Source organism: Schistocerca gregaria, chromosome 5, assembly GCF_023897955.1.
Source record: "Schistocerca gregaria isolate iqSchGreg1 chromosome 5, iqSchGreg1.2, whole genome shotgun sequence".
Lineage (NCBI taxonomy): Eukaryota > Metazoa > Arthropoda > Insecta > Orthoptera > Acrididae > Schistocerca > Schistocerca gregaria.
In genome coordinates this window covers 133220312-133364490 of record NC_064924.1, presented here as the reverse complement: position 1 = coordinate 133364490, position 144179 = coordinate 133220312, and the positions used below count along the sequence as shown (strand labels likewise).

At 44.2% G+C, this 144179-nt stretch overlaps 1 protein-coding gene, 1 non-coding gene and 1 pseudogene across 2 annotated transcripts; 2 read left to right on the top strand and 1 right to left on the bottom strand.

Annotated features, from left to right (window-relative positions):
- The first annotated feature begins 2203 nt into the window (after positions 1-2203).
- Positions 2204-2322, top strand: LOC126274319 (5S ribosomal RNA). The gene has a single exon (XR_007550144.1). It is a non-coding gene; the product is annotated as a 5S ribosomal RNA (ribosomal RNA).
- A 6986-nt stretch (positions 2323-9308) lies between these two features.
- On the top strand, positions 9309-9426 carry LOC126274389 (5S ribosomal RNA; annotated as a pseudogene).
- Positions 9427-45899: 36473 nt separating this feature from the next.
- LOC126272580 (uncharacterized) lies at positions 45900-143209 on the bottom strand. Its single transcript, XM_049975506.1, has 7 exons — positions 143052-143209; positions 122296-122542; positions 91353-91531; positions 87151-87278; positions 74204-74382; positions 70341-70546; positions 45900-48082 (listed from the first exon to the last, which is right to left on the bottom strand). The coding sequence occupies exons 1-7, from the start codon at positions 143200-143202 to the stop codon at positions 46590-46592; spliced, it is 2583 nt and encodes an 860-aa protein (XP_049831463.1). The 5' UTR covers positions 143203-143209; the 3' UTR covers positions 45900-46589.
- Between the last annotated feature and the right edge of the window lie 970 nt (positions 143210-144179).

The following is a 144179-nucleotide window of genomic DNA, read 5'->3' as shown; positions in this document are numbered from 1 at the left end:
GCAGTAGTTACCTAATTTTGTTGTTGAACCACGGTGGATTTGATGTTCTCTCTCGTGGTGCAACGATCAACTCAGAAATGAATCGTGTTACTCTCAGGAAACTGAAGAAACGAATTCAACGTGTTTGTCACTACAAAAACGCAAACGAACGTTTCCTTCCCCACGACAATCCAAGGCCTCTACAAGTCGGCGCACCTGAGAGGAGCTCACAAAACTTCACTTGACTGTTCCTACTCTCCCACCCTACGGCCTGGACCTCGCAACGTCCGACTTGCGTCTGTTTCTATACTGAGATGGTATCTGTTCCTTCGGACATTTCATTCTAACGAGCTGCATGGTCACCGATGGTATCTGTCCTTTCGGACATGTCCGAAAGAACAGATACCATCTTAGTATATATATAGTTAACGCTCACCATGAGTATAATTGGGGGGTGGGGGTTGTGGGGGGGGGGGGGGGTGTACTACGAGTGCGGGACAATACGCTGAGAATGTGGGTTCGCGGGAGGCATGATCCCCGTTGACGTATGTCAACGTCTGTAAGCAGATAAGGGTGTTCTGTCATTGTAATTCCATCTGTTTGATCTACTGAAGGATGAACTCTACGGGAAGATTACTGATGCAGCCACTCTTTGTCTCTGACGTCGACCAGTAGAGTGGTACCACGTGGGCATTCAGGCCCTTCCAGTAAGGCGGCGTAAGGACGTCGTATTAAACGGAGGTTACGTTGAATAATATGGGTTTGCAGCCAAAACGGTGTCCGATAATTTGGTGTGTTGGAATCACGAATACAAGTAGCGTGTTTTCAGAAAAAAGTCTTGTTCCATAACTTCTTGAACGACCCTCGTATGTCATTGTGGACACTGATCGACTTCTCTTACATAGACTATCGAGGTATTGCATTCTGCAATTACCGAATAACCCGTTGAAACTACAGTCTTCCTCGATACGTACTGACCAAGCTTATTTATATACAAATATATTCTCATTTTAGGAGGAGAATCAGAAAAGGCGTCATGATCAGAACCATCTAATCTAGTATTACTGCTCCAATAGACAAATTGCAGAACGATGTTGTTGTTGTTGCTGCGGTCTTTTCAGTACTGAGACTGGTTTGATGCAGCTCTCCGTGCTACTCTATCTCGTACATGCTTCGTCATCTCCTAGTACCTGCTGCAACCTACATCTTTCTGAATCTGCTTAGTGTATTCGTCTCTTGGTCTCTATGATTTTTACCCTCCACGTTGCCCTCCAATATTAACTGGTGGTCCCTTGAGGCTTCAGAGCATGGCAAGTTGTCGTCACTATGGATAACTGTCATGGCAAGATGATACGGCGTAGAGAAGCCTATTTTGTTTTCTTATTTGGACCATCATCTGGAAAGGATTCATTTCAGTTCATTCTCGAAGTTTGGAGGATACATTTCCTTTCAGCTCCCCGTACAAGAAGCCAACAGCACATATTCCCGGAAGGGTAGCTCGCCGATAAAGGCAATACTTGGAGATCGACAACCAGTTCAACATCGAGAAGCCAAGAGCACGAGAAGCTGGCCAAGAGAAGACGTTTTGCGGGGAGCGAAAAGGCTGGGCTACAAGGTGACTTGGTGGACCGATGTTTTTTTTTTTTTTTTTAAAGGGGCTGTTGGCTTTCCTTCTTTTTTTTCCTTTTTATGCCGTTACCTTGCCAGCAGTCGCTTCATACTGCCTTTCCGTTGTGACAAAGATGCATTTTAAACTACTGCAATGGTACAAATATGCAATAAGTAACTCAGTTTGAGGGAGAATGTGCTAACGAAGTTCGCCCGGGAGTCATAGAAAACGACAAAACAGTACGAATCGGCAGGTGAGTCCTGAAATGCGTCAGCGCCTATTGTTGTGTAGCAGTGTACAGTTGCAAATTATGATTTGTAATCATAAATTTATTCTTTAGTCGTCTCGTCCGGCAGACGTTTGTCGCCCTGGCGCTGTCATATGGACCGCGACCCGAGCGGCAGTCGAGCAATGTCGCCAGCACGAAACTGCCGCATCCCACACAGGCTCTCCGCTGGACACCAGAAACAAGATGCGTCTTCCGCGAGCGCCGTCCTCGAGGGACTGGCTGTTACGGAAGGAAGTGCTTTCGTCAGATGCGGCCGAAAACTAACATTTTTTGTGTTGGGAGAAAAGCCGAACGCGAATTCTGCCGTGTTCCTATGGTAAATGAACGCCAACGGCCATTCCATGTTGAATACACCGGTTCTCGTCCGATCACCGAAGTTAAGCAACATCGCGCCCAGTTAGTACTTGGATGGGTGACCGCCTGGGAAACCCGGGTGCTGTAGGCTCCCTTCCTTTTTTTTTTTTTGGTTGTCACTACCCCTGCCAGTCCAATTTTCAAACTACCTTTCTGTTGTGACAAAGATGCTTCCTTGAACATTTTTAACTACTGTAATGGTACGAAAATGCTGTAATTAACTCAGTTTGAGGGAGAATGTGCTAACCAAGTTTGCCAAGAAGACTTTGGTAACGACAAAACAGTACGAATCGGCAGGTGATTTCTGAAACACGTCACCGCCTATTGTTGTGTAGCAGTGTACATTTCCAAATTTGATTTGTAAGCATGAATTTATTCCTTAGTCGTCTCGTCTCGTCTCGCAGATGTTTGTCGTGCAAGCGCTGTCATATGGACCACGACCCGAGCGGCAGTCGAGCAAAGTCAGGACGGAAATGGCAATGGTGCGATTGCACTGGAAACTACGTAAATATCTCGTATGAGGCGAGGCGAGGCGAGGCGAAGCAGCTGACATCGCTTAGCAGTGGCGCCCCCCAGCACGACACTGCCGCATCCCGGACAGGCTCTCCGCTGGACACCAGGAACAAGATGCGTCTTCCACGAGCGCCTAAGGTTTCACGCGCCCTGTGAATGACAGGAGGTGCATCGAGCAGCTAAGAGTCTCTCACACATCGGCGGCTCGCCCGCTGATTCGGCCGTAGCTCTACTGGGACGCCGGGCGCGCCCTCCGCGCCGTCCTCGAGGAACTGGCTGTTGCGGAAGGAAGTGCTTTCGTCAAATGAGGCCGAAAACTAACATTTTGTGTGTTGGGAGAAAAGCCGAACGTGAATTCTGCTGTGCTCCTACGGTAAATGAACGCCAACGGCCATACCATGTTGAAGAGAAAAACTACAACTCAGCACTAGAGTGGTGGACTTTTCAACGCAAAGCCGCAAATTAGGACGATTGCTCAATGTTAGACGCAGGAGGTATCCTTCTGGACGCAGCGCACAACAGAATTTTACCAACAATGCCTCAAAAATGCGTTAAACGCCTATGTCGGACCAAATGACAATCTCCGCCTCCGCTTAAACCGTATTAAAGCAAAGATTCTCCGTATACATAACGAAAAGGTAAAAGGAATCTTGGTCCGTAGTCGCGCCTTGTGCGCTGTGGACGGCGAAGAACCGTCGTCCTATCATCTCGCGAGTGAAAAAACACGAGCAAGACGCAAACACGTAGAATCGATAACGACTGCGTCAGGCGAGCGTTTCACGCGTAAAACAGACATTCTACAACATGTTACAGCCCACTACACGGCCTTATTTCGAGACGTTGCGACAGACGACGTAGCGCTAAATTATTTGTTATGTGACCTGCAGACTGACATTTCGAACGCCGACTGAGAGCAGTTGATAGCAGAGATGACAGTATGGAACACAAAACCTATTGTACATTCATGCTCTAAAGGAAAGTCGCCGGGACCTGATGGCCTGCCAACCGAATTCTATCAGGTCTACTGGGATATCTTTGGGCAAAAACTCACCGACATAGTAAATGAAATAATTCATGGCACGGAAATTCCCGCAAAATTTCTGGAAGGTCGAGTTGTGGTCGTCCCCAAAACGCAACATACGTGTGTAAGTAGGTTGTTTATGTTTTTATATTGGTAACGCCACGTAGCGCCCTGTATGAAAATCACTGGCTGTACTGTGCGCAGTCTAGGGCTGGGTGGCATTGTTGTAATATTCGCTATTGTAGTGTTGGGCTGTTGGCTGTTAGTGGCGCGTAGCGTTCCGCAGTTGGAGGCGAGCCGCCAGCAGTGGTGGATGTGGGGAGAGAGATGGCGGAGTTTTGAAATTTGTAAGACTGGATGTCATGAACTGATATATATATTATGACTACTAAGGTAAATACATTGTTTGTTCTGTATTAAAATCTTTCATTTGCTAACTGTGCCTATCAGTAGTTGGTGCCTTCCGTAGTTTGAATCTTTTAGTTAGCTGGCAGTAGTGGCGCTCGCTGTATTGCAGTAGTTCGAGTAACCAAGATTTTTGTGAGGTAAGCGATTTGTGAAACATATAGGTTAATGTTAGTCAGGGCCATTCTCTTGTAGGGATTACTGAAAGTCAGATTGCGTTGCGCTAAAAAATATTGTGTGTCAGTTTAAGCACAGTCATGTATAATTTTTCTAAGGGGACGTTTCACGTGTCGTGTCCAGGATTTCCGGCCCATTACGTTACTCAATACTGATTACAAAATCGTTGCAAGGTGCCTTGCAGCGAAGATGAAGCCAGTCATGAACAAAGCTATCAGCTCCTACCAAACGTGCGGAGTCACACACCACAATATTTTCCACGCAACGTCCTTATACCGAGACATAGTAGCTTACACGGCAGTTCAGAAATTATCGACAGCTATTCTGTCCATTGACTTTGCGAACGCTTTCGATCGCATAAGCCACAGATATTTGCTACAGGTCACGACAAAAATGGGATTCGGCCGAGAATTTATCAAAATTATTGAAAATATTCTCACGGGAGCAAGATCAATAGTTACATTAAATGGATGGCAAACTAAACCGATCCCTATTTGCCGCTCTGTCAGGCAAGGATGTCCGCTGTCAATATTCTTATTCGTGATCGCCATAGACCCGCTTCTCAGAACAATAGCCAGGACGTCAAAAGGTGTACAAATACACAATGCTTCCATTAAATGTATGGCACACGCAGATGACTTAGGCGCTTTCATTGACAACGCTGGAGACGTAGACTCGATTCGCGCCTCCCTTCACCAGTATGAACGTGCTTCTGGAGCAGCGATCAATTCATCTAAAATAATTCTACTCCCACTGGGTCTGCTAGCCACCGATATTGTCCGCCCATGGTACAGAGTCGTGAGAGACTATCAAGTATTGGGTCTATACATTACTGCGTGCCCGCAGCATATGCAAGGACGAAATTGGAGAAGAATTCTCAACTCCATTAAGGGCCTCTGCAAAAGCCACGCAACACGGCACCTTAACTTGCATCAGAAAGTCAAATTAATCAATTCCTTTATTCTCTCTAAGGCGTGGTACATGGCGCAGTTGCTTAGCGTGCCAAAACAAATAGGACGCGCTATATCTCAAGCAGTGTACTGGTTACTCTGGCGTCACGAAATTTTTAAAGTGCGAGCAACATTTTGTGTCTTGGACCTGTCACATGGCGGACCCGGGCTAGTAGACTTCAGTCGCGAATGTGAGCGCTGCTCGTCAACCGCACCGCTGAAATGCAGGTCGGCTTCCCCGGTGGATCGACAGCATCCCTGGTGGAAATCTATCGGCCAGAATCTGAAAGCGCCCCAGTATCGGTAGCCAACATCCCTTACCGTATGTCCTTTGTACGGGAGTATATCCTAAGTAGAAGCTACGTCCTCCGCACAGCCACCGACCCACACAGGACTGCACGACAACTCTATGTTGAATTGATGGGACAACCTCCCCTTAATAAATTGGAAGTTCGGTTACCTACTGTAAACTGGAAGCAAGTGTGGTCAAATATCAACAACAGTATTTTGCCGTCCGATTTGTCTGCATTGTGGTACAAGCTTGTTAACAACACACTACCCACTAATCAGCGCTTAGCCGATATTCAGCTTCTCGCCTCCCCCAACTGTGGCAGGTTGGAAGTTCGGTTACCTACTGTAAACTGAGAGCAAGTGTGGTCAAATATCAACAACAGTATTTTGCCGTCCGATTTGTCTGCATTGTGGTGCAAGCTTGTTAACAACACACTACCCACTAATCAGCGCTTAGCCGATATTCAGCTTCTCGCCTCCCCCAACTGTGGCAGGTTGGAAGTTCGGTTACCTACTGTAAACTGAGAGCAAGTGTGGTCAAATATCAACAACAGTATTTTGCCGTCCGATTTGTCTGCATTGTGGTACAAGCTTGTTAACAACACACTACCCACTAATCAGCGCTTAGCCGATATTCAGCTTCTCGCCTCCCCCAACTGTGGCAGGTTGGAAGTTCGGTTACCTACTGTAAACTGAGAGCAAGTGTGGTCAAATATCAACAACAGTATTTTGCCGTCCGATTTGTCTGCATTGTGGTACAAGCTTGTTAACAACACACTACCCACTAATCAGCGCTTAGCCGATATTCAGCTTCTCGCCTCCCCCAACTGTGGCAGGTTGGAAGTTCGGTTACCTACTGTAAACTGAGAGCAAGTGTGGTCAAATATCAACAACAGTATTTTGCCGTCCGATTTGTCTGCATTGTGGTGCAAGCTTGTTAACAACACACTACCCACTAATCAGCGCTTAGCCGATATTCAGCTTCTCGCCTCCCCCAACTGTGGCAGGTTGGAAGTTCGGTTACCTACTGTAAACTGAGAGCAAGTGTGGTCAAATATCAACAACAGTATTTTGCCGTCCGATTTGTCTGCATTGTGGTACAAGCTTGTTAACAACACACTACCCACTAATCAGCGCTTAGCCGATATTCAGCTTCTCGCCTCCCCCAACTGTGGCAGGTTGGAAGTTCGGTTACCTACTGTAAACTGAGAGCAAGTGTGGTCAAATATCAACAACAGTATTTTGCCGTCCGATTTGTCTGCATTGTGGTGCAAGCTTGTTAACAACACACTACCCACTAATCAGCGCTTAGCCGATATTCAGCTTCTCGCCTCCCCCAACTGTGGCAGGTCGGAAGTTCGGTTACCTACTGTAAACTGAGAGCAAGTGTGGTCAAATATCAACAACAGTATTTTGCCGTCCGATTTGTCTGCATTGTGGTACAAGCTTGTTAACAACACACTACCCACTAATCAGCGCTTAGCCGATATTCAGCTTCTCGCCTCCCCCAACTGTGGCAGGTTGGAAGTTCGGTTACCTACTGTAAACTGAGAGCAAGTGTGGTCAAATATCAACAACAGTATTTTGCCGTCCGATTTGTCTGCATTGTGGTACAAGCTTGTTAACAACACACTACCCACTAATCAGCGCTTAGCCGATATTCAGCTTCTCGCCTCCCCCAACTGTGGCAGGTTGGAAGTTCGGTTACCTACTGTAAACTGAGAGCAAGTGTGGTCAAATATCAACAACAGTATTTTGCCGTCCGATTTGTCTGCATTGTGGTACAAGCTTGTTAACAACACACTACCCACTAATCAGCGCTTAGCCGATATTCAGCTTCTCGCCTCCCCCAACTGTGGCAGGTGTGGCGTGCCTGACACCAGAGAACACCGCTTGCAATGTCAGGCTATTTCCGATGTATGGAGGACTTGCCAGTTAATGGTGGCTCTCATCACGCGAACTGCGCCGGCACGCGTTTCTGTTGTTAGTGTCATTGTACCGGATTTTAAATATTTCCCATACTGTCCACGCCCTCATTGAACGACAAATTCACGATGGACTCGATTTTCTGACTCAAATTTGGGACCAATATACTAAAATCAAAAATAGTAACAAACACCATGAATATTTTGCCAACTTCTTATCATCAGCATTGCATCATGCATATGCGAAACAACTGTAAGATGTGTTCGAACTCCTTTTATTTGCATCAATTGCCTATTCAGTCTCGCAATTGAGCTTTGTAGATCTCATTCTTGCTTCTTACATAGAGCTCCATAAAAAAAGCTTAGATATATAGTTAGTATCAGATGGTGAAATATAACGAGTCTCCATTTATTTGTCTATCTTTGTTATATGTCGACCTGTAAACTAGTTCATATAAGATCACATTAGGGAAAAAAAAGAAATAAAATGAAGAAAGTTACAGAAAGAGTAATAGGATGCGGTTCCATTTTTTAAGGTTAAGACAAAAAATTAAAAAAATAAATGAAACTAAAAAAAGAATATAAAAGAATCAAGAAATGAAACTAAAAAAAGAATATAAAAGAATCAAGAAAAAGCAAAGAAAAAAATATACCGGTTCTCGTCCGATCACCGAAAAAAGACAAAAGAATAAAAAGTAAAATAAAAAAGAAAAAACAAAAAAGAAAAAACAAACAAAAAAAGAGGGAAAAAAGAAAAATTAAATAAAACAAAAAAGATAAAAGAAAAAATAAAAAACAAAAAAGAATAGAAAAAAGCAAAAAAATAAAAAAAACACCGGTTCTCATCCGATCACCGGAGTTAAGCAACATCGGGCCCGAATTAGTACTTGGATGGGTGACCGCCTGGGAAACCCGGATGCTGTTGGCTCCCTTTCTTTTTTTTGTTTTTTTTTTTGTTTGTATGTCGCTACCCCTGCCAGACCAATTTTCAAACTACCTTTCTGTTGTGACAAAGATGCTTCCTTAAGCATTTTTAACTACTGTAATGGTACGAAAATGCTGTAATTAACTCAATTTGAGGGAGAATGTGCTAACCAAGATTGCCAAGAAGACTTTGGAAACGACAAAACAGTACGAATCGGCAGGTGATTTCTGAAACACGTCACCGCCTATTGTTGTGTTGCAGTGTACAGTTCCAAATTTGATTTGTATAGACCTATTGTTGTGTAGCAGTGTACAGTTCCAAATTTGGTTTGTAATCATGAATTTATTCCTTAGTCGTCTCGTCTCGTCTCGCAGACGTTTGTCGTGCAAGCGCTGTCATATGGACCACGACCCGAGCGGCAGTCGAGCAAAGTCGGGACAAGTCGGGACGGGGATGGCAATAGTGCGATTGCACTACAAACTACGTAAATATCTCGTATGAGGCGAGGCGAGGCGAAGCAGCTGACATCGCTAGCAGTGGCGCCCCCCAGCAAGACACTGCCGCATCCCGCACAGGCTCTCCGCTGGACACCAGGAACAAGATGCGTCTTCCGCGAGCGCCTAAGGTTTCACGCGCCCTGTGAATGACAGGAGGTGCATCGAGCCACTACGCGTCTCACACACATCGGCGGCTCGCCCGCTGATTCGGCCGTAGCTCTACTGGGACGCCGGGCGCGCCCTCCGCGCCGTCCTCGAGGAACTGGCTGTTGCGGAAAGAAGTGCTTTCGTCAAATCCGGCCGAAAACAAACATTTTGTGTGTTGGGAGAAAAGCCGAACGCGAATTCTGCTGTGCTCATACGGTAAATGAACGCCAACAGTCATACCATGTTGAATACACCGGTTCTCGTCCGATAACCGAAGTTAAGCAACATCGGGCCCGGTTAGTACTTGGATGGGTGACCGCCTGGCAACACCTCGGTGCCGAGCGAGCAGTACTTCCTTGTGCGACTTGGCCGGCGGCGCTTCGCGTGTCGTCTGCTTCCTTTGCCACGTGGCTAAACTTCTACTGACTGTAAGTAATGGAGATGCTTTATGATGACAGTGAAGAGAGACAGAACAAAGTTCAGTGCGAGTTTGATCGTTCCGTACAGAAACCCTCGGCTTTTGAAATTCATCGCTGGTTAATTGAGGATTTGTTGTTGTCTACTACTGACGTACTCGGTATTCAGTTCGATACGTTCTTAAATTCTGTGTTTTTGAAACTCAAATCTTCCGATCTGTGTGATGCTGTTGTTTCTGTTCATGACGGTATTCGCAAATTTCGCCACCTTAACGGAAATATTAGTAATGTAACTGTGTCTCACGCTGGTTTTGGTGTTCGACAAATACGGATCTTTAACCTTCCGTTTGAAATTCGCAACGATACTATTTCTCTTCACTTGCGGCCATATGGCACTGTGTTATCTGTTGTGAAGGAGAAATGGTCGTCTGCATACATTTTCTAAGCCGAGAACGGTGTGCGGAGCGTGAAAATGGTTATCAGGCAACACATTCCGTCTTTTATTTTGGTCAACGGCCACCGTGCGTTTGTGACTTATAGTGGACAGCCTCAAACTTGTTCATTTTGCAATGGTGTCGGTCATTACCGGCAAGACTGCCCGAAACGTAAACGGCCCGCTCAGTTACCGACTGACGACAGTTTGCGCGGGGCCAGCTTTGCCTGTGTCGCCGCTACGGTCTTAGGTACAGCCCCCCCACCACCGCACCGGCGCGCCGCGTGACCTTGTTTCTGAGTCTGACGATTCTGCACAGGCTACGGCTACTGTGCAGGCTGCCGAAAATTTGTCTTTGCCCGATGTTTCACTTGCGACTGTGTCCGAACCCGCGCCCACGTCGGCGACTGATTTAGTGTCGGCACTTGTTTCGCAGACTGTGCCGGTACCCGAATTCTCTGGTACGGTGACTGACTTCGTTGACGTGGCCACCAGTGCTCCTGTTCCCACTGCTGCCGTGGACTCGCAGGAATTTTTTGCGACTCCGAAACCGCGGCGTGGTGAATTTCCGTCTCGAAGTTGTAGCAGGCAACGTGCACGCAGTGTCGGTCGGTCGCCTTCCTCAGACAGGGGGTTTACACGACCGGACCGCAGTCCGTCTCAGCTTGACCGTTCCCCCGCCGCTTCCCGGCAGTCGCGGGTTGGTCGGCAGGACTCACTACAGCGTGTCGCGCGTCGGGACCTAGACCCGGAGCGGCGGCCGTCTCAGGCCTCCGGCTCCGGCCGTCAGACACAGCAATCACAACAACAACAACGGCGTGCCGCTTCTCGCCAGCGTCTGCCTGACGAACCTAACGTTGCCGATCAGAAGCGTGTTGTCGCTGTTCGGCATTTACGAACCGTTTTAAGTCAGCAGCCCACTGGTGAGGATTCAGTTGCGACGGCCGACACGGCTTTGGCTGCGGCGACGCCGCAATTGCCGACTAGACGGAAGGCCGAAGACACCCACCAGCGTCGTGTCTGTCCTTCTGCCCCCGAGCGAGTGCCGACTTCTTCTTCCGACGTGGAGATGCCCGCCGTTGATCCTTTGTCGGTAGCTTCCGGTGGCGCAGATTCTGGGACCGCGTCCACCCGCACTCCAGTCCACCCCACTGAGTGGTCGGCGGACGTGGCAGGCGGCGAGGCGACTTAGTGATTTCTTTGTTGTCTCCTAATCCAGTTGACTGGAATTAAACCCGTCTGTTTAGCATACCTTTTATCCTCTCTGGTGGCTGAAATTCCGTCCATGTCAGCTGTCTGTTTTTAAATGAGAAGTTTTTTGTGCTTGTGTCTTTTAATTGTGTATGGAGCCTGAGCGTTGTTCGTGGAATATTTTAACTATCAATGTTAACAAGTTGAGTAATCCGCCCAAGTTGTCGGCCTTACTCACTTTTTTACATGATTCCCCTTGTCATGTGGCATTCTTACAGGAAGTTTCGCGTCAGGCTCTGTTGTTTTTACTTGACACTTCTGATTTTACCGTCGTTGATAATATAATGTCGGACGAACAGACTGGTCCTGCTATCTTAGCCCGCATCTCGTGGTCGTGCGGTGGCATTCTTGCTTCCCACGCCCGGGTTCCCGGGTTCGATTCCCGGCGGGGTCAGGGATTTTCTCTGCCTCGTGATGGCTGGGTGTTGTGTGATGTCCTTAGGTTAGTTAGGTTTAAGTAGTTCTAAGTTCTAGGGGACTGATGACCATAGCTGTTAAGTCCCATAGTGCTCAGAGCTTATCTTAATTCGTCCGGAATTTGATGTTGGCAATATTGAAATATTGCCAAATGGCCGCGCTATAGCATGTACCGTTAACGGTGTTGCTTTTGTTAACGTGTACGCTGATGCCGGTGACAAACCAGCGCGCATTAAGTTTTATGGTCAGGATCTTTGTCAACTTCTCCATCACAATCGTACTGACTTTGTGATTGGTGGTGATTTTAATGCAGTAATTGATGGTCCAGATCAGGCGCCGCGTCCTAACTGGTGCCAGGAATTGCGTACGATGGTTGACAGCTTTCGGCTCCGGGACACGTGGCGTGTCCTTAATCCGGACAAGACACATTTCACGCACTTTTACGCCACCGGTCACAGTAGACTAGACAGGATCTATGTGTCTTCGCCGCTCGCCGCCCACGTCCGGAAGGCGGACGTGTTGCCGGTTATTTTCTCAGACCATTGCGGCTACATGTGTCAACTCCTCCTACCGCGTGCGCGCCCTACTCGGCGCAACAATGTTTGGAAATTCAACTGTAGTCTTTTGGACGATGCCAGTCTCAGTTTACTACGTTGTGGCGCAAGCTCTTGCGTGATAAAGGCGATGACGGCAGTACTCTCGGTTGGTGGGGGGGGGGGGGGGGGGGGGGGGGTAGCCAAGCCGGCTATTAGGCGTTCCGCTGAATAGGTCAGGAGTTCACTACACTCAGCTGGCGGCTACACGGGTAGCGGAGGCTGTGTGGCGTGGACTGGGCGGTTTTTTAGGTTAGAAGGCCTCGGGAAAGTGCGGGATGGGCTGCAATGTAAAAGGGTGCTTGGCAATTACAGGACGTGCTTGGATCAAGGAACAGTCGGAATTATAGTTGTAAACTGTTGTAGTTGCGCTGGAAAAGTCCCTGAGCTTCAAGCGCTAATAGAAAGCACAGAAGCGGATATCGTTATAGGTACAGAAAGCTGGCTAAAGCCTGAAATAAGTTCTGCAGAAATTTTACGAAGTCTCAGACGGTGTTCAGGAAAGATAGATTAGGCAGAATTGGTGGTGGAGTGTTGGTGTCTGTCAGTAGTGGTTTATCTTGTAGTGAAGTCGAAGTAGATACTCTGTGCGAATTGGTGTGGGTGGAGGTTATACTTAACAGCCGAATTAAGTTAATAATTGGCTCCTTCTACCGACCCCCAGACTCCGATGATACAGTTGCGGAACAGTTCAGAGAAAGTTTGAGTCTCGTAACAAATAAATACCCCACTCATACGGTTATAGTTGGTGGGGACTTCAACCTACCCTCGGTATGTTGGCAAAAATACTTGTTCAAAACCGGTGGTAGGCACAAAACGTCTTCCGAGATTGTCCTAAATGCATTCTCCGAAAATTATTTAGAGCAGTTAGTCCACGAACCCACGCGAATTGTAAATGGTTGCGAAAACACACTTGACCTCTTGGCCACAAACAATCCAGAGCTGATAGAGAGCATCATGACTGATACAGGGATTAGTGATCACAAGGTCATTGTAGCTAGGCTCAATACCATTTCTTCCAAATCCATCAGAAACAAACGCAAAATAATTTTATTTAAAAAAGCTGATAAAGTACCACTAGAAGCCTTCCTAAAAGACAATTTCCATTCCTTCCGAACTGACTATGCGAATGTAGACGAGATGTGGCTCAAATTCAAAGATATAGTAGCAACAGCAATTGAGATATTCATACCTCATAAATTGGTAAGAGATGGAACGGATCCCCCGTGGTACACAAAAAAGGTCCGAACGCTGTTGCAGAGGCAACGGAAAAAGCATGCGAAGTTCAGAAGAACGCGAAATCCTGAAGATGGGCTAAAATTTACAGACGCGCGAAATTTGGCACGTACTTCGATGCGAGATGCCTTTAATAGGTTCCACAACGAAACATTGTCTCGAAATTTGGTAGAAAATCCGAAGAAATTCTGGTCGTATGTAAAGTACACAAGCGGCAAGACGCAGTCAATACCTTCGCTGCGCAGTGCCGATGGTACTGTTATCGACGACTGCGCCGCTAAAGCGGAGTTATTGAACGCAGTTTTCCGAAATTCCTTCACCAGGGAAGACGAATGGAATATTCCAGAATTTGAAACACGAACATCTGCTAGCATGAGTTTCTTAGAAGTAGATACCTTAGGGGTTGCGAAGCAACTCAGATCGCTTGATACGGGCAAGTCTTCAGGTCCAGATTGTATACCGATTAGGTTCCTTTCAGATTACGCTGATATTATAGCTCCCTACTTAGCACTCATATACAACCGGTCGCTCACCGATAGATCTGTACCTACAGATTGGAAAATTGCGCAGGTCGCACCAGTGTTCAAGAAGGGTAGTAGGAGTAATCCATTTAACTACAGACCTATATCATTGACGTCGGTTTGCAGTAGGGTTTTGGAGCATATACTGTATTCAAACATTATGAATCACCTCGAAGGGAACGATCTATTGACACGTAATCAGCATGGCTTCAGAAAACATCGCTCTTGTGCAACGCAGCTAGCTCTTTATTCGCACGAAGTAATGGCCGCTATCGACAGGGGATCTCAAGTTGATTCCGTATTTCTAGATTTCCGGAAAGCTTTTGACACCGTTCCTCACAAGCGACTTCTAATCAAGCTGCGGAGCTATGGGGTATCGTCTCAGTTGTGCAACTGGATTCGTGATTTCCTGTCAGGAAGGTCGCAGTTCGTAGTAATAGACGGCAAATCATCGAGTAAAACTGAAGTGATATCAGGTGTTCCCCAGGGAAGCGTCCTGGGACCTCTACTGTTCCTGTTCTATATAAATGACCTGGGTGACAATCTGAGCAGTTCTCTTAGGTTGTTCGCAGATGATGCTGTAATTTACCGTCTAGTAAGGTCATCCGAAGACCAGTATCAGCTGCAAAGCGATTTAGAAAAGATTGCTGTATGGTGTGTCAGGTGGCAGTTGACGCTAAATAACGAAAAGTGTGAGATGATCCACATGAGTTCAAAAAGAAATCCGTTGGAATTCGATTACTCGATAAATAGTACAATTCTCAAGGCTGTCAATTCAACTAAGTACCTGGGTGTTAAAATTACAAACAACTTCAGTTGGAAGGACCACATAGATAATATTGTCGGGAAGGCGAGCCAAAGGTTGCGTTTCATTGGCAGGACACTTAGAAGATGCAACAAGTCCACTAAAGAGACAGCTTACACTACACTCGTTCGTCCTCTGTTAGAATATTGCTGCGCGGTGTGGGATCCTTACCAGATGGGATTGACGGAGGACATCGAGAGGGTGCAAAGAAGGGCAGCTCGTTTTGTATTATCGCGTTATAGGGGAGAGAGTGTGGCAGATATGATACACGAGTTGGGATGGAAGTCATTACAGCATAGACGTTTTTCGTCGCGGCGAGACCTTTTTACGAAATTTCAGTCACCAACTTTCTCTTCCGAATGCGAAAATATTTTGTTGAGCCCAACCTACATAGGTAGGAATGATCATCAAAATAAAATAAGAGAAATCAGAGCTCGAACAGAAAGGTTTAGGTGTTCGTTTTTCCCGCTCGCTGTTCGGGAGTGGAATAGTAGAGAGATAGTATGATTGTGGTTCGATGAACCCTCTGCCAAGCACTTAAATGTGAATTGCAGAGTAGTCATGTAGATGAATCGATTTTAGTGGCGAGGCGGCGCATTGGCGTCGGTCGACGACACGTTTTTACCAGGACTGTTTAAAGGATCTCGCTCAGCGGGTCACGGCGTCTCCTGACTTGCTTCCTGTTTTTAATCAATTTAAGGCCAAGCTCCTCGATGATCTTCGTCGGAAGGGTGTTGGGACTATCGCGCGGAGCCAGCCACCAGAGGCTGTCAAAGGCACCTGAGATGTCTATCATAATTGCAAGTGGATTTGGCAGAACACGCCCCGGTTACCCACGGGCACGGCAAAGTGTCCTTGCTGACTCGCGCCGCGATCCCACGCCGACAAACGTGGTGGTCGGCATGCAGAGCACCTGCTGGTCTGTGCTCTGCGCAGAGAGAGGGACGGAAGAGGAAACTGCCCAGCGCAATTGCAACCGAAAAGCCCCACTCAAACCCTCTCACAGACAGATCTTCGGTCCCAGGACACAGCTTCCCCTGTGCCACGCACCCTTCGCTTTCGCCTTGGGTCGGGGGCGTTTAACGTCCTGCCTTGACAGGAGTTTAACGTCCTTCCTTGACATACGATAACCCTCGCCGTTCCACAGCCCGGAGATGTTATGAAGTTGTGATGATTATGATGTTATGGCCCGGGCCTTATGTTGTGGAGTTTGACATCATCGAGACGGTGCGGCACTCAAACCCGAGTTACGTTCCCCGGAGGGCCTCCACGCTTACTGGGGGATCGTGGCCGATCACGTCTCACCCACTGCTTTTGATAATTCACGGTGGGTGAGCGCGGTTCAGTGAGGACTGCACCCAGTTGAGAGCCAGCCTTTTAACGTCATGCATGGACGGCCCTTCCCGTGTTCACCCCATCTGAGTGGGTTACTGAGCGCCGGGGCCACGTCCAGGCCACGGAATGCGACATTACCATCCCCGCCCCACTCAGGTTCCTCTGAGCCTCAAGAGCTCTTCAGAACAATCTGAAGATTTCCGGGAATCAGAGGGTCTCCTGGCGGTTTCAACCCAGTTTCTGAAGGCAACACACTTCCCCCGGGTGGCGCCACGCAGACCGCTTTATAAAAAAAATTCTTTATTAACACAAACAATCAAAACAATATGAAGATACAAAACAACCCCCCCCCCCACCTTAATAATTAGTGAGTCTACATATTATACTACAATTTACAGCATTGTTACATTTCATTTTTATATAACTATCATAACTATGAGCAAGGTTAACCTATTCTGCAGCGATTACAAGTTTGCCAGTTGATGTACACACCTGCTATTAAAGGCCTGCTCACTGAGCTAAACCCATGTGAGTGTGCCCCTAGCCCTGGGCTGTGTGCGGTTCTAGGCGCTACAGTCTGGAGCCGAGCGACCGCTGCGGTCGCAGGTTGGAATCCTGTCTCGGGCATGGATGTGTGTGATGTCCTTAGGCTAGTTAGGTTTAAGAAGGTCTAAGTTCTAGGGGACTGATGACCTCAGAAGTTAAGTCGCATAGTGCTGACAGCCATTTTTGAACCACTAGTATGGCCAAGTCCGTATTGTCGCTGCAGTCCCTACTTGTTAGTGATTGTTAGTGTTCTAATCTACTAACCTACTCCTACTACTAACTATTAAGTTCTAAATAAGTAGAGTGCAGTTGTCATTGCCTGGAAGGAGATGCACCCACTGGAATGGTCCAGTAGCGCGGCGGATTCCATTCATGATGTGACTAGCCAGTTCCGCACTCGGCGGTATGGCGAGTACACCTCAGTCTATTCCGGGTTTGATGTTATCCATCTTGGTTTCTTAGAAAGTTTCTCAAGATCTTTTGTGATACCTCGTTTGCCAGAATGTTAAGGATGCTGAAGGTATCAGCACGTCGTATCAGGGCATAGGTGTCATTGTTGGGTAATTGTGCTCTTAGGTCATGCTCCACATCATCATATAACAAACAGCCATGGATGATGTGCTCAGGTGTACCGTCTTGAGCGCCACAGTCGCACGCTGGTGTAGCTCTTTTCCCAAACCGACATAGGTATGTCGGGTATGGCCCATGTCCCGTGAGAAAGTGCAGGAGCCCCTACCTGGCTCGAAATAGGTCATCTCAAGTCGCTCTTTGATGTTAGGTAGCAGTTGAAAGACCCTTCTACCAGTTTCTTCGTTTTCCCATAATGTTTGCCACAACTCCTCCCCCTTCTTTTGATAGCAAGTTTGTCTCCCACCTGAACCCTCAAGATGTCCCTGGTCTTCTCTAACATTCCTTTAGAGACCCAGTACCATGCTGCCTGTTCTCCTATTTTTATGTCCAATGGACATAATCGCATCAGCATCAGTAGAGCCCCCCCCCCCCCTCCCCAGGGGTCGTTTTGTAGGCCCCTACAGATCACATTATCATGTTTCTCTGCCCTCTTCTCTCGGCCATGGTTGGCGTCACCCTCGTGAGCCTGTGCACCCAGACCCCACACGCATAACCTACTACTGATGATAGGATGCTGCTATAGTTTGATCAGAGCGGGTGGCAGATGACATCTTTTATGACCTATGTTAATGAGATTGTTCAGAGTTTCTAGGGCACGTAATGTTACGGTTTCGATGTGAGATGTGTAGCTCCATTTTTCATCAATGATTACTCATAGATATCGTGCTTCGTGACGCCAGAGAACTGGTATCGCATCTATTCCAACTGTGGGGTTTCTGATCAGACTGCCTTTTAGAAGAAGTTGTGTTGACTTGTTCGGTGCGACCTTCATTTTTGCTTGTTGGCACCACTCAGTTAGTATTGTTATGGCCCTGTCTACCTTTGGCTGTAGGTCTTCTCGGCTACGGTCGAGAGGTATTTTGCACGACAAAGTTGCGCGACTGAAGTCTCTTAAGCGGCGGATGTGTCATCCCAGAACCGCACAGTGGCAGACCGCAGGAGGTTCGCGGTTTGCGGACACGGAAGCCCCGCGTACTGCCTGCGGTCTGGGTCTGCGTGTGGGGGCTCTGCTCTTTTCCGCCACATCCTGTCTGCGGCGCCTCGTGTCGCAGTCTCCAGCGAAATACCCCCGTGGCGAGTTTTATGAGCTGCCATACTCATCAGCATTTATGCAGACCCTTCTTCCTCGATATTTTTAAAACAGGCTTTCATTATTCATGTTAGTTCAGGAAGATTAGTCTGAAAATCAGCAGCATTTTTAGATTTGGAGAAAGTCTTTGACGACGCACTCTAATAACTTTGCAAATATCAGGATAAAATACACAAGGAGGAAATTTAACCACTACTAATACAAAATCCAGATTTTAGTTACAAGGGAGGAAGAGCGTGAAAGGGCAGCAGTGGTTGGAAAGGAAAAGAGTTGCAGCCCGTCCTCCACATATTTTATTGTACACATTACGGAAACAGTAAGGGAAACAATCGAGAGATTTACGAAAGGGCCTAACCCTGACAGTACCAATAGGGAGTTTTAAATACTGTCACGTAAATTAAATTTTAAAATTTTGGAGGAAAATATTTATCTTTTTTAATGATTTCTTGTAACATACTCGGTAATTGGTTTGAACTGTTCATTAAGCTATAATCCAAAAATTTATGTCTTAGTAGCAACTGTGACTTTTTGCTACGAATGTCATATTCATATTTTGAAGTTCTGGACACACGTTATACATCTGTATATCTGTAAGTTGTATATTGTGAATAAAACCAAATGACAATTAACGAAACAGTTTTTTTAAATTTTTCGGTGGTTCTTCCAAGGCATCCCTCCTCTCTGTGTACACATTACGGAAAATGCGTTGGTACTGTTAAGACTGTGTTCAATGATGTCTTCAGGTTCTGAGCCCTACTCACACATTAGTAATTATGTAAAAAGGATGTTGTTAATAAATGTTAACAACAATAAAGGAATCTGATTTTTCTTCCTCTTTGCGGTGGGCATAAAGTACCTCCCCACAACCTTGGTAATACTAGTTATGGAAAGTACGTTAGTACTGCTACGGTTAACGTTGAAGTATAAGGGGCAGTCAAATGATAACGAGACAGATAGAAAAAAGTATGCAGACCTTTCAATACTTTAAAAGTAATCGTCATAATTATTAATAGATTTATCTCACCATGAGACAAGACGCTCAGTGCTTCAAAAGACTCGGTATACAAGAAAAAGGATATCTTACGAAGAAAAATTTAACAGCCATAGGTATTATAAAAGTGGACGTATGTACGGAATGTATGTTCCATACCTCCTGTTACACCAATGGATCGATTTTAACCAAACCTCGTACTCTTATCACTTAGTGTGTGAAATGAACCACTGTGGGGAAAAGAATCACTAACTCTCAAAGGAGTGGGGAGGGGGTCAAAACATTAACGTATCTCATGACACTCAAATCGTCAGACTATATTCATACTGTATCTGTTAGCACTTAGTGACTGCCAATCAACTTTACTCGCAATTTCAATCATCTACGAGACTTTCTTTTTTCAGTTTGTAAGTAGGCTGTTTAGGATTTTTATGTTGGTAACGCCATGTAGTGCTCTACATGAAAATCACTGAATTGTGCTGTGTGCAGTCTGTGGCTGGTTTGCATTGTTGGAATTTGCTATTGTAGTGTTGGGCAGTTGACTGTTAACATCGCATAGCGTTGCGCAGTGATATATATAATGACTTTTGAACACTATTAAGGTAAATACATTGTTTGTTCTTTACCAAAATCATTCATTTGCTAACTATGCCTATCAGTAGTTAGTGCCTTCTGTAGTTAGAATATTTTATTTAGCTGGCAGTATTGGCGCTGGCTGTATTGCAGTAGTTAGAGTAACGAAGATTTTTGTGAGGTAAGTGATTCATGAGAGGTATAGGTTATTGTTAGTCAGGGCCATTCTTCTGTAGGGATTTTCAAAGTCAGACTGCGTTGCGCTAAAAATATTTTGTGTCAATTTAAGCACTGTCATTTATAATTTATGTAAGGGGACGTTTCAAGTTGTACAGGATATAATTGCATCACTCCCAAATGTTTGCCAGCCAAGGGATCTCCAATTTTCGAAGTACTGCGGCGCCCCGATATGAGGCTGGTAGGTTTCCCGCTAACTTCGGTTAATCTCCTTCCATTTCCACTTCTCTGTCGGCGTCCTTTGGCCAGCGATTGCTTTCTTGAGCTCAGAGTAATAGGCTACGAAGCCTAAAGGTATCCAATCCGTCGAAGAAGCGGGAGTGGTGCTTAAGCTTCGTTATCTTCCAAATCATAGTTAATGGCTGAATCTAACTGGAGAGAAAAGAAATGTGGCACAATGCGACTAAAAGAAGGGATCATTAGATAATAAATAATCTGAAGCATCAAGAAAGAATCAGTTTGGTCTTGGAGGGCAAGTGTGGAGGAGAGCAGAGAGAGCCCAGGAGTTAAATACAATAAGTAACTTGCAATGGCTGTAGGTTGCAATAGATATGATGTGATGAAGAGCCTTGTACAGGATAGATTAGCATGGAGAACTACATCAAACTAGAATCAGAAAAAGAACAAAATGTCGGTTCGGGGTAAGTTGCTATACTTAACACAATCTGTGTCAACGCAAACAGGAGTACTAAACGATATGGCTGCTTCACTTGTCCACAAAACGAGTACGAAAGAAACCAGCACTTGTATCCAATTACTATGAGCACCGCCAACCGTCTCAGTTGTATAATATGCCTCGACTAATTCGAAAGCTTCATGGAATAATGAGAAAAATTTTACATGAAAGAAAATACGTGCATAGCTGGAAATGTGGAAACTTATTATTTTGTAGCTTTCATCACACTGAGATTACAATGGAAAAAGCAGCGCGACTGGATTTTCTGCCTGTGATGAAACTTGCACTCTGCAGACAGCAGAGAAAGAATGAGTCTAATGTCAGCTTATCCCTTATGCCAACTACTCCCACTTTGTCCTAGTTAGACCTGTGTTAGATCTTATGGGAGATTGATAGAGTACCGACATACTAGCCAATTCCAACACCACCGCTTTCTCAGTAGACGAGCGCAGCATTCAGTGAAAGATAATGCTGCTGCATAGCGAACGACGCCAGAAGTTGGATGCAGATGCGACGACTTGTTGTAGATGACACTCTTATAGTCTCTCTAAAAAAAAGCTTTCTTTAAATTTCGATTATGTTTTTGGTTTACACTTAAGGTGAAGTAAGCGTTTCAATACTCTTTTAGCGATAATAACTACAATGTAGGTAGATAGTACATTCTCTAGTGTATAAATTTTTTAACATTTCAAGTATTAACGAAGCCGTATAAGTGTGGTTTCCATCACAATGTTTGACTAGTGTAATTTCGACAGACGAATATGGGGCAATATCGAAAGGATCTCGATACTTTACTATGCTCTTAACTCCAGAAAAATGTTATTTACGCTTCAGTAAGGATTTCTATCTAATTTCAGATGGTGAGGATGAGAACACAGAATGTCATGTGTTTTCCCATGGAAGTGACATATTCCAAAACCAAACGAAATATCTCTTAAGATTTCAGTACACACCCAGTGTCCCGTAGTGCGAGTACCTGGCAGTTGTTGATGGAGAGGGTGTCAATCGTAATACAAAAAGAAAGAAAAGCTTTTGAGAAGGGTCTGATCGTTTCTAAGATCCACGCATCAGAGGAACTCTCATGGACCTGACGTTGCCGTGTAACCAGTACCCTCGACGAGAAGCATTAGACTATATCGAGAAAACAAAACCATAAGGGTAATACTCGTTCACGAATATTTTACGGGAAGTACCGGAAAGCTTAGGATTATTTGAGTAAAGCACGCAGTGCAAATTTAACTTTGATCGTTAGGTGACAACAAGGAAATTAGAGTTAGTGCACAAAATCATGCTTTTATTAAGTGCAAAAATTTGCAGCAAGGTAATTACGAGGGACATCGTTTTAGCGAGGTTGGAATTTTTCCTCTGGATGAAAATCACGAAGTGTGTGTGGAACTAGCGAAGAGAGGGGTGAGGTGGGTGGCTCGGTAACCTGCAACTGGCTGTTATGGGAAAATTTTCTAGTCTGTTGCTGTGGTCAACCGACTGCCGCTCTGAAGTGCCATAACTGGAAGCTGAAGCATCGCCCGCCTGAAACATGTGGGGCGTGTCGGAAGCTTCGCAACCATCAACAGAGCAATGCATTGGCATAGGGGAAAACTTTCCGAGCTGCTTCTCCTCTGACTGGTGAGACTATACTGCACGTTCTTCACCGTTTCTTTCATCACGCTTATCAACCATGCAATTCGTTCATGCCAGCCTCCATATCATTTTCTTGGGCGTTATTCTCTTTCGTGCCTCCATACTTAATAACCGAACGATCTCGAAATCCTGGTCTATTAATCTTAGCGTTAGTATTTTATTTCTCCTCAACTGTCGTCATGGCGAAGGTAACTAATCCTCTATATTCAAACGCTTTGCAGGATATATGGTTTGTCACAACATAAACATGCAAAAATCTCTTCTCAGTTGTAGAACACATGATGTATCAGGAAGATTTACCAAAGCTGGAGCCACTTGCTACAGTGGTGGTAGGGATATAGACTACCTGGTCGATGCACTGTGGAATTGATCGGAGTTGTAGGATGTGGTACGAGCCTTAGGGCTCATAGATTGCCGCTGATTAGTAAGAACAGTTCAACGAGGAGTGTTAACATGTTAAACGGGCGCATACTGCTCTACCTCAAATGACGCATTATTAGTAATTCTAGAAATATGCTCATTGGATATTAGCAAAAGGGCTTTCATTGGTTGAGATAAGGCAATGAAATGGTAGATCGAAGGGCACTAGGAACTGAGGCCAATACGAGTAAGTCAACAAAAGATCGCTTACTACAACTGTGCATTATGAAGGGAACAGTTCAGGCACCGGCAGGAGAACAAACGAATTTCTCTAAAACATCAGTGAGAGAGTGTGAATGTAATTTATTTACCTTGTTGAGTGGACTGATACTTTATCTGACCGGTCATGGGCTTTATTTAACTTATCTACAGAAAATGAAAAGGCATATGAGTGATAGCTTCGCCTGCGACAGTGTGGGCACTCCAGAAGACACAGTGTGAGACTGTTTTCTCTACGAAGACGCGGCGGGTGATGGCCATTTAGCTATAAGGATGTTGGATAGCAAAGCAGCACTGAGGAGCAAGTCAAGCTGGCGCCTCTCGCGCGATACCGCAGCCGCAGCACACAGCAACGCCATGAAGTCCACGAGGCTTCCAGCTACACTCCAGCATGCTACCATGCCGGCTGGACAGTATACGCTGCAGATGGAGGGAAGACATTTGAGGTCTGAGACCACCGAATGAAACGTTTATCAAGAATTTACACTGCTCTGGTACAAGTGATCACTCTCAGACGTAAAACTGAATCTTGGGATTGCTTCTTGTAGTGGATATGCTACTGATGTGCTGCCCTACGCCAAGGAATCCAGCAAAACATGGTTTTTGACCGGACTAGGATGAGCGCGTATTCAGCAGCGAACAAAATGTACCAAAATAAATGAACAAAAACAGAACATATACTGAAGTTCTAACAGTAGTTGAGCAATTGGTTAAGGGTGTCATTAGGATTTTGTAGCAGTAGAAGTTGTTGCAGCATTATCATTTTTGCAGTAATAGCTTTTTTTATTAAGTACCAGGATTAATAATTAATAAACAAGGATATGTGATTTGTATGGCCTGCTTTAACTTCTCAGGCAACAGGCTACATTGTGAAGAATTAATACAAAAGGTCTTCAGTAAATAATGGTACAAGTTTTTTTTCTGAAAGCGGGTTGGTTTTATTCAGGATTTCAATACACCATATCATTCCCCACTCGTCTGGCTACAAAACCTTACTTTTCAAAATAATCTCTGTTCAGTGCGACGGCCTTACACAAAGTCTGTATGCCCGCGTGGTTCATCTCTACTGGCGGAAGTTGGAGGCAACGTACTGCTTCTCGCCTTCTTGCGGAGTGCAGTCTTCACTGGGCGAAACACGTGGAAGTCGGAAGATGCGCGACACGGCTGTAGGGTGGGTGAAGACGAACAGTCCAGTGATGTTTTGTAAGCTCCTTCCCGGTGCGCAAATTTGTGTGAGGCCTTGTGTAGTTATGGACAAGGAGAAGTTGTGCAGACAAACACACTGAAGTCGTTTCTTCAATTTCGCGAGGGCCACACGGCACGCGGGTGATCGGAATAGCTTTGACTCAGCCAATGACTCACCGTGTTTTTGCTCATTCCGAGGTCTCCGTAGATACTCTGCAGGCGCCTATTAGTAACTGCGATTGTCTGTCTTTCCGCCAAAAGGAACTCAATGACAGATCCCTGTTTGGAACACACCTCCGTTACAGACGTCATTTTCAAGGCTATGTATTGGGTCTCCACGTATCGAAACTTAAGAAATTTCAGGGCCTGAATCAGGGTCATCCACGATGTTCCAACACAGATTCCTTTTCTTTTCAACTGAAACTGACCGAGAATTACTTATTGAACGCCCCTCGTACGTAAATAATAAACAATACCTGCAGTTTCCGTTCTTGAGTAAAATTGGCTGCAGTTTTTCCGCAGACAAATGTTCAAATTTGTGTGAATTCCTAAGGGATGAAACCTCTGAGGTCATGGGTCCCGACACTTACTCACTACTTAAACTAACTCATGCTAAGAACAGCACATACACCCACGCTCTGGGGAGGACTCGAACATCCGGCCAGAGGAGACACGCAGTCCGTGACAAAGCGTCTCAAACCGCGTGGACACTCCGCGTTTCCTCAGACATTTCAAAACTTTATTGAAAGCAACCCCAGCAGAGATCAAGCCTTGATAAAGTGCGGACACAAACCTTTATTAATGTCTACTACCGTGTTTACGGTTACTTCCAATGAGTCAGTGTACATCACTCAGACTTATTGAGGCCCATGAGGCCGTGTGCATGCAGTGAAGAGGCGATGGAATATTACATATAAGAGTGTTGTTGTTGTGGTCTCGAGTCCAAAGACTGATGCAGCTCTCCATGCTACTCTATCTTGCACAAGTCCCTTCATCACCAAGTAACTACTTTAACCTACATCCCCTTGAACCTATTTAGTGTATTCATCTCTTGGTCTCCCTCTACGATTTTTACCCTCCACGCTTCTCTCCAGTACTAAATTCGTAATCCCTTGATGCCTCAGAACGTGACCTACCGACCAGTCCCTTCTTCTAGTCAAGCTGTGCCACAAATTCCTCTTCTCCCCAATTGTACAACAGAACCACCTTATTAGTTACGTGAGGCACACACCCATCTAATTTTCAGCATTCCTCTGTAGCACCACATTTCAAAAGCTTCTATTCTCTTCTTTCCTTCACTGTTCGTTGTCCATTTTTCACTCCCATACATGGCTACACTTTCAGAAACGACTTCCTGACACCCAAATCCCTACTCGATGTTAACAAATTTCTATTCTTCAGAAACGCTTTCCTTGACATCGCCAGTAAACTTTTTAAATCATCTCTATTTTGATCACCATCAGTTATTTTGCTGCCCAAATGGCATATCTCATCTACTACTTTGTCTCATTTCCTAACCTAATTCGCTCTGCATGACCCGGCTTAATTCGACTTCATTCCATTGTCCTCGTTTTGCTTTTGTTGATTATCTGATCAGAAGACTCCATGATGCACCTGATAGTGAATGTTAGTATGGTGTGAGCCCACCTTTCGCCATTACGCCAGCTTGAACACTCCTGTTTCAATAAGGTTTTAAATGTCTACGGCGGATTGACAGCCCATTATTGTGCAAAAACCGCAATCGGAGAAGGTACTGATATTGGTCACTGGGACCTGGAGTAAAGTCGACATTCTTTACTGAAGAGCCAAAGAAACTGGTGTAGGGATAGCATATTCAAATACAGAGATATGTAAACAGGCATAATATGGCGCTGCGGTCGGCAACTCATATACAGGGTGGGGAAAAACTATGTCACGGAATTTTAACCCTGGGTAGCTGATTCCAAAGGGAAACAAAATTATTAATGTTGTTTAGGTCGACAATGCACCATTCTTAAACTACGGTAACTTCGCGCCACGCGCTCTGCTTGGCGCTGACAAGTGTTTTGTTGCCGTTCGTCGGTTTACGGTCAGCGCTATTGTTGTCGGTTCACACATACAAACGTCCCTCGCCTTGGATACATCGCGATCTCCGGTAGGCAAAACATTCGCCGTCATGTGCTGTCCATAACATCAGGCAACATATCAATCACACGGCCAGTAGGAGCCCGTGGCCTCGAGTTTCCGTAGTTTAAAAACTGTGCGTTGTCGACCTACACAACATTAGTAATCTTGGTTCCTACTGGCATCAGCTGCCCAGGGTTAAAATTTCTTAACACAATTTTTCTCCACCCTTTATAAGACAAGTGTATGACGCAGTTGTTACATCGGTAACTGCTGCCACAATGGCAGGTTAACAAGATTTAAGAGAGTTTGAATGTGGTGGTATAGTCGGCGCACTAACAATGGGACACAGCATCTTCAAGGTAGCAATGAGTTGGAGATTTTCCCATACAACCATGTCACGATTGTAATGTGATTATCAGGAATCCAGGAAAACATTAAATCCTCGTCATCGATATAGCCGGAAAAGAACAGAACCAATGAAGAGTGAGGAGGATCGTTCAATGTGACAGAAGTGCAAACCTTTCACAAATTGCTGCAGATTTCAATTCTGGTTGATCAACCAACTGTCAGCGTGCGAACCTTTCAACAAAAACATCGATATGGCCTTTTGGAGCAGAAGGCCCACTCGTGTACTGTTGATGATTGCGCGACACAAAGCTTTACGCCTCACCTGGGTCCGTCAACACCGACATTGGACTGTTGATGACTGGAAACTCGTCCTGGTCGGATGAGTCTCGTTTCAAATTGTGTTGATCGGATGGACGTGTACTGTTATGGAGACAACCTCATGAATCCATGGAACCTTCGTGTCAGCAGGGGACTGTTCAAGCTGGTGGAGGTTCTGTAATGTTGTTTCGCGTGTGCAGCTAGAGTGACATGAGAACCTTGGTAGTCTAGATACGACTCTGACAGGCGATACGTACGTAAGAATCCTGTCTGATCACCTGCATTCATTCATGTCCCTTGTACATTCAGACGGGCAATTCCAGAAGGACAATGCGATGCCACACACGTCCAGAATCTCTAAAGACTGGCTCGAGGAACACTCTTCTGAGTTTCAACACTTCCGCTGGCCACATAACTCCTCAGACATGTGCATTATTGATCATATCTGGGATGCCTTGAAGCGTGCTGTTCAGAAGAGATCTCCTCGTACTCTTACGCATTTATAGACAACCCTGCAACATTGGTGGTATCAAGTCCCTCCAGCACTACTTCCATTAGTAGAGTCCATGCCACGTCGTACTGCAGCACTTCTGCGTATTCGCGGGCACCCATCACCATATTAGGCAGGAGTGCCAGTTTATTTGCTTGTTCTGTAAAACTCATTCCAAAGGTGTCCTTCTGGGTTCACGTCTGAACTCTCGGTCGAGCACACCATTTCAGGAATCTTGTTTTCCACAAGTAGTTGCCACATAAATGCTGGTTTACGAGAAGGGTGTATTGTCACAGTAATATGAACAATTATTTTCTCCAAACTACTACTAAACTATGCACTGCGTACAGTGCTGCAAAACCTGTTCATACAGTTTCGCATTTACCGTTTGCTTCTATGCAATATGGAGACCGCACCCACCATGGATCACGAAAACACACCTAAACCGTGACATCACCTACTTCTTCCTTCACTTTTGTTACTACGCATGATGGAGGTAAACTTCTTTCTGGCTTATACCAAACCCCTGCACCGAATTGCCACATTGTATACCGTGATTCATCGCTCCAGATCAACCGTTCCAGTTATCCGCTATCCAGTAACTTCGCTCTTTACGCCATATCAGTCGTCGCTTAGTGTTGGCTACAGAAGTTTGTGGCTTACTGGATCTACTAGACCATTGAATGCAATTGTTTTTGCCGTGGCGCGCACAGCCACACAAATGCAGCGGTCGACTACAGCGGCAGAGTTAAGCAGCGCTGGCAACTTAGTACCGGCGCTTGCCGCCAGCTGGCGCTAGAGGTGTTTCCGCCCAATATTCGATCAGCCGCGAAATACGCACGCGCACGAGCCTTTTTCCGGCGCGGATGGTCACACGATGACACCACCATCCGCCAATCAGGGATCGCCAACGGCCGCCAATCACCACTCCGGAATCAGCTAAGGAAGACTAGAGCCGCCGGGTTAAATATCCGGAAGAAAGGAAAGCGGGAGTCTTTGTGTTCATCCCCGAACAATTCGTTTTTCTTGCTGGACATAGCATCATACAGCATGCCATTCGCCTGGCGGAACACGTCTGCACAGAGAAGAGCCAGGGCAACAGCACCACGGCTATTTTCCTGGATATTGTAAAAGCTTCTTATCGTGTTTGGCATGACGGTTTGCTATACAAGATTTCCAAGCTAAACTGCCCTTTCCACCTGCTGAAAATCATTCAGTCCGTCCTGTCCGACAGGAAATTCTACTAGTGCATAGAGAAGGCAAATAGTGGCATGAAACATATAGAAGCAGGTGTCCCATAGGGATCTGTTCTTGGCCCCCTCCTATATCTTCTGTACACCAATGACTCCCAGAAAGAGCCTGGCGGAAATATAGCCTTATACTGCCCTCTACCACAGTGGTAGGAACATTAATTACCTAACTTACAGCCTCCAACGACACCTTAACAACGTAACCAACTGGTGCAACATCTGGAAAGTAAAAATAAACGCTGACAAACGTCAAACGATTATATTCTCTCACATAGTTAAAAAAACATCACTTACAACTAACAGCTACTGCCTTGGAAGAATGTAATCACATACCTAATACCAAGGTTAGACAAAAACCTTACATTCAACAACCACATCAGAGAGGCTAGGAACAAAGGCTCTGCCCGGCTCTACCAACTGTACCCGTTATTAAAGGGAAGGGGATTGCCCATATCGTGCAAAGCTCAGAATATGGAAATCAATCATACTGCCTGTCATCCTCTACGGCTCTGAGGCGTGGAGCATGGCAGCGGACACAAATCTAGCCCAAGTGGAGGTCGTGCAAAATTAAACCTTCAGAATTATTGTGGATGTACCAAGACTCACCAGCAATGAGGAGATCAGGACAATGCTTTCTATCATATAATCCGGCAAAAATCACAAAAATTCTTTGAATCATCTCATTCATCATCATATCGTCTCATCAATACTCTTGGAAGGAACGCACATCCTGAACTCAGAGCTCCAATCAACACACTTCATCGCCGCTTTAGGCGGTAAACTCCATCTCATCCTCATAAAGTAATATACCCATCTCCATCAGTATAAACATCACCATCATCATTAACATCATCCACCCAGGGTAATACTCCCCATGCCAATACCACACACAAGCCATATTTGCACACATAGGAATATTTCGTGAGACAGAGAGTTGTTAGAACCCTGGCTCTTCAAAACATACACATGGGTTTCAAACCCAGTCATTTCATCCTCAGCAGGCGTCTTTCGACCCGCCGTGGACTGCCGCCCGGAAGAGACTTCTTCGTCTTCACTACGCCGGCCAACGACCCCGGACTCTGCGCCTGTCTACTTCCTCAGAATCCGCCGGAGAGCGTGGAGAGAATACCAGACAAACGAACGTAAATTCAGTTCAGTTGCTACTACTTCAATTTAATCAGGTGACATAATTCTTGGGCGTAATTTAAAATTTGGAAGGAGAAGAACTTTCTGTTTCCGAAGGAAGTTTATCTTTCGTAAAATTAAGCGGTGGTAAATGTGTGTTAATATGTGGATATAACAGTTTTTAACTCTGTACGCGCCGCCATTATGGTGCTGGACTGCTGAAGGCATTTTCGAACTTGGGAGCGATTCCTTCCACTGACTCCACGCGATGTTTCACAACCATCCTCCGTACTACTCGACGTTCGCTGTCCGTCAGTACATGAGGTGTGCTGGTGTTGGCTTAGCTGTGGCTCCTCCTCCTCATACCAACTTCACAGTCACGTCACCAACAGTGACTTCGCCAGGTATATAACGGCTGATATGTCGTAATGTGTTTTTTACTCGGGCGACATCCAATGCCTAGACCACTTTGGAACTCGCTGACCTGTTCCGACATTCCTGTTGTGCTGTCTCTGCTTCTCTGGTAACAACGCAACTCTCCCCGCCTCCTTTCGTACTGGTTGTTGTGTGGTCGGCCCCTCGTGATATTGTCGCGTTAATGCCGCATCAAATGGTTGAAATGCCTCTGAGCACTATGGGACTTAACATCTTAGGTCATCAGTCCCCTAGAACTTAGAAGTACACTACTGGCCATAAAAAGTTGCTGCACCCCGAAGGTAACGTGCTACAGACGCGAAATTTAACTGCCAGGAAGCAGATGCTGTGATATGCAAATGGTTAACTTTTCAGAGCATCCACACAAGGTTGGGGCCGGTAGCGACACCTACAACGTGCCGATATGAGAAAAGTTTCCAACCGATTTCTCATACACAAACAGGAGTTGACCGACGTTGACTGGTGAAACGTTGTTGTAATGCCTCGTGTAAGGAGGAGAAATCTGTACCATCACGTTTCCGACTTTGATAAAGGTCGGATTGTAGTCTATCGCCATTGTGGTTTATCGTATCGCGACATTGCTGCTCGCGTCGATCGAAATCCAATGACTGCCAGTAGAATATGGAATCGGTGGGTTCAGGAGGGTAATACGGAACGCCGTGCAGGATCCCAACGGCCTCGAATCACTATCAGATGAGATGACAGGCATCTTATCCGCATAGCTGTAACGCATCGTGCAGCCACGTCTCGATCCCTGAGTCAACAGATGGGGACGTTTGCAAGACAACAACCATCTGCACGAACAGTTCGACGACGTTTGCAGCAGCATGGACTATCAGCTCGGAGACCATGGCTGCGGTTATCCTTTACGCTGCATCACAGACAGGAGCGCCTGGGATGGTGTACTCAACGGCGAACCTGGGTGCACAAATGGCAAAACATCATTTTTTCGGTGAATCCAGCTTCTGTTTACAGCATAAGATGGTCGCATCAGGGTTTGGCGACATCGCTGTGAACGCACTTTGCAAGCGTGTGTTCGTCATCGCCATACTGGCGCATCACACGGCGTGCTGGTATGGGGCGCCATTGGTTACACGTCTCGGTAGCCTCTTGTTCGCATTGACGGAACTTTGAACAGTGGACGTTACAATTCAGATGTGTTACGACCCGTGGCTCTACCCTTCATTCGATCCCGGCCAAACCCTACATTTCAGCAGGATAATGCACGACCGCATGTTGCAGGTCGTGTACTGGCCTTTGTGGATACAGAAAATGTTCGACTGCTGCCCTGGCCAGCACATTCTCCAGATCTCACACCAGTTGAAAACATCTGATCAATGATGGCCGAGCAACAGGCTTGTCACAAAATGCCAGTCACTGCTCTTGATGAACTGTGGTATCATGCTGAAGCTGCATGGGCAGCTGTACCTGTGCACGCCATCCAAGCCCTGTTTGAGTCAAACAGGGCTTGGATGGCGTGCACAGGCGTATAAATGCCGTTATTACGGCCAGAGGTGGTTGTTCTGGGTACTGATTTCTCAGGATCTATGCACCGAAATTTCGTGAAAATGTAATCACATGTCAGTTGTAGTATAATATATTTGTCCAATGAATATCAACTGCATTTCTTCTTGGTGTAGCAGTTTTAATGTCCAGTAGCCTACTTAAACCTAACACACGTAGAGAAATCACGCACATCTATGACCGAGGCAGGATTCGAACCTGCGACCGTAGCGGTCTCGCGGTTCCAGACTGAAGAGCCTAGAATCGCTCTGTCACAAAGGTCGGTTATGCCGCCGTCTCTGCCCACATTTATCACATTTTTGTTGCTGTGTTTTAACGCACCGAATAGGAAGACTTTGTTGCGAGAGGCTAGCAAGTAAGTAGGATCACAAGGACGGCCGAGCGAGCAAGATCCGTGTCGTATTGGAACGGTGTGACTGTTCACCTACATCGATGAGGTATTATACTTACTGTTTCAATATTAATACAGAATTCCGTGTTGATGACGTTACTTGCAGTGGAAGCTTGTTAATATAAATCCTCGTAATACCAAGAGGGGGGGGGGGGGGAGGGGGAGGGACGTACTTTCTACACAATTTTTGAAAATATTCAAATCTACTCAGGAACGTTATTTTAAAATTTTTTAAAAATATTCATTGACTTTAATGAAGTCTCCTTCCAGGTTCTATGAATGTTATACATTCTTTGTTGAAGCTTACTCGGAAAAATTTTACTTTACAGGAGGCAATCATAAAGTCTCCCCCCGCTTGGTAGTAGATGCGACTCTTCACAATGGTCGTCTAACTCCACAAATTATAGCATTACGTGAACTTAAAACACATGGACGTTATATTTATCTGCGTTGAGAGCAACTACGGTCTCAACAATGATTCATTTCCCTTTGGTTCCTTACTGTTTCCTGCTTAGTGGCCGCGCGGGATTAGACGAGCGGTCTGAGGCGCTGCAATCATGGACTGTTTGGCTCGTCCCGGCGGAGGTTCGAGTCCTTTGGATAATTTAGGTAAAGTAGTGTGTAAGCTTGTGGACTGATAGCCTTAGCAAGTCCCATAAGATTTCACACACATTTGAACATATTTTTGTTTTGTTTGTGGCACTTAGTCCAGTGTTAGATACAACTGTGATTGAAGGTGTGTCGACGGTCACTTACTGACAGAGAAATATCACAAATTTGGGAAGAATCTACGGATTCTAGAATTGAATTTGATGAAACTGACTATGTAGCGAGTGAACCTGAAGAGGAATGTGTTGTGCTCGAGGATGTGAACAGTGATATAGTACCAACGGACGCTGAAGATGAACTCTAGGTACCTCAAACTAATGAAGACGCAACTTCTGAGGTTAGTTAAAAGTTTGTTGCAGGCACTGGAAAAATTTAGTCTCCAAACCTCTTCACATTAGAAGACGAGTAGCACAAAACATAGCGACAGAAATAGAAGGCATTAACGACGAAGGAAAAGTAGGAACAATAAGAGAATTATTTGCAAAGCTTTTGTCTTCAGAAATTGTTAACATCTTAATAAAGCGTACCGATGAAGAAGCAGTGAGGCAGAAAATACCCAAGATAGACAGACTTGAATTAATGTCATGTATACGGCTACTAATTTTTATGCTGAAGGAAAACGACAGCAACTCATCTGTTACAGATTTATGATCCTACACTTCAGGAAGGTTTGTTTATACTGCTACGATGAGCCGAATCAGATTCCAGCAGCTTACTAAAACAGTAAGACTTGATGACAGAGAGTCGCGAAGCGATCTCATGAAACGTGATAAGTGACACAATACGAGAAGTTTTTGATAAAATGAAGAATAGCTGCCAAAATATTATTTGTTGTGATGTACACTTGAACTGATGAAATGTTATCATTGTTCCGTGGCAGGTGTCCCCTCATGGTCTTCATGAAGGACAAACGTGGTAAATACCATATATACACTCCTGGAAATGGAAAAAAGAACACATTGACACCGGTGTGCCAGACCCACCATACTTGCCCCGGAGACTGCGAGAGGGCTGTATAAGCAATGATCACACGCACGGCACAGCGGACACACCAGGAACCGCGGTGTTGGCCGTCGAATGGCGCTAGCTGCGCAGCATTTGTGCACCGCCGCCGTCAGTGTCAGCCAGTTTGCCGTGGCATACGGAGCTCCATCGCAGTCTTTAACACTGGTAGCATGCCGCGGCAGCGTGGACGTGAACCGTATGTGCAGTTGACGGACTTTGAGAGAGGGCATATAGTGGGCATGCGGGAGGCCGGGTGGACGTACCGCCGAACTGCTCAACACGTGGGGCGTGAGGTCTCCACAGTACATCGATGTTGTCGCCAGTGGTCGGCGGAAGGTGCACGTGCCCGTCGACCTGGGACCGGACCGCAGCGACGCACGGATGCACGCCAAGACCGTAGGATCCTACGCAGTGCCGTAGGGGACCGCACCGCCACTTCCCAGCAAATTAGGGACACTGTTGCTCCTGGGGTATCGGCGAGGACCATTCGCAACCGTCTCCATGAAGCTGGGCTACGGTCCCGCACACCGTTAGGCCGTCTTCCGCTCACGCCCCAACATCGTGCAGCCCGCCTCCAGTGGTGTCGCGACAGGCGTGAATGGAGGGACGAATGGAGACGTGTCGTCTTCAGCGATGAGAGTCGCTTCTGCCTTGGTGCCAATGATGGTCGTATGCGTGTTTGGCGCCATGCAGGTGAGCGCCACAATCAGGACTGCATACGACCGAGGCACACAGGGCCAACACCCGGCATCATGGTGTGGGAGCGATCTCCTACACTGGCCGTACACCTCTGGTGATCGTCGAGGGGACACTGAATAGTGCACGGTACATCCAAACCGTCATCGAACCCATCGTTCTACCATTCTTAGACCGGCAAGGGAACTTGCTGTTCCAACAGGACAATGCACGTCCGCATATATCCCGTGCCACCCAACGTGCTCTAGAAGGTGTAAGTCAACTACCCTGGCCAGCAAGATCTCCGGATCTGTCCCCCATTGAGCATGTTTGGGACTGGATGAGGCGTCGTCTCACGCGGTCTGCACGTCCAGCACGAACGCTGGTCCAACTGAGGCGCCAGGTGGAAATGGCATGGTAAGCCGTTCCACAGGACTACATCCAGCATCTCTACGATCGTCTCCATGGGAGAATAGCAGCCTGCATTGCTGCTAAAGGTGGATATACACTGTACTTTGCCGACATTGTGCATGCTCTGTTGCCTGTGTCTATGCGCCTGTGGTTCTGTCAGTGTGATCATGTGATGTATCTGACCCCAGGAATGTGTCAATAAAGTTTCCCTTTCCTGGGACAATGAATTCACGGTGTTCTTATTTCAATTTCCAGGAGTGTACTTATACACATGCTCACAGTCGCTGAAATTAGATATTTTATGAGCATGGAGCCCTAGGCTGGGAAACGAAACGACGGTACACAACAATCAAATTCCGCTGCAGCTGTGGTCAAACGCCTGGTGGTTCCTGTACATAATTCAGGGCGAAATGTCCCAACAAACGTATATTACTCATCAATTGATTTGGCCAAAGATCGGCGGAGGAATCAAAGCTAACTCTCGTGGGAATATTACGAGTTAATAGGAAACATATACCTCAAGAACTTAAAGATATCTCAAGCCCAGAATTATACTCCAGTAAATTTGCTTTCAGTGATACTAGTGCTGGAAATATTCGACTCACAATTCTCTTGTATCCCCGTGAAGAACGCAAAAGGAAACTGCTGTTTTAATCGTCTCAACATTATGACGCTGCAATTGGTTGATCTGCTGACCGCAAGAAGAAATAGTTATAAATTTATATTATAATGAAACTAAAGGTAGCGTTGACACGATAGATCAAATGGTGTCGAAATATTCAACTAAGAGGGCTATAAGAAGTGGCCACTGTCTGTTTTCTATACTTTTTTGCATATAGCAACGCTAAATAGTTATACACTAATTTTGTTGAGCTTCCCGGATTGGAATAAGAAAAAAACAAATAAGCCATGACTATTTCTTTAAGGACTGGGACTATAACTCACGGAACCATACCTTGAATAAAAGTCTGCAAATACTGTAGGACTGCCATAGACCCTAGTTTCAAGTATGGAGGGTATTTTCGGACAGAACATCAAGCAGAACTCCGGTGCAAAGGAAGCTCTTGGAGGTAAAGTTTGTGGGTTGGTGAAAGCCGTTCAAAATTAGAAAACTACAACAAAGTTAACTAAACAACAGTAATCTGCAACAACTGTAAGAGATATACATGTGCTGAACACAGCAAAAAACTGTTGCATGTTCCAAGGGTAAGGTAGATTCCGAAGAAAGTAGTGAAAAATTCTTCTCACAAAATTAAGTTATGTAGCTAAGCTATTTTTATAATACCTCAAGTTTTTGTAACATTCTTTAATTATAGTCAAGGGTACTTCAATAGTAACATAACGACTTTTACTATTAATTTTTCTCAAGATAATTACTCAGTAAACTTAAATGACGAAGTAATTGAAAGATATAAAATGCATTTTTGAAAACAGTTTCAAAAGAAATATTGGGGTTCTGGGTCCTGATTAGGCATTAATAAATCTTTTAATGTTATTAATGTACTTCAAGAACACTTAATGAATATTATTTATTTTTTATTTTTTATAGTGGACACGAAGTACACCCTCCCCCCCCCCCCCCCCCCCCCCCTTGGTAATACACGTTACTGAAAATGCCTTGGTATCGCGACGGCTAATTCCAAAATTACCCAGTTCATCAGAAATGCTAATTACAAATTTTAGTTACTGTCACTAATTATTGAGGGAATGATTGGACCAATTGCATGTTCGCCCTGGTAGGGCAGGCCCCAGATTGTTAAGATGGTTCACTATCAGTGTGCGAGCGCCATAGGAAGAGGCAATAGGGTGAATCCAGGTGTAAAATGAGATTGCGTTAAGACGGTACAGTTTGTTAGAGTTGCCTCAGGTGCCGTTCTTGTGCTAGCTTGTGTTAATATAATATCGTGTTCAGATTCCTACCATGTCTTTTGCGGTGCTCTAGAAATGATTACCGTCCGGTAACATTGTGACAAATAGCTATAGACCGTATGTCATACTCTTTTCCTTGTTTCTTTGCTTGTGTGAACAGAAATAAAATCCACACTCCATTACTCCGTTATTTCAATTTTAATGGCACTAAATTCTTTCCACTGGCCACTGCTTCCCAGAATCACTCACACAACCAGATCGCTTCACTCTGCATTCACGGCCCCCAGTCCATCTCTGTCGATGTTCTCCGTCGCCTCAACTACGGCACCTGGAGTACAAGTTCTCTACAGGCTACACAAGCAATTATAAGAAAGTTCTGCTCACTATTTCCTCATGCAAATAGTCATTAACCGCACGAGGCAAATGTAGCACTGGGGAACATCGAGCCCATGACCTAAAATACGAACGTTGATCTGACTGACAGTGTTGTTAAAGTCAGAGAATGACTCTCCACCTTTCAGGGTGTCCGGGTACTTTTGATCAGATACTGTACGTCACTTGTTAGACCCGCCAGGTTAGCCAAGAGCGCTAACGCGCTGCTTCCTGGACTCGGGTAGACGCGCTGGCCCCGCATCGAATCCGCCCGCCGGATTAACGACGATGGTCAGTGTACCGGCCAGCCTGGATGTGGTTTTTAGGCGGTTTTCCACATCCCTCTAGGTGAATACCGGTCTGGTCCCCACGTCCACCTCAGTTAGACGACTCACAGACATTTGAAACACATCCGCACTTTTCCAGGATTTAAACTAGACGCAGACAGTTGGGGTACTCTGATTCCGTCCTGGGGGTACAAGGTGGAGGTAGAAAGGGCATCCGGCCACCCCTTCACATTAACATGCCAAATCCTATTTAACCACGCCAACCCCGCGCAAATTGCGGGACAGAGGCGCAAGCGATAGATAGAACTGAACATCACTTGTTAAGCATAATAAGACCTCCATTCAAAATATGCTAGTAGTTGATAAGGCTGACTGATACAGTACGTGGTTCCCCCGCTTCATTCACCATTATAACTCAATATCCGAGGCTTTTCACGCTTCCTATATACCATGCCAGGCCTTGAAACATAACTGAACACGAACAGTAGTAACGCACTCTGTGTGTGCACGATGTTACACTGATGTCCGATCATACCTCATCGGTGTTCCTCTTGTGTCAGGCACTGTATATTGCTGTGAAATCTTAACATTTGAAAACTGACCAAACATAGGAATTTATCACTCACAACGACAATTCCTTTTAAACGTCAAGATGATTTTGTTAATTTCTGTAAGTGTAGCTTGCATTAGTTAAAAAAATTCAGTAACTTTGTGACAGTATCTGTATTATTGAAATGGCTTACTGCATTCAGTGTTCTGGCTTTATGTACGTCATCAGCAGCTTCAGCTGGCGCAACTCCGAGGACAGAGCTAAGTGAGTGCCGCATTTCTCCAAGCACTCGTAATGAAATTTCGTAAATTCAGGGCGAATTTCGTAACTTTTTACTGATGTGGTAACCACAAATGTTCTGCAACATCTTGATGGTAAACAAAAGCGCCACACTCGTAAAAGGTTTTTATTGATCGAAATCACTGCACACTACCACACATCAGATATATCTGAAATGTAGCAGCAGATGTTCATACTCTGTCTCTCACTACAAGCAGACTATTAGTCCTACAGAAAAAATGAATATGATCTTTGTGTAGGAAATTTAATGTAGTTAATGAGCCGTAGTAAAGCGAGCTTTGAAAAGGTTGCCTCAGCGCGTAGCGTGAAGCAGTCGCCCTCCGTTTTCTAGCGGTGGCGCCGTTGTCGCAATTGTAGGCCTTGGTGCCTCCCTCTAGCGGGAAAGGGGAAAAAGTGGGCTGTTCGCGTGGGTTTAAGAGGTGGCTGGATGAGCTCTAGTGGAGAGTTGGCAGTCGGGGCATCAAGAAGCGACTTCTCTGCCGGTGGTAGGGGGACAGCACGCAGACCGCGACATCAGCGTAAGTGACGCGAGCACCGTCTCCGTGGTATGGGGCGTTATCTGCTCGTCTCGAAAGGAATCTTCCCGAGCGTGGGTCCCCAAGAGGCCTAATCTGCAGTTCGGCCGTATGCTGTCGACCTGCGAGGAGGTTCTGTAAATCGGCGCGCCTTGCTGCGTCCGTTGAAACGGCTGGCAGCGGGCGGCTCGGCAGAGCATTTGGAGGTGCTGCGTTGGTTCAGTCCTGGGAGTCGTAACGCACCAGAAGTTGAGTACTGATTGTTAACAGATTTTATGAAGTTTAATTGAATTTAATTTACTTATTCTTGTTACTTATACCAGCCGTATATTTTGGGGGTTTCCCGCCATTCATTCTCGTCTACGTACACGCGGGAAGGTGGTAATATTAGAAAGGGTGATCCGTTTGTCCCTTTTTGAGGACGAAAGGGGAGGGGGGGAGTCAGAGTAAGTCTATGGTTCGGATAGCTTCTTTCCTCTCCCAGCTTACCTAAGTTTATTCGACTCTTAGCCTCTGCCATGTATGTGAAAGTCTAAAACTCCAATGACTGTACTGTTTAAAATGCAAGGCACTAAGACCTGATACGTACTCTCACCTGCCATAACAAGTATTTCTAGACTCATGTGTAAAAGGTACTCTAAGAAAGAAGAAAAATTCCTTTTCCTCATGGAAAGAACTAGTCAATTGCATAACGAATTCCTGCTCATCTGCAAGCTGTAACTTACGTAAATTTGTGTTTATGTATGTTGTTGTTGTGGTCTTCAGTCCTGAGACTGGTTTGATGCAGCTCTCCATGCTAATCTATCCTGTGCAAACCTCTTCATCTCCCAGTACCTACTGCAACATACATCCTTCTGAATCTGCTTAGTCTATACATCTCTTGGTCTCCCTCTACGATTTTTACACTCCACGCTGCCCTCCAATACTAAATTGGTGATATCTTGATGCCTCAGAACATGTCCTACCAACCGATCCCTTCTTCTGGTCAAGTTGTGCCACAAACTTCTCTTCTCCCCAATCCTATTCAATACTTCCTCATTAGTAATGCGATCTACCCATCTAATCTTCAGCATTCTTCTGTAGCACCACATTTCGAAAGCTTCTATTCTCTTCTTGTCCAAACTATTTATCGTCCATGTTTCACTTCCATACATGGCTACACTCCATACAAATACTTTCAGAAAAGACTACCTTACACTTCAATCTATACTCGATGTTAAGAAATTTCTCTTCTTCAGAAATGCTTTCCTTGCCATTGCCAGTCTACATTTTATATCCTCTCTACTTCGACCACCATCAGTTATTTTGCTCCCCAAATAGCAAAACTCCTTTACTACTTTAAGTGTCTCATTTCCTAATCTAATTCCCTCATCATTACCCGACTTAATTCGACTACATTCCATGATCCTCGTTTTGCTTTTGTTTATGTTCATCTTATATACTCCTCTCAAGACACTGTCCATTCCATTCAACTGCTCTTCCAGGTCCTTTGCTGTCTCTGGCAGAATTATAATGTCATCGGCGAACCTCAAAGTTTTTATTTCTTCTCCATGGATTTTAATACCTACTCAGAATTTTTCTTTTGTTTCCTTTACTGCTTTCGCAATATACAGATTGAATAACATCGGGGACAGGCTACAACCCTGTCTCACTCCCTTCCCGACCACAGTTTCCCTTCCATGTCCCTCGACTCTTATAACTGCCATCTGGTTTTTGTACAAATTGTAAATAGCCTTTCGCTCCCTGTATTTTACCCCTGCCACCTTCAGAATTTGAAAGAGAGTATTCTAATCTACATTGTCAAAAGCTTTCTCTAAGTCTACAAATGCTAGAAACGTAGGTTTGCCTTTCCTTAATCTTTCTTCTAAGATGAGTCGTAAGGTCAGTATTGCCTCACGTGTTCCAGTATTTCTACGTAATCCAAACTGATCTTCCCCGAGGTCGGCTTCTATTAGTTTTTCCATTCGACTGTATTTTGCAGCTATGGCTTATTAAACTGATAGTACGGTAATTTTCACATCTGTCAAAACCTGCTATCTTTGGGATTGGGATTATTATGTTCTTCTTGAAGTCAGAGGGTATTTCGCCTGTCTCATACATCTTGCTCACCAGATGATAGAGTTTTGTCAGGACTGGCTCTCCCAAGGCCGTCAGTAGTTCCAATGGAATGTCGTCTACTCCGGGGGCCTTGTTTCGACTCAGGTCTTACAGTGCTCTGTCAAACTCTTCACGCAGTATCGTATCTCCCATTTCATCTTCATCTACATCCACTTCCATTTCCATAATATTGTCCTCAAGTACATCACCCTGGTATAGACCCTCTACATACTCCTTCCATCTTTCTGCTTTCCCTTCTTTGCTTAGAACTGGGTTTCCATCTGAGCTCTTGATGTTCATACAAGTGGTTCTCTTATCTCCAAAGGTCTCTTTAATTTTCCTGTAGGCAGTATCTATCTTACCCCTACTGAGATAAGCCTCTACATCCTTACATTTGTCCTCTAGCCATCCCTGCTTAGCCATTTTGCACTTCCTGTCGATCTCATTTTTGAGACGTTAGTATTCCTTTTTGCCTGCTTTATTTTTTGCATTTTTATATTTTCCCCTTTCATCAATTAAATTCAATATTTCTTCTGTTACCCTAGGATTTCTACTAGCCCTCGTCTTTTTACCTACTTGATCCTCTGCTGCCTTCACTACTTCATCCCTCAAAGCTACCCATTCTTCTTCTACTATATTTATTTCCCCCATTCCTAACAATTGTTCCCTTATGCTCTCCCTGAAACCCTTTACAACCTCTGGCTCTCTCAGTTTATCCAGGTCCCATCTCCTTTAAGTCCCACGTTTTTGCAGTTTCTTCCGTTTTAATCTACAGGTCATAACCAATAGATTGTGGTCAGAGTCCACATCTGCCCCTGGAAATGTCTTACAATTTAAAACCTGGTTCCTAAATCTCTGTCTTACCATTACATAATCTATCTGATACCTTTTAGTATCTCCAGGGTTCTTCCATGTATACAACCTAGTTTTATGATTCTTGAACCTAGTGTTAGCTATGATTAAGTCATGCTCTGTGCAAAATTCAACCAGGCGGCTTCCTCTTGCATTCCTTAACCCCATTCCATATTCACCTACTACATTACCCTCTTTTCCTTTTCTACTATCGAATTCCAGTCACCCATGACTTAAATTTTCATGTCCCTTCACTATCTGAATAATTTCTTTTATTTCATCATACATTTCTTCAATTTCTTCTTCATCTGCAGAGCTAGTTGGCATATAAACTTGTACTACTGTAGTAGATGTGGGCTTCGTATCCTTCTTGGCCACAATACTGCGTTCACTATGCTGTTTGTAGTAGCTTATCCGCATTCATATTTTCCTATTCATTATTAAACCTACTCCTGCATTACCCCTATTTGATTTTGTGTTTATAACCCTGTAGTCACCTGACCAGAGGTCTTGTTCCTCCTGCCACCGAACTTCACTAATTCCCACTATATCTATCTTTAACCTGTCCATTTCCCTTTTTAAATTTTCTAACCTACCTGTCCGATTAAGGGATCTGACTTTCCACGCTCCGATCCGTAGAACGCCAGTTTTCTTTCTCCAGATAACGACATTCTCTTGAGTAGTCCCCGCCCGGAGATCCGAATGGGGGACCATTTTACCTCCGGAATATTTTACCCAAGAGGACGCCATCATCATTTAATCATACAGTAAAGCTGCATGCCCTCGGTAAAAATTACGGCCGTAGTTTCCCCTTGCTCTCAGCCGTTCGCAGTACCAGCACAGCAAGGCCGTTTTGGTTATTGTTACGACGCCAGATCAGTCAATCATCCAGACTGTTGCCCTTGCCACTACTGAAAAGGCTGCTGCCCCTCTTCAGGAACCACACGTTTGTCTGGTCTCTCAACAGATACCCCTCCGTTGTGGTTGTACCTACGGTACGGCTATCTGTATCGCTGAGGCATGCAAGCCTCCCCACCAATGGCAGGGTCCATGGTTCATGGGGGGGGGGGGGGGAGGGGGGGTATGTATATTAGGCTCTAATTGAGCAAGGTTAATGTACGCCGTAGTGCATTTTTTGTATTGTTTCTAGTCAGCAAATACTGTTGTGTGTTTTTCCAGTTCAATACCTTTTAAGGCTTTTACTCAACGTGCTTATGTGTTACACGTAGTTGGTTGTTAGTGTGTTTTGCTGCCATGCAAAAGTTTGCTATTTCATTACTTGTAGAAATTGTTGCCTTGAAAGGAGAATGTTGTAAAAGTTCGCAAGTCCTACCTGGCGAGCGAGTGTGTTTGCTGTAAGTTAACTGGCAGAAATTTGGAAAATTTGTTTTTCTTTTGTATATAAATTTTGGAAATGTTAATGTTTTAACTGTGAATGCCCCCCCCCCCCCCCCTGTGCATGACTGACGAGTTTTGGTTTTACTGTTTTGAGAACTTTTGTAAACAGGATTGTCTTTATATGTTGCACACAAGTTAGATTCTGCGCCATTTAATGAATAGAGTGAAATTCACCTGTTATTTAGCTGAGTTTGAAATGTTATACAGCGTGGCGTTGTATACGTTAAATTGCTTACTTGTACTTTCCTTTTATTGGCGTGAAACTTTTTATAATAATTTAATAATTTAAAATTCCTTTCCTATCGTAAATTGTGACTTGTTTGTTAAATGATTGTTCTTTTTTTCTAAAAGCATCGTAAAGTGTAGCACCAAATTTGAACAGTGTTACTGAAAATTGTGTGTAATTTCACCAGTTATTCCTTGACACCTACGTCAGCTTTACATTTTGTATACTGATTGAGATTAATAACCTTTGGTTAAACAGTAGTAATTTTACCTTTCAGTTAAACTTTGTGACGGAATACGTTTTCACTGGAGGCCGGGATTTTCGGGTTATTTAAGAAAAACGCGTTTGAAGGCTGTTTTTTTCCCAGTTGTGAGTGGTGTGGGTGCTATTCTGCCATTCTGCGCAACGGATTAATCTGAGATGTACCCTTTACCTTGTAGCTCCTGCAAGATGCAATTTCCAGCCCCACACTACTACAGAAGTCAGACAGACGCTCCAAACGTTCTAAAGAGAAATGCCTGAAAAACGTTCAGAAATAAATATCTTCTGGAATCGTCCGCTGTAAGGAAATGACACAAAAATTCACAGAATTTCTTACGTAACTAGTGGGATACTTGGGTAATGGAGTAGTGCTAGTTAGTGTAAGAAAACATGAAACTAGCTAAAATTATTATTTATTTTGCAAAAATCCTGAGAAAGCACTTTTAGTTATGAAATGAACAAGTTATTTCCGGGTTCTTTTCAGAATGTGAAGTTACCTCTTAAGGATAGGATTCGCAAATGAAATTTCTATACAAAGTTTAAGATTGTTATTGACTAGGCAGAATGGCTGAGAGGCGCGCCTACTCAACTTGCTTAATTATCCGTCGGAATGTTGCTAGGTATGGTCAAGGCTGCCCCGTGTGAAATGCAGTGAAGTGTACTGTTGTGGAGGAAATATGTGGCTCGCAATACCTGTAGCACACAATATTGTAAGCTGCGATGACTGCTGTCTTCGCCCCTCGCTGCTCACAGATAAGATAACTCTCGTTCTATCTGGACTGACCTTCGCCAATCAAACTCTCCCTACACCTTGATGAAGTCAAGGACTCCTATTCGCCCCTAGTCTAACTATTGGCGTGGTACACCGGTCAGATAACCAGTCCACAACGATGCCACTCAAACATTCGCTCGCAGGCTTTTAACCGTAACTCTGTCCGTTCACACCACGCAAGTAGTGTGGCGGCCAACACAGTGAACAACGCCTAGTCGCAAGGACTCAATATAGAGTCGCACTCTGATTCGCTATCTACAGAGGTGCTCTCCCAGTGAATGACTGAGGAGAGATTTGTTCCTCGCTCTTTGAGTACACGTACGAGCGCGCACGCTCTCGTTACGTGTTCTCGCTCCAAGAGCGACAACGGAACGGCCCCTCTCCATGCCAGACGTGAAGAGGTTTATCTTTCGGTCTCTTCCATTACTCCTTCAGCTCAAGACATCGTCTGCCAATCAGCGTTGCTCTTCTAAAACGGGAGAATGACGTTTCGTTTAAGGCGACCAACGCGGAAATCTGTAGCATAGGCGTTTGGCGTTTGCTGTCTCCCTGTGAAACTCTCTGAAACTGCATGCTATATTTGTAAAGAATGCGTAGGCTGGGCGCTCCCACACAATGTAGCGGAATTTGCTTTTAAGCTGAACACGGGGTCGTTCTTCCTTTCCACTTGGGCAAATGCTGTCCGCTCCACGGGCGCCCGAGGTTGACTCGTTCTCCGAAGGGAATGGCCTCCAAGGATGGGGTGTGCCTCTCTCGAACTACAAGCTCCTGTGACAGTCGAATTTATGTGTGTACGCCAGCCTCGAGTATTTCAATCTGGGTGCGCATTTGCGATTTATTAGTTATTTGCATATCGTTTACAGGAATTCATTCAACATTGACTTTATCTTATCGAGATTGGGTTCGAATGAATCGTCTTGATGTGTGGAATATGATTGTGAGGGAGGAATATGTAGGCAATGAAGGTCAGGAGACCACGACGTCTTACACAATATGTTATTTAAACATATTAAATTCCCTACTAAAACGTACTGTTCATTTCTGTAGGGTTAACTGTTGGCGCATAGCGAGCGAGAGATTATAAAAATCTTGCATGTGGTATTTAAAGGAGTCGTGGGTTGAATAAAACCCAGAGGTCTGGGCGGCTGAACCATCCTACATATCCTTCATCATCAGCAATATTTCTCTTTTATCAGAGAAATAAGGAAAACTATCAATATAACACTGGAACCCAAATCAGTCTTCCCAAGGATATCGATCCGTTAACAGTGATAAAGAAAGGAATGTGAATACATCAATTGAACAACCTGCTGGAGCATTTTAAATTTTATACAAATTATGAGATAAGGTATAAGACTTTCTGTTCAGTAATGCCTCCTATTCAAATGAACAGTATCTTTATACAAACACTGAAAATAGTTTCGGATTACTTTATTATTAAAATTGCATAGTTATAAAGTAGTCTTACGTGGTGATACATCATTTTATTGTATTTTGCTCCATTTAAATTAAATGTGCATGTTTGACTTCTGTCCTCATTGCAAAGATCGCCTGTGTTTGACTTCCACGTAATGTGGTAAACAATGAAAATCACAGCAGTACAGCACGCGTTATGGTGGACCAAGTGTGACCAGGCGTGGACACTGTAAACGAGCTCCCTTTAATGTTAAACTACATTGAACACACAAAAACACTCTTGCCTTGATAGTTCATAGGCGAAGTACTGGTGCTAAACTGTTCGCATTGACCCTGTGCCTATAGTCATGCTGTACAAATGGAGAAGATGACTTAATTATTGACGACGCCTTTGGCACCATAGTTTTATTAATCTCCATTGCATGATGTAATTTTAGTAAGTAACTAAAAGATTCCGTGCCTGTATTAGTTTAGTAATTTCTCTGTTACTTAAGCTTTACTGTTTCAGTGTTTCTTATTTCCGATGCTAACGTTTTGCTAATGAAAGTGTCTTTATGTTCAGGATTTTTTTTACTTCTGATGAAGGTACATTTATATATACCGAAACCTTGGTCAAGAATATTAATAAATTTTTATCCTGCAACTGTTTTGGCGGTCATCCTTTACCGTGAAAACTAAAACCGTTGTGAGTCACACTGCTGTTTCCAAAACGTTCTGTGCCGCCTTCTGTCTGCGCTTTCCCACATTTCTGCGGGCCGAAGAGCACAGATCCTCCCCTGGTATGATGATGTCAGGGCTCCACCATCGCTGAAGGCGGTGTCTGAGCTGGGGCAGCGCGGAACCGTTGCAGACGAAGAGCACGAAGATGGCGGGACCCTGCAGCATGGTGGCCAGGTGCACACAGTAGACGTATCGGGCCACCCCTTCTGCCTGGTGGAAACCCACGCGGGCCACAATTCCCAGTCCGCTCAGGAGGAAAGTCTTCACCGACAGCAGAAGCATCTGCTTCCTCGTGCCGAATTTGTTGGTGGTGACGCTCAACTTGGACATCGACTGCCGCGTACGAAAGCACGTGTAAGCTACGATGAGGAAGAGCATCAAGTTGCAAGCCACTGACAATGAGATGGCAGTCAGGAGGAGCGCCCGGCTGTGGAACAAGTACTGCTCGCTCACGCGTTCGAGAGAGACGAAGGTGGACGAGACCACAGTCCAGAGGGACAGAGCGTACGTCACGTAGACGCGGAAGAGGCGACTGGCTTCGCAAGCGTCGAGATCATCCGGCAGTCTGAGGTGGCGAACGCCGGAGAACACCAGGTAGCAGAACGTGTTGAGCCAGATGCAGCTGAGGAGTGTGAGCGAGCTGTCCAGCTGGACAGTGGTCGCCAGGTCTGGAACGCCAAACATGCGGTACGCGACTTCTGAACACAAGATCTGCGTTATTCCCGTGAATTGGAAACACAGTAGTAACTTGCCAGGCAGATTGCGCAACTTTGGCAGGTATAAGTACACCCCGGCAGTCACACACCTGAAGAAAATATTTACGGAGATCAGTGAAACTTCCAAAGACTGGAGATGGTCAATCTTAAAATTTCTGTACTTCATTGTAGGGTTGCTTAAGACTTCCATCGACGTAACGTTTCTCTCGGAATAGAAGTGCGATACAAATCCTGCGGAAACATCCAACGTCGGCTCCATCCTGTTCCATTCGTACGAGTACTGAAGACTGCAGGTGGAGTGAACAGTTTGACTAAAGAATTTCTTACACTTGAAGGACAAAACAGCTCTGGAGACAGAACACACGATGTCTAGGGATTTGTTTGGTGCACACGACTTTCCTTCATAATGCGGAAAGAAGCAGAGAGCTTCTCTCACAGATTTTATCATCCTGTAGGGAACGTCCTCACACATAGTCTTCGAACTGATGACCATCCAGGAGAGCAAACAGATGTTGATGTTTACCCTCTGCGTGTACGCCAAGTAACTGGTTACCGGGATGTAAGACAACCCATACATAAGATCTCTGCGTAGCTGTAGGTGGCACACCTCCCGTTTCCGAAGAGTTTGCTCTGAAGTGTCTTCCAGAGGACATCCAGGGCGCTCCAGCAAGTCCACCATGAACTGCACGCAGCTGCTATCTACCGACATGCGGCTGTCACTTAGGTCTTCCAGTTGCCACTCATGATCTGTAACAAACACAATGTGCGCGATGTGCAGAAAATGGAGTGAACAACAAACCAATTTAAAGGAACCAAAAAAGATCCAAGTTCTCGAATACTGAATACCTTCCCCATCACTTTTACTCCTGAACTGCAATGTGATCGTTTAACTGGCCGTTTAATTGCATGAAACACACCAAAAGATTTTTGCTTTGTTACTATAAAACAATGCCTACATGAAAAAAGTCGTTCAACATAAAGGATAATTTCGAGTTAAGAGATAATTTTACAGATTTAAAGAAGTGCGGTTTTGGTTTGTCAGTTTGTGTTCCAGATAAAATTAGCCTGAAAACATATTAAAAATTATGAACCATTCAAATATTAGCAGGAGTATTCCACTGAAAATTCCGGAGTTTATATTTCATGAAGGAATATATTAACAGCATTACGGACATATGTTACGAAAGTGGATGAAAAATGAATTGAAATGTAATAAAAGCTCTTCTGAAGAATAAAAACGCTACCTAATTATCGATGTAATTAAAGTTAAGTGATGTTCAGAATCATACAGCTCAATGAAGGGGTTAGTTTCACATCTAACTGTTTGAAACCGACAACTTTGGAGAAAAATAGTGCTTATTTCTTCATGTTCCATTAAATGGAATTTTGTCAGTCTGCAATATCAAACTACGTGCACCCTGTAAAGCAGGATAGGCGGTGATTTGTGGCAGATCTCACTATAAAGTACAAGGCAGCTGGTGGCCCACGCTTCTACAACCGACTGTCCGGCACACGTTGTTAAACATGGGACACCAACTCTCGAACCATGCACATACCGACTTTTACCCACCGACAAGACCACTTACCATCGATAGTTTACAGGGTCATCGAGATTGGACGACGAATAAATGGATTCCTGTCGCCTGATTGAATGAATCACGTTTTTTATCACAAGAGGACGACGTTCGTATCTAGGTGCGCAGTAATTCATTCAAATGGTGCCCGAAACATATACTGCGAGAAGAATTATACTGCTGGGGACATTCACCCGAGCTTCCGCGAATTCTGTGGAAGTAATCAAAGGCAACGACAGTTATGAACTATGTCAAAGTTATTTCGGATAGTCAGCATCCCTTCATACTCGATGTCTTCCTCAACGCAATGACATCTTATAGCAGGATAACTGACCCATTCACAACCCTGAAATCGTGCTACAGTGGTTTGAGAAGTAGTTAGTTAGAGGTTAGTAGAGATTCGCGCAGCTGTGAAATGATCTAGGTACGAATATCGGATGTGCGAAGCATACAACTACTTCCACCATCATATCTTATCAATATATCTCTCAGAGAAAATCGATGTGTAAAATCGCTAAATAAGTGTAAGGCTTCTATCAGTAGTAGTGAGATGACAGCATCAGGACACTTTTGATATCAAATTTAAATGCAAATTATTTAAATTGATCAATTAATCCCCCCTGACCCCGACGACGCCCACGACACCCCCAAATGACGTCACGTATTTTTCTCAGCCTGGATGTGGGTCCCAACACACTCCCCCATCTCCACCTGCCTCCGACCCCACCTGTCGTAATGATGTAAGTTTCGAATGTTGGTGAGAATTTCGAATTTTAGCGTGAATTTCGATTTTGAGGGGGAATTTCTTTGTCCCACGGTTCTGCTGACAACCCACCCCGCCACCCACCAGGGAATTTTCAGGAAATTAAAATTGGCAGTATCCTTTTAGGGACTCAAACTCTGGTCCTCTTGGAAGGAAAGCCCAAGTGCACTCCACAACAAATGGAAATTGCCCAGATGCAGGAGAGGAAGGCCAGGTTAGTGCTTTATTTTTCTTGTTCGGATAATGAATTAAAGATAGGTCCTAATTACGTAATTAATCATAAATATTGCGCCTAATTACAAAACCTATGTGTAACACTGCACAAGGACGGCATAAAATCGCAATGCATTCAAAAAACTGACGATACCATACAACTGGTGTTATCCTGCTCTGAAAAGATTTCAGAATACCACTCGAAACTAGTGACAGACACATTCAAACTCTACGCTTCACCAATAGGCAGGCAGGAAAAAGGCAGGGGTGAACTATCTTTCTGGCTTAGATATGTTCAACTGACAGTATCCTGGTGTTGGACAAAGTTTAAAAAGTGTATTACCTGTAAGCGTACAGTATCTATCGTTGTTAGACAGCAGAGTTCACTGCAGATGCCTGCTCAAAAACTACCATGTGGTCCAAGTAACAGAAGCCAATACATACTACCATAACTGACGGAAACAATGCATCACAGTTCTAATTACACTTCGAAATTTTCGTGAAAAATCAGCTCTCACAATGAATGGGTCATAATGCAACACGTGTGCTGGGGAAAATCGTCGTCCTAAAAGGTTACAGCGGTAGCTGAATGTGTGTTCTCCTCGATGTACAATCAAAAACTGCGGAAAATCGAGGCCCCCTATCCCTCATCTCCCTCCCTCCTTCCTTCCCTTCCACCCTTCCTTCCTTCCCCCTCCCTCCCACCACCAACAAACAGGAAACAGGATTTGGACTGGAAACCGTCGACATCAATCCACGAATACAGACAGCACTCAGAACAGCTGAGCCTTGGTTGGAGAGATGGCGTATTAAAGTAAACGTTGACAAGTGCAAAGCAGTTCTGTTCACTCGTAGACCGAAACTACTACGCAAACATCAACACAGTAGACCGATAACACTACATACACGCCCAATACCTTTCCGAGAGAAAGTCAGGTACCTAGGTTCTAACATTCTGCGTGGTGTCTGTTTGTTCTAAGTCGTGTCTCCCTATCACTTTCGCGCAACGACGCTCTGAGCGTGTTTTTTTGGGAATTGACTAGTTTGAGCCTGGGACCTGTTGCTGGTAAGGAGACGCCAGACCACACATGACATGTAGAATTCAGAAGAGTTCAGTGAGACTAGCGATGATATAACCAAATACTTAATAATCTCAGCGTCAGCTCCACTGCACTCCCTGTAAAAGAATCTTAATACTAACTAAATTTAGTGGAAGGGGTTCAAGACTTTCCTATTTTAATACGGGACTGCGTTCAACAAAAATGTGAACCAATATTGCCTGAGTTGGTTTCTAAGTCTACAATGGATCGAAGGCTGACCTATGCCATATCACATCTGTAATCTAGGTTTAAATTAAGTTTCACAAAAGAGAAAACTATCAAAATGGTCTACAGTGACCCTCAGTTATCTTTAATTACTTATCTAACTTGTCGTAAATTACAGTGGCTGATGTGGCTTCTCAGTAATTATACAACAGAAAAATCATAGTGTTTCAGATTTTAACTTACGTAGCAAATGTGAATACCATGAGCTTTAATTGACGATCGACACTAGTATTATGCAAAAAGGGGGTGTAACAGATGAGACTTCTGCAGCTGTGAGTGAAGCTTTATGCGCTGTTATGCGGCATCACGTAAATTCATTACCTTGTCGTTGGTTAGGCAGTGTCAGGGGGCGGCGGGTGACGTAGCTCCATACAGCTCGCCGTCTCCGAAGCAACTTTCTCCTAACTTCTCCTTACTACAATTTACCAAATTTTTTAAAAACCATCTGTCTGTGTTTTCATCTGACCAATCCGGGTCTCAATGTTAACCTTAAGCTCCCCCTACAAAAATTCTGTCTATCCAATGAGAAACGTTATAGTTTTCGTGGTGGGGCAATGTTTTTAACGTTTTCAACGTAACAGAGACGCGAAAAAGTCTCACGCTAAAACTTGCAGCTGGTGTGGCCCTTTAAGTGTTACTGTAAGATCTATACTGTCCTTCTGGAGGGCTCTATCTTTTAACATGGGGTGGGGGGTGGTCCTGGCGGTTACTTTTCGTGGTGGGGGAATGTTTTTAACGTTTGGGCCGGCCGCGGTGGTCTCGCGGTTCTAGGCGCGCAGTCCGGAACCGTGCGACTGCTACGGTTGCAGGTTCGAATCCCGCTTCGGGCATGGATGTGTGTGATGTCCTTAGGTTAGTTAGGTTAAGTAGTTCTAAGTTCTAGGGGACTAATGACTACAGCAGTTGAGTCCCATAGCGCTCAGAGCCATTTGAACCACTTTTTTTTAACGATTGCAGTGTAACAGAGACTCGAAAAAGTCTCAGGCTAAAACTTGCTGCTGGTGTGGCGCTTTTAGTGTTATCATAAGATCTATACTGTTGTTCTAGAGGGCTCTATCTTTTAACCTGGGCTGGGGGATGGTCCTGGTGGTTGGCCGGTCACGTGGGTGTCCGTCCCTTATCGTAGGGCCTTCTAGCTTAACACGGTTCTGCTCTCGACTTCTGTCCTCATTTCTCCTCTCGGAACTGCGTCTGTCTCATGGTGGGAAGGTATGACATGCATTTAGGCATTCTTGTGTTAGTCTGTGGTATTCCATTTGCTCACTCGTTACTCGTATTACTTTGGTTAATTTAATGTCACGATTTATTCAGCTATGTGACATACTGCTGGGTTTGCTTATCATGTCAGTGTTTTCATGGAAGGTGTTGGATTTCCCTGACACCTTACAAGGTGTCTGGCTGGACCGGAAACTTACTGTGGTCCACAGCGAGAACGATGCCAACAGACCGCACGCAAGCCTCAAACAGCTCTACCCAATGCTTAACAGGGAAAGCACATTGAATAGGAGGGTGTCGAGGTCCATATATATGACACTAATTAGACCTCTGATGACGTACGCAGCTCCGATCTGGGGATATGCAGCTCCCACACGACTGCGCCGCCTGCAGATCATACAGAACAAAGTGCTACGAATCATTAGCAACGCTCCACGCTACACACGCTCCGTGGATCTTCACTATGAATATCGCCTTGAAACCCTCAAGGAAATAAGGAAGTATTCAAAAAACATGCCACACGACTATACAGGAAATCGAGACACTCGAACAATCCAATCACTCTGGGAAACTACGATCACAACCATAGGTGGAAGCAAAAGCGGCCAAAGACACTACTAGCTAGGGCATAGCCACCTATGGTAAACTAACATACTCCAGCAAACGACAAACGTCGGCAAGCCCCTGCATATCGGCAACGCTGACTTGTAATTGCCAGCAGCTATTAGAGCCGACCAACAGGCCAAAGCAGGGTTACCGACGAGCTCGCCTACTGACGCACAAACAAACCGCCAACAGTACCTTACACTGTGCATCCGATATATGACCTGTCCGACACAAAAACGATAATAAAACTAACTGCTGCCAGTTGCTGACTGAGCGAGAGCTCTACACCGGCACCCAGCGGCAGCCTCCGAGCTACACCACCGCACAACGTCAAAGGTATCGACATGCATGATACCTACTACTAACAAAGCCTACCCTTGCACGACCTATCGCAGGCAGCAAGACATTCGCTACTACGCTTACCACCCGGCCTAACTATCGCAGAGGTTTTTAATCACTTGGCTCTTGCCTTTTCACTTTCTTTACTCATCCCTTCCAACCGCTACCCTTCGTTCGACTTCGACCAAATCTATATCCAGATGAGCGCGTATTAATGGTTAACCTTAACGAGACGTACGCAATCATCGCTGTTTGAAAACGGTTCAAATGGCTCTGAGCACTGTGGGACTTAAATTTTAAGGTCATCAGTCCTCTAGAACTTAGAACTACTTAAACCTAACTAACCTTAGGACATCACACACATCCATGCCCGAGGCGGGATTCGAACCTGCGAACGTAGCGGTCGCGCGGCTCCAGACTGTAGCGCCTAGAACCGCTCGGCCACCCCGGGCGGCAACATCGCAGTACCCACATGCTGCGACACCTCACATTGGTGAAAACTAACCCTTATGCATTGACGCGATGGCCTTACCCAACTGAAAACGGAGAGTTTGCAGCACAACCCTGCCTCTACAGAGGACACTCCAGATTGCTTTTTCGAAGTCGGATGGTGGGACACAGGAAGTCTTGCGGCTAGAGCGACCACAGCCTCACACAGCAGTGTCTTCGGTACAATGCGCTCCTCCGAGCACTGCTGGGCAGTTAGCGTTTCGACGCCGACAAAAGCTATAGAATAGAGTGTGGTGCCAGTATGCCTCAGAACAAAACTATGATAAATGAGGGCTATGCCGACTGTGGGTTGTTTGTCTAAAGGAACAACCATGACCTGTTAGGGAACTTGTTAACCACGTTGTTCCGAGCACTGGACTCTAACATTTGTATTTAATGTCTACATGACTCCTATAACAAAGCAACTATTAAGAAAGGAAAACACAATCGCGACAGTAATAAATGTCCTCTCTCCACGAAAATAGGTACACTCAGTTTTCTCTTGGTTTTATTAGCAGAATCGGTATAGTTTTAATGTTAAATTGCAAGATACAATTTGCATCTCATATTTTGCTATATCCAGCCTAGTACACTGACACCAATTACATATGATCACATGTGTATTACAAATATTTAAGACACGTGAAATAACATTGAAGAATAGACCTTTCACGCCATTAACTCAGATATCGGAAAGAAAACACAATCATTTTACATTCTACAACAAGAAGCTATGATTCACGAGGACGTACCTGTTTTGTACACTATGGCAGGATTCGTTTTACCATTACAATGCTATATCATACAGGCGTTTACGAAACAAATCGTGAGAGTCTGTCTTTAATCAATACCTTCTGTAAGATTCTACTACACATCTCTTCGGTTACATCGAAATCAAATACCATCTGCATGCTTACATTTGAAATTTCTTATGCATATCTCCACCGACATGTCTGTAAGTTTTCTGTAATACAACGGCAGATTCTTACGTTCTTTCATTTCTAGACTCCACAATGAACTACAATTCAAGTAGTGTCTACATTAGCCGGCCGCGGTGGTCTCGCGGTTCTAGGCGCGCAGTTCGGAACCGTGCGACTGCTACGGTCGCAGTTTCGAATCCTGCCTCGGGCATGGATGTGTGTGATGTCCTTAGGTTAGTTAGGTTTAAGTAGTTCTAAGTTCTAGGGGACTAATGACCACAGCAGTTGAGTCCCATAGTGCTCAGAGCCATTTGAACCATTTTTTTGTCTACATTATAATTGGAGGTTATGAAGTTTGAAATTACACCTTTTTTTTTAAAAAACACACTATTGTGACGACGATAATAAAAAAAACAGTCATGAGTCCACGAGAATAGAGACAACAGATTCCTATAATTTATACGAGTAAAATCAGCGTACTTTAGAGAGAACTGTCTGCAGCCTAATTTTAACCAGTTATAGCACTCCTTGTAATAGAATCTCCTACACTACTGGCCATTAACGCTACACAACGAAGACGTCGAGCTACAGACGTGAAATTTAACCGACAGGAAGAAGATGCTGTCATATGCAAATGATTAGCTTTTCAGAGCATTCACAGAAGGTTGGCGCCGGTGGAGACACCTACAACGTCCCGACATGAGGAAAGTTTCCAACCGATTTCTCATACACTAACAGCAGTTGACCGGCGTTCCCTGGTGAAACGTTGTTGTAATGCCTCGTGTAAGGAGGAGTAATGCGTACCATCACGTTTCCGACTTTGATAAAGGTCGGATTGTAGCCTATCGCGATTGCGCTTTATCGTATCGCGACATTGCTCCTCGCGTTGGTCAACATCCAATGACTGTTAGCAGAATATGGAATCGGTGGTTTCAGGAGGGTAATACGGAACGCCGTGCTGAGTACCAACGGCCTCGTATCACTAACAGTCGAGATGACTGGCATCTAATCCGCACGGCTGTAACGGATCTTGCAGCCACGTCTCCATACCTGAGTCAACAGATGGGAACGTTTGCAAGACAACAACCTACTGCACGAACAGTTCGACGACGTTTGCAGCAGCATGGACTATCAGCTCGGAGACCACGGCTGCAGTTACCCTTGACGCCGCATCACAGACAGGAACGCCTGCGATGCTGTACTCAACGACGAACCTGGGTGCACGAATGGCAAAACGTCATTTTTTGGGATGAATCCAGGTTCTGTTAACAGCATCATGATGGTCGCATCCGTGTTTGGCGACATCGCGGTGAACGCACATTGGAAGCGTGTATTCGTCATCGCCATACTGGCGTATCAGCCGGCGTGATGGTATGGTTACACGTCTCGTTCGCATTGACGGCACTTTGAACAGTGGACGTTACATTTCAGATGTGTTACGACCCGTGGCTCTACCCTTCATTCGTTTCCTGTGGAACCCTGCATTTCAGCAGCATAATGCACGCCGATTGTTATAGCTCCTGTACGGGCCTTTCTGGACACAGAAAATGTTCGACTGCTGCCCTGGCCAGCACATTCTCCAGATCTCTCACTATTTGAAAACGTCTGGTCAATGGTGGCCGAGCAACTGGCTCGTCACTAAACGCCAGTCACTACTCTTGATGAAGTGTGGTATCGTGTTGAAGCTGCATGGGCAGCTGTACCTGTACACGCCATCCAAGCTCTTTTCGACTGAATGCCCAGGCGTATCAAGGCCGTTATTACGGCCAGAGGTGGTTGTTCTGGGTAATGATTTCTCAGTGTCTATGCACCCAAATTGTTGAAAATGTAATCACATGTCAGTTCTCGTATAATGTATTTGTCCAATGAATACCCGTCCATCATCTGCATTTCTTCTTGGTGTAGCAGTTTTAATGGCCAGTAGCGTATAAGGCATTACCATGTCTCTCTCCCAATATATCGAAAAACAATAACCGTCTGCAAGTTGTCGTTGAGCATATCCCTCCACTGGAGCTGGATGCCACTGCTCGAAGACCTTTGCGCAGATCTACACAAAGTTGTTTTATCTGTACTGGAGGAAGACCATATCTAGCAAGCTAATAATCATACGAGAGGTCTCCTGTATTGCACTTTCATCAGTAGTGTGAAAATCTTTCATTCCCCTTATGGCTATCGCATTTTTCCATTTCAAATCCATACCTTCCCTTACGACAGGTCATAGTCATTTTCGTTGCATGTGTCGGAACACCCACATACTTTATAAACCTGCTGCTCAAGGTGAATCTCGCATTCCCTACCACTACTAACTACTACCAATAACTGAATACTGGCGATACGAAACAATACTGACCGTATATCAGCGATGGGTGGACATGTCTCATACGTTTTTACTCATGTCTGGTACCCCTGTGTCTTAGAAAGAGAGGTATAATCGTCTTAGAAGCAACCATGTAACTTTCATATGTGGTCTTGGTTCTACAGCTGTCTGCGATTTTGAATCATGTCTTTCCATTCAACCAGATACCTGGTTTGGATTACAGCCACTAGTAAATCATATTCGTGGCACTCTCATATCTCGAACCGAGTCACTTTCTTCGATCAGTAAAATTCCAACGTGGTTTTAGTTAGTCCCTATGCATCTTGTAACTGCTCCTCAGATGCTACTCCGCCATCCCTGCAGCTTTACGCATGTGATCTTGCCATTTTAAGTCACCTACATCTACATGGATACTCTGCAAATCACATTTAAGTGGCTGGCAGAGGGTTCGTCGAACCACCTTCACAATTTCCTATTATTTCAATCTCGTATAGCGCGCGGGTAGAACGAACACCAACATCTTTCCGTACGAGCTCTGATTTCTCTTATTTTATCTTTTTCATCGTTCCTCCCTATGTAAGTCAGTGTCAACAGTCAACAAAATATTTTCGCGTTCGGAGGAGAAAGTTGGTGATTGGAATTTAGTGAGAAGATTCCGTCGCAACGAAAAATGCCTTTCTTTTAATGATGTCCATCCCAAATCCAGTATCATTTCTGTGACACTCTCTCCCATATTTCGCGATAACACAAAACGTGGTGCCTCTCTTTGAACTTTTTCGGTGTACTCAGGCAGTCCTATCTGGTAAGGATCTCACACCGCGCAACAGTATTCTAAAAGAGGACGGACAAGCGTAGTGTATGCAGTCTGCTTAGTAGGTCTGTCACATTTTCTAAGTGTCCTGTCAATGAAACGCAGTCTTTGGTTAGCCTTCCCCACAACATGTATTCCTTCCAATTTAAATTGTTCGTAATTGTAATTCCTAGGTATTTAGTTGAATTTACGGCTTTTAAATTAGACAGATTTATCGTGTAACCGAAATTTAACACTTTCTTTTTAGCACTCATGTGAATGACCTCACACTTTTAGTTATTTAAGGTCAACTGCCGCTTTTCACACCATTTAGATATTTCTTCTAAATCGGTTTGCAGTTTGTTTTGATTTTCTGATGACTTTATTAGTCGATAAACGATAGCGTCATCTGCAAACAACCGCAGACGGCTAATAACATTGTCTCCCAAATCGTTTATATAGATACGGAACAGCAAAGGGCGTATAACACGACCTTGGGGAACGCCAGAAATCACTTCTGTTTTACTCGATGACTGTCCGTCAGTTACAACGAACTGTGACCTCCCTGAAAGGGAATCACAGATCCAGTCACATAACTGAGTCGATATTCCATAAGCACGTAATTTCACTACTAGCCGCTTGTGTGGCACAGTGTCAAAAGCCTTCCGAAAATCCAGAAATACAGAATCGATCTGAAATCCCTTGTCAATAGCACTCAGCACTTCATATGAATAAAGAGCTAGTTGTGTTTCACTAGAACAATGTTTTCTAAAACCCATGTTGACTGTGTGTCAATTGACCGTTTTCTTCGAGGTAATTCATTAAGTTCGAACACAATATATGTTCCAAAATCCTGCTGCATATCGACATTAACTATATGGGCATGTAATTTAGTGGATTACTCCTACTACCTTTCTTGAATATTAGTGTGACCTGTGCAACTTTCCGGTCTTTTGGTACGGATCTTTCGTCGAGCGAACGGTTGAATATGATAGTTAAGTATCGAGCTAATGCATCAGCATACTCCGAAAGCAACCTAATTGGTACACAGTCTGGACCAGAAGACTTGCTTTTATTGATTTAAGTTGCTTCACTACTCCGAGGATATTTGCTTCTACGTTAATGTTGGCAGCTGTTCTCGATTCGAATTCCGGAATATTTACTTCGTCTTCTTTTGTGAAGGCATTTCGGAAGGCTGCGTTTAGTAACTCTATTTTGGTAACACTGTCTTCTATAGAATCTCCATTGCTGTCGCGCAGAGAAGGCATTGATTGTTTCTTGCCGCTCACATACTTCATATACGACCAGAATCTCCTTGGATTTTCTGCCAGGTTTCGAGACCAAGTTCCGTTGCGGAAACTGTTATAGGCATCTCGCATTGAAGTCCGCACAAATTTCGAGTTTCTGTGAAAGATCGCCAATCTTGGGGATTCTGCGTCTGTTTAAATTTGGGATGTTTGTTTAGTTGTTTCTGCAACAGTATTCTAACCCGCTTTCTGTACCAAGGAGGATCAGCTCCGTCGTTTGTTAATTTATTTAGTAGAAATCTCTCAATTGCTGTCGATACTATTTCTTTGAATTTAAGCTACATCTGGTCCACACTTACATTATTAATTTGTAATGAGTGGAGATTGTCTCTCAGGATGGCGTCAAGAGAATTTTTATTTGATTTTTTGAATACGTATATTTTTCGCTTATTTTTCCAGTATTTGGGGATTACAATATTTAGTTTTGCTGTGACAGCCCTGTGTTCACCAATCCCTGAATCGGTTTTGATGCTCGTTATTAACTCAGGATTATTTGTTGTTTACTATTCGCTTGAGCTGATGAACTAATTGCTCGAGATAATTTTCAGAGAATGCGTTTAGCACTATTTCGTATGATGCGTACATCCGGAATTAAACATGTATTTTCGCCAACATATCGAGGGTAAATTAAAGTCAACATCAACTATTATCGTATGATTCGGGTACGTGTGTGAAATCCAACTAAAATTTTCTTTGAACCTTTCAGCAAATGTATCATCTGAATTGGGAGGTCGGTAAAACGATCCAATTATTACATTATTCTGGTTGCCAACAATGACCTCTGCCCATACTAACTGACAGGAAGTATCTACTTCAATTTTGCGAGAAGTTATACTTTTTCTGATAGCAACAAACACGCCTCCGCCAACCGTGTTTAGCCTATCCTTTCGGAACACCATTAGGTTCTTCGCAAAAATTTCGGCTGAGCTTATATCCGGCTTTAGCCAGCTTTCACTGTCTACAACGATTTGAGTATCAGTGCTTTCTATTAGCGCTGGTCGTGCGGTAGCGTTCTCGCTCCCCACGCCCGGGTTCCCGGGTTCGATTCCCGGCGGGGTCAGTGATTTTCTCTGCCTCGTCATGGCTGGGTGTTGTGTGATGTCCTTAGGATAGTTAGGTTTAAGTAGTTCTAAGTTCTAGGGGACTGATGACCATAGATGTTAAGTCCATAGTGCTCAGAGCCATTTGAACCATTTTTTCTATTAGCGCATGGAGCTCTGGTACTTTCCCAACACAGCTACGACAATTTACAACTGTTATACCAGTGGTTCCTGTATCTACGTTCCTTCAGTGTTTAGCCTGCACCCTTTATGACTGAAGCCCTTCTTGTGTTTTCCCGAGACCCTCTACCCTAAAAAACGAACAGTCCACGCCACATAGCCCCTGCTACCCGTGTAGCCGCGTCCTGCTCATAGTAGACACCTGACCTATTCAGCGGAACCCGAGACCCAACCACCCTTTGACACAAGTCGAGGAATCATGCCTGAGCAGAAGTCCTAGGGGGCTACACCATTTTATCAAAAGTATCCGGACACATCCAAAAACATACGATTTTAATATTAAGTGCATTGTGCTGCCACCTGCTGCCAGGTCCTCCATATCAGCGACCTCAGTAGTCGTTAGACATCGTGAGAGAGCAGAATGGGGCGCTCCACGGAACTCACACACTTCGAACGTGGTAGGTGATTGGGTGTCGCTTCGGTCATACGTCTGTACGCGAGATTTCCACATTCCTAAACATTCTTAGGTCCACTGTTTCCGTTGTGATAAGGAAGTGGGAACGTAAAAGGACACGTATAGCACAAAAGCGTACAGGCCGACCTCGTCTGTTGATGATAGAGACCGCTGACAGTTGCAGAGGGTCGTAATGTGTAATAGGCAGACCTCTATCATGACCACCACACAGGAATTCCAAACTGCGTCAGGATCCGCTACAAATACTATGACAGTTAGGCGGGAGGTGAGAAAACTTGGATTTCATGGTCGAGCGACTGCTGATAAGCCACACATCACGCCGGTAAATGCCAAACGACGCCTCGCTCCATGTAAGGCGCGTAAACATTGTAAGATTGAACAATGGAAAAACGTTGTGTGGAGTGACGAATCGCGATACTCAATGTGGCGATCCGATGGCAGGGTGTCGGAATGGCGAATGTCCGGTGAACGTATCTGCCACCGTGTCTAGGCGTGTCGGAGGCGGTGGTGCTATGGTGTGCTCGTGTTTCTTATGGAGGGGGCTTGCATCCCTTGTTTTGCGTGGCACTATTACACCACAGGCTTACACTGATGTTTTAAGCGCCTTCTTGCTTCCCAATGTTGAAGAGCAATTCGGGGACGGCGATTGCATTTTTCAGCACGATCGAGCACGTGTTCATAAAGCACGGCCGGTGGTGGAGTGGTTACACAACAATAACGTCTCTGTAATGGACTGGCCTGCACAGAGTCCTGACCTGAATCCTATAGAACACCTTTGGGATGTTTTGGAACGCCGACTTCGCGCCAGGCCTCACCGACGGACATCGACACCTCTCCTCAGTGCAGCATTCCGTGAAGGCTGGGCTGCCATTCCCCAAGAAACCTTCCAGCACCTGATTGAAAGTATCCCAGCGAGAGTGGAAGCTGTCATCAGCGCTAAGGGTGGGCCAACACGATACTGCATGTGTTCTGATTGGTACAGAACAATTCTTCTACATGGGAGCGAGTATTCGACAGCAGAGGAATACGAGAAAACGCTGAGATGGAAGCACCTGTAGTAAGGTAAACAGTCTTTTATTTTTCGTCGAGGCAACATTCTACTGTATGTCTACTGAGGTAATAGTGAGACACGCCAGTTGACTGCTGTCTTTGATGCTTTCCTTGATAAAAGAGAATCACCTGCATCTAAACATACTTGCATATACTTTAAAGGATGAGAGAGAGTGGATGGAGTGATCCGTTGAGATGGAGTTGTAACGACGATTTAGTATTTAATGGTTGACTGATGATGCACTCTAGAGGGAGAGGGACATGTTGCTGCAGGGCATTTTACCATTTTTTCCGTCTGGAGAATGTATGTCAGGTGCTGGAAATATAATTCTAACATTGGGATATAGTCAGTTTTTGAGTTGTATTCCGATTTTAAGCCGTCGTTGTGCAGCGCTACGCATGTAGTTGTGTTATTAGGTCCGATCTTTATTATTAGTTAGGTAATTGAGACTTACCTTTACTTCGTTATCCTGGCAAAAATAAATAAATTACACTAACCTAACCTTCTTCTCCTGCACCTGGACTGTTTCCATGTGTTGGGATCTGCACTAGGGGGTTTCCTTGCAGTAGAATCAGGGTTCACGTCCCAGAAAGGGCACAGCAATTTTTAATTCCCTATCAGTTCCAAGTAGCTCTGGTGGTATAACTGTGTTAGGCTTGTGCTCTTGGGCTTTTCATCCAGGAGGACCACGTTTCGAGTCCCGGAAACGGTACCACTAATTTTAATTTCGAGCCAAGACATCAGCATAGCCCTGGGAGAAAGGAACTACCACCAAAATTCGAAATTCCGCCAAAATTCGATATTCCCACCAACAGGGTGGGTGGGGGAGGAGGGAATGTGGAGGGCGTGAGGGGGTTGGGGCCCATGTGCGGGCTGAGAAAAGCACGAGACGTCATACAGGAGTGGGGATGGGCGTTGTCAGGGGCGGTGGTCGGCGTGGTCCGACGCAGGAGCGGATTAGTAGTTCAGTTTAATTAATTTGTAAACCAATTTGGTATCAAAAGTGTACTGATACCATCTCCTTACTACTTCCAGTCACTTGTTGACCAGTCTGGTGTGGGAGCAAAACGAAAGCTGAAGTTTTAAACTTGACGTTGAAGAAATCGTTCACACAGCGGAACCGTACACACATATTGTCCTTTGAACATCGATCAGACTCTCGATTGAAGCCCCCACGGCGGAGAGACACATCTGAAAGAGTGTTAATACAAATAGGTCACTAGGTCTGTATGGAATCCCAATTCGGTTTTTCAAAGAGTACTCCACGGAATTCGTGCCTTACTTAACTTACATTTACAAGCGCCTGAAAGAAATCTCAAGCGAATCTCGTGCGTTAGACGGGCAAAAGAATGGACCCCCAGAATTACGGACCAATAACACTAAAGCAGGTTTGCTGGATTATTCTTGAACATATTCTCCTTTCGAAGATAATAAATTTTCTTGAGACCGGAAAGGATATATCCACGAAACAGCATGGTTTTGCAAAGCATCGCTCGTGCGAAAATCAGCTTGCCCTTTACCCACATGATACACTTCGAACTATGGATGAAGAACAGCAGACATATACCATATCTGTAGATTTGCGGAAAGGGTTGGACAAGGCTGTTAACGAAGGTGTGAACATATGGAATAGGTTCACAGATATCTGAGTGGCTCGAAGACGTCTTAAGAAACGGAACCCAGTAATCCCAGTAAGTTGTCCTCAATGGCGAACGTTCAAATCCAGGGTATCGTCAAGAATGCCCCAGGAAAGGATGATAAGGCTGCTGATATTCTTTGTACATATAAATGCTTTGGCGGATAGGGATGTTGTTAAAAAGGTTGTTCCAATAATTACATGGAGTCCCTGGAATCCTGTTGGAAAAAAGAATGTTGACCCGTATACTGCGTCTGCAATAGTAGAAGGTGCTTCTCATTATTCATATGCTTTTCAATATTAATATGCGGCTTTTTGTTGATGATGCTGTGGTGGACGGAAGCTGAGTAAGTGTAGACGGATACAAGATGACTTCGACAAAATTTCTAGTTGGTGTGATGATTAGCAGCGAGCTATAAATGTTGAAAAATGTAAGCAAACGCGGATGAGTAGGTACAAGAAACCTATAATGATCAGGTACAGCATTAGTAGGGTCCTGCTTGTCACATTCATCTCGTTTAAATATCTGGGCGTAACTTTGCGAAACAATATGAAATGGATAGAGCATTTGAGGATTGTAGTAGGGACAGTGAATGATCGAATTCGGTTTCTTGCGAGAATTTTTGGACAGTGTGTTTCCTTTGTAAAAGAGACCGCATATAGGATGCGGGTGCGACCTGTTCTTGAGTTCTCCTCGAGTGTTTGGTATCCGTACCAGCTCGGAGTATTGGAAGACATAGAACCAAATCAAAAGCGGGATGCTATATTTGTTAGCGGTAGGTTCAAACAACTCGCATGTGTTATGGAGATGCTTCGGGAACTCCGATAGGAATCACTGGAGGGAAGGCCACGATCTTTTCGAGAAATGCTATTGAGAAAGTTTAGAGAACCGGTAATTGAAGCTGACTGCAAAAATGGGTTCAAATGGCTCTGAGCACTATGGGACTTAACATCTGAGTCCATCTGTCCCCCCCTACTTAGAACTACTTAAACCTAAGGACATCACATCTGAGGCCATCAGTCCCCTAGAACTTAGAACTACTTAAACCTAAGGACATCACACATATCCATGCCCAAGGCAGGATTCAAACCTGCGACAGTAGTGGTCGCGCGGTTCCAGACTGAAGCGCCTAGAACCGCTCGACCACATCGGCCGGCAAGCTGACTGCAGAACAATTCTGTCGCCTCCAACATAGATTGCGTATAGGGCCACGAAGATAAGAGAAATCAGGGGTCATACGGAGGCCTATTAGACAGTCGTTTTTTCCTTGTTCTATTTGTAAGTGGAACAGGACAGGGAATTACTAGTAGTGGTACGGGGTACCCTCAGCCACGCGTCATAATGTGGATTACGATGTCTCGATATAGATGTAGATGTATGTAATAACGGATTCAGCAAATTCGCCTGTTCTGAAGTCGATGGAACATAATTGGGACGCTATCGGTAGCCACCTCGATGTCCGCGAACTACCGGTCCCTAATTCACGGAAAATTGATGACATTTACATAGACACTAACAAGGGGAGGCCACGACGTTTGGAACGCGGATTTACGGCAAACTTCGAACATTCGTAGTACTCCATTAGGACAACAAAATGTGTAAGTGGTAGCGCGTACTTCTCAAGCGTTATTGAGAAAATCACAAGGTAATTTCGGTCGTCAAATATACATTCCTGGAAATTGAAATAAGAACACCGTGAATTCATTGTCCCAGGAAGGGGAAACTTTATTGACACATTCCTGGGGTCAGAGACATCACATGATCACACTGACAGAACCACAGGCACATAGACACAGGCAACAGAGCATGTACAATGTCGGCACTAGTACAGTGTATATCCACCTTTCGCAGCAATGCAGGCTGCTATTCTCCCATGGAGACGATCGTAGAGATGCTGGATGTAGTCCTGTGGAACGGCTTGCCATGCCATTTCCACCTGGCGCCTCAGTTGGACCAGCGTTCGTGCTGGACGTGCAGACCGCGTGAGACGATGCTTCATCCAGTCCCAAACATGCTCAATGGGGGGCAGATCCGGAGATCTTGCTGGCCAGGGTAGTTGACTTACACCTTCTAGAGCACGTTGGGTGGCACGGGATACATGCGGACGTGCATTGTCTTGTTGGAACAGCAAGTTCCCTTGCCGGTCTAGGAATGATAGAACGATGGGTTCGATGACGGTTTGGATGTACCGTGCACTATTCAGTGTCCCCTCGACGATCACCAGAGGTGTACGGCCAGTGTAGGAGATCGCTCCCCACACCATGATGCCGGGTGTTGGCCCTGTGTGCCTCGGTCGTATGCAGTCCTGATTGTGGCGCTCACCTGCACGGCGCCAAACACGCATACGACCATCATTGGCACCAAGGCAGAAGCGACTCTCATCGCTGAAGACGACACGTCTCCATTCGTCCCTCCACTCACGCCTGTCGAGACACCACTGGAGGCGGGCTGCACGATGTTGGGGCGTGATCGGAAGACGGCCTAACGGTGTGCGGGACCGTAGCCCAGCTTCATGGAGACGGTTACGAATGGTCCTCGCCGATACCCCAGGAGCAACAGTGTCCCTAATTTGCTGGGAAGTGGCGGTGCGGTCACCTACGGCACAGCGTAGGATCCTACGGTCTTGGCGTGCATCCGTGCGTCGCTGCGGTCCGGTCCCAGGTCGACGGGCACGTGCACCTTCCGCCGACCACTGGCGACAACATCGATGTACTGTGGAGACCTCACGCCCCACGTGTTGAGCAATTCGGCGGTACGTCCACCCGGCCTCCCGCATGCCCACTATACGCCCTCGCTCAAAGTCCGTCAACTGCACATACGGTTCACGTCCACGCTGTCGCGGCATGCTACCAGTGTTAAAGACTGCGATGGAGCTCCGTATGCCACGGCAAAGTGGCTGACACTGACGGCGGCGGTGCACAAATGCTGCGCAGCTAGCGCCATTCGACGGCCAACACCGCGGTTCCTGGTGTGTCCGCTGTGCCGTGCGTGTGATCATTGCTTGTACAGCCCTCTCGCAGCGTCCGGAGCAAGTATGGTGGGTCTGACACACCGGTGACAATGTGTTCTTTTTTCCATTTCCAGGAGTGTATATCTGTGCGTGTCCAATTACACCACGAAGCGTGGCAAAGGACTGGTGCCGGCACGGTAGCTCAGCGTGTTCGGTCAGAGGGTTAGCTGCTCTCTGTAATAAAAAATCTGAGTCAACGAAGAACACTGAATTTGAACGGGTGTCACGGGACAACCGCACCGAACAAATAAATGGAACCAAATTAGAACAATAAAATTTAAAAAAAAAACTGGTTAGCGTTCAAGCCCCGTAATCGTTGGGTCGCTGGATCGAGTCCTGTTCGTCGGTTTTTTTCATTTTCTTTACTATTTATATTACTGTAATGGGAAAAATACGTGTAATCGGATGACCTTTTATTAAATTTACACTGTTATTTGGCAGTCTACAAATTTTTATTATCACAAATAATATAATTTAATATCGACTAGTAAACGACCAAACGCATAAAGTGATACTGAAAATGTATGCTTGTCCGTGTCTTCAAAATTGTTCGCATTTAATCGAAAGATAACGAGAAATTGCTTCTCGAAGATGCTATTAAAATACAGTCGATACTGCATGACCAATTAGCAGCGCCGATGTTTAAAGAAATGCTGCGTTATGCATGGTTTGCTTCCAAATACTCGTCTGGAAGAGAGGCTTTTCAAAACGTTAACGAGGTTTGCTTCCCAACGGAAAACCTCAAAAGACCTTACGTATGCGGAAACATAGCATTAATTCAATACAGCTGGTGCCGCTTAACTTTGTTTTCCATGTTTTTACCAAAAATACAATCCTGCACCTTGTACTCGTAATGCCGAAAGCGACGATTAATTGTACATTTTCCGAAAGCCGTCTGTGCTGCTCATAAACTTGGAGGTAACAAGTCGTTACGGGCTCCTTCCAGGTATGAGTGATTTCTCAAATCACGGACAAGCATACATTTTCAGTATCACTTTATGCGTTTAGTCGTGTACTAGTCGACAGTTATGAATGTTATATTATTTGTAATAATAAAAGTTTGTAGACTGCCAAATAACAGTGTAAATTTAATAAAAGTTCATAAGATTGCACGTATTTTTTCCATTATATCAATTGTAATATAAAAAGTAAAGAAAATAACTGTGTTGAAAATAAAAAAAAAACTAACGAACGGGACTCGATCCAGCGACCCAACGATTACGTGGGCTGAACGCTAACCAGTTGTTTTATTGTTTTCATTTTGTTCGATTCATTTGTTAGGTGCGGATGTCCCATGACACCCGTTCAACTTCAGTGTTCTGTCGTTGACTCAGTTTTTTTATTACAGAGAACTGCTAACCCTCTGACCGAACACGCTGAGCTAGCGTGCGGCCACCAGTCGGCTGTCAACACATCGTGGTGTAAATGGCCACGCACAGGTATATATTTGACGACCGAAATTATCTTGTGATTTTCTCAATAAAGCTTGAGAAGTACGCGCTACTGTTTACACATTTTGTTGTCCTCATGGAGTACTACGAGTGTACGAAGATTACAGTAAATCCGCGTTACAAACGTCGTGGGCATCCCCTTGTTAGTGGTACACATCTCTGAAAATGGCTGCAAATGGTCTCCAAATAACCGAACATAACCGTTTCCTATAATGAATACCTGACGTTGTCGGCTGGAGAGCGATCGAGCTTCTGGTATGAAGATTTATTTATTTTTTTGCCTTGATACACGCGATAAAGAGAATAAAGGTGATGAAAAGCTTCAAACCAAAAGATTTTTTTTCTGCATAAACATTCCCGTTCAATGGTCGGCTCAGTTGGACGTGGGGACCCACTCCATTCCATGTACAGTAAACAATGCGCTCACCATTACGCAGCCACAACCGGCTTGCACACTTCCTTGTTTACAACTTGCATCCATGGCCTCATGAGGCCTGCAGCACACTCGAAACGCTACCATCTTGCGCTTATCAACTGAAATCGGGACTCATCTGAGCAGACCACGATTTCCCAATCGTCTTGGGTGCAACCGATATGGTCACAAGCCCAGGAGAGGCGCTGCAGGTCGTTTTGTGCTTTTAGCAAAAGCACTTTCTGCAGAATTAACTTTCAGGGAAGAATGTTTCGTACAAATGAATAAAATAAACATATAAAGAATCGCGGACCTCTTATTAACGTATAAAATGATTTGTACTACATACATCTCTTTCTGAATGCGGCACGGGGTAACCGCGCGGTCTTGGGCACAGTGGCACGGTTCGCGCGACTGGGGAGCCGTCGGAGGTTCGAGACCTCCCTCGGGCAAGGGTGTGTGTGTTGTTCTTAGCGTAAGCTAGTTTAAGTTAGATTAACTTGTGTTGTGCGACTGGATTCGTGACTTCCTGTCAGGAAGGTCGCAGTTCGTAGTAATAGACGGCAAGTCATCGAGTAAAACTGAAGTGATATCAGGTGTTCCCCAGGGAAGCGTCCTGGGACCTCTGCTGTTCCTGATCTATATAAATGACCTGGGTGACAATCTGAGCAGTTCTCTTAGGTTGTTCGCAGATGATGCTGTAATTTACTGTCTAGTAAGGTCATCCGAAACCTGTATCAGTTGCAAAGCGATTTAGAAAAGATTGCTGTATGGTGTGTCAGGTGACAGTTGACGCTAAATAACGAAAAGTGTGAGATGATCGACATGAGTTCCAAAAGAAATCCGTTGGAAATCGATTACTCGATAAATAGTACAATTCTCAAGGCTGTCAATTCAACTAAGTACCTGGGTGCTAAAATTACGAACTTCAGTGGGAAGGACCACATAGATAATATTGTCGGGAAGGCGAGCCAAAGGTTGCGTTTCATTGGCAGGACACTTAGAAGATGCAACAAGTCCCCTAAAGAGACAGCTTACACTACTACACTCGTTCGTCCGCTGTTAGAATATTGCTGCGCGGTGTGGGATCCTTACCAGGTGGGATTGACGGAGGACATCGAAAGGGTGCAAAAAAGGGTAGCTCGTTTTGTATTATCACGTAATAGGGGAGAGAGTGTGGCAGACATGATAAACGAGTTGGGATGGAAGTCATTACGGCAAAGACGTTTTTCGTCGCGGCGAGACCTTTTTACGAAATTTCAGTCACCAACTTTCTCTTCCGAATGCAAAAATATTTTGTTGAGCCCAACCTACATAGGTAGGAATGATCATCAAAATAAAAATAACAGAAATCAGAGCTCGAACAGAAAGGTTTAGGTGTTCGTTTTTGCCGCGCGCTGTTCGGGAGTGGAATAGTAGAGAGATAGTATGATTGTGGTTCGATGAACCCTCTGCCAAGCACTTATATGTGAATTGCAGAGTAGTCATGTAGATGTAGATGTAGAACTAGTGTGTAAGCCTAGGGCCCAGTTTGGTCCCCCAGAAACTTACCACAAATTCCCAAAATTTCTGGATAATACGCCTTTCAAAAAAAATGTTCAAATGTGTGTAAAATCTTATGGGACTTAACTGCTAAGGTCATCAGTCCCTAAGCTTACTCACTACTTTACCTAAATTGCCCTAAGGACAAAGACACACAAATATGCCCGAGGGAGGACTCGAAACACCGCCAGGACCAGCCATACAGTCCTTGACTGTAGGGCCTTAGACCGTTCGGAATGTCATGACTTGCATACTGCGTTGAGGAAGAGATTCGTAAGCCTTCACTAACTAATGCGGATGCATGAATTTATAAAGGAAGAACTGGAAGACTCTCCACCATTTTACTTACCTTCCCCAATGAAGTAATAGCAAGTTTGAAAGAACACGCGGGTCTTCCGAAACCATTTGTAGACGAGATACGTGTGCACTGCGTCAGCCAGATACAGCGCCTCCGGCGTTCCTGCAATGCGTTTCTCGCATTTCTCAGCAAAGTCTTCCCAAAATGTCATCCTCCTGTCATGATAGTCCAGTAATCGATCGTTCATCAGTGCATACCTGCAACAGCAAAACGAGCTCGAACTCAAATGACAGTCCAGTTGCAATTATATTTTATGTCACCTCCACCGGTCCCATCCACCCGGACCAAATTCCAGTGGCTTTCTGAACAATATAAAGAATATTAGGTACACAGGGATGAATTACACTAGTGGCCATTAAAATTGATACACCATGAAGATGACGTGCTACAGACGCGAAATTAAGGCGACAGGAAGATGATGCTGTGATATGCAAATGATTAGCTTTTCAGAGCATTCGCAGAAGGTTGGCGCCGGTGGCAATACCTACAACGTGCCGACATGAGGAAAGTTTCCAACCGATTTCTCATACACAAACAGCAGTTGACATGAGTTGCCTGGTGAAACGTTGTTGTGATGGCTCATTTAATGAGGAGAAATGCGTACCATCACGTTTTCCACTTTCATAATGGTCGTATTGAGATTGCGATTTATCGTGTCGCGACATTGCTGCTCGCGTTGGTCGAGATCCAATGACTGTCAGCAGAATATGGAATCGGTGGGTTCAGGAGGCTAGTACGGAACGCTGTGCTGGATCCCAACGGCCTCGTATCACTAGCAGTCGAGATGACTGGCATCTTATCCGCATGGCTGTAACGGATCGTGAAGCCACGTCTCGATCTCTGAGTCAACAGATGGGGACGAGAATAACCATCTGCATGAACAGTTCGGCGACGTTTGCAGCAGCACGGACTATCAGCTCGGAGACGATGGCTGCGGTTACCCTTGACGCTGCATCACAGACGGGAGCGCCTGCGATGGTGTACTCAACGACGAAGCTGGGTGCACGAATGGCAAAACGTCATTTTTTGGGATGAATCCAGGTTCTGTTTACAGCATCATGATGGTCCCATCCGTGTTTGGCGACATCGCGGTGAACGCACATTGGAAGCGTGTATTCGTTCGTCATACTGGCGTATCAGCTGGCGTTTTGGTATGGGGTGCCATTGGTTACACGTCTCGGTCACCTCTTGTTCGCATTGACGGCGACGTTACGTTTCAGATGTGTTACGACCCGTGGCTCTACCCTTCATTCGATTCCTGCGAAACCCTACATTTCTGCAGGATAATGTACGACCGCATGTTGCATGTCCTTTACAGCCCTTTCTAGAGACCTAAAATGTTCGACTGCTGCCCTGGCCAGCAAATTCGCTCTCAGCAGTTGAAAACGTCTGGTCAATGGTGGCCGAGCAACTGGCTCGTCATAATACGCTATCACTACTCTTGATGAAGTGTGGTATCGTGTTGAAGCTGCATGGGCAGCTGTACCTGTACACGCCTTCCAAGCTCTGAGTTAATGCCCAGGCGTGTCAATGCCGTTATTACGGCCAGAGGTGGTTTGTTCTGGGTACTGATTTCTCAGGATCTATGCACCCAAATTGCGTGAAAATGTAATCACATGTAAGTTCTAGTATAATATATTTGTCCAATGAATAGTGCTCAGGCCATTTGAACCATTTGAAGGACAGTAAAAACCTGAAATGGAAGCTGGCTCATTAAGCAGTACACGGAGTTTATCTCCAGAAAAACAGGAACAGTCCAACCAAAGTGAGTACGAACCATCCCCAAGGGTTATAGCAATCTGCGTTTCGGGCTGTTCAGTAATCCCCCTGTTCATCTCCCATATGTTAATAACTGCCTCTGTCATGTTTGTCGGATTCGGTTTTAACGAATTTATAGAATTGATGTGTAAAGTCCGAATTCCTGAAATATGTTTTTTATCTTTCCTATTATCTTGCGAAGCGGTATATGTGTAATGTTGAGCATGTTGTACATTTTATCTAATCCTGAATTTCATGGATTTTATTTAAATAGCCATTGTTATAGAGTTGCCACCCTTCCACCGTAAGAGCCCTTTTAAAAATAATTTGCACTTTCGGTGGCAAATAATATCTTAGTGTAAGTGTTTGTACCATTTCCATAACTCTTACGGGGTGCATAGTTAATATGTTTGTGTGAGTTGTTAAAAGTTGTTAGTTTAAAGTATTCTGGTGTGTTTCAGACATGCACCAGTGTAGTCTTTCAGGGGTTGTTGTGAGCGGTCGTGACTATGGCCGTTTTGAAAGGGAGCGGCAAGCCCGAAGGCTCATACTGTCAATATTGTTCTTTCTGCCTCTAAATAAAATTGTAACTTGATATTTCGAGGGTGCTTTTGTGCTTATAATTTTTTTTAAAAAGGCTTTTCTGAATAAAATTGCCATTTGTTAAAGGTAATTTCATTTTCGTCAGTTGCTCCCTGGCAACTACTTCCACGCTGACCTAGTGTGGTTAAATGTGTTAATGTTCTTGATGAATCGCTAGTAAATATGTAAATTCATTAAGAAAAGATTTTGGAAGTAAATCCTTGGTTCGCAGCTGTCAAAAGGCAGTTACTGTTTGTGGTTGATAGGTTTAATGCGGAGAGAGGTGCAGATGGACCCATCAGAGAGTAGGAGGTAAACACCTAGGATGGTATCACGCTGGGTTGAGGAGAACCACGTGAAGTGGATGAGAGAGGAGGTTGTGAAGGAACTAAGATAGGGTGTATTGGCTCTGACTCCAGATCGTGAAGATTCATCAGTGAACCTGGACCAGACAAGGTGTTTGGTGTGTTGGGAAGCTAGATGGCCCATTAATAGTTTGGTACAGGAGGGTGCCATGCACGTGCCCATGGCTGTGCCACAGATTTGTTTATATGCCTTCCCTTCAAATGAGAAGTAGTTGTGGGTCAATATAACGTTAGCAAGATGTATGAGGAATGAGGCAGTGGGTTTGGAGTCTCAAGGGCGTTGGGGAAAGTAGTGTTTAATACTGGAAAGATCATGAGCGTGAAGGATGTTGGTATGTAGGGAGGTTTCATCAATAGTGATGTGTAGGGATCCTGGAGGTAGAGGGGTAGGGATGCTGGAGAGTCGGTGTTGTCTTTTATGATGGAGGCTAGATTATGGGCAACTGTTTGGAGGTGTTGGTCAATGAAGGCCGAAATTATTTCAGTGCAGGAACAACAACCAACCACAATGGGGCATCAAGGATTGTAGGGGTTTGTTGATTTTGGGGAGCATGTAAAAGGTGGATGTGTGGCGTGTAATAGGGGTAAGGAGGGAAATGGATTCAGGCGAGATGTTCTGGGAAGGGCCTAAGGCTTTAAGCAGGGATTGGGGTTTGTGTAGGACTTCTGGAATGCGACTACTCTGCCAGAGTTTATAGTTGGAGGAGTCAGATAATTTGCGGAGGCCTTCTGCAGTTAGTCATTGCAACTCATGGTGGTAGAACCTTTGTCTGCAGGTAGGATGATTAGGCCAGGATTTGTTTTGAGGTTGTGTGTGACTGTTCTTTCTTCTACTGAAAAGTTGGTGTACTGAGGAAGGCACCTGGGGAAGGATGGTGAGTCTAAGTTGGAGGTAAGGAACTCCTGGAAGGTAACCAGTGGGTGGTTAGATGTGAGGGTGGATAAATGGCAATCTGTCTTTTCCTACATTGTTGATATAACTATTTAACAGTTACATGTAATTCAATAAGGAAATTTAATTTTCGATGAAAAAATTAATGACATTAAAAGAAGTCAAATGTAAGGCACATCTTGTTACTGAGTTTAAGAAATAATTAATTGTTCTGAACAGGGCACACTCTTATATTCTTAATGTCAACTGATACACACCTAATTGGAAACTCCCATGCAGTCTGCCTTACTCTTTTCTTCAGAAGGGTATTACTTAGTTCATCAATAACATCATTAAAATCTTCCAACCATCCGCTTGTACGCACATGTAATTGGTTCCATAGCTTTTCTACATATTTAAGTAAACTTGTCAACTGATCTTCAGACATATTCTTGCCCTGCGGAGCAAATCAAAGATATTTTCATTGTGATATTAACAGGGTGAAACTACAATTGAAAGTTAAACTAAAATAGGATAATTATTATTCACTTGTCTATTATAGACGACACATTCATAAAATTATCAGCTGTAATGTGAAAAAGTATGATACAAGTTACTGAAATAAGCCAAATGATTTGTTCCTCTGATAAAGAGACCTGTACACAGTATAAGATCATACGAGTATACAGAATATCAGACCAACTGTGTGACTGGACTGAAGAGTTTCCAGGAAATAGAAAACGGTGTCTCATTCTGAATGTAGAAAGGTCTTCAGCCGCGAAAGTAACATCGGACGTCCGCCTGGGGATTGTTACAGTACCAGTACTTTTTATAATATATATAAATGATCTAGTACATTAAGTCGGAAGTTATGTGACGCTTCTTGCATACAATCAAGTCGGGACACTAGGAAAAATTGTGGCGACATATAGGAAGACCTGTCCGCTCCCTGTAGCTGAGTGGTCATCGCGACAGAATGTCAATCCTAAGGGCCAGGGTTCGTTTCCCGGCTGGGTCGGAGATATTCTCCGCTCAGGGATTGGGTGTTGTGCTGTTCTAATCATAATTCACATTTAACTCAGCCGTTACTGTTTCATATCTGTCAACACACGTTTCCAGTCTGAGTGTAGGAACCGATGGACAGCTCTTGCGGTCAATATTTTCTGCATCGTGAGTCTGTAACCCACTTGACTCTCTCCATACCTTCGACAAACAAGTATGAGTCTAGTGGTGTAACCCAGCATATCGCATTCAGTGCTGTCTTCAATGACAAACCAGCTGAGTCAAAGGAATGTTAGTGACGGTTTTCCGAAAATAGCTTTCACGAAGTTATATCCAGCTCATAGCATGATGCGGTCCGATGTAGAATGAAGTTTTCAGAGGCACATTCAATACTACGAGCATCATTCAACTTCAGAAAAGCAATTTCTTTCGGAAGAAACTGATTTCCTGTGGTGCGAAGTGCTTGGCAGTCATCGAATATAGTGTAGATGTTTGCAGAAAACGAAATATGATAATGAGGAATCTTATGCCACCATAAAAAACAAGAGAGAAATTTCACTTACATAGAGTAACATGTCTGTCTCCTGCAATGTGAACACAACCGAGGCTTGACACGAGAGTTCCCACTACGACAAATTACTGATCAGTTGCAGCAATCAAGGCTTGTTATTTACTCTAGAGGTGCAAAATGGCCCCAAGTCCGATCACATGATCTTAACATAGAAATGTACGTGAGAATGAATAATCGCAAGAAATGTGTGTCTATCGATGCACCCCTCTTTAGGGCCTGAGTAGATGCTGGGAAGGAAAATCACTTATGGGACGTTTAATTCACACTCTTTGTTGATATAACTATCTTTACTGATACTACCATAGCTAAGAGAGTAGGTTTGGATATAAAGAGAGAAAACTCCCTCTAGAGGCTGAATAATAAGAGAGACTGATTTTTTTCCTTTTTTCGCAAAAGTATTCTTCGTTTGCTTCAACAACTTTCATATGTCTAATGTTTCTTTTTACCTTGCCCAATATCTCTCTTGCATATGGTTAGGCCATGTTATACCTTTAACTGAATGCATTACCTCTATGACAGAATCGTGAATAATAATATGCTAGCGTGTTTCTTCTGCACTGTGTGTCCGTTTACATTTCAATACTCACATCATTAACAACGATTTAATTTCTCTCCATCTTGACGCGAACAATTGACGAAATTTGTAGTGCACATTCGTAGCTCTGTACGACTCATGAAGTAATTTCTCCTTTGTCCTCTCTCACCACAGCACAGCCATCGAAAATTGCAGTACATGTCATCCGCTTGTGCAGTAGTCTTGGTGCAAAATTCAACTGAATGGTTCTCTTCAGGATACTGAGACTAATCAGATGTAGCTTCAACTCTGTCACGTTTTGTATACGGTGTATACGGTGTTTGGTATACAGTCTGACACTGCAGCCACTATGACTCAAGATAGAAACTAGTTCAAGACATTAGCTGCCAGTGGGCATCGAATCGCAACAGTGGGGAAAGTTGGAAATGCTAGGGTAGTTCGCGGGGTTGTGTCCGGATGACGTAGCAGTCAGCGCATCCGCCTAATAAGCAGGTGACCTCAGTTCGAATCCCAGTGTGGCACAGATCTTCTACTTGACCCCTTGAGATAAATCTGTGCCTAATTTCTTCAATTTCTGTATGTACGTTATGTTTGCTGCAGTTCTCGGAAATCGAATTTTTGTTTGAAAAACTGAAATTACGCATACTGCTGATGCAAGAGCTATACAGAATTTAACTAATCTCGTCCATGTAATAATTTATGGTGCAACATAATCAATTAAACTTAAATGATGTAATGCCATACTGATATTTGGTACTTTCCGGACACTCGTAGTTTTTAATGCCTCAGTACATTTTGCAACCACAAATTTCGGCATGGTGTTTGATCTACGTGTAGCAATAAAATAGGTGTCTTCTTTGCTGTCAATCAATACGAGATCAAGGGAAGAGTTTAAAATAATCTTCATGTAATCCTCTGTGAACCCATGTACCTTACTGGGTGGGCTTAGGAGTCGACCCTGTCATCTTCACCAACTACTTTTAGTTCATCTACCAATGGCAACCAGTATTCGGCAATGCGACTGCATCCCTCGAGGTAAAAAATATTTTTTTTTTTTCGGTCATCAGTCTACTGACTGGTTGGATACGGCCCGCCACGGATTCCTTTCCTGTGCTAACCTCTTCATCTCAGAGTAGCACTTGCAACCTACGTCCTCAATTATTTGCTTGACGTATTCCAATCTCTGTCTTCCTCTACAGTTTTTGCCCTCTACAGCTCCCTCTAGTACCACGGAAGTCATTCCCTCATGTCTTAGCAGATGTCCTATCATCCTGTCCCTTCTTCTTATCAGTGTTTTCCACATATTCCTCTCCTCTCCGATTCTGCGTAGAACCTCCTCATTCCTTATCTTAGCAGTCCACCTAATTTTCAACATTCGTCTATAGCACCACATCTCAAATGCTTCTATTCTCTTATGTTCCGGTTTCCCCACAGTCCATGTTTCACTACCATACAATGCTGTACTCCAGACGTACATTCTCAGAAATTAGAAAAAAGTCAAATTAAGGCCGGTATGTGATATTAGTAGACTTCTCTTGGCCAGAAATACCTTTTTTGCCATAGCGAGTCTGCTTTTGATGTCCTCCTTGCTCCGTCCGTCATTGGTTATTTTACTGCCTAGGTAGCAGAATTCCTTAACTTCATTGACTTCGTGACCATCATTCCTGATGTTAAGTTTCTTGCTGTTCTCATTTCTACTACTTCTCATTACCTTCGTCTTTCTCCGATTTACTCTCAAACCGTACTGTGTACTCATTAGGCTGTTCATTCCGTTCAGCAGATCATTTAATTCTTCTTCACTTTCACTCAGGATAGCAATGTCATCAGCGAATCGTATCATTGATATCCTTTCACCTTGTATTTTAATTCCACTCCAGAACCTTTCTTTTATATCCATCATTGCTTCCTCGATGTACAGATTGAAGAGTAGGGGCGAAAGGCTACAGCCTTGTCTTACACCCTTCTTAATACGAGCACTTCGTTCTTGATCGTCCACTCTTAATATTCCCTCTTGGTTGTTGTACATATTGTCTCTCCCTATAACTTACCCCTACTTTTTTCAGAATCTCGAACAGCTTGCACCATTTTATATTGTCGAATGCTTTTTCCAGGTCGACAAATCCTATGAACGTGTCTTGATTTTTCTTTAGCCTTGCTTCCATTATTAGCCGTAACGTCAGAATTGCCTCTCTCGTGCCTTTACTTTTCCTAAAGCCAAACTGATCGTCACCTAGCACATTCTCAATTTTCTTTTCCATTCTTCTGTATATTATTCTTGTAAGCAGCAGCTTCGATGCATGAGCTGTGAAGCTGATTGTGCGATAATTTTCGCATTTGTCAGCTCTTGCCGTCTTCGGAATTGTGTGGATGACGCTATTCCGGAAGTCAGATGGTATGTCGCCAGTCTCATATATTCTACATACCAACGTGAATAGTCGTTAATTCCGTGTCATAAATATTGTGATCCCTGGCTGCGCACACGCTTAATAATTTGAGTATTCAGATAGTACTGAATTACTGAAAACAATTGATTTGTACAGTTGTTATTTATACCCATGTCGGTACCTTTCCCCACTCGTGTTTCATCAAGAGGTCTTCCTTCAGTGCAGGACGACTCTCACATGGAAGGAGGTAAGTGTTCTCATTTTGTACCACAATCACATGGAATGACTGAGCGCACTGCTACAGCGTATATGCTATTCGGAGCGACTCCGATGCGGGTATGCAAGCAGTCATTTAGACAAGGGTTAATGGTTCAAATGGCTCTGAGCACTATGGGACTTAACATCTGAGGTCATCAGTCCCCTAGAACTCAGAACTGCTTACACCTAACTAACCTAAGGACACAACACACATCCATGCCCGAGGCAGGATTCGAACCTGCGACCGTAGCGGTAGCGCTGTTCCAAACTGAAGCGCCTAGAACCGCTCGGCCACTTCGGTCGGCGACAAGGGTTAATGCGGCCTCTTATACTCGCGTTGTTAGAAGCGAATAATAAAGTTGACAATGCTAATTTTTTCCCCTCACATTGAGTAATACATCATCATATTCTTCTTCTTCACTCAGTGCAGTGTCCGATGAGAGCTCGCAGAGAATGACGTCAGTATTTTTAGCACTGAGTGTTCTAGAGATGGTAGTACCTGTCGATTGTGAGGATTCGATACTTTTTCACTTTCTTCTTACTCTTCTTCGTGTTTATGATTTCAGATATACATATGATGTCTATTACGTTTCCTTCAATATAATCAAATAGTTATTTCCTCACCATCGAAATATAAAACATCTTTGTCTTTATCTCTAATCGATATTCTTAATTCTGAAACGTATATGACAACAAATGGCATATAAATGGACGAATGACTGGTACAGCAGTCCATAATAGATGTAACGTGTGTGTTGGAGCGTCATTATGGAAATATAATAAACATATCAACAATTGTATCTGAGGTTTACTCGATAGAATCTATGTTACACCACGTTCGATGGTATCTGTTGTGGTACTATCAGTATGAGCTAAATTACTTTCTAATTTGTCTAGAATTCCGAAACTTTTAAGAAAGCAAAGCAAACTTCGGGCTCTTAGGATATTGAATCATTTTGTAATTATACTTCAATGTACAATTTTTGAAACGCCTGATTATATCTGGAGGAGGTGGTAAACTGTTGAAGCTACAGAAATAATACACAACGCTATACACCTTCTTCAAAGAAACACGATGTGGACAAATTTGTTCTAAGTGAATGGGAGTAAGTGGTCTTGTTGGAAGATTACTTAAGGAGAATTCCCTGTTGTTAATGTGGACTAAACCCATTTTTCCTGCTTGGTGACGAAGTGCTATTACCTCAATTGTGTGACTTGGTCTTTTCACCATTGATATGGAATGAAATTCTTGAAACGTTTCACCATTCCAATAAGCCGAGCAACTTTTTTCTTATCCTGAGCTGATGGGAAATTACAAATGGCCATTATGTGCTCGTTATCAGTCTTAATATCATTGGTATAAACTAGATGACCCAAGGAGGAATTCATGAGCACCGGCCAATCTAATCCTCGTGGGTCTGACTGCTGATCCCACTTCCTATAAACAACTACGTCATCAAGGTAATTATACACCTCACACAAGATGGTATCTGGCAAACTTGGTAAGACTGCTGCACCCAATGTCAACCATACCGAACTCTGCTGAACTCCATCAAGCTCCAGTCTATATAGAAAGCAGGCCGGCCAGAGTGGCCGAGCGGTTCTAGGCGCTACAGTCTGGTGCCGCACGACCACTACGGTCGCAGGTTCGAATCCTGCCTCGGGCATGGATGTTTATGATGTCCTTAGGTTAGCTAGGTTTAAGTAGTTCTACGTTCTAGGGGACTGATGACAACAGAAGTTAAGTCCCATAGCGCTCAGAGCCATTTGAACCATATAGAAAGCACTCAGAGGTTTCGATTCTTATGTTGCAGGGACAGTGGCTGCAAAGTAAGTGAAGCACACGTGTAGATCAGGTAACGGTGTCGACTCCAAAACAACATTCTATTTCAGGGCTCGATGGTCCACAACAGGCCTATGATCTTTACCATTGCCTTTGAGGACGAAACGAATGGTCGAGGCATAATCAGACTCTCTCTACAAGTAACATCTGAACCTTCCTTAACTGCTGCATTTTGGCTGGCGATAATCAGTTAGGAGAGTTCACACCATAGTACGGCCAGTAAGGGGGATCTGGTACTCCACTTTGTCGGTTGTACCTAATAAACTTAATAATTGTTGATCTAAACTGAAGGCAGCTGGCCACGACTACATAAATGATAATCCTCGCTCGGATTAAACTTCGCTGCTCATCGGGGCCCATTTCGAAGCTGGACTCTTCACTCATAACAGTTATACTCAAGTTAATGAGATTCCAGGCAAAAAACGTGTCTGGTGCTGAACTGGTTAGTGGTGTGATTACCATCCTGACTGTTACCCGCCATATTGCCCGAGAATCAAAAGTTATGGTGTCACACATCATTTCTTTTCATAGTGGGGCCCCTTGATTCTCATCCGTGCACCCTTTCAGCAAAGCGGTACGTCGACGATAATGTAAGCCCCGTTTTGTTGATCTTCAGGGCAAACCCATGTTTTATATTTTTCGAACACAGAAACATAGAATGGATCTATTTTAATCGTATCTTCCGCTCACTGACTATAGGTTCATGATCATAAAGTGTCCATCGTAATTCATTAGACTGAGAAACACATGCTGCAATGTAAAATTAGGTCCTTGATTTAAAATGAATCTATCATGTTGTAATATACCTACTATACAAAGACTTAATGAAAACTTCGATTCCCTGACATCTTGTAGCACAATATCTCTCTTTAAAATGATGGGTATTGTGGTGACTCGTGAATTTCACAAAAACGACACTAAATTGGAGACTAATTAGCAGACACTATCACAAATTAAAACAAACGACGATGTATTTTAACAAACTGTGGCATTCATTGTAGTACAGTAATGGGAAAGACTTGAATTAGTGAAAATGGTAGGAATAAAATATATGGTATTAATCACCAACTGTAATTATTCAAATAATTCGACTTTTACAAACGTAGTTTACTCATTCAAGAAGTTATTCTATCGTTTGCAAATGAAGGGATACATTGTAAAACGCAAATTTAAGATGAAAGCTGTAAAGAACATTCCATCTTAATGACTTTATTAATTAAACTCGTATTGTTGTAACCAGATATAAGCCCAATTATAAAATTCTAGGCATCTGTTACAAATTCTGTCAACCAAAACCTGTTTCATTTTATCTTCTTAGTTTCAAGTATTGTTAGAAATGTGAGTCGTTGTGTAATTAGGGTGTATTAATTAATTTTGTGAAGTTCATTATTGTACTCCTATTTAGTTGGAATTTTCACATTTAAAAACATTTTTACATTATAAATTTCATACATTATTCAATTCTGTGACTTTAGACGTATTATTCTGTGTAATCAGAACATCTTAGCTTTGGAACTTTTAATTGTAAATACGATTAAAAATATGTTGTCATTATTAAGTAATGATGGTCCAAGTGACCATCTATTATTTAGAATATACAAATAGGGAAGCAGCGAGGCTGCTGGGTTGGGCAGTTTGAGCTGATATCTCGCAGTGTAACCTGTGTTAGTTACTTAAATATTATTTCACTAAGATTTAAAGTTGTGAAAAAGTATGTTTCTTGATTTGTGAACCAGTCAGTTGTTTTACGAAGACATACTGTACAACTCGGCCTCTTTGAAATGTGTCATGATGGATTTGATCAGCTGTTACGAGCGGAAGAATAAATGTTTAAAAACTGGAACCGATAACTTTCACTGTAAACCACACACTTGATGAAGAGCCAGGCAATCTACGAATATTTCAGTTATGTGGGGAAAACTTTCGTTTTAACATTCTACTTATGATTCTAGATAACATCAGATGACATGCACTTTTGATAAGTCAGTTCATCTGTCTTCGAAGATCTTGTATTATCGCGTAATAGGGGAGAGAGTGTGGCAGATATGATACGTGAGTTGGGATGGAAGTCATTAAAGCAACGACGTTTTTCGTCGCGGCGAGATCTATTTACGAAATTTCAGTCACCTACTTTCTCTTCCGAATGCGAAAATATTTTGTTGAGCCCATCATACATAGCTAGGAATGATCATCAAAATAAAATAAGAGATATCAGAGCTCGAACAGAAAGGTTCAGGTGTTCGTTTTTCCCGCGCGCTGTTCGGGAGTGGAATGGTAGAGAGATAGTGTGATCGTGGTTCGATGAACCCTCTGCCAAGCACTTATACGTGAATTGCAGAGTAGTCATGTAGATGTAGATGTGTAGATGTAGACCTAGATGTAGATTTGAGGATTACCTTACCGACGAGAAGATAATAATTAAGTAGAAGTGTTAAAATGTACAGCTCCACAAAATTCTCCTGTATAATGGCTACGATTCAGATGTTTTATGTCGACCTCCTTAAGCGTTCCTAGCAGAGTTGACAAATTTATGACAGCTATTTCTCTTAGGGACTAATTACCATTTGTTCGTCTTTGAACAGTTGCACTCTGTAATAAGATAGAGCTGTTTTCTAAACAATTCTGTGTAACCCACATATCTATACAGCTGAAACACTGAACATTCGCACTGTAAAAAGAATGCAATGCTGGATCGATTCTGCACAGCGATTTCGTTACCAACGCTTCGTTGCATCAAGCTTTCGATGTCTGCATCCTAAAGGGTGGTTTTAATTCTTTATTTGAGTCAAATTTCGTAATAATGTTTCTCTAACAGATACAGCATTCCATTTGTAAAATAAAAGTAGGCAGATTAAAGAAAGACTGAATGCATGCACTTGACACTGAGTCAGTACATGTAATGTGCAGATAAAAGTGTATCAAACAGTCTTCTGTTAATGGATTAGCCATCAATGCATTGAACTGTGGATTTACATAAACCATACAGCGTATTATTCAACCCTATAGCCACATAATTTTACTGCCAAACAGAACAAGCTAGTTTTATTAGTACAACATGAAAAATGCTTTGTACTTCCAGATGAAGTGAATAAGCTAGTCTGGGGTCACAAAAGCATGAAAAATGATGATGATGAATAATTTTATTGTGTGTGTAAATGTGATCTTTGTGTATGGGTGAAAGTGTAAAAAAAATGTGATTTCTAACAAATTTATTGTGCGAAAAATAAAATCATATAACGTAAATTCTTTATTTAATTCACCAGATAGTTCCTTCAGTTTAACAGGGAGTTAACTATTATTCTGGCACATTTTAATGTGGATTACTCTGAATTATGTGAGGCAACCTCTGTGATACGCTACTATGGGCACATAAAAGTTCTCATTGAAGAAATAAGGCATATAAGTAACGAAATTTAGTGTTGAGACTACATAAATTGCCATGAACGTTAATGTGTGTACGTATGTGTGTGCATTTATTTTTAAGAATGTGAAGAATAATGCTTTGAAAGATGGCATCCAGTTCAGACATACAAGAAGATGAAGAAGCTCTAGGAAATACTGTAGTATAATTGGATACTTTAAGACAATGTGTGCTACTGGTGCTGACTGGTAAAATGTACGGTACTGTCACTGAGAGCAAAAATTTTTCCGTCGCTGCCATCTCCCATTTTAAACAATGGCTGTTCCATTTGTTATGGATTTAAGAAATGTTTTACATAGGTGCTTACCTGCATATTTTTAAATTTCCCTGCCATCGCCACTGTGCATTTTTCAGTTTCCCATCAGTGCCATCTTGCACCCTGTAAATGTCCCACCAGAGCATCTTCACCTTATTAAATTTCCCACTCAAACCCATCTCTGAATTCTGATTTTCCCTTCACCCGTCATTTTTTATTTTTAAAGTTCTTGCAAGGCACTATGTTGATGCAGTCATGCATTCAAGATCATTAACCAAGGTTCCAAGTTCAGCCAAAGTGTTTTGGAGCCCCCATAGACATACTGCTGACAAAACATTATCTCCATCTGCTTAATAGCTTTATTTTTCACTTTTGGAACGCAATATAGCAGCTATTTTATGTAATATTGGCTCGAAAACGGTTTGGCAGATTACCTGAGGTATGTGGTTTAGTAACGGCTCATCGCCAGTTTAGTAGAGGCCTCGCCTCTACTGCTGTGGTGGCCGAGTTACCGCTGTTGTTACAGTAGGCTGAGTTTGTGAGTTGGCGAAACGGCTTCTGGTGCAGTACGCAGTACGACGCTAAGACAATTTCTCCCTGCCACTATTACACAGCTTTGCTCCAGGGTCAGGGAAGAGGATAGGAGAACGAAGGTTCTACAACACACCAACAGATTAATAACAAAGTCACACAAATGAGTCAAAAGGTTTACTTGTCTTTGTGACTTGTCGAATGATTAAGTCTGCAACACTGATTGTAATATGACACAAAAAGGCCCTCAATGGCTAAGTGAAAATAATTGTAATTAAACTTCACAGTACATAGCAAATTCAATGACAACAACTGTCTGTTCACCTCTAAGAGTTCACTATATGACGTTCACTGTCTAAGTTAGCCCTGGACGATGATCTAGTGGGACAGAGCTGCACTTCTGTCTTCCGAATAGGCTTCTATCCGTTGTCGTCCTGTCACTGGCGGATTGCATTCGGCCGGCAAGTGGCCGAGGCGAAGTCGATATCTTCATCGTCAGCACCGCCCGTGGCGCTGGTGGAACTTGCGCAAGTGGCGAGTCTACAGCACGGGCACCAGATCGTATCATTGCGCCTGTGGTGCTTTTGACCTGGCCGTGTCTTGTTTGGACAACACAGCATGTGGTACCAGATGTCTATGCATGGGAAATGGAATTCCCACAAATTATGGATAGTGGGGGTGGAGTTCGCGCCAATAGAGACCCAGATGTTTTTCATAGGGTTCAGGTCGTACGAATTATGTGGTCAAGACATCAGCGCAAATTCCTAGTCATCTCTGTCGTACCACTGTAGCACGAATCCATCCCTGTAACACAGGCAGTATTCTTGATGGAAGATGGTACTGCCGGTAGGAAAAGACATCAAAGTTTACAGCAGTCTTGTTGCATCCGACAACTCTCAAAGATAGCCTGAGAACCCCATGGAATGTCCCAGACAGCATAATACTGCTCCTACCGACATGCTTCCGTGACATGGTATGTGTTCCGAGCAGCCGCTCTCCTGGACGACCAACCTGGTGTAACAATAAACATAAGTCATCCTTAAGTCATGGACTAATCTTGTTGATCCTGTGCCCAATGTAACCGTTACTGACCATTCCATTGGATCAACACTGGAACATGTATGGGTCGATAGCTGCGGAACCGCAATACTGTGCTTCAAAGCCTTTCTGCCTGCACCAGGAATGTACCCTGTAGTCACACCTCCCAGATTATCGTTTATCCTGGTTTACAGAGGGGGCAAGCCTCCGAAGTCCACATTCTGTGACATCTACATCTACATTTATACTCCACAAGCCACCCAACAGTGTGTGGCGGAGGGCACTTTACGTGCCACTGTCATACCTTCCTTTCCTGTTCCAATCGCGTACGGTTCGCGGGAAGAACAATTGCCTGAAAGCCTCCGTGCGCGCTCGAATCTCCCTAATTTTACATTCGTGATCTCCTATGGAGGTATAAGTAGGGGGAAGCAATATATTCGATACCTCATCCAGAAACGCACCCTCTCGAAAACTGGACAGCAAGCTACACCGCGATGCAGAGCGCCTCTCTTGCAGAGACTGCCACTTGAGTTTTCTAAACATCTCCGTAACGGTATCACGCTTACCAAAAACCCTGTGACGAAACGCGCCGCTCTTCTTTGAATCTTCTCTACCTCTTCTGTCAACCTGACCTGGTACGGATCCCACACTGATGAGCAGTACTCAAGCATAGGTCGAACGAGTGTTTTGTAAGCCACCTCCTTCGTTGATGGACTACATTTTCTAAGGATTCTCCCAATGAATCTCAACCCGACACCCACGTACCCACAGTTAATTTTATATGATCATTCCACTTCAAATCGTTCCGTACGCATACTCCCAGATATTTTACCAACGTAACTGCTACCACTGTTTGTTCCGCTATCCCATAATCATACGATAAAGGATCCTTCTTTCTATGTATTCGCAATACATTACATTTGTCTATGTTAAGGGCCAGTTGCCACTCCCTGCACCAAGTGCCTATCCGCTGCAGATCTTCCTGCATTTCGCTGCAATTTTCTAATGCTGCAACTTCTCTGTATACTACAGCCTCATCCGCGAAAAGCCGCATGGAACTTCCGACACTATTAACGGGTGTAGATGTTAAACATACTCAACACCTTGTCGCCTAGTCGTAGTTTAGTCGGCCTCCAACCATTACTCGCAGACATTCAGTACAGTGGCACATGGACAGCCTTCCAGGGTCACCATTTCTGAGATGATCGTTCGCAGATATCAGCGTGCCAATATCCTAGTCTTCCATGTCAATGGATTTCCACATTTGTGGCTCATACTGTCACTCGATTGACTTCCCATTCATCTCTGCTTCACATCCGCTACGTTACCAGTGGTCACCTGGCAGTGGTCTTGATGTTTCGGCTCGTCTGTAATTATTAAACTTACCTTCTGCTGCAGTATCAGAGTAGTGTAAATGCGATGGAAGTTCTTCACTGCACGTGTGAGGAACTGTACATGTTTGTGCAAAGAAATGGACAATACCCGCAGGACGTTTCGAAGTGAGGCCTCAATTTCTGAAACAGAAGATATAGGTAAATGTAAACCTGTAACGAATCAAGACACAAAGGAAATAGATCAATTCAATCAAGACCGTTTGTGCGCTTCTCTTGACAGCTGGAGAAGTAGTAACTTCTTAGCCATCAGTAATACTACCACATGGATATTTTGGGCTAAGAAACATATACAAGGGGCGTTCAATAAGTGAAGCAAAACTTTTTTTCTGAATGAAGGTTTATTTGATTCAGGATTCCAGTCCGCGAAGTTATTCCCAACTATTTTGGCTACAATACTCAATTTTTCAAGATGAGCTCCGTTCAGTGTGACAGCGCTGCACCACCTTACTTGGTCGGTTCGCACAGCGCCATTGTACTGGTCAAAGTTGGAGCCAATTTCATGCTGTGTCAATAACCTCCCCATAACCCGCGTCCTGTTTCCCACAGAGTGCATGCATCATTCAGCCAACCAGATGGAAGTCGGAAAGTGTGAGATACGGGCTGCTTCAGAAACTTTTCTATCTCAAAAGGTACCTTATTCCTTATTTAGTTTCATCTTTACCATGTACAATACCTGAAGAAGGCGCTCTCCTTTCGTCAGCTCTGTCATTTTCATCACTGGTACTATCACTTACCACTTCTTCAACTTCATTATCGCTACAAGCACCAATAGCATCTTCAATATCTGAAGTAGCAGCGTCTTCCTTAATCGAAGTCCATTCGTCTGTAGAATCTTTGTCGCTAAAATCAGTAGCGTTATTATCTTCTGTATCAACAGTAGACTGTAATTGTTTAATGTACCCTTCTTTCGCTTGATAGCTCAATCTGTTGTACTCAGATGTAAAGAGTTTCAGTTTACAAACAATGAGAATTCAGAGTTGATGTTCACAGTACTAAAGCTTACACAATAATGAACATTTCACGACATTGTGCAACAGTAGCGATAGTGGCGAGCAACAGTTAAAATGTATACTTGCAACTGTTTGGTATATATCCAGAGTTGAGTGTTGCCAACCGTGGCTGTACGACAGTACATTCATTGTGTTAGAACCAGGTTATATAACAAAGTATAATTCTTTATGTGTGGAAAAAAGGGTAGTGGTGTGGATAGGTAGAAAAGGCACTCTTCATTTCCTCCAACTGTGTACATCTTACACCTGCTGCTCATTTGTTAAGAATCGACGTTTGTCTTGTAGCATAAAAATGGGCATTCTCAAGGTAAATTACGCAGGATTATTGGTGAGACAGTTGTTTGCTTGCGGTAAATTTGAGTTATTATGCGCTATTGCGAAAAAGGTTACTACAGCCCGTTAGAAGTTCCCAGTTCACTCAAGGTTTGTTGATGCAACAGTGCATATGGAGTACTTGTAATGATTACATTTACAGATCAGTAACGCAAGCGGTTCTGAGTTACCAGGTACCGACACATGCTGAAAAACCCATATTAGCTCAAAGTGTAGCCTCCACGTTCGGCAATGCAGGCGCTAACTCTGGAATCCAGTCGATCGTACAGATGACAAATACTGTCCTTCTATACGCTATTTCAAGCTTGCCTGACGTGTTTGTATATTTCTGTAAGAGTTGTTCATTGACAAGTCGGACGAGTCACTTCTCGCTCAATCATATCCCACGTGTGCTCGATTCGAGACAATTCCAGTGATCATGCTAGCCAAAGCAGCCGCTCTACGTCTTGCAGAGCACGTTGATTTTCACGGCCAGTGTGTAGCTGAGCATTATCCTCTTGGAGCAACACATCATCTTCCTGTTGAAACGACGGCAATAGAACGCGTCCAACAACATTCTGCACATACCGAGCGCTGGTTAGTATCCCCATGGTAACTAGAGTTGTAGCTTATCGCGGCCCAGACCATAATGCCAGTGTATACAGGACGACAGCACTCACCAGGTCTACTTCCTATACGCAAGAGAATGTCACTTTCGTGCAGGCAGAATTTTGTTTGATCACTGAAGAGCATGGAGCCCCATGCCATCTCCAAGTAACCCCCTAGTGGCACCAGTGGGGCCGTGAACGTCCATGCTCTGGCTTGAGTGGTAAATGGGCTTGAGGTGTGCATGCCCTTGGTCCCATTTCTAACAACCAGTTGGCAACAGTTTGTTTTGACACTGACTCTCTTATATGCACTGTGGTTACTGTAAGACCTGTCACTGCTGTCCTTACAATAGGATGATAGTCATCTGTGTTCCATGTTCTACCAGGGCCTCGTCTACATGTGTGAGAGTGTTCCCATGAGGACTGATACCAGCATCGTCGCACAGATGATGCAGCACATCCAACTTGTGTGGCAGTCTCCAGGAAGGATCATCCTGACATTCGGGATGCCACGGTTTGACTTTTTTTAAAAATTACTCACTTGGCTATGCGAAACACAAGTGTGTCACCGTGGCATGGTTGCCTACTTGACCCATATGTTTGCACCACAACGAGCCTTCTGGCAGCGAGCGTTGCCTATTAAAGGGTGGACACATATGGCGCTCTGATAGCTATGCCATTACGATATCTTTTGGTGGACAAAGTTGAAGAGTCAAAATTACGTCGTCTTTCCAGGTGCACAAATTTTTTCCTAGCAACGTATTTTATCTGATGCGGTTATAGCAAGGAATGTGTTCTGCAGTTGTGTTCTAAGTGAAGAGTGTTAGCACTTTGTCGGTTTCGTGTCTTTGTGGGCATCAATATTTGCTTTTTATTGGGTAATCTGAACATATGAATGACTGACCATACTACTTTACCACTCACTAAATAATATTATTGTGGATATCGGATTACATTTTCGTCTTTCGTTATGGTGTTGTTCTGTAGACCCTTATAATCTGTTAAATGACGTTTGTATGTACTGTTCATAAGATTCCGCATCTGCTTTACGAACAGTGACTCAGTTTAAATTTCACTGTTCCTTGAACTCTTCCCCTCACGAACTTATTTCTCGGTCCTTGATGCTTGTCAACACTCGCGCTCACTCAAGCGTTTCTCATGAAAGCGTTCCTATCACGCGAAACGTATTTGAAATATTCCTTGAACTGCCTTCAGAAGGACAACTGTCTTACGCTGCCTTTGGCAATAACATCATTTTATGACTTTATATACAATTTGCAACTAATCAGGCTGAGCGCAAGGAGCCCAGATCTTCAAGACAAGTGCTACAGTGCGGAATTCTTGCGCGACATTGGTTTCAAAACTGTCATTTTCCATTCTTTAGGCGTAAAGGATCACTAAGAATTTCTCAAGGAATTTCAGCATCATCGTTCCAGGAATTCCGACATCACCACACCCAGCCATGTGCAGCTTGACAATAACATCATCGTCCTCAGAATTCTAGCATCACCATATAAGGCCACCTACACCAATTTCCTGACATCGTCGCTCGAGGAACGCTCACAACGACGCGAAATAGGCATATGAAAGACATCCCCACTCCCCATCCCAAGACTCACACATCTCCACTCATCGAACTGCCAACAGCATGCAAACTTAAGCGAGCACGAAACTGTCTGCGAGAATGTCGTCATTTGCTGCCAAGTATAAAGCAGCGCCAGGAGCAAGAATCGGACAGAAAAGATAAGCCTGATTTTAAATATTTTGCTAAACTGACGGTTTTATGTTTATGGTGTTCCTCCACTGATAAGTCATGGACACTTCTTCCCCTTACCCTTCTAAGCAAAAATTTAACACTATTCATTTTTACGAAGACTGAACCAAAACACTGGGTAATCGTAGATCAATTACATAAAGTTTTATAAACAGAGCTTAACAAAAAGCACCCTGAAACTTTGTAGCAGGTTAAAACTGTGTGCCACACCGAGATTCGAACTCGGGACCTTTGCCTTTCGCGGGTAAGTGCTAGAGCACTTCATTCTGGATCAACCATCCTAACGGACAAGGATCTGAATCTGACTATTCTCCTGTGCAAGCCCATTGTTTAAACCACAGCTCCTCCTCTGTCGAAAAGAGAATAATTCATTCAGGTTGCCAGAAAGCGTACGAAATTCTCATACAAAAATTTTGGCAGCGGAAAGAAATTATTCCCTCCCAAACCCTCTCCTACAATACGTTTTATGACAGATGGTATAGGTACCCACCAGCATCAGTCCAGCTACTGTTGTAGGTGAATGCATTGCCGCTCCACCAGTAGCATTCCAGGTTACTCGTTATAGCTTTTGAGAGCCGCACATTGGCAGCTAATAGCTCGTCCAAGAGATGTCTTCTCTGCTGATGAGACATGTGAAGAAGCTTCTTGCTCCACTCCACATCCTCCAACCTACAACAAAATAAACATAAAGGTGATGTAGGATTATCGAAAATTGTTGGTAGATCTTTATATCAACGGAGCCAAACGAGTCGAGAGGACTTAATTTTCACATGTTGTCACATGAAAAGGTGCGATCTGTTTTAATCGGTGAAAACTTTCTAAAGCCAAGATTATGTAAATATTTCTTTATTTTCAACAACCAGTTTCGAGAGACTTTGCTGTCATCTTCAAGTCTTCAAAATTTTTGTTATATCCACAATGAACACGTTTCCTAAGATCCAAAGATGACAGAAAAGTCTGTGGAATCTAGTTGTTGAAAATTAAGAAATATTTACTTTAGAAAGTTTTTTACCGAATCCTGAGGAGTCCTGACTCGTTTGTTTTATTCTCACATCAGCATCTCATTGGAGTACTATTACCAAAGAGAGAAGAAGAAATATATAATACATTAAACATTGGAGGATATAATGATGCAGCCACCAGTTTACATGAATGCTTATGTCCTACCATGCCAACAAATACGTTTTGACGTTAATTTTCTACCAACAATGTGAACCGGTAATTGATTCAAAAAAGGTGTTAAGCTATTGAATGATTTCATGAAACCATTTCCCACAACACAATTTGTTAAGTACTTTAATCTGATATTCTGAAGGTGCGGTAAGAACGAAATGCGTAAATAAGTAATGTTTCAACAGCAGTTCAATTCTTGTTATTAACACCTAAAAAGCGGTGATAAGGATATTGTCAAAACGTTGATGCATGTAAGAGAAAGAAGATTTAACACTTCTATGGAAGCTGATATAAACTATACTGAATGCGAAATGGAACTATTACACTGCTTTTAAAAAATCAATGTATGCCTTGATATCCAGCACTCTCTCTGATAGTTGTAAAATACTGATTAAAACTAGAAAAATTATTTGTGGACATTGCCCAGGGCTATCGAGGTGAACGACACCAAACTTTTGGATATTTGTAACATTGTGTCAAGACAAACGATACACAGGCTGGAGTATCTAAGCATCTAAAGTTACTAACCGGCTGAACAGTCGGTGGTGCCCAGTATGCATTGTCTATCTAGCCGCCTTTATTGGCAAAAGAAGTTTCAAATTTCGTATATGTACTGACCGTATCTAAGATGCTGTCACAATCCGCTCATTAAGATGTATAATTTTACGTTAAAGGTTAAACACAGAAGTGGTACTAATTACGGTGACTCAGGCGCACTCTGTTTGCATATGTGCCATCACATCTTTTGTAGTCCATAATCATGCCTCTCCCTTCCTCCCCTCCATCTCTTACCCCATTCCCTTCCCTCCACTGCCCTCTTAAGCCAATCGCACCGCAGTATTAAAAATGAAGCAGCCAGCCATAAAATTCCTGTAAAGGTCCCACTGAACTGCATTTATTTCCACATACATATAATAAATTGGAATTGGCTCCATATTGAAAGATATTCGCCAATACAACAGTATTTTCTAGTCTCTTCGGCTTCATTGTGCAAATCTGTGCTATTCATTACACACACACACACACACACACACACGCACACACACACACACACACACACACACACAAAGCCGCACTCACACACAAATGTTTACGTGAAGTACAATTGCTTCATCATTTAATTCCATTGCTTTTATGCTTACCTCATTTTCCTAATTAAATGCTTATGGCAAATAACTTTGGCTTTCGAAGTAGGAAAATGATTTTCATTTTGCATTAGCTGCTTGAAATGATCCTTACCCACGTATGGTAACTGCCATTAACCCTGGTTCATAATAACTACCATTAACCCCAATAATGTCATGGTGATTTCCTCTTCCCTCATAAGTGACTGCCACTGGTGAATGCCATTACCCCAAATGGTGACTCCGGTACCCCCTTTCCCAACCATGGTGATCACCATAGCTCCATACCAGATTTTTATAAAAGACTCATTGCCTGACGTTAGTTGACTTTCACAGATCCAGCTCTCGTTGTGAAGGTTGGAAACAAATAGAGAAGCCTTATACAACATGTTTATCTCATAATATCAACACCAATCAACACCACAAGTGGTAATCATTGGTCTATACTCTGACACCTCACTAAACTGCACTATGAATCTACGTTAACGGATTTGAATTCCTGTTGAGAAATTCTCCTCAAAGACAAATTACAAGCGAATGAATCGAGAAATATTATATCAATTTTGGGAGAACTATTTATTTGTAGAACGCTGGAATGGTTAATGGGTCTGGTTACTGGTTCCGCCAAACTACTTTTCACTTAGCCATTTGGCAACACAACAGGGGCAGCGTGTTTATGTTGTTGCATATGTGAAGTGACTGATCTACACGGCTCTGTTCATTTCATCCCTATTTCTTTTTTTGTTTCACTCTTTTAGCAATGGGCAAAAGAAAGTGTTTAATGTTACCTTGTAACTGCAATACAAATTTTTGACGTTGTATAGTGATAGAAATTATAAATGTGTCTATTTTACACTATATGCTTGAGGATTCGGTGTTACATATATGGAAAGGATGATGTTGAACACCACGTAAAAACCACCAAACATAGTAAAACTATTAATACTACTGCTTCGCCACACGTAAGAGATTTGTTTGAAGGAAAGAATGAGAATTGCAATGATACAGAGTGTGCTGGTATAGAGGCTACATTTTCATACCACACTGCTAGACATGAACACCACTACTAAAATAAGTCACAACTGAATAAATAGAGTTGATGTTCCAGTAAACTGTTTTAACTGACTTTCAAAAACATGTCCTGGATTAGGACCAAGGCAAAAAATGAAGTAGCATATTAGCCATCAACGTCATTTTTCTTCTTTTTGGAACAGGCAAACAATTCTCAAAAAATTAAGTCTAAGTTATGTGTTACTATTTCAGTAGAGCGTCGAATACCAGAACGTCGGTCGACCGAACGACCGCTTAACCGAAGTGTGTACTCGCTCGCACCTGTTACTCTCCCACCCTACCGTCCATCATCCCCCTCAAGCCCAAACCAAGTTTCCCCACCGCTGGCGGAACATTGCTTCTAATGGAGCCTTCATAAGGCGCTGCTGACCGGCTAAGCCGCCAGTCGCTGTTTTTCAACAATCAGCACACTTCTGTCGGCTTGGCACTGGCAGTAGAAGTAGCGGCACTATCAAAGCTGTTCACAGCAACAGCTGCGCCAGCTTAGAGTTGAGGCTTAAGAGCTTCTCACGGTGCAAACAGTCACCTTCTGTTCTCTGTTACGACCACTTGTGTGCTGCTGCGTGAAGAAGTGATCTTGACGATTACAAAATGCTTAAACGTAAACGTGTTGTCCTTTCTGTGAGGGACAAGTACAAGATTATTAGTGTACAGGGTGATTCAAAATTAATACCAGAACTTTAAAAATGTGTCTTTAATGAAGGAAACACAATATAACCTTGTGTTATACATCGTTACAAAGAGTATTTAAAAAGGTTTTTTTTCACTCAAAAACAAGTTCAGAGTTGTTCAATATGGCCCCCTCCAGACACTCGAGCAATATCAACCCGATACTCTTAACTCGTTCCACACTCTCTGTAGAATATCAGGCGCAACAGTTTGGATAGCTGCTGTTATTTCTCGTTTCAAATCATCAATGGTGGCTGGGAGAGGTGGCCAAAACACGATATCCTTAACATACCCCCATAAGAAAAAATCGAAGGGGTAAGATCAGGGCTTCTTGGAGGCCAGTGATGAAGTGCTCTGTCACGGGCTGCCTGGCGGCCGATCCATCGCCTCGGGTAGTTGACGTTCAGGTAGTTACGGACAGATAAGTGCCAATGTGGTGGCGCTCCATCCTGCTGAAACATGAATTGTTGTGCTTCTTGTTCGAGCTGAGGGAAAAGCCAATTCTCTAACATCTCCAGATACTGTAGTCCAGTTACAGTAGCACCTTTGAAGCAAAAGGGACCAAAAACTTTATTGGCTGAAATGGAACAGAAAACGTTCACCTTAGGCGAGTCACGTTCATGCTGAGTTGTTTCCCGCGGATTCTCAGTGCCCCATATACAGACATTGTGACGGTTGACTTTCCCGTTAGTGTGGAAAGCTGCTTCATCACTAAACACAATCTTTGAAACGAAAGATTCATCTGTTTCCATTTGAGCGAGGATAAAATCACAGAAATCGATTCTTTTAATCTTATCAGCTGCAGACAGTGCTTGAACCAATTTCAGACGATAAGGTTTCATAACTAACCTTTTTCGTAGGACTCTCCATACAGTTGATTGTGGAATTTGCAGCTCTCTGCTAGCTCTGCGAGTCGATTTTCCTGGGCTGCGAACAAATGCTTGCTGGGTGCGTGCTACAGTTTCATCACTCGTTCTCGGCCGTCCAGAACTTTTCTCTTTGCACAAACACCCATTCTCTGTAAACTGTTTATACCAACGTTTAATACACCACCTATCAGGAGGTTTAACACCATACATCGTTCGAAATGCACGCTGAACAACTGTCGTCGATTCACTTCTGCCATACTCAGTAACACAAAAAGCTTTCCGTCGACATCTTAGCATGAACTGACGCTGACACCTAGTCAACAGCGCCTCAAGCGAACAAATGTACAACTAAATGAAACTTTATAGCTCCCTTAATTCGCCGACAGATAGTGCTTAGCTCTGCCTTTTGTCGTTGCAGAGTTTTAAATTCCTAAAGTTGTGGTATTCTTTTTGAATCACCCTGTATATTCCTAGTAAAGTTTCCTTTCTATGTTACTTCGTAATACTAAAAGAGATCCTGCTGTTATGAATAAATTTACTGTACAGTACTTCCTTTCGGCAAATAAACATGTACAGTTCGATTATCCGAACAAACCAGTTTTCCGAACACCCATGTCCCCAAATTACTTCGGATAATCGTTGCTCTACTGTATATACACTCCTGGAAAAGGAAAAAAGAACACATTGACACCGGTGTGTCAGACCCACCATACTTGCTCCGGACACTGCGAGAGGGCTGTACAAGCAATGATCACACGCACGGCACAGCGGACACACCAGGAACCGCGGTGTTGGCCGTCGAATGGCGCTAGCTGCGCAGCATTTGTGCACCGCCGCCGTCAGTGTCAGCCACTTTGCTGTGGCATACGGAGCTCCATCGCAGTCTTTAACACTGGTAGCATGCCGCGACAGCATGGACGTGAACCGTATGTGCAGTTGACGGACTTTGAGCGAGGGCGTATAGTGGGCATGCGGGAGGCCGGGTGGACGTACCGCCGAATTGCTCAACACGTGGGGCGTGAGGTCTCCACAGTACATCGATGCTGTCGCCAGTGGTCGGCGGAAGGTGCACGTGCCCGTCGACCTGGGACCGGACCGCAGCGACGCACGGATGCACGCCAAGACCGTAGGATCCTACGCAGTGCCGTAGGGGATCGCACCGCCACTTCCCAGCAAATTAGGGACACTGTTGCTCCTGGGGTATCGGCGAGGACCATTCGCAACCGTCTCCATAAAGCTGGGCTACGGTCCCGCACACCGTTAGGCCGTCTCCGCTCACGCCCCAACATCGTGCAGCCCGCCTCCAGTGGTGTCGCGACAGGCGTGAATGGAGGGACGAATGGAGATGTGTCGTCTTCAGCGATGAGAGTCGCTTCTTCCTTGGTGCCAATGATGGTCGTATGCGTGTTTGGCGCCGTGCAGGTGAGCGCCACAATCAGGACTTCATATGACCGAGACACACAGGGCCAACACCCGGCATCATGGTGTGGGGAGCGATCTCCTACACTGGCCGTACACCTCTGGTGATCGTCGAGGGGACACTGAATAGTGCATGGTACATCCAAACCGTCATCGAACCCATCGTTCTACCATTCCTAGACCGGCAAGGGAACTTGCTGTTCCAACAGGACAATGCACGTCCGCATGTATCCCGTGCCACCCAACGTGCTCTAGAAGGTGTAAGTCAACTACCCTGGCCAGCAAGATCTCCGGATCTGTCCCCCATTGAGCATGTTTGGGACTGGATGAAGCGTCGTCTCACGCGGTCTGCACGTCCAGCACGAACGCTGGTCCAACTGAGGCGCCAGGTGGAAATGGCATGGCAAGCCGTTATACAGGACTACATCCAGCATCTCTACGATCGTCTCCATGGGAGAATAGCAGCCTGCATTGCTACGAAAGGTGGATATACACTGTACTAGTGCCGACATTGTGCATGCTCTGTTGCCTGTGTCTATGTGCCTGTGGTTCTGTCAGTGTGATCATGTGATGTATCTGACCACAGGAATGTGTCAATAAAGTTTCCCCTTCCTGGGACAATGATTTCACGGTGTTCTTATTTCAATTTCCAGGAGTGTATATGGCTGGAGCCGCCTCTCGCATCCCGATCTCCATCGCTCACGGCTGTATGTGTTACTATTAACAATATTATATTTGTTAACTACTGATTAATCACAGTAACTTAGATATTTTTCATTACCCTCCGTGTTGCAAAATCAGCAAGGTGCTGGGAAGCTAACGGGCAATGACTGTTGTCAGAATACCAGATCGTGAAGAATGTCCGAACCACATGTCAACTCTCACATTTTTCACATACTGATTCTTCTTCCACGTGAAGCGTTTCTACTTATGCTGACCGTTCACAAAACCTCTCCCAGTCTTCTCTTCGTCTAGTATACATGTTTCAGACCTTACCATATCTTTGAATGCCACTATGTTCTCTGATGTAAGGCACGTTTCCTTTCATTCAGTGTTGTAAAATCCTTGAGGAGCAGCGAATGTTGAAAATTATAGCCGATCGATTGTCGAGCAGCGGACAGTCTGGAGCGGTTGGTTCAAATGGCTCTGAGCACTATGGGACTTAACATCTATGGTCATCAGTCCCCTAGAACTTAGAACTACTTAAACCTAACTAACCTAAGGACATCACACAACACCCAGCCATCACGAGCCAGAGAAAATCCCTGACCCCGCCTGGAATCGAACCCGGGAACCCGGGCGTGGGAAGCGAGAACGCTACCGCACGACCACGAGGGGGCGGTTGGTTCCCGATCAGTGTAGAAGAGGACGTAAGTCTATGGGGGTTGAACATCGTTATTGGCGACTGAGATTTTGTCGTATTAGCGATAATGGGCGAACCAACAGCAAAACGCGATAAGTTAGATTATCTTGAATGCGTTGCTGTTGAATCTGCATTTAGAATTCAAACAACTGCAATTGTTGTAACTAATAGGTCGGGATTTAAGGACCCTAGAAGTTACTTGGATCCCAGTTTTCACGCTTTCAACAACGCAATTCGTCAAATTAATCGAAGCCTCTAAATCAGTTTTTCACTAGTCACGTGAAGTAAAACTAAAGGAACTCAGTACAAGGAACGCGATTTAATGCCATCCGAAATTAGTGACATCTGCTACTCGGTCAATATTATTGATAATCTCTCGAAGAAACTTGGGACGTTTCAAGAGAGAGTTCCCAGCTGGGCACTGAAGGAAATAGTTCAGGTTCGATTTAATACAAATTAAAATTAGGCATTTTATCCAGCACTATACGCAAAACTACTCAAAGTGATATGTGATAAACATGCGTTAATAAACCTTAAGTCGAAGGCTAATGCTTGTTTTAAGTGGTCCGTTCTGGCTTCTTTCTGTCCTGTAAATCAAGATGCACAACATATGTCTCATTATTGGCTATACGCAAACAATGCACACTTGGTCAACATACCATTTCTTGATGAGCTGAAACATCTATGACACCCAGTATTCAGATTATGAATGGATGACAGGGCAAGACAAGAGAAATGACAAAGAGTTCAACATTGCACTATTGGATGTTACAAAACGCCTTGACGAAATAAATGTAAACACACAGATGTTGCAGGATGATAATACTGAGCTATGTCATTTCTTTTACATAAAAAAACTTTTTGTGGCACGTACAAATTAATATGACTGGTCATCAGAAATCAATTGTAATATATGAACGATATCTGTGCTATTTTTATTCCATGGGAAAGATACATGCACACACGCATGTCTGTGTACAGTTTAAATCAGTTACGCCTCATGTCTCATGGCAAGAACAAGTTTATACGAGGGTTGGAATTTAATAGTGGCATCTGTTTATTTACAGCTCGTACAAAACATATATGTGTTTCAACGTTTTAATTACCTTCAAAGTAGTCACCGGGATTGTGTATAACCCGTTGCCAGCGATGTGGAAGTCGTAGGATACTCTTAGCAGTGCCTGTTGTGTTGCCAGTTCGAGCGGTGTGGTCTATTGCCTGACGAATTTGTAGCAGTTCTGAAGCGAATGCCGTAATGTGTTTCCTTCAGTTTAGAAATCGAGTTGAACTTACGAGGGCTTAAGTCAGGGGAGTGCAGTAGGTGGTACAGCGCTTAGCAGCCCCATCAGTCAAACAAATCAGTAACAACTTGCAGCCGGCCGATGTGGCCGAGCGGTTCTGCGTGCTACAGTTTGGAACCGCGTTACCGCTACGGTGGCAGGTTCGAATCCTGCCTCGGGCATGGGTGTGTGTGATGTTCTTAGGTTAGTTAGGTTTAAGTAGTTCTAAGTTCTAGGGGACTGATGACCTCGAAAGTTGTCCCATAGTGCTCAGAGCCATTTGAAGCATTTTTGAACAGCTTGCACTGCAAGTGCTTGAGCATTGTCCTGCAAAATGATGGTCAGGTCCTGCAGAAATTGTCATCATTTCTGTCTCTATCCTGTTCATTTTTGGAACCCAACCAAAGACCAGCTTCCTGAGGTCTCTGACTATTTCTATCGCCGTTCTTCTCGTCGTTTTATCACGGCTAAATTCGTTTTTCCAAATTAATATTTCTTTGAAAGTATGCCTGGGTATTTTCACGAAGGAAAGCAAATATCCTTGTTGATTTAAAGCAGCAAAATATGTTATTTATTTAATTCAAACCGAAGTTTCCTATTTTAAAAGACTTGTTAAAGGATGGCTCATGTACTTCGTTATTTGAAAGTAGGTTTTAAAGATTTATTGTGCATTCTTTGATTCTGTGCGTTCATGTTATCCAGGGGACCTTGTATATTGGTAATCCATCAGTTCTACATTATTCCCCCTGTTAAAACTGTTTATCATTTGCATTATAAATGTTTGTAATTTTGTAAAAAGTAACTTGTTACTTGGGATAATTGCTCGATTTATTGCAGTGTATTATTATGCTATCTTAAATTCTATGACGACGCTTTTGTAATTTGTAACAAATATTGATTTATAGACTATGTGTATTAAACCAGTGAATAAAGCATTTGAAATCCGTTTGGCTCAGTCTTTTCCGGGAAGTCTTGTGGCCACTTAAGAGGCAATAATTTCCCATTTCAATATCAATATTTTAGGCAAGGTGCAAAAGCGCCAGTATAGTTCCCGCGAAAAGTTGGCCCATTAGTGTGTTACGCGTGGGATGCGGATGGAAAGTTACCTGGTCTTGCTTGGAGCGCGAATCTGAGAGAGAAATGCTGACGCTGGCGCCAGCAACCTATGGTTGTCCGTGCCTCGTACCACGCAGCGGCTATCTAATAAATTTCGCACAGGTATAACACGCATTCTTGAAAGCTAATTATAAAGTCGTTTGTTATAAAGTCGTATGTGTAGAAAAGAAAGTGATACTGAATTAAGAGTGTTGTAAAGCAACACAATTAGCATAAGAAAAACAGCGAATACTGTGAGTGATTGAGGTTGGCAGCGGTCTGTACAACAAGACCGCAACGCGGTTGTTTGGGGTTTAAATCACTCAGCTCGCTCTCGGTGACACAAGCCTGTTAACTTGTTACTTATATGGATATGGTGTATGTTCTTTCGGACATGTCCGAAAGACCAGACACCATATCCATATAAGTATATAGTTCTGGCAATACAGGCCATGACCTCCTTCTTCTGTGCGGATACACAAATATTCCCCGAACTCTTACGGGACTTGGTAAGAATGTCTTCCACGAGTAATGAGTGCGTTGGGGTGGGACACAACGAATGTAGTGTGTGGACATACTAGGTGAGAATGTGGGTCTCGCAGGAGGCGTGCGCGGGATAGTCCCTGTAGTTGCACTATCCTCTGTGCCCTCGATGGCTCAGATGGATAGAGCGTCTGCCATGTAAGTAGGTGATTTCGGGCTCGGATCCCGGACGGGGCACACATTTTCACCTGTCCTCGTTGATATATATCAACGCCCGTCAGCAGCTGAAGGTATTAATATAATTCTAAATTCTGTTAACTTGTGTCTGCATGTCTCTCCAACTTCCGTGGAGCAGTCTGCTTGTTCCACTTAGCAATGCCACCGACTGCGAAAAAGCAAAATTTTAAATTCACGCAAGACTTTCAAAAAGAGTTTTCTTTTTTACAGAAGTCTTCATCCCCTTCGGATTTACGACGCAATAAATGCATATGGACGTTTTCCGTACCTCACGCTGGCAAACACGATATGCAACGCCATCTAATACCTCACAAACATTAAAAAAAGCGCTGACCGCTGCAAGTACATCGTCATCACTGTCATCATGCTTTCCACGAGAGAAATACAGCGATCAATAACCTGAAAGAGCCGGAGGTTGTGAGCCTTCAACACCGTCAGTCACAGAGTTTTAGACTGGTGAAGTGCACTTCTAAATTAATTCAAAAAGTATTTGAAAAGAAGTTTCACTGCGTTAAAACTAAGAGCGAGGCTGTTGTATAGAGAGTGGTTGTGCCGTATTCTTCAGCCACTCTGATGACAGATCTTAATTATAACTAATTTATCTGCACATTTACATATATTTCAGACCATAAAGCCGTCAAAATATTTACCATGCTGGTGCAGTACTTCTATCTTACAACTAGAATTAACGTCATAATACCAGATATCCTGATTTTACCTGGCGAGACTGCATTCAGTACATATGATACTTTAATCGACATACTTGAAAAGCACGATCTTCAGGAGGAAGTGACTGGAATTTGTGATGATAAGCCCAATGTAAATTCTGGTGCAGTTCAGAGTGAAGGACAATGTAACATTTTCTTAAAGCTTCAATAGGAGGAGTTGATGTCAGGTGCATAGCACGCATTGCGCACCACGCTACACTAACATCAGTAGATTTGTACCAGCGGACATTATATTGCTACGAAGATATATTCGTACTTTCGATTCGTACTTTTGTATCTGCACAATGCATGCAGAAGCTCTCAAATATTTTCGCGAAGAGACAACGATGCAGTACAAAAGAATTTCCGGATATACCAAAACAAGATGGCTTGCACTTTAGCCTGCAGTTGAGAGAATCTTGAAAATGTATGTACCATTGAAAGGTTATTTTTTATCTCAAAAAATGTCCAGCTGTACTAAATGTATTCTTCTTTAATGAATGCTCGAAGCTGTGGCTAAAATTAGTAGATGTTCAAGCTGTATTATTTAACGATTCCGTGAAAATGATCAAGGAGACAAAATTAGCTTTACAGAAGTTTCTCTCTTGTTTGTGGATCTGAAAAAAATTACACAAACCACATAGAAAACAAGCATATTACTCCGCGCACAGTAAACTAGTTAAAAAAGCTTGCGGAGGGCGGGTAAAGCGACATAAATTATTTTGTGGGCAACATATGCAGCGCCTATCACGGCTCCATCGAGCACCTATAGAAATATATTCATCAGTACAGTAAATTCGAAACATGCAATTGGATGCCGAAATGGGTTGACGTGTAACAGATATACCAACAGTTAATAAAGCAGATCCCTACGACGGAAACGACAACAGCAGTATGTAACATATTCGCCGAAGTAAGTTGCGTCTCAAATTGCGTGGACCACGATGTACTGAAGAGAAGAAAATAACTACGGAGCGACCGTTAGAAAAACTTAATAAACGGCAAATACAAAATAAAAACTGTCTGATGATCGTCCAGTACCTACGCTGTTTATCAGATATGAACGCACGTGCAGAACGAGTATTTAACTCCACGTGGATACCAGAAAAATAGCCACTGAAGCTGAAACGCTACGTGCAGTGCTTACTGTAAAATTCCATACGGGAATTTGCGAAATTTTTAAAAATGTTCAAATGTGTGTGAAATCTTATGGGACTTAACTGCTAAGGTCATCAGTCCCTAAGCTTACACATTACTTAAGCTAAATTATCCTAAGGACAAACACACACACCCATGCCCGAGGGAGGACTCGAACCTCCGCCGGGACCATCCGCACAGTCCATGTGAAACTTTTATCAAATTCTTAAACAAGAATTAATCAAAAAATGTCACAAATGTCAGAAATATGAATTTAAAATTAAATGTTAGTAACTTACGTTTCACTTCCCATTTCAGCACAACTGAGACACTCAGTCACTTACAGTGAGTCACCACCCACATCCACAAAACAACCTGCATCGAGTATTTCTAATGCTGGCAGCCTCTACACTCACAACGCCCTGGAAGAGTCGTGCAGAATAATGTGGAAATTTTGGAAATTGGTGGTAAGTTCCTATGGGACCAAACTGCTGAGGTGATCGGCCCCCAGGCTTACATACTACTTAATCTAACTTAAAGTAATTTACGCTAAGGGCAACACCCACACCCATGCCCGAGGGGGGAATCAAACCTTTGACGGGGAGAGCCGCGCAAACCGTGGCAAGGCGCCTATGACCACGCGAATCCGTAGGGGGAATACCGTGGCCAGTAGATGAGCAGTAGGCAGGGCACACGTGGGGAGAGCAGTTGTGGTGGGGTTTATTGGCAGACACTGTAGGGAAAATGATGGGCACTGGAGGGGAAGGGCTTTTTAGACTTAAGCCTACACTCACATATTTTTGTAAATACTAAGTACAGCCGCTCCACACACCCTTGTGTGGTGACCATTCAAAATGATCTGTCACCTCCGCTTGGTTGGTATGTAGAAGGAATTTCGCTGAAAATGCAGCGACTTATTTTCGCCTGGCTTGTTAACTATTTCTAACTTTCAAAAAAGCGTCACGAGTGGCGAATTTTGAGGAAAACCTACACGTTTCTCTTGTTGCCCGGTTAAAATTTTTTTCTTCTGCCAAAAGTCGGCGGAGTTTACCCAGTGTCAACTCACTAGCCTGTTGTAGAGCCACAGCTGTGAGAGAATTCTGAAACATTGGGTCACTATTGAAGAACTGAGAAAAATTGAGGCCACTATCTTATGAAAGTGCACATCCTCTAGGCGCGGAGTGACCGCGCTGTTTATGGCGCCATGTCGCGGATTGTGCAGACCCTCCCGCCGGAGGTTCGAGTCCTCCCCCAGGCATGGGTGTGTGTGTCATTCTTAGCATAAGTTAGTTTAAGTTGTGTGTAAGTCTAAGGACCGATGATATTCGCAGTTTGGCCCCTTAGGAATTTACACACATTCCAAGATTTTCACATCCTTTGTAAGAAATAAATGTGTAATGTCTTTACTGATATTGTGCCAAAACAGATATCATTTATCGTTTCGCCAGCTATCGATGACACATAAAAACTCCATTCTTCCACCGAAAAAGTCCGTAGTGAGTGAAATAACATGCTAAATAATGAGATTTTGCATATTAGTCATATGGTAAAATACTCTCCTCTTTGAAACTTCCTGGCAGATTAAAATGTGTGCCGGACCTTTGCCTTTCTCGGGCAAGTGCTCTACCATCTGAGCTATCCAAGCACCACGTGCTCTACCATCTGAGCTACCCAAGCACCACGTGCGGTCAGTTCGCCGGAAGTAGGTGGAGGTAGGACGTAGTGTGGTGTGCGCTGCGCCGTCTGTGCTTCCGCGTGCTAAGTACTGCGATTGATGCGGCTTAAAACTCTGTTTCTAGAACAGTTCGAGAAGTAATGAGTAGCATGCAGTGATGGCTCAACCAAGTCGAAAAGATACGTTGAAACTTACCATTGATCCTCGATGTGCCAGACCCAAGTCGTTTGAAGTAGAAAATTCGTTAGCAGAAGAGGTCAAGCTCTCCTTCAATTATGTAATTGGGTTCCACCTGTCTATTGCAGCTTGTGTCGCGTTTGTTAAAATGCGTAGTTCCGAGTTGTGCGAGAAAATAATTGAGTCTTCCGGAGGTGTCATGAAATTTAAGCACTCAGATGGAAACGTTGGTGAAGTAACCGTTGCACATGCTGGTTTTGGCATTCGCACAATTCGAATCTTCGAGTTGCCTTTTGAGATTACAACGGACGAAATTAATGCCGTAATTTCACCCTTCGGGAAAGTTCTCAGCAACTTTGCCGAGAAATGTTCAAGCGCGCATAAATTCCCAGTACTAAATGGCGTACGGCAGCTTCGAGTAGAGTTACAAAAGCACATCCCGTCGTATATCAATGTCTGCGGATATAGAGGGATTGTAATTTATGACGACCAACCGCGAACCTGGCCGCTGTAACAAGCCTGGGCACGTTCGCGCAGAATGTATACAGCGGCGCGTTGCACAGCTGCCGGCCGGCGAGGCCGCCAGGCCACCTGCGATGACAACACGGCCTGCAACTTACACCGCCGTGGCACGCGAACGGCCAACTACTTCCTCAGCCCCTGAATCGTGTGCAAATACAAATTCTCCAGACACTGAAATTCCGATGGGCGTCAGTGCCGTCATAGCCGACGACCTACAAGAGTCCCGCCAATCTACGGAAACAGTTGAAGTTCCACCGAAACAGGCACCTGCAACTGTAAAGGCAGCAGATCCGCCGGAAGTTGAAGACCGACACACCTTGCAGGAAAGTGACACTATCTTGGATACTGAAGAAAGTCCGTCGATAAGCAATTCTCCAAGGAAAAATAAGAAACGCCGGCTGGCGCGCAAAGGTGCAGAGGAGACAGCTCCCAAATTCCGACAAAAAGTGTACGAAACAGGTAGTACCTTAAGCCAACAGATCTATAGCAACACGAAAGCGACACCAGTTTCTGAGGAGCGTTCCCCTTCTGCGCTGGAAAAACGAGACGTCCAAGGAAAGCCAACAAAGAAAGCAGCAAACCACCCCCAAGAAACGAGTCACTCTCATGAAGCTTCACTCATCCCTCCCACGACGACAACCACAACCAGCTGGGCAGACGAAAGCGACCATAGCAATGCCGACGAAGAAATGACAGAAGTTTCAGAAACTAAGACAGACTGTAAGCTAGCTCCACAGATGGCTGATTTCTTCAACGAAGACGTCTCCGTGAACGAACATTCTAAAGAACAAGGACACACCACTGAAACATTTGCTACCAATGAATTTTATTAAAATCCGTTTTAAAGCTGACGCTTGCGAGACAAAACAGAAGAATGATTTTTAAAGTTAGATCAAGTAGAACGAAGAATGTCGCACATACAAGCATACAAAATCGTGACAGTAAACCTTAATAAGATTCATAGTTCCTTTAAACTACAGAACTTAAAAGATTTTATATATGCTTCTGACAGTGACATTACACTTTTACAAGAAGTGACTGACACTGAGCTTGGTAACGTACCTGGCTTCAACGCCATTACAAACCCAGGGCATGGAGCGGAAATGGGCACGGCTCTGCTCACAAAGGAGGGCATAGCAGCCCAAGATGTAGTAAAGCTACCAAACAGTAAAGGCATAGCGGCCACAATAAACAAAATACGACTCATTAACGTGTATGCCCCTTCAGGATTCAGTAACAGGCACCGCAGAACGGAGTTCTTTAAAGAGGAAATTTTCCCACTATCTGGAACTCAATATGAATACCTTATCCTGGGCGGAGATTTTAACTGTGTTTTGCATGCCAAAGACCAAACTCCCAATTTCAACAAGTGTACTGGACTGGAACGTATAGTTAATGACTTAAGAGTAATAGACTCATGGGAATATATGCGCGGTGCAGCCCCTGGCTTCACCCACGCCACAAGTCACTCGGCGAGCCGTCTCGACAGGATATATGTAACGCACAATTTGAAACACCTCATTTTGCGGTCCGAAGTATGGCCTACCGTCATGCTGCATACATATGCACAATCAGTCTCATAAAACAAGGACCTTCCGAGATAGAGGCACATGGAAGCTCAACGTGTCACATCTGGAAGACCATGCTTGTCCGGAGGCATTTTACTACTACTCAAAAGACAAAAACGTTTGGTACAAATCAACTATAGACTTTTACTTTCAATGTGTAAGGGATTTGTACAAGTCCGATGCAACAGTTGTGGACAACTACGAAATAATTAACAAAATTAAAGCAAAAATTTTAGCACTACGGCGTAAACAACTGGAAGGCTACCAAATAAGCTCGCGTGCCCAGAATACAGCACAGCACGAGGTCACTTCCATTTATCATGTCATTCGTGAAAGCAAAAGGGCGTCTCGCAAGATATTATCTGAAATAACAACTGATGATGGAAGGAAGCTGACGAAGCAAAGAGAGATTAAAGAGGCAATCGTACAGTATTTTGAATCCTTAATGTCTTGTCAACCGGTTGACGAGGAGCTTCAAGAAGAGTTAATGATCAACCTCGAGGGTAAAGTATACCACGCAGAAGCACAAACTCTCATCTCGGAAGTGACTGAAGAAGACGTCGAAGAAGCTATATATGGAAGCACGAAAAATAAGGCACCAGGGGCAGATTGAATTCCGGCAGAATTTTATCGCAGATTCAGTGTCCTCGTAAAAGGCAAGTTTACTCTCATCTGCAACGAACTGCTAAACCTTGAAAATGACATCCCGAAAGAATTTCGAGAGGGACTCGTAGTGTTACTGCCAAATACTACTAATACGAATCTGTAAGCGCTCTGAGGCCAATTACGCTTTTAAACAGCGATAACAAAATCTTTGGCCGCATCCTCGCTCGCAGGCAGAAAACCACAATGACCAGCGTCACTGGCCCTTATCAAACAAGTGTGGGCAAAGACAGAAGAATTCTCCAGACCCTCTGTGGTTACAGATAAAATATGCACTCATCTCACTCGACTTTGATAAAGCCTTCGACAGGGTTAATCATAGTTTCCTCCTTCGCACCATGGGCGCAATGGGCTTCCCACCTAGATTCATTGCGATAGTAAGAAATACATTAACAAAAAACTCAGCCAGATTTGTCATCTATGGACACATTAGCCGCCGGTTGACGTCACCAGCTCCATTAGACAAGGGTGTTCAATGTCAATGGCACACTTCGCCATCGCCATCGAGCCCCTGCTTGCCTCCCTTATGAAACATCTACAAGGACTACAAATACATGGAGAAAAGGTCGTGTACAAGGCATACGCTGATGATGTTGGCTTCCTAGTCGTGGATGGCGCTGAAGTACAGAGCGCACTACGAACAGTAACAAAATATGAACAGGCATCTGGTGCAAAACTTAATAGAACAAAGTCGGGGATTTTCAGCATCGGCTGTATAATTGGGACGCAAACGCAGTATCTTTTACGCGAGCTTGTAACCATGAAATGTCTGGGCATAGATTTTACAAGAAATATCAAGTACACTATTGCTGCGAATTATCGAAAATTATTTAACAGCATACGCGCCTCTGTACAAGCACATAGTATTAGGAAACTCGATGAACTTCAAAAAGTAGAAGTTTCAAATGTATACATCACATCCAAAGTTAATTATGTAGCACAAGTTCTGCCACCACCTGCGACTTTGTTGAAAAGCATCGCATCTACGCTAGGACACTTTGTGCGCCGCAGACGTATTTTCAAAGTCAAATATGACATTCTGATGCTCCCTACGAAATGTGGTGATGGGTTAAATGTCACCGATGTCAGCAAAAAAGCACAAGCCTTATACCTTTCTACCACATACAAACAATGGAAAGAGCCAACTGGTACCCTTGCTGCACATTTGTTAAACGAAATAGCTCCTGCTGACGTCATTGCACCTACAAATGTCCAATACAAACCCAACGGACTATACCACTTGAAACACTTTTTCGTAGAATACAGCTACATGCACGCAAGGATTCCTGGAAAGACATCATGAAAGTAAAAGAACTTTACAATAACTTGATGAAAGACAAACCCAGAAACGACGTAGAACAAAAGTATCCTTGTTATAACTGGGAAACAATATGGGAAAATATTCACTGCCGCAACCTGCCAACGTATGTCAAATCGACCTCGTACTTTGCTGTAAACAGAAAAATTACGACGAACTCTAAATTTTACTCTATTCGATCGGCCGAGTCACCGCTCTGTACATTATGTAATATACCAGATGCCGAAGAGCATAGATTGCTGTGTGACAGGGTAAAAGAAATATGGCCACTGAATAAATTTTGATAAATAATCAGCATTGGCGGCCGAAGACTTCCGGCATAAGAAGTCAGCCTCATTCTGCCAACGGCCTTGTCAAAGAGAGCGGAGGAGCGGATAGAGGTTCAGGGCAATCTCTTGTCCTAGAGGTGGGAAATTGCCCCTAAAGGCGGAAGAATCAGCAATGATCAACGACATGAGGATGCAGAAGGCAATGGAAACCACTGCATTAAAGACACGTAACGTGTATCCACAGGACATGTGGCCTGTAGTTGAAGAAGTGTCATGATGATCTCTCCATTGGCAAAAGATTCCGGAATAGTCCCCCATTCGGATCTCCGGGAGGAGACTGCCAAGGGGGAGGTTACCATGAGAAAAAGATTGAATAATCAACGAAAGGATAATGTTCTACGAGTCGGGGCGTGGAATGTCAGAAGCTTGAGCGTAGTAGGGAAACTAGAAAATCTGAAAAGGGAAATGCAAAGGCTCAATCTAGATATAGTAGGGGTCAGTGAAGTGGAAGGAAGACAAGGATTTCTAGTCAGATGAGTATTGGGTAATATCAACAGCAGCCGAAAATGGTATAACAGGTGTATGATTCGTTATGAATAGGAAGGTAGGGCAGAGGGTGTGTTACTGTGAACAGTTCAGTGACCGGGTTGTTCTAATCAGAATCGACAGCAGACCAACACCGACAACGATAGTTCAGGTATACATGCCGACGTCGAAAGCTGAAGATGAACAGATAGAGAAACTGTATGAGGATATTGAAAGGGTAATGCAGTATGTAAAGGGGGACGAAAATCTAATAGTCATGGGCAACTGGAATGCAGTTGTAGGGGAAGGAGTAGAAGAAAAGGTTATAGGAGAATATGGGCTTGGGACAAGGAATGAAAGAGGAGAAAGACTAATTGAGTTCTGTGACAAGTTTCAGCTAGTAATAGGTAATACCCTGTTCAAGAATCAGAAGAGGAGGAGGTATACTTGGAAAAGGCCGGGAGATACGGGAAGATTTCAATTAGATTACATCATGGTGAGACAGAGATTCCGAAATCAGATACTGGATTGTAAGGCGTACCCAGGAGCAGATATAGACTCAGATCACAATATAGTAGTGATGAAGAGTGGGCTGAAGTTCAAGACATTAGTCAGGAAGAGTCAATACGAAAAGAAGTGGGATATGGAAGTTCTAAGGAATGACGAGATACGTTTGAAGTTCTCTAACGCTATAGATATAGCAATAAGGAATAGCGCAGTAGGCATTACAGTTGAAGAGGAATGGACATCTCTAAAAAGGGCCATCACGGAAGTTGGGAAGGAAAACATAGGTACAAAGAAGGTAGCTGCGATGAAACCATGGGTAACAGAAGAAATACTTCAGTTGATTGATGAAAGGAGGAAGTTCTGGGAAAATCAGGAATACAGAAATACAAGTCGCTGAGGAATGAAATAAATAGGAAGTGCAGGGAAGCTAAGACGAAATGGCTGCAGGGAAAATGTGAAGACATCGAAAAAGATATGATTGTCGGAAGGACAGACTCGCCGGCCGCGGTGGTCTCGCGGTTCTAGGCGCGCAGTCCGGAACCGTGCGACTGCTACGGTCGCAGGTTCTAATCCTGCCTCGGGCATGGATGTGTGTGATGTCCTTCAGTTAGTTAGGTTTAAGTAGTTCTAAGTTCTAGGGGTCTAATGACCACAGCAGGTACGTCCCATAGTGCTCAGAGCCATTTGAACCAAAGGACAGACTCAGCATATAAGAAAGTCAAAACAACCTTTGGTGACTAAAAGCAACGGTGGTAACATTAAGAGTGCAACGGGAATTCCACTGTTAAATGCAGAGGAGAGAGCAGATAGGTGGAAAGAATACATTGAAAGCCTCTATGAGGGTGAAGATTTGTCTGATGTGATAGAAGAAGAAACAGGAGTCGATTTAGAAGAGATAGGGGATCCAGTATTAGAATCGGAATTTAAAAGAGCTTTGGAGGACTTACGGTCAAATAAGGCAGAAGGGATAGATACGATTCCATCAGAATTTCTATAATCATTAGGGGAAGTGGCAACAATACGACTATTCACGTCGGTGTGTAGAATATATGAGTCTGGCGACATACCATCTCACTTTCGGAAAAGCATCATCCACACAATTCCGAAGACGGCAAGAGCTGACAAGTGCGAGAATTATCGCACAATCAGCTTAACAGCTCATGCATCGAAGCTGCTTACAAGAATAATATACAGAAGAATGGAAAAGAAAATTGAGAATGTGCCAGGTGACGATCAGTTTGGCTTTAGGAAAAGTAAAGGCACGAGAGAGGCAATTCTGACGTTACGGCTAATAATGGAAGCAAAGCTAAAGAAAAATCAAGACACGTTCATAGGATTTGTCGACCTGGAAAATGCGTTCGACAACATAAAATGGTGCAAGCTGTTCGAGATTCTGAAAAAAGTAGGGGTAAGTTATAGGGAGAGACGGGTCATATACAGTATGTACAACAACCAAGAGGGAATAATAAGAGTGGACGATCAAGAACGAAGTGCTCGTATTAAGAAGGGTGTAAGACAAGGCTGTAGCCTTTCGCCCCTACTCTTCAATCTGTACATCGAGGAAGCAATGATGAAAATAAAAGAAAGGTTCAGGAGTGGAATTAAAATACAAGGTGAAAGGATATCAATGATACGATTCGCTGATGACATTGCTATCCTGAGTGAAAGTGAAGAATAATTAAATGATCTGCTGAACGGAATGAACAGTGTAATGAGTACACAGTATGGTTTGAGAGTAAATCGGAGAAAGACGAAGGTAATGAGAAGTAGTAGAAATGAGAACAACAAGAAACTTAACATAAGGATTGATGGTCACGAAGTCAATGAAGTTAAGGAATTCTGCTACCTACGCAGTAAAGTAACCAATGACGGACGGAGCAAGGAGGACATCAAAAGCAGACTCGCTATGGCAAAAAAGGCATTTCTGGCCAAGAGAAGTCTACTAATATCGAATACCGTCCTTAATTTGAGGAAGAAATTTCTGAGAATGTACGTCTGGAGTACAGCATTGTATTGTAGTGAAACATGGACTGTGGGAAAACCGGAACAGAAGAGAATAGAAGCATTTGAGATGTGGTGCTATACACGAATGTTGAAAATTAGGTGGACTGATAAGGTAAGGAATTAGGAGGTTCTAAGCAGAATTGGAGAGGAAAGGAATATGTGGAAAACACTGATAAGGAGAAGGGACGGGATGATAGGACATCTGCTAAGACATGAGGGAATGACTTCCATGGTACTAGAGGGAGCTGTAGAGGGCAAGAACTGTAGAGGAAGACAGAGATTGGAATACGTTAAGCAAATAATTGAGGACCTAGGTTGCAAGTGCTACTCTGAGATGAAGAGGTTAGCACAGGAAAGGAATTCGTGGCGGGCAGTATGAAACCAGTCAGTAGACTGACGACAAAAAAAAAAAGAGGCAAAAGATAGCGAGTGTCAGCAGAACTACGCCCAATGCCGTTACGACTGCTGAATTTTTAAACCCTGACGGGATATTTTACTGTAAAACAAAACGAAATGCAATTAACTGGTTGAAAGGCCAAACAATGCATTACATCCTAACAAAAGAATCAAGCAATAGCGAGGGCTTCTGGGTATACCTTACAACTGAGCACCACAAGTTGATGTGTACTGAAAAATACAATGAAAATTACGCAAATTTTGTAACTAAAACAATCCTGTAACCAATAGAAATGCGTAATTTACAATACACATTCAAGCATTTCGTATATTAGAGGAATGATTTATGGTTAAAGTTTGTACTTCAAGTAGCAGGAGGAGGATTTCCAACAGAAAGTAATCAGAGAAGATCATCAGTATAGACCAGTTAAGCCTATGTGTATCTATTACTTTGTTTTGGGGGAAGCACTTTGATAAAGCCTTCGACAGGGTTAATCATAGTTTCTGTCTTTCTTTCCTTTTCTTTTCACAAGAAGACACATTTATGTTAATTATGTGTAAAATCAAGGAGTAGAAGCCTATTTTACTTCATTACCTTCTGAAGAAGGAAATTTTACTTATCAGCAATAATTAGTTTGGTTCTTTCCGTTTTTCCACGCACGGAGAACGAAATTTACAGGTGCAGTTACATTTCCATAACAATTATGTGACTGCCTTCTCAATGGAAGTTACATTTATTTTTATTCAAGCCATGTTGCAAACAAAGGCAACAGAAGGGGCATACTTAGTTTGTCGTTCAGAAGAAGTGAGTTTCCACTTATAAAAAAAAAAAAAAAGATGGGAGAGAACTTGCCCACGAAAGGCAAATGTCCCGAGTTCGAGTCTCGGTCCGGCACACAGTTTTAATCTGCCAGGAAGTTTCATGTCAGCGCACACTCCGCTGCAGAGTGAAAATCTGATTCTGGTACTCTCCTCTTTGTCTGCTATCATTTACCAAAATCTGGTTTCGATATCTGAAACCGTTTATGGTATATAAGGAACGGATGTGAATATTTTACTCTGGCTTTACGGCTGGAGCAGCGCGATTGAAAGTGAGTGTGCTACATCAGATCAATGTTCTTGATATTGGTGACAGATAGAGATCTCCACGCAACTCTAAAGAAAATTTCAATATTTTAGCTAAATTTCATATGCATTAACATATTATGTGATACGCAACAACCGCAGAAACATGGGGACCCCATTTTTTAATGTAAACTTTTTCGAAATTGGCGCAATGTCCTACTTCCATATAAATATCGCAATAACTATAACCGTTAACGAAATGACGGGCACATCACGGATTTGACATATAAAGCTAAAAGTTATGAAAAAACGAAATTTTTTGTCAAATATTTTATGTGAAATCGTTTGAGGAAGACAGCACGGCGCTTGCCTCGATTCTGTCATAGCCGAATGGCCGAAAGCTGGCAGACACGGTCGGCCTCGCATTAACGAATGAACTCTCCCAGTACTTCGCACGAAGATTTGTCACTGCACATCGACCACCGTGTCCTAGGCGGTCTCCACGGATGGGTATGAATGCAGATGCTGACAGTCAAATTGCCCACTCACTACGCTGACCACGGCATCAGAGTAAACAGACACACTGATGAGACTTGACACGCAGTTTTCTTAGCGTGTCGCCATTCCAAGCTTCTAGATTATCTGATAAGCATAATAGTCAGTGCTAAAACAGACGGTGCCGGTATCAGATATGCATTATCTTTTCGTAACGACAGGTTGTAATGTGAGATCCATTCTTGAATAGGCTTGCCTCGCTAGCGGCGTAGTGCGGCATGAGGAGCAACTCGTGTCTTAACGCCCGTTAAGAACCAGAATTCTGCTGTTCACAACACTGGGCGGAAGGGCGCCATTGACTGGCCTTGAGTAGGCGAGTGTGCCGCTTGGCGCCTTTCATTCCTCTTCCTCTCGTGGTGCAGCAGTAGGCTGGGGAGTCCAGCACGCACGGCAGCCCGCTAAGTGGGTGAGTAGCGGAGATCGAGCAGCTGATGGCTGCACTCTCAGGCCACTGCCGACGGCCAGGGGGGCAGTGCAGTGGCTCCACATGCTGCCGTGGCGCGCACAGCCACACAAACGCAACGGTCGGCTACCGCGGCAGAGTTAAGCGGGGCCTGCAACTTAGTACCGGTGCGTTCCGCCAGCCGGCTCTAGAAGCGTTCCCGGCAAACATTCAATCAGCCGCGAACTACGCACGCGCACGAGCCTTCTTCCGGCGCGGATGGTCACACTAGGATATCACCATCCGCCAATCAGGGATCGCCAACGGCCGCCAATCATCACCCCGGAATCAGCGGAGGAAGACTGGACCCGCAGTGTTAAATAGCCCGAAGAAACGGAAGCAGGTTTCTCTGTATACGCCTCCCGTCCCCCACGCGGGTCCTCTACGACCTCATTCCTTTCCCCCATCTGCTCCTATTCCTCGAACATATCCGCATACTCTACACCTCCCGCCGCCTTGATCCCCCTCACCCCCTGGTTGCTCCTCTCTTCTCCCATACCCGCCCCCTGCCATGTCTTCACTGTTGTGTCCCCCCTACCCTCCATCTCTACACCCTCAATCACCGTTCCCAAGGTGGCTTCCATCAACTCCTCCTCCAGGATGATGCCCTCTCCCTCCATTTATCCTTTTTATCATCTCTGATCCTCCTTTCTTCTGTCCTTTTCCCGGGCTCCCTCTGCTCCCCCTTCCATCCTCTTTTTATCCCAACCTCCCCTCTATTTGCCCCCCCTTCTCTCCCCCGAGTCCTTTGGTATTTACCTCCTCTGCCTTTTCCCATTCCCTCTCGTGTCTGACCTGCCTCTCTCCCACTTATGAGTCCTCTCCCTCCTTTGGTTCCCCCCTTTCGTTTTTTCCTCTCCTCCCTCCTGGTTTTCCCCCTCCTTTGTTAAGCTCGCTCCCTGCCCCCCCTCCCCCCCATCTGCCCTTGGATAGGGAGTGTCATCTTTGTGTCGACATTTTCGTGGAGTGTTTTACAGTGAGTGTTCAGTGTTGTGTGTATTTTGGGAAGTGGCTGGCTGTGATTTTTTGTCTCTTGTGAACAGAAACCATACTGTCATCATTTTTTTTAATTGTGTGTCTACTATGTTACTTGTCTGATTCCTGTGTATTTTTTTACCATTGCCAACCCTTTCCTTTATGTTTTAACTTTCCACAATTTTCCACCTTTTTACAATTTAAGTCACCGTTTTATCGCCTGCTTTTATTGTTTCTTTTCTTCTTGCGTTTTGAAAACTCTGTAGGCTGTAGAGCAGCGTACTAAGCTGCTGCCAGCCCCCCCCCCCCCCCTTCGGAGGGAGTCGAAATTCAATAAAGGAAAAAAAAACGGATTCTTTTGACTCGCTGCAGGCGGCTGCCCGGAAGATACTTCGACGCAGCTGGAACATCCATGCCACATCTTCGCCATCAACCCCGGACTCTGCGCCCGTTTCAGGAGCTCAGTCCAGATCTGCGTGACTGCTACGGTCGCAGGCTCGAATCCTGCCTCGGGCATGGATGTGTGTGATGTCCTCAGGTTAGTTAGGTTTAAGTAGTTCTAAGTTCTAGGGGACTGATGACCATAGATGTTAAGTCCCATAGTGCTCAGAGCCATTTGAACCATTTGATGTGCGACCGTCTACTTGCTCAGCATCCGCCGGAGAGCGTCGAAAGGAAATCAGACAAAAGAACGTAAATTAAGTTCAGTTGGTAATATTTAAATTCAATGAGGTCACATAATTATTTGGCTTTTTAAAAAATTTTGGCAGGAGAAGAAGCCTTTTGTTTTTCGAAGGAAGTTTATCTTTTTGTAAAATTAAGTGGTGGCCTTGCTCCACCTAATAAAAGTGTTTTGTTCGCAATTGTGTGTTGATCTGTAGATATAACACATCCATAGCTTCCTGTCCGGTCAGCGCCATGCACCAGTTGCCGACTGTGAGCGCTGTACTTCTGTAGGAGGTACAGCTTAATCGAAATGAAGGGCAGCTCACAGGCCAGGCTGCACCCGAGCGGCTGGCGACCCGTGGAAGATCACCCATTGCTCTAATCTTATCCACTGTCTTCTCTCACTTTCACCCTGAATGTTACAGTAGCCACAACGATTCACTACTGGTATTAAAGCCTTATGATTATACACTACTGGCCATGAAAATTGCTACACCACGAAGATGACTTGCTACAGACAGGATGAAGATGCTGTGATATGGAAATGATTACCTTTTCAGAGCATTCACACAAGGTTGGCGCCGGTGGCGACACCTACAACGTGCTGACATGAGGAAAGTTTCCAACCGATTTCTCATACACTAACAGCAGTTGACCGGCGTTGCCTGGTGAAACACTGTTGTTGCGATGCCTCGTGTAAGGAGGAGAAATGCATACCATCACGTTTCTAACTTTGATAAAGGCCGGATTGTAGCCTATCTATCGCGATTGCGGTTTATCGTATCGCGACATTGCTACTCACGTTGGACGGGATCCAATGAGTGTTAGCAGAATATGGAATCGGTGGGTTCAAGAGGGTAATACGGATCGCCGTGCTAGATCTCAACGGCCTTGTACCACTAGCAGTCGAGATGACAGGCATCTTATCCGCATGGCTGTAAGGGATCGTGCAGCCACGTCTCGATCCCTGCGTCAACAGATGGGGGCGTTTCCCACACAACAACCATCTGCATGAACAGTCCGACAACGTTTGCAGCAGCTTGGAGTATCAGCTCGGAGACCATGGCTGCGGATACCCTTGACGCTGATCACAGACAGCAGCGCCTGTAATGGTGTACTCAACGACGAATCTAGGTGCACGAATGGCAAAACGTCATTTTTTCGGATGAATCCAGGTTCTGTTTACAGCATCATGATGGTCGCATAAGTGGTTGGCGACATCGCAGTGAACCCACATTCGAATCTGGCGTATCACCTTGTGTCATGATATGGGGTGCCATTGGTTAAACGTCTCGATCACTTCTTGTTCGCATGACGGAACTTTCAACATTGGGTGTTACATTTAAGATGTGTTAACACCTGTGGCTCTACCCTTCATTCGATCCCAGCAAAACCCTACATTTCAGCAGGATAATGCGCAACCGCATATTGCAATGTCCTGTATGGGCGTTTCGGGATACGGAAAATGTGCGACTGCTGACCTTGCCAGCACATTCTCCAGATCTCTCGCCAATTGAAAACGTCTGGTCAATGGTGGCCGAGCAACTGGCTCGTCACAATACACCAGTCTACTCTTGATCAACTGTGGTATCGTGTTGAGGTTGCATGAGCAGCTGTACCTGTAAACGCCATTCAAGCTCTGTTTGACTGAGTGCCCAGGCGTGAGGTGGTTTTCCTGGGTATTGATTTCTCAGGATCTATGCACCCAAATTGCATGAAAATGTAATCACATGACAGTTCTAGTATAATATATTTGTCCAATGAATACTCGTTTATCATCTGAATTTCTTCTTGGTGTAGCAATTTTAATGGCCAGTAGTGTAAGTAAGCTTAGAAGCACACATACCACTAGGGAAATTATGGATACTACCTACAGGAAGACTGAAGGGGCCTTTGGAGAAAAGAGAGGCATCCGTACTAACACCAAGAGCCTCAACCAAGACATGCTAATACGTGGAAGGAGTTTATAGAGGGTCTATACAAGGAAGCTGATCTTGACGACAATATTATAGAACGGGGAGAGGATGTGGATGAAGATAGGATATACGATAATGGGACAAAATTTGATAGAGCAGTGAAAGGCCTAAGCAGAGAAAGACCCCATGGGTAGACTATATTATGTCTCAACTACTGATAGCCTAGGGATGGCCAGACACGACAAAACCTTACCATCTGGTGTGCACGATGCGAATATGGGACAGGCAAAATACCCTCACAAGGCAACATCAAATTCACCGTGTATTTTGCTGAAAAGAAAGCACGACAACAAGGTATCAGCGACCGCAATCGATCCCGCGCGAAAATTTGGGCCACAATTCTGACATTACTCTGTCATGATCTTCTGAACGTACAGCCTTTAAACTTCACGCACGTCGCTTGGTTATCACTCGCTCCACCCCTCTGCAACCGCTTAATGCCTGAGCGCCAAGTACGGTCCAGCAGGGTGACAACCAGAAACCTCTTATTCGAGGAATGTTGATGTTGAGGGAAGAGGAGAGGGGATGGGGCCACGTCTGCGAAACATGTTTTGGAATGTTGTTCGAGAACTCGTTGTTTTACGCCAATAGAGTACGTAATAGGTCAGCCTCATACACATAATGTTCATTCCTTTCATTAATACACACAGAATTTGTGAATCGCAGCACAGAAGTGTTCAGAGGAAAGAGACCCCTAGCACCAACTAGAGGTATGATACTGCGTATATTGACGAAGTGAACAAAGCACTCTCCGTTTTTTGGTTCAGCGACATTATGAACACGAACCTCGTAGTCACACCTCCACATAGTACTCGGCGGTCGGGCTTTATGCGGCTGCAGTGATTCAAGGAACACAGGGTCTGACTCACACTGTTTATTTGCAGCCAGAATAACTATTACACTAAGGTCTAATATTACACAAGAAAGAAAAAGCAAAAAGTGCAACTGTTTGCACCACAGAAGTCAGTGTTTGGGTCCATGGAGTGCTTTTTGTTTGTTTTAAATAAAGTGCACACGTCCATGCCATTTCTATCCTATGCTACCGGTGGTGGTAACAACAACAGTATTACTTACAGTGTAGTTTAAATATTTGGCTGTAGAAACGCTCCAACTCGAATACCCCTAACATTATTTACAAGTCTACTACAATCCTATAATGTCGAGTTCCTCAATGTAGTCTTATAGTGACATCATTGGTTTTAACCCAGTACAAAGTCACTTTTATGCAGCTGGTGGTTGTTTGGAGGTTTTCAGTGAAAACTTAACTTTGGTTCAGTACATACTCGACTTTACAAATGGTAGATAGCAATAGGAAGTGGTCATACATTGGTGGTTGTTTAGAGGTAATTGTTTACAGTGCAAATTTGATTATGTCTTTTATGTGTATGCACATGCTTGTCAAAATGATAGATAACAAAGAGAAGTGGTCATATATTGGAGTTGTTACAGAAAATGTCGTGACATCAGTAAATAATTGCAATTGAATAGCTCTCCTTCGAATTTCCTCATCACACTGTTATGTCAAAGTGTCTTACATCAGAAATTATGATAATACCACCCACCATTTTTAAGTGCGGTAAATCTACTGCCTGCACTTCATGATGATGCTCTCACTACTGCGTTCACACAACTGAACTAGTAACAAAAGTGGGAGGGGGAAAGAGGGACTTGATTTTCAAATTATTTTAAGTCAAGGCCTATATCAATGAGACATGGAATTTGATTTCCCATTATTTATTCAAATGAGCCGGTCAGTGTGGCCGAGCGGTTCTAGGCGCTACAGTCTGGAACCGCGCGACCACTACGGTCGTAGGTTCAAATCCTGCCTCGGGCATGGATGTGTCTGATGTCCTGAGGTTAGTTAGGTTCTAGGGGACTGACGACCTCAGACGTTAAGTCCCATAGTGCTCAGTGTAGCCGGGCGCAGTGGCCGTGCGTTTAAAGGCGCTACAGTCTGGAACCGCGTGACCGCTACTGTCGCAGGTTCGAATCCTGCCTCGGGCATGGGTGTGTGTGATGTCCTTAGGTTAGTTAAGTAGTTCTAAGTTCTAGGGGACTGATGACCACAGCAGTTAAGTCCCATAGTGCTCAGAGCCATTTGAACCATTTTTTTTCCTCAGAGTAGCCATTTATTCAAATTATTCAAATGGATCTAGGGACGATGGGACATAACTTCTGAGGTCATCAGTCCCCTAGAACTTAGAACTACTTAAGCCTAACTAACCGAAGGACATCACACACATGCATGCCCTAGGCAGGATTCGAACCTGCGACCGTAGCAGCTCGGTTCCGGACTGAAGCGCCTAGAACCGCTCGGCCACAGCGGCCAGTCCATTTGGGACTTGATTTCCAGCCATTTTTAAATCTTAAAATTAACCTAGATCAATGGCACGATCTTGGTTTTGGTCTTCATTTACCCAACAATAGATGCATGACGACCTTTTTCCCGCCATTTTTAGTGAGACAATAATTCCCCAAGAGGCGCGGGCAGAGGTCAGTACCTCGATACATAATTGATATTTAGTTGAATACACCATACGCAACTGCCCAAGAATTGTGGGCAAGGTATGAGGTTACAATGTGACTTTGAATTCGCTGCCTCAAGTGGATTACACGCACACTACTGACAGAACGTTCATGTAGAAACTTCTGTTAACAAAATACATGGTCAGTTCACTGTGTCACAGCACATTGTTGGCACCAATCGATCGTTTTGCCGACGGGCGCGCACTGGGGAGTATGGCACCTTCGAAGACATAAAAGGTCAGGGCACCGGCTCCTACAAAGCCAATCAGTTTTTAAGTCTCGGTGCAAATCGACCGACACAGTTTCGTCTCCGTCACAGTATTCATCACCTTGGAAAAAGCAAAGTAATGTCTCTCGAGTACAAATTTCGCCTCATTCGCTTGACGAGTACGACCATCTAATACTGACTGCGCTAGCCATTGGTAAGATCTCACTGTGGCCACTCTCTTTGTCACCTTGGTCGGTACATTACGATTCAGCATTCTGTCTCTCTCTCTCTCTCTCTCTCTGTCATATACGAATCAGCCTTAACGAAGGCATTCATACAGGTACTGTGTGTCCATCAGTATTGCTTAACATCTGTGAAGGCTGTCTGTAGTTGAATATTCTGTATCTATAATTTCAGAATGCACTTGTTTTGAAACTCTTCAACATCTTGTTTTTAATTTCGGACCTACTCTTACGTTCCTGTCTCCAGATTGATCAGAGACCCATTGCCAGTAGGCATGCTGCAGTCACGTCACACAGTCGGAGACTGAATAGGTAGTTGGTTTTAAAACCCTAGCAGACTGTTAATCCTTACCTCATCTGCAAACTGGGACAGTTTAGGCTGGGAGTGATGTTGAGTGAGTGTCGGGCTCACCATACTTGGTTTATCAGTTATTGGTGACTCATTTTGGAATTTCACTTTTTTATGAAGCGAAGGGTGGTGAATGGCAGTATCTTATAAAGCCTTACACTCTCGCTATGTTACATACCATTTGTCTGGTTCAGAGTCCAGGACCTCTGGAGCGACTTGGCAAAGTAAGTCTTTGGCTGAGTCGGCTTCCATGCGACGCATCCCCTCTACTATACGACATCCGTCGCTCTCCTCGGAAGGTACTGGTGCTGAGCTGTTGTGACGTGGAACCATCTGAGCAAGCATCGGGAGCGAGCTTCTGAAAGCGTCATCCGACATGGCGCCATGGCACGAGTATCTGGTTCTAGCGACGATTGAGTAAACACCTATGAAATAAAATTTACTATTATTTATCAGAACGCATGTGTGCACGCACTCATGCGCGCACACACATACACACACACACACACACACACACACACACACACACACACAACAAAACACACACATTCCCACACACAGGGCATTGCAGTGGGTGTTAGTACAGCGTAATACGAATAAAATACTCCATAAATGTGCATCCAATATTTGTTACAGAGAAAAGTTTTCATTTTGCATCTAGGTACCTTGGTACTGCAGGTTGTATGGGTTTATTAATCGATAGCAATTACTGTCGTGAAGTTCAAGCTACGAAGATCTGCTTGCGTTTAAGTAGCTAATTTTTCAACTGTGGCTATGACTGTAGTCCGTTGCAGACTTCTTCTGTATCGTTCAAGAATGTCTCACACATTTGTAAGTGCAAAATACGCCGTTATAGTATATGAATACGTGCTCTGTAGTGCAAACACCAATCGTGAACCATGGACCTTGCCATTGGTGGGGAGGCTTGCTTGCCTCAACGATACAGATAGCCGTACCGTAGGTGCAACCACAACGGAGGGGTATCTGTTGAGAGGCCAGACAAACGTATGGTTCCTGAAGAGGGGCAGCAGACTTTTCAGTAGTTGCAGGGACAACAGTCTGGATGATTGACTGATCTGGCCTTGTAACACTAACCAAAATGGCCTTGCTGTGTTGGTACTGCGAAAGGCTGAAAGCAAGGGGAAACTACAGTCGTAATTTTTCCCGAAGGCATGCAGCTTTACTGTATGGTTAAATGATGATGGCGTCCTCTTGGGTAAAATATTCCGAATGTAAAATAGTCACCCATTCGGATCTCCGGGAGGGGACTACTCAAGAGGACGTCGTTATCAGGAGAAAGAAAACTGGCGTTCTACGTATCGGAGCGTGGAATGTCAGTTCCCTTAATCCGGCAGGTAGGACAAAAAGTCTAAAAAGGGAAATGGATGGGTTAAAGTTAGATATGGTAGGAATTAGTGAAGTTCTGTGGTAGGAAGAACAAGTCTTTTGGTCAGGCGAATACAAGATTATAAATACAAAATCAAGTAGGGGAAATGCAAGAGTAGGTTTAATAATGAATATCAAAATAGGAATGCGGGTACGCTACTACAAACAGCATAGTGAACGCATTATTGTGGCCAAGATAGACACGAAGCCCACGCCTAATACAGTAGTTCAAGTTTATATGCCAACTAGCTCTGCAGATGACGAAGAAATTGAAGAAATCTATGATGAAATCAAAGAAATTATTCAGATAGTGAAGGGAGACGAAAATTTAATAGTCGTGGGTGACTGGAATTCGGTAGTAGGAAAGGGGAGATAAAGGAAACATAGTAGGTGAATATGAATTGGGGCTAAGAAACGAAAGAGGAAGCCGCCTGGTAGAATTTTGCACAGAACACAGCTTAATCATAGCTAACACTTGGTTCAAGAATCATGAAAGAAGGCTGTAACATGGAAGAATTCAGGGGATACTGACAGGTTTCAGATAGATTATATAACGGTAAGACAGAGATTTAGGAACCAGGTTTTAAATTGTAAAACATTTCGAGGGCCAGATGTGGACTCTGACCACAATCTATTGGTTATGAAGTGTCGATTAAAACTGAAAAAACTGCAAAGAGGTGGCAATTTAAGAAGATGGGACCTGGATAAACTGATTAAACCAGAGGTTGTACAGAGTTTCAGGGAGAGCATAAGGGAACAATTGACAGGAATGGGGGAACGAAATACTGTAGAAGAAGAATGGGTAGCTCTGAGGGATGAAGTAGTGAAGGCAGCAGAGGATCAAGTGGGTAAAAAGACGAGGGCTAGTAGAAATCCTTGGGTAACAGAAGAAATATTGAATTTAATTGATGAAAGGAGAAAATATAAAAATGCAGTAAATGAAGCAGGCAGAAAGGAATACAAACGTCTCATAAATGAGGTCGACATTAAGTGCAAAATGGCTAAGCACGGATGGCTAGAGGACAAATGTAAGGATGTAAAGGCTTATCTCACTAGGGGTACGATAGATACAGCCTACAGGAAAATTAAAGAAACCTTTGGAGAAAACAGAATCACTTGTATGAATATCAAGAGCTCAGATGAAAACCCAATTCTAAGCAAAGAAGGGATATCGGAAAGATGGAAGGAGTATATAAAGGGTCTATAAGGGCTATGTACTTGAGGACAATATTATGGAAATGCGACAGGATATAGATGAAGATGAAATGGGAGATATGATACTGCATGAAGAGTTTGACAGAGCACTGAAAGATCGAAGTCGAAACAAGGTCCCGGGAGTAGACAACATTCCATTATAACCTTGGGAGCGCCTGTCCTGACAAAACTCTACCATCTGGTGAGCAAGATGTATGAGAGAGGCGAAATACACTCAGACTTCAAGAAGAATGTACTAATTCCAATCCCAAAGAAAGCAGGTGTTGACAGATGTGAAAATTACCGAATTATCAGTTTAATAAGTCACAGCTGCAAAATACTAACGCGAATTCTTTACAGACGAATGGAGATACTAGTAGAAGCCGATCTCGGGGAAGATCAGTTTGGATTCCGTAGAAATATTGGAACACGTGAGACAATACAGACCCTGCGACTTATCTTAGAAGAAAGATTAAGGAAAGGCAAACCTACGTTTCTAGCATTTGTAGACTTAGAGAAAGCTTTTGACAATGTTGAGTGGAATACTGTCTTTGAAATTCTGATAGTGGCAGGGGTAAAATACAGGGAGCGAAAGGCTATTTACAGTTTGCACAGAAACCAGATAGCTGTTATGAGTCGAGGGACAAGAAAGGGAAGCAGTGGTTGGGAAGGCAGTGAGACAGGGTTGTAGCCTCTCCACGATGTTATTCAATTTGTATATTGAGCAAGCAGTGAAGGAAACAAAAGAAAACTTCGCAGTAGGTAATAAAACCCATGGAGAAGAAATAAAAACTTTGAGGTTTGCCGATGATATTGTAATTCTGCCAGAGACAGCAAAGGACGTGGAAGAGCAGTTGAACGAAGTGGATAGTGTCTTGAAAGGAAGATATAAAATGAACATCAACAAAAGCAAAACGAGGATAATGGAATGTAGTCGAATTAAGTCGGGTGATGCTGAGGGAATTAGATTAGGAAATGAGACACTTAAAGTAGTGAAGGAGCTTTGCTATTTGGGGAGCAAAATAACTGATGATGGTCGAAGTAGAGAGGATATAAAATGTAGACTGGCAATGGCAAGGAAAGCGTTTCTGAAGAAGAGAAATTTGTTAACATCGAGTATAGATTTGTCAGGGCATGTTCTGAGATATCAAGGGATCACCAATTTAGTATTGGATGGCAGCGTGGAGGGTAAAAATTGTAGAGGAAGACCAAGAGATGAATACACTGAGCAGATTCAAAAGGATGTAGGTTGCAGTAGGTACTGGGAGATGAAGAAGCTTGCACAGGATAGAGTAGCATGGAAAGCTGCATCAAACCAGTCTCAGGACTGAAGACAACAACAACAACAGCAGTGGAAACACAGTTGCTGCATGCAGAGAAAATCGTTATAGGATTTCCTTACCACAGAGTACCAGATTCAAGGGTGTTCTGCAAGTTTCTTTAAGTTGTGTGGGACTGGTGGAGCATCTAACAGTTGTATCTCATTTGTACATGTAAATTAAGATCGTGTGGTAGATACGATATCGTTCACACAGCGGAATGTTACCCTTCAGCAAATGCGTGTAGAATTTCCACACGTTTCGGTGTTCCACATAACCTACAAGAATATGGCGAACATTGTGTATGTGTGGTGTCTGTCCTTATAATTTACAAGGTATTCAACACCATCGAGAGGCTATGAAGGTAGATGATTATAATTTTGTCGCCGGTAACATCAGTAGTACTGTTCACAGATGAAGCAACTTTCATCCGTGACGGTATCAATAAACTCGCAACTCACATCGACGTTCAACAAAACCCCACACGCCTTTGTGGAGACACATTTTGAAGATTAATTCTCTGTATATACGTGCTTTTAGTATTATTGACATTCAGTTGACTGGGCCAGTGGTGTTGCCTTAGCGTGTTACAAGCTTCCAGTATTATTAGAAGAGATTCTTTTGGCTCCAATTATGGCATGATCTCCAAGCGTGAACTGGGCACTGCACATTCTAGTTATGAAGTGACGTGTCAGTCTAACATAACTTTCCCCTGAATGTGAATCGACAGTAATAGATACATTTCTTGTCCATCAACGTTCGGGGATGTTATCAAGTTACATTTTTTCCCTTGGGGACTGGTTGGCATGGGAAGTCTACAAAGAGAATAATAAGGATTGGGTACCCAATGGAGAGGCTGAATTTATGAAAACCAACGTTGAGCTATATCGGAAATGGTTCAAATGGCTTTGAACACTATGGGACTTAACATCTGAGGTCATCAGTCGCATAGAACTTACAACTACTTAAGGACATCACACACAGCCATGCCCGAGGCCGGAGTGGCCTGGCGGTTCTAGGCGCTTCAGTCTAGAACCGCACGACCGCTACGGTCGCAGTTTCTAATCCTGCCTCGGGCATGGATGTGTATGATGTCCTTGGATTAGTTAAGTTTAAGTAGTTCTCAGTTTTATGGGACTGATGACCTCAAAAGTTAAGTCCCATAATGCTGAGAGCCATTTGAACGATTTAACACTGTGGTGTGCGCACTGTAAGACCTTCAGTACACACACCATCAGATTATTTGACTTGTCGCTCTAACGAAGTAGGCGAGTGTCAGCAATATGTCTCGTGGTCGTATCGTGGCGTGTTTATCTTCTGCCGTTAGGTCAGACGATAGAAATGCCACTTGCACGCTTAGACTAGCAGATTGACGGTGACCAACTTTGAACAGAACTTGATTAATTTTCACACACATTTATTAAAATAATAACAAGTGTAAAAATAAATTAACTTGGTTCTGGATGCTATTTACAATTGACAGTCTGAAGTTCCTATGGTCTTCGTACGTTAATCTTATTCTCACATATATCTCTGATACTTGACAAAAGTGTCTATACATTTATCTTCATGGCTATGTACAGGAATATTTAATCTTATTAGGCACAGACTGAAACTTGACTATAGACTGGTACAAAAAATTGTAGAACTCGTACAGACTGGTACAGACTAATGCAGACTGGTACAGACTGCTGCAGACAAATGCAGACTGACTAATTAGAGGTCAGTACGCTCGTTATAATACCTCGCGCTTTCATGTATCACTGCGCGAGTGTGATCCGTGAGGAGAAAAGGTTCTACGTTAGCAGCAATCTCATTGGCTCTGTTACATATTAATACGGGGATCGGTGGAAGCAGAATTTGGTCCGTGTTTATGGCAGCGCCATCTCGTAGTGCGGAGACGGACGAGCGCTACGCCTGCACTGTTGTGCTTAGCGGGGCGCGCTCTGGTGGGAAAGTTGTGTACGCACTGACTACGCGGAACTATGTAGACAACAAACACCCTCTGCGTATAATTATTGTTACATTCTAAGACCACTATTTGTGTATTCAATTACAACTAGATACAAACTTTTTTTAATTAGTCTATACTACCACACCCAAATTATTCATTGTTTCTCCTGAAACACCAGATCAGATGGCGTTTACGTGGCCTCTCTGCGTATCCTCTTTCCTGACTCTGCTGGTAATTACGGTGCTCAGCTTAGAGGTGAACAGGGTACAACTAGGCCCTGCGGACGAGTACCTACTCCTGTTGAACAACTTCATCCATTTGGATGTGGTTGCACTTTGGGTTTACAAGAAGTTGGATGGACGTGTCGACAAAGTGATGCAACAGTTTGGCATAAATTATTGTTGGTGTGTCGCTTTTAGTTGTCCTCTGTGGAACATTCCCATACCAGGTTCTGGACGTCCATGTGGCACGTCGAGGTCTATATATTTTGCCAGCAGTATCGGGCGATAGAAAATCATCCAGGGAAGATATCTGGACACATGTTGTACGTTTCGTGTCTCCAACGACTAGTGTGTACCGTCTGCTTGCAGCAGGAGTAAGATAACGTGTTCCTATGGTCAGGTTACCACTGACATTCATGACAGAGCCGAGGAAGGCTCTGGTGTGGTGAAAGATTCGAGTGGAGAATGGAATGGCACTCTGTTATCTTTAGTGACGAGAGTAAGTTCCGACTGTGTCCCTAGACCTGGTGGTTGGCCTAGTTTGGAGAACAGGAACAATCGCCCATGATACAAGGGTGCCAAAGCCTTCATTGCATGCGGGGTGGAAGGGGGGGGTCGTGGTGGTGGTGATGGCACCAATTAAAGTGCGTGACCACATTTGGTGTTTCCGCAGGGTACAGTAACTAGTGCTCACTACATTGCACAGATTGTATTCTCCACGCCATTGACTTTTCTTCTTCAGGAGGAAGATGTGCATTTCGGCAGGACACATCACGTCCATGTATGGCAGCTAGGAGACAACTTTCTCTTCATGGTGTACAACTACCCTACCAGTAAGATTACCAGACCTGAGCCTAATTAAAGCGTGTAGGACATGATGAAGTGGGAATTTACTCATTCTCCAGGGCCTTCCAGAACCACTGTCTAATTGCAGCAGAAGGTGCAGCAATATGCTTGGGACAATCCATTGCATGATGCCATTTGATATCTTTATGATCGTCTGTCTGCCTGTGACAGTACACGTTTGCGTTGCCATCGTAATAGGACACGCTGTGTAATTATGAGACTCTCTGGGCGTCCTTTACTGTGATATGCGTGTTTCATTTTGTCTGAATTTATTATCGTGCACTTCTGCGAAGGTGAACTACTGTACGTCTTACATCACATGTCAACAAAATCACTTTCTCTTTGAGGTTGTCACATTTGTTGCCCGGCAGGTCAGGTAAGAAGGCCTCGCTGACTTATACACTCCGCATCCATAGCCTAGCTCTGAACGCAGAAAAGCCTTACAGATCTGGAGCAAACGTGCCCTCTCCGCTCCCCAAGATTTGTTGCTAGCACATTTTACAATAACCAATTCCTTCTGTGTTCTATCTTTCGAGTCTCTCAGGTGTGGTAACCACTACAGTTAGGAGTCAAAAATCGGGATCGGAAACCCCACTGAGTCTTTAAAATGTTAAATTAAAAATCAACACAAACGATTAAAATGAACACACACACGCACACACACACACACACACACACACACACACACATACATACACACATTGCAAGCCGCAGCTGATGGGTCACTGTTTCAGCACTAGAGGAGGAACGGAAAGCAGCAAAACCATCCACAAATAATGACCATTGTACGGAACTCCATACAGAAGCCGTGAAACTGTTGATGACTATGACAAAGAGGGTAATACTTAAAACACTGCCCTGGGGTACACCATTCTCCTTTTCAAGACGATCAGACGTTGTATCTTCAAGTCAGGACCTAAAAAACCGCTGAGACAGGAAAGACCGTATGAAGATAAGGAGGTGGCCATAAAAACCCCAGTGATGCAGTTGTGAAAGTAGTTCATATGCCTAACTTACATCAAATAATATACCGGTACAGTGACGTTTATGTACGAATGCCTGTTGAACAGCTGCCTATAGAAGGATCAGGGAGTCGACAGTGGAACGAAATCTCCAGAATTCACACTTAGAGTGTCTGAGGAGTAGCCTGGCCCTAACAACCAGACCAGATAATAATTAACCGATCATGTCAGGTCTTTCTTATAAAGCTCGTCAAGGCGATACTCATTTAACTACTGGTATATACAATGTCATTTCGTGGTCTGAGGAACGGTACCAAAATTGCCTCTTTCCACAAGTTGAGGAACTGACTTGTCTGCCATATCACTTTAAAACCGTCGACGAGGATTTCCTTTGACACTGCTGGCTCATGTCGAAGCATGCAGTATCAGATTTGGTCGTGATTAGGTGCAGTATCAAGAGTTTCCAGCTCCCACATGGAGAAAGGGTAGTAGTAAGACTCAGCATTGTTGGACCCGAAATCCAACATACCCCTCTGTACAGTTGCACGGTATTGATGTGTAGCCAGTTGTTACCTGTTATTCACAGCAGTTTTTGCAAAATGCTGTGCCAATATATGTATGATGTCTTTGGCTGTTGTTCAGAGGCATCCCTGATTCAGTAATGCTCCTATTAGCAAACTACTGCGATTACCAGAAGTAGTCCTGATGGCTTGCCATACTTTTCCAGAGGAAGTAAACCATTGATGGAGTCTAGAAACGCTTTTCATTACTTATTATTGCTCTCCTTAATTACGTACCGACCCTTGGCTCTTGCAACCCAAAATGCTCTGAGGTTCTCTGCTGTTGGGCAGTACTTAAACCATCAAAAAGCCATATGCCTGATGTGGATTTGTCAGTGGCATTCACCAGATCATCAAGGTACCAAAGTGCCCCCTAAGAGAACCTGATGACTTTGGGATGGTTAAGTCAGGGGCATGCTAGATCACCAGTGTAACATGGTCCACCTATTCTTGGACACTGTCGCGCTGCCCAGACACAGTCAGATGCTACAATAGCGTCCTGTTAGCCCTGCCAGCAGTCCGTTTTGGTGGCTTCTCTTCAGGGAACGCTCCATTCAGAAGTTGAATGGGGAATAGGAAGTCATCACTGGAATGAAGACTGTCCACGACTTCCCACTGACCAGAGGCTGTGAGCGCTGGATAGCAGAAAGAGAAGTTAATGGCTGAGAATGAGAAATGAGTGTGAGTACCTGTGTTGAGAACGCACAACTCGTGAGACATCATGAGGCTTTGCAAAACACGGACCTCGAGGGCATGTAGAGGTCGAGCTCCACAAGATGTGACGGTCATTGAAGTCTCCAAGTAAGAGAAGTGGTCGCAGGAGTTGTTCCGTAAGATCTGTGGGAGCTTCAGAGTCTATAGCATCTTGCTGAGGTACACACAGTGAGAAAACAGTATCCACTGACATACATCATTTCAGTGGCAACTGTTTACAGGTCAGTAGCCAGGGGGAGAGCAGAGGGGTGATGCGCATCATTGACAAACACAGCAGCCTGTCACTTGGCTCTGTCCCCAGTCACGTCAACCTTTCGGTTATGGGTGTACCTCCATGCTCAGGGGCTTCAGTAGCTTTAAAATGTGTTGCTTGTAGACACAGACGGGGGAGGGGGAGGGCATTACTGTGCAAGCAGTTTCAGTTCTTCCACACGTGTCCTACACCCATTAATGTACCACTGTAATATGGAAGCCATCAAAGTCGGCTGTTGGACTGTCACCCTATCTTTGCGCTTGGGGGCTCCCATAACGAGCAGAGGCTCAGTGTTGGGGCGAGATGATTGCCTCAAGTTACGTCAGCTCTACAGAGAGACATCATACAGGATGATGTCGACATCGTCGAACTGTTTACTTCCCTTCTCCGCTTTGCCTTTCACTTTTGCCCTGTGTTGGCTTTGGAGCCACAGCCGCAGAAGAGACAGCAATGGACTGTGAACCAGTCTGCACCTTTTGAGAAGCAGGGAGTGAACTCCACAATGTTAGCGCTACAGTCTTGTCTGATGTTCAGGGAGGAAGTGCAGGCTTTGAAGTAACTGCAGGAGCAAGTACATTGACAAACACAGCTACTAGTGCCAAACTAGCAACCTCTGTTTGTGTAGCAGCATCGGTATTCTGAACTGACTGCTCAATAACTTCTGGGATTGCATGGCATTAAAGATAGTTTCCACCTCACCCTACGAGATACGTTTAGTTGTTTGACCTCTTGGCCCTTCGTTCCTTCAAGGAATACACTGGAATCCGTACTCCAGGCAGGATTATCCCCAAAGCAGTTCCCACACTTTGGGGTGGATGAGCAACCAACATCTTCAGGGGCAATCGTATCACATTTTCCACCAGTGGCTTCTACCCTACAACCAAACGTGATGTGCCCAAGGAGCTGGCATCTAAAACAGCGCATTTGGTTAGGGAGATAAGGCCACACGCTGAGGCGAAGGAAACCAGCCTTAATGAGAGCTGAAAGTTCTGTCCCGCTGAAAATCAGTATGAATGAGTCCGATTTCACGAGATTACCATGCACCCTCTTCAGTATGTTTTGAACATCAACGATGCCTTCCTGTAACAACTAAGCTTTCAGTTCTTCTCAGAGAATCTCAACCAGATTCATGGAAATCACAACACCTTTGCTAAAGTTCAAGGTGTTGAGCCATTCACTACCTACTGCATACTCCCTGTGGCACTGAGGTTTCTAGATCTTCTTCACTTGTTAAGAAATACATTTTTCTACCAGCAGAGCCCCATTTCGCAAATGCTGATGGAAATTAAATTTCCAACTATTCGCTCAAAACGTTTTTGTATGTGAAAAGGTGATGCTTTCTCAGAGGTCCCCTCTTTCTGTTTAACTATAAGAAACATATTCTGGTCAGCAGCATGTATTCTGTTACACGATACTGAAAGACTGTGTAATTCCCAAATCTGGGGGCTGGCTACACACCATTTCACTGGGTATTGGTACCTACCAGCGTCCCATCTTTTCCGCTGGGAGGAGAAATAAAAAATTTTGAAGCATCCATCCCGATCCCACGAGCAGCTAGAGAACAAAAGCCCATCTAGACAGAGCCCCACTTGCCTAGCTAAGCCTTATACAACTGAGGTGCAGCAGGATCCCCAGAAGTTGCCCCTTAACAGATTCACAGCTCGTCCCCCTCAACAGCGATTTGTCTCATCAGCGCGCAATACACCTTGAGACTGAACTTCTGGTCCCCTTCCCAGGAACACTGGGGTCGCCTAGATTATACCCACAATACTGAACCCCTAAGGGCGGGCACCTCGTAACTACACTCTAGCAGTGCGCGATTTCCTAAATGAATACTTTCCGGGACGATGGATAGGTTGTGGTTCGTCAACAACACCGACTTCCTTGAGATGATACCAATAGGTCCTGACCTCACCACAACTGACAACTCGTTTGAGGGTCATTAATGCACGTGTACCTGCAAGTCGTTATGATTCAAACAAAGAAATGCGCAATGCCGTGAAAGAGGCATTTCACACTATATCATCAGACATGCTGAAAAATATGTCAAAATGAATATAGAGGTGTATGAAAGTGTTTTACAGCATAATGGGGAACGTACCGACTTATTGGGCACTAAATACTTAAGTAAATGCTTCTGCTAAAACAAATCAAGTCAGTCAACAGTCGGTACTACTGGATACGGCAACTTCTCGCCCACCCTGTACATGCTTGGCGTTAATTTGGTCAGTTTGGCTCTCTCTAATTTGGTGCCCGGCACAAATGTAATTACGGAAGTGGCAATTAGATGAATTAAAAATTACGTCATTTAGGAATGGTAGTTCTGATCTTATTTGGCTACTGCGATAAATAGTTAGCAAATTTGATTTTCCTCAAACATATGCGTATAGGAGAGTGGGCACTGCGGACGTCTGTTATGACCGGCCGGGGTGGCCAAGCGGTTCTAGGCGCTACAGTCTGCAACCGCGCGACCGCTACGGTCGCAGGTTCTAATCCTGCCTCGGGAATGGATGTGTGTGATGTCCTTATGTTAGTTAGGTTTAAGTAGTTCTAAGTTCTAGGGGACTGATGGCCTCAGAAGTTAAGTCCCATAGTGCTCAGAGCTATTTGGACGTCTGTTGAGATCATCAGACGGCGGTTAACTGTGGTAGAGTTCCAATGAATCCACGTGGCAGTACGCAGGTCCAGGAAACTGCGCTTGGGGTGCTTGTTCTATCAACTATCTCTGGACAAGTCAAGTATGTAGGTATTCTCCTCATTGTGGGCCCATTTAGGTTTACAGGCACTACGCCAATTCAGCCACTGAGTCCAATGAGATACACTGATGGTCACTGCCAACCACGACACTGAATACCACCTTGTCGCCTTGCGATTTCGTGACGCGATAAAGAAAGTACGTAATCGGAGCAGAGACGAACAGGTTACCGTTCCAGCAAAGATACAAGCCGCCGTTCGGAAAATACACTGACGCACGTCACTTGATTCTTACGCCCCAGTGCCTGAGGACGAGCATCTAAATCAATACCTATGTCTGTACTCGGCAAGCCACTTTATGGTGCGTAACTGAGGGTACTTCCAGTACCCGTGTCACTTCCACATTTCCTCGTCCAGTTGCGAACAGTCTACGGGAAAAACGATTGTTGGTAAGCCGTTACTTCCTTGTGAGCTCGAATATTCTCATTTTATATTCACTGGTTTTTGCAAGATATACATTCAACTAGTATACTGAGTTTTCTAGGGTAGTATGGTATCTAAATTGTAACAGTAAACAAAAAAGCGATGCGGAGCGCATCTCTTACAGCACGTGAAACTGGAGTGGCTGACGTTACCACGCTAACTTTATGAAGTTTTAACGAAACCTTCTACTTTTCTTTGGGTCTTCTCTTTTCGTCCCCAATTAACATTACTAAAACTGCGCTAGGTGACGATCAGTTTGGCTTTAGGAAAAGTAAAGGCACGAGAAAGGCAATTCTGACGTTACGGTTAATAATGGAAGCAAGGCTAAAGAAAAATCAAGACACTTTCACAGGATTTGTCGACCTGGAAAAAGCGTTCGACAATATAAAATGGTGCAAGATGTTCGAGATTCTGAAAAAAGTAGGGGTAAGCTGTAGGGAGAGATGGGTCATATACAATATGTACAACAACCAAGAGGGAATAATAAGAGTGGACGATCAAGAACGAAGTGCTCGTATTAAGAAGGGTGTAAGACAAGGCTGTAGCCTTTCGCCCCTACTCTTCAATCTGTACATCGAGGAAGCAATGATGGAAATAAAAGAAAGGTTCAGTAGTGGAATTAAAATACAAGGTGAAAGGATATCAATGATACGATTCGCTGATGACATTGCTATCCTGAGTGAAAGTGAAGAAGAATTAAATGATCTGCTGAACGGAATGAACAGTCTAATGAGTACATAGTATGGTTTGAGAGTAAATCGGAGAAAGACGAAGGTAATGAGAAGTAGTAGAAATGAGAACAGCGAGAAACTTAACATCAGGATTGATGATCACGAAGTCAATGAAGTTAAGGAATTCTGCTATCTAGGCAGTAAAATAACCAATGACAGACGGAGCAAGGAGGACATCAAAAGCAGACTCGCTATGGCAAAAAAGGCATTTATGGCCAAGAGAAGTCTACTAATATCAAATACCGGCCTCAATTTGAGGAAGAAATTTCTGAGGATGTACGTCTGGAGTACAGCATTGTACGGTAGTGAAACATGGACTGTGGGAAAACCGGAACAGAAGAGAATCGAAGCATTTGAGATTTGGTGCTATAGACGAATGTTGAAAATTAGGTGGACTGATAAGGTAAGGAATGAGGAGGTTATACGCAGATTCGGAGAGGAAAGGCATATGTGGAAAATACTGATAAGGATAGGGGACAGGATGACAGGACATCTGCTAAGACATGAGAGAATGACTTCCATGGTACTAGAGGGAGCTGTAGAGGGCAAAAACTGTAGAGAAGACAGAGATTGGAATACGTCAAGCAAATAATTGAGGACGTAGGTTGCAAGTGCTACTCTGAGATGAAGAGGTTAGCACAGGAAAGGAATTCGTGGCGGGACGCATCAAACCAGTCAGTAGACTGATGACACCGAATTTAAAGATCTGAAGTTCTGTCAGAGTCTATTAATTAAGATGTTTAACCTTTTATCAAAAGTTATCCACAATAAGACAAGTATTACAGTTACAAAGGTGTGTTTGTCTGCAGGCGGTGTAACTGATGGCGTGAAAATAGCTGTACGCCATCCATCCAGCATTTGAAAATAAGGTCACTTAGCGAATTGCGACAAACTTTACACATATGAAACTTTTTCTCTGATAACCTCCACATAATGAAGATACGCAAAAAGTTGGTCGTTTAGTGCATTTTCGCTGTTCATGGAGCCAGACGTCGGCATCAGGTGTGATGTTTTAGTTTATTGCTTCTTTGTTCCTAATTCCCTTCGCAACACTGCCTGCAGATGGTATGCGCACATTCCACTGAATGCATCTAAAAAATTATATCACAGTATGTCACATTGTTCAAGAGACATAGCGGCATAAGCTTTGAGACCTGTGAGAAACTAACTTCTGTTTGAAATGGACAGCAAATTACCCAGTTTACGTTGATACAGTACTTCATAATGCGAGCATTTAGCTATTCCCAATAAACTTTAAGGATAATCTGAAACCTTTCCTCAATTCTGCCTTGCTTACATACAAAGGAGTTCAATTAGCAATGCAACAAATGTTTTTTCCTTGGCAAATTTCCCTTGAAAAATTACGGAATTTGTTTTGAGACATCGTACAATACTCCCGCTTCTTGCCTTATAGTCCCATGAAGTTCCGATAGGCGGCAGGTCTATACGTAGGCTTCAAAATGGCGTCTGTAAAGAAGGTGCGTTCAAGGCAGAAAGCTGTCACTGAGTTTCTTTTGGCGGAAATGCAGAGCGTCGCAGATATTCGAAGGCGCTTGCAGAATGTTTACTCGGACCAGCAAGTGAACAAAAGCACTGTGATTCCTTGGCCGAGGTGTCTGCCATCATGCCACCAAGGTCAGGCAAACCTGTCCTTTCTCCCGCGTGCCGGCCGGCCGCACACAGACCGCAATGTTGAAACATGTGGACACTCTCATTCGAGATGATCGACGTAGTACAATGAAACTTCTCGCTGCACACCTGGACGTCTCTGTTGGTAGTGATCGCGCACTCGTTCACCGGTGTCCTACCTCAAGATGCAACGATGTACTCGGAAGTGTAGCCGGCCCGGGGTGGCCTAGCGGTTCTAGGCGCTACAGTCTGGAACCGCGCGACCGCTACGGTCACAGGTTCGAATCCTGCCTCGGGCATGGATGTGTGTGATGTTCTTAGGTTTAAGTAGTTCTAAGTTCTAGGGGACTGATGACCTCAGAAGTTAAGTCCCATAGTGCTCAGAGCCATTTGAACCAGTTTCGGGAGTGTATTGTGCCACTCTAAGAAAACTAGAGAAACGACTTCAGGGTGTTCGTCGCAACAAAAATACAAATTGACTTCTCCTCCTCCACGACAACGCAAGGCCTAACACAAGTCTGCCCGAGACTTCGTTGGATAGTTCCTCCGCATGCACACTACAGCCCAGATCTCGAACCTTCGGACTTCCGTCACTTTGGTCCAATGACGAGGACGTTATTGGTGAATGAACACTTTGGTTCCGACGTCGACGAGCAGAGCGGTATCATGCGGGCATACAGGCCATCTCAGTAACGTGCCGTACGTCCGTCACTTTGTACGGAGACTATTTTGAAAAAACAGGGTTTTGTAGCCAAACTGGCGGGGAGTAATAGGGTGTATTGAAATACTGAATAAAATCTTCCTGCTTCCATAAAAGACATGTATTGCATGACACATAGAGCAGCCCTCGTACATGCTTAAGGCAAATATTTAACACACGAACTCATTTGTTTTTAATACATGTGAGATGAATTTTTCACAGAATCGAGGTTCACTTGTGTTATCTGATGTGGAGCGCAACCTGAGGATAAAGTCACCCGTCCAACAGCGCCCTACGACAGACAGACACTTGAAGGGACAAATCGACATTGAGAGAGAGGCCCTGTCATATAGCACTCGCGATGTATTCGTTGGAATTAAATGCAAATAATACGTCTTCTTTAGTGGGCTTCGCTCTATTGCAGTGGCACACAAGGAGAATAAATAGGAAAGCAGTAGAACGTCTGTGTAGGGTCATGCTTTTACCTACATTGTCACTTGGCTGAATTTGTATAAGGCTCTGTGGCATCATTCAAACGCAGCCAGATCGTCACATTAGCTGTGTATCTCTAACAAAGTCAACGTTTGTCCGCACCTCGGTGGCGATTTAAATGATTTCGCCCCTGTGTGGGCTCGAACCACGAGCCTTTCGGATAACAGCCGAACGCGCTAGCCGATTGTGCCATGATCGGATTTTGTAAGCTACCTCCTTTGTGTGTCCGCAACTCGTGGTCGTACGGTAGCGTTCTCGCTTCCCGCGCCCGGGTGCCCGGGTTCGATTCCCGGCGGAGTCAGGGATTTTCTCTGCCTCGTGATGATTGGGTGTTGTGTGATGTCCTTAGGTTAGTTAGGTTTAAGTAGTTCTACGTTCTAGGGGACTGATGACCATAGATGTTAAGTCCTATAGTGCTCAGAGCCATTTGAACCACTTGAACCTCCTTTGTGGATATTCCTATCAGTGAATCTCGGTCCGGCATCCGCATTACCTGTTAACGGTTTTGGTCTGGCCGTTCCAACTTCTATCTCTCTGTACGCATAATCCCGCCTTTTTAATGAATGTACAGGCTTCCAGGGACTGTTGTTCAATTGCGTGAACTTGTAGCTCCGTCGTCCTGTTTTTAATGGAACCGGCGAAGCTCTATGGCTCTTTCGTGCAAACGTGGTGACCACCCACAGAAATTTTGCTGAAGGTTAGTGAAACCAGCCGCTAGCGACGAGGTGCTGGACTTCTACGCTTCATCACTGAGCACACTGGTGGAGGTTATAGGTTTGACTGGTCTGTAAATCGGGATAGGTTGTGGCATAACTGGCGATAAAGAGCACTGCTGATCCGTTGAAAAGTGTTTCTGATGACACTGTGCAGCGCACTATTTTGAACATGGCGCTCTGGAGCCGACAACCTCCACGTCTCCCAAATTGAGTCAAAGTCATCATTACGACGGCAGTGGACGCAGCATCATCCAATGGAGAGAGTGGACAATGGCAAGGTTTCTCCTGGTGCGATGATTCGCTTTTCTTGTCACAACAGATCGAACCCCGAGACTGGATGCGAGCGACTGCTCAAAATAAGCACCTTACCACGCATGGAGGCCAGTGGCAGCAAATTTATGCTACGGAGAACATTCAGTTGGGCTTCTACCGTACCTCTGATCGTAAAGCCGTCTGCACACGGACCGTGCTGTCGAACGTCAACGTTGAGCGTGCATCAGAAATGATGCGACTTGTGCATACGGTACGTGGGGACCAACTTGGTTTACGCGATCACAACGCACTCCAGCGGCAGTTGCGGGATGTTTCTAGTTCGTAAATCACACTGTTTGCTAAACTGGCGCCCGTAAAATTCCCACGTTAGCTCTATCAAAACGCACATTTCCTCCATTGTCCAAGAAAAGGAAAGTACCATGTCCAATGAATAAAGACACAGGCTTATAAAAGTTCCATTACAAACAGTGCGATACAGATTAGCAATACTTCTCCACATAAGACAAAATTATGTCATCATTCCCACATTTTAGTAAAACCCCAAGGCCACTCTTACTTGATCACTGTTCCTACCCAATGGCATAATCTTTGCAACATGTGTATTATGAAGCGTAAAAGAAAAAGGAGCAAAATATCTTTATACTAGTAGCGCAAGCTGTCCAGCAGTTTAAGCCAATCGAACAAAGTCGCCCCTCAAAAAAAGGTGAACTTATATTTACATAACATTAAATATTATAGTATATACTTATATTAAACTAATAACAAAGCATCAGAACCTAACGAAAACGCAAATGTTAGAGAAAAACATTGAAAGTGGCGAGATACGAACCACCGTCCTTACATGCAGTTTACTAAGGAACAACGACACTACTCACTACACTACACCAACAACATACTTTTGACGTCCAGTCATAGCATGCTGCATCTGGCTGAAAACATTAATCGTAGATATGTTGCTTCAAAATGATTCAAACGGCTGTGAGCACTATGGGACTTAACAACATCTGTGGTCATCAGTCCCCTAGAACTTAGAACTACTTAAACCTAACTAACCTAAGCACATCACACACATCCATGCCCGAGGCAGGATTCGAACCTGCGACCGTAGCTGTCACGCGGTTCCAGACTGAAGCGCCTAGAACCGCACGGCCACACAGGCCGGATAGATACATATGTTGTAAACAGAAATTTAATTATAACAAGTTGTACCAAGAACAATGCGTTTTTGGTGGATCTTCAGTGTGTCGTTGCTTCAAATAGAATACTCTCATAATAAGCAAGTTACAATAATTATTTTGCCACGAATATGTTTCTCATTATTTTATTGGAACGAATCACCACAGTTAACAACGGGTTTTCCAGTGATTCTCAATTTGCTGGTGCTCAGAAACGGCATATATACGTATAAGATTGGAATGAATGCCAATATGGCGCCCCACAACTCTGTCCCGAAGGGAGACGGCTTGCGTGTGACGTAGGTGGCATTGTGCCATCTCATTATTCGACGCTCACACGCACGCACGGGATATCTGACATGCTAGATATTGCCCTGCACGTTCGGAAAGACTCCCGTACGTGCTATTCCACGCTATGCGTCAGAAACTCGGCACGCCCAACGTTCAACGTTCGGATGCACGGTCCGTATGCTGACAACCTTATGGAAGGCACCGTGACCGCCGTGGAATAACTGCATAAGACATGCGTCGCTTCATGCTTGATGCCTCCTCCGATGACGAGGTCGTCTTCGAGTAGGGTGGCGGTGCAATGTGCAGTGGCCAAAATCGTACTACAGTGGTTTGATGAACATTAATCAGATTGATATCCTGTCCAGGAAATTTGTCTCATCTGAACCTCGGAGCCGGCTGGTGTGGCCGTGCCGTTCTGGGCGCTTCAGTCAGAAACAGCGCGACCGCTACGGTGGCAGGTTCGAATCCTGCCTCGGGCATGGATGTATGTGATGTCCTTAGGTTAGTTAGATTTAAGTAGTTCTAAGTTCTAGGGGACTGATGACCACAGATGTTAAGTTCCATAGTGCTCAGAGCCATTTGAATAATGTTTTTTGAACCTCAGAATTAATCTGGGACTGCTATTGCGTACCAGGTCTGCGCCCAGAAAGCACCGTCCGGTAAATTAGGGGAAGTGAGTGGTCTGAGAGTAAACAGCTAGTGCGACCCACCAAGGGTTTTACGAATCCATACTACGAAGCTTCAATGTTTGTTCTATTCCAAATATTAAGCCACACGTTAAGAAGCTTAATGTCCTGGCGAATTAGTGTAATGTTTCTATAGCGGGGATTACATTTCCCTGCGAGTTCGTATGATGAGGAGGTGGCAGTTCCACTGCGAATGCAAACAACGGAGCGATGTGTAATTTTGTTCACATTCTGCCAGACGCTAAGTCCGGCGTACCACACTACTCGCCATCAAAATTGCTGCACCAAGAAGAAATGCAGATGATAAACGGGTATTCATTGGATAAATATATTATATTAGAACTGACATGTGAGCACATTTTCACGCAATTTGAGTGAATAGATACTGATACATCAGTGCTCAGAACAACCGCCTCTGGCCGTAATTACGGCCTTGATACGCCTGGGCATTGAGTCAAACAGAACTTGGATGGCTGCCCATGCAGCTTCAACACGATACCATAGTTCATCAACAGTAGTGATTGGCGTATTGTGACGAGCCAATTTCTCGGCCACCATTGACCAGACGTTTTCAATTGGTGAGAGATCTGGAGAATGTGCTGGCCAGGGCAGCAGTCTAACATTTCTGTGTCCAGAAAGGCCCGTACAGGACCTCACAACATGCGGTTGTGCAGTATCCTGTTGAAATGTAGGGCTTCGCAGGGATCGAATGAAGGGTAGAGCCACATCTGAAATGTAACGTCCACTGTTCAAAGTGCCGTCAATGCGAACAGCAGGTTACCGAGACGTGTAACCAATGGCACGCCATACCATCACACCAGTATAGCGATGACGACTAATCGCTTCCAATGTGCGCTCACCGCGATGTCGCCAAACACGGATGCGACCATCTCGATGCTATAAACAGAACCTGGATTCATCCGTAAAAAATGATGTTTTGCCATTCGTGGACACAGGTTGAGTACAACATCGCAGGCGCTCGCGTCTCTGATACAGCGTCAAGGGTGACCGCAGCCACGGCATCAGAGCTGATAGTCCATGCTGCTGCAAACGTTGTCGAACTGTTCGTGCAGATGGTTGTTGTCTTCCAAACGTCCGCATCTGTTGACTCAGGGGTCGAGACGTGGCTGCACGATACGTTACAGCCATGCGGATAAGATGCCTGTCATCTCGACTGCTAGTGATACGAGACAGTTGGGATCCAGCACGGCGTTCTGTATTACCCTCCTGAACCCACCGATTCCATATTCTGCTAACAGTCACTGGGTCTCGACCAAAGCGAGCAGCAATGTCGCGATACGATAAACCGCATTCGCGATAGGCCACAATGCGACCTTTATCAAAGTCGGAAACGTGATGGTACGCATTTCTATTCCTTACACGAGGCACCACAACAACGTTTCACCAGGCAACGCCGGTCAACTGCTGTCTGTGTATGAGAAATCGGTTGTAAACTTTCGCCATGTCAGCACGTTGTAGGTGTCGCCAACAGGCGCCAACCTTGTGTGAATGCTGTGAAAAGCTAATCATTTGCATATGACAGCGTATCCTTCCTGTCGGTTAAATTTCGCGTCTGTAGCGCGTCATCTTCGTGGTGAAGGAATTTTAATGGGCGGTAGTGTATTTAGAAAATGTAGTCGAATGGACGTACTTACCGAGGCAATATGGGTCGAGCATTGCATTTGTTTTGACTTTCATTCCGCGGTCGAAGAACCTGTCGCAGACGCAGTCCAGCACGGTGGCGGCGGTCGACGCCGCTGCCGGCGTAGTGGTGAGAGCCACGAGGAGCAGCCGCGGCGCCAGCATGCCGGGATACGTGGCCGCCGCCCAGCGCTGCTTCGCACAGTGTCGCCTCCGACCTCCAGACGGGCGCGAAATGTCGGCTGCGGCCGCGCCTCATCCGCAGGATGTCCAAAAAAGTGCCGAAAATGGCCTTCTCACAATCAGCGTCCTTCCTGTCTCTTGTCATTCTTCGCTGTATCCAAATCTGCGACTGTGCTGTTGATGCTTCGTTCAGTGCTTTTCCACGTCACTGGTGGTGAGGAATATTTCGCCCTCACCTGTAGGCGCCCCCGTGACCGAGGTCGGCAACGCTTGCGCAGGGGCTCTTGACCCAAAAAATGAAATATATGCAAACAAACGAAGAAAACTAATCCTGTTGGTGGAAAAGATTTTCACTGGCAATATTTGGCCGGAAAGATGAGGAGTGGCTTGACCCAAAAAATGAAATTATGCAAACAAACGAAGAAAAGTAATCCTGTTGGTGGAAAAAAATTTTCACTGGCAATATTTGGCCGGGAAGATGAGGATTGGGAGAGGCGCAAAGTTCCACATCACAAGACTTCGCGCCAGTGTTCTGGCTTAAATACCAAACCTCTTGGCTGTGTCTCATTAAGGGGACCACACCCTGCCTATCTAACCCAGGTTAATTTAGGCAAGTATTTGACACATTTCTGAAAAAAAACTATTTGATGCAGGACCTCAGTATTTTTACTGTATGTTACATGATGCTAATAGAGTCAACACTACTAATGTCTACTTCATCCATTTAAAAGTTTTTAAGACACATTTTTTAATTTTATTCACACGAAATATTAAGTTTTTTTCTGCAGAAAATATTTTTTTGTGAACTTCCTTCTTGGGGAATATTAATGAATGTACACTACTGGCCATTAAAATTGCTACACCACGAAGATGACGTGCTACAGACGCGAAGTTTAGCGGACAGGAAGAAGATGCTGTGATATGCAAATGATTAGCATTTCAGAGCATTCACACAAGGT

Excerpts from the sequence above, each read along its gene's own strand:
- LOC126272580 (XM_049975506.1), bottom strand. The coding sequence starts at position 143,202 with ATGCTGGCGCCGCGGCTGCTCCTCGTGGCTCTCACCACTACGCCGGCA. Across the intron at positions 87,279-91,352 it reads CAGTAGCTGGACTGATGCTG|AAATTGAGGCCTCACTTCGA; the intron begins GTGGGTACCTAT and ends CTTCTGTTTCAG. Across the intron at positions 70,547-74,203 it reads GCATGGGAGTTTCCAATTAG|GTATGCACTGATGAACGATC; the intron begins GTGTGTATCAGT and ends TTGCTGTTGCAG.